The sequence below is a fragment of the Oncorhynchus keta genome, chromosome 29 (assembly GCF_023373465.1).
Source record: "Oncorhynchus keta strain PuntledgeMale-10-30-2019 chromosome 29, Oket_V2, whole genome shotgun sequence".
NCBI classification, from domain to species: domain Eukaryota; kingdom Metazoa; phylum Chordata; class Actinopteri; order Salmoniformes; family Salmonidae; genus Oncorhynchus; species Oncorhynchus keta.
In genome coordinates, this window is record NC_068449.1 from 26,181,199 (window position 1) to 26,295,556 (window position 114,358).

General features: G+C 43.9%; 1 protein-coding gene across 1 annotated transcript; it reads right to left on the reverse strand.

Moving 5' to 3' along the window:
* Positions 1-2,018: 2,018 nt before the first annotated feature.
* Positions 2,019-113,261, reverse strand: LOC118362620 (transmembrane protein KIAA1109 homolog). Its single transcript, XM_052486338.1, is given in 88 exon segments — positions 2,019-3,037; positions 3,475-3,634; positions 5,870-6,004; positions 6,191-6,385; positions 6,491-6,694; positions 6,785-7,036; positions 7,175-7,392; positions 7,556-7,745; positions 7,976-8,133; positions 10,838-10,991; positions 12,959-13,204; positions 13,421-13,561; positions 21,369-21,545; positions 21,765-21,968; positions 22,080-22,278; positions 22,452-22,588; positions 22,733-22,894; positions 23,383-23,572; positions 27,402-27,582; positions 28,883-29,098; positions 29,261-29,532; positions 31,570-31,660; positions 31,800-31,912; positions 32,085-32,208; positions 32,310-32,440; positions 36,046-36,272; positions 36,473-36,532; positions 36,890-37,088; positions 37,829-37,912; positions 39,488-39,699; positions 39,811-39,979; positions 40,109-40,297; positions 40,407-40,504; positions 40,599-40,704; positions 41,030-41,274; positions 45,073-45,308; positions 45,576-45,782; positions 46,298-46,348; positions 46,784-46,877; positions 51,123-51,398; positions 51,498-51,696; positions 53,210-53,780; positions 53,893-54,068; positions 54,145-54,335; positions 54,476-54,643; positions 54,893-55,097; positions 56,463-56,611; positions 56,800-57,034; positions 57,196-57,348; positions 59,985-60,287; positions 60,425-60,636; positions 60,766-60,963; positions 61,129-61,331; positions 61,424-61,554; positions 61,683-61,826; positions 67,116-67,236; positions 67,473-67,643; positions 70,727-70,797; positions 70,903-71,040; positions 73,089-73,316; positions 73,318-73,354; positions 73,541-73,999; positions 74,164-74,398; positions 74,594-74,838; positions 75,000-75,325; positions 77,529-77,648; positions 77,784-77,912; positions 77,981-78,157; positions 79,467-79,604; positions 79,767-79,985; positions 80,170-80,387; positions 80,476-80,582; positions 82,004-82,197; positions 82,323-82,420; positions 82,586-82,741; positions 92,704-92,821; positions 93,041-93,132; positions 93,294-93,372; positions 93,546-93,702; positions 93,793-93,940; positions 94,095-94,174; positions 94,318-94,511; positions 94,632-94,888; positions 95,065-95,129; positions 95,232-95,310; positions 98,779-98,895; positions 100,612-100,741; positions 113,074-113,261. Coding segments are annotated over 87 exon segments (15,246 nt in total). The 5' UTR covers positions 100,709-100,741; positions 113,074-113,261; the 3' UTR covers positions 2,019-2,802.
* Between the last annotated feature and the right edge of the window lie 1,097 nt (positions 113,262-114,358).

The window sequence follows — 114,358 nt, forward strand, 5'->3', positions numbered from 1 at the left end:
ACCACCCCCCCCGCCAGCTCCTCCACCATACCCCTCATCTCTTCCACCAGGGCACTTTCCCCCCAGTCCACTTGCTCTTCCACCGTCTCCTTCTCCACCACTCCTCCCTCGCTTTCTTCTCTCTCATGCTCCTCCACTCGGTTGCCGTCTTCCGCCACTTTTCCTGGTTCTCCTACTCCCGTGCCTTCAGTTTCCTTCTCTCTTCCATCTGCCGCTTCTTGCTCCTCCTCCTTCCTTGTGGCCTTCCCCTCTGGACCTGTACTCTGGTCATGAGGCGTGCTTCCTTCCCCTCCTCTTCTTCCCCCATACCCCGCTCCTGCTCCCCCCCAGCCGCAGACGTATATGACCTCTGACGGGCCGGGCACCCCCGCCACAGGTGTGCTGACGAGCCACACCCATGGCACGTCTTAGGCTTGTCACAATCCCTCGCCTCGTGTTCCTCAGATCCACAAAATCTGCATTTTCTTGTGCTGCACGAGGCGAATATGTGTTCGTAGGCCATACAGCGCCTGCAAAATGGGGGCTGACGTGCATAAAACAACGTCCCCTGTCAGCCCCTAGGGAGAACATAGCAGGAGGATGGAGGTAGCCACCATGTATGTCCCTTTGGGTCCTCTCTGAGGAGGAGGGCCTGGAAGCCTCTCCCCATTCCAAAACCCAAGGGAGTCTTTGAGGTGCCTTGCTGAGGAGACGTTATCCATGCATCTCCCCAGAAAAGCCCTCACCTCTTCGTCCTTAACGTAAGGGTTGTAAATGTTGACAGTTACAACCCTAAAGTTGTTCTTCGCCAGGCTTGTTATTTCGTAGTGGCTCATCGGCCTCTCACCTCCCACTGCTCTTGCCCTTCTCAGGATATCCTCGTGTTTCTCCTCTGTATATAGTGCCACGTCGTATGCTCCCTCCAACGAGTTGCCTTGGAAACAAAACACGTCCTTCACCGTCAGCTTTAGAATCCCCATCAATATTATCCTTCCAAAAGTTTCCCGTCCTAAAGGCTCCAACTCCTTTTCCTTCCAAGCAAACCGAATCGTGTTGGCCAGCCCAATCCCAGGGACCGACCGTGTTGATGTATTTAGCACCATCTCCGCAAGGAGAATGGCGCTCGTTCTCTTCTCTTCCAAAACAAGGAAAAAAGAAAAACCAAAGTGACTGAGCCTATTCTGGTGCAAACTAACACAGAGACAGGAACACCCTGGCCTGACCAAATAATTAAAAAATACTAAGACCAAGGCGTGACAGTTAGTTAGAACACACCATGTAGCCTAATGGAGTCCGACTTTCAATCAAAAGACTTAGGTTTAGAGTCCCTTTGTCGTTGTTTAATTTAACTAGCTGTCCTCATTTAAACAATTTCCCTACTTAAAGGAAAACCCCACCCAAAAACGATCTATTGGTATTTGTTTCATTAGTACATTATTGACATAGTCCCAAAATGTTTTACTTGTCAGCAATCAAGTTTTCAAGATACGTAACTTTCAAAATACAGAAATTAGCCCCGAATGATTTCTGTATTTTGAAAGTTTGAATAACTGTAGCAAAATATCTGCAGGATAGTCTGAACAGAACCCACAAGAGGTCTTGAGTGTTGTATAACTTTTCTCTCTCGCGCACGCACACAGTTATCGGAGGCTCAGGTTAAATGGTGCAGCAATATCAGTCAACATCACAAAGCAAGTCCACCTTTTCCATCGCTTAATTCTGCCAGTCTTTTCCTTCCTCACCAATGCACAATCAAAAATGGAAAAAAAATACACAGCATTAAACAAATGGGAACTTGCCTCATAATGAGGGGATGTGAGTGAGGAGATACGACTGAGGTAGTGAAATTAGGCAGGCTGATACAAAGATCTGGATCAAAGCCACTGGAATATCTTTCAAAAGTTGAAATACTTCATGTGGAATTAGCTCAGAAACCAAGGTAAAGCATATTTAGAGAGCAACACAACTTCTGTCACTTGCCTCAAATCTAGGAAATCTGAGAAATAACAGTAGGCTATATAAGACAATGAAGTCAGATGTAAAATAGGATGGCAATGATTTTATTATGTTAAGAAATCAACACATTTAAGAAATTCACAGTTATTTTATATACACTGGTCTATTGCACATATTAAAAAAACAGGCTTGACACACCCAGCACACATGGGTTATAGACTATACATTTCAGATACCCATTAAATTAAGATAAATTAAAAAACTTAACCATTGTTTATCGTTACAATACATCTTATCACATTTTAGATTGACCTAAGTGGATCTGAACGATCCAATGCTTTTTTGTTAACAGGAACCATCTTCAAAAAACGTTGTCATTGGGATGAATTGAGAAAAACTGATGATATTGCTCTTTCCAACCTTACCATGCGTTTGTTCCATTGTAAACAAAGCACAGGCAATGATTTAGAAGTGCCCCCCACAGAAAAAGTTAATGAACCTCCAAAGAAGGATAATAAACGATGTCTTCAATTTGTTCTGATAACACCATATAAAGCATGTATAACATATAATCCATGTTGGGGGTTTTCAGGGTTATCATTTCAAGCAGCCAAATAAGACTTCACTTACTACTTTGTTCAAAATATACATAAAAACAGTGCAAAACTTTCAGTCAAAACCCATAGTGGCATGCACCACTGTAAACATCTATGCTTAAATGCACACGGCTTAGCGGTAAAATGCACCTATGACAAATGCACAGTAGTCAAGGAAATATCCAGTGTTTCCAGTTATCCAGTGTTTTGTTCATTGAGGATTTACTGTCCAGCTTTTAAAGTGTTGTGTTAAAACATATGGCTGTATGAGTTAGTGCTCGTCTTTGTCTCGTCCCATCTTCTCCTTCTTCTCCTTCTTCTCCTTCTCGTCCTGCAGGGCCGTGCCAAGTTTCTTGATGAGGACAGAGAGGACCTTGTCCAGGGGGTCCATCACCCCCCTCTGGAGCCATTTGGGAATTGTAGTCCTTGCGTGGTGGAAGCCTAGCTTCTGCAGAATGTAGTCCACGCCGACAGGATCGATCTTCCGTCCTGTCCAGGAGATGAGCCTACGGAAATTGATAATCAGGACTGAGTCAAGAAACCCACAGATGTATGGACAAAAGGGTTTACGTTTAGGGTTTAGGCCTAAAAGTGGGCTTATGGAGTAGTTGAAATGCTCAGGTGAGGGGTTAAGGAGTCACAAAACACAGGGATCGATTACACATACTACAAATGTACTGTATTGTTAGTTTGGATAAAAGTGTTAAGTTCATGTTTTAAGTATCCCTATATTTCTGTTATTTCAGGGCTATCACTCAGCCAAGAGTGCGCCTGCATGGGAAGTCTTGATGTTGATAGACCTAGCCTTGAGTGGAATGCCTACCTTGTAGTGTGTTCATACAGTATAGTAAACTGCAACCTTGTCGTTGTGTCATTTCGAGTTAACAAAAAGTGTCTGCACAGTGGCATATATTATTGGTCTGAGGGCTTGGGTCTGGTTTACCGGAGTGTGGGCTCCAGGTGCCAGGTGTTGCACATGAATTCTCTCCAGTCCACTGTGGTGTAGTTGATGCCTTCCTCCTTGTCTGTGGAGTTCTCATCATGCAGGGCTGTCGGGCTCTTCTGGCCAGGCCGAGTGGCAAAGATCCGGGGGTTGAAAAGGGCTGCAGACCAGGGAAGAGGGGGGAGAGTTTGTGTGAAACTATAGAGTGCCTTGGTTCTCCATGTTCTTCTATGACTATTAGTTCCTTAAACAAAGAGCACCTATAATTCAGCTTCAGTTATATTTTAGTTGTACCTACATTGCTCTTTTTTTCTATATAAAGTTATCAGTGAAAGTTATCATGTTTCATGAGCTGCAAAAAAAAAAAAAAAGAAATGTTCCATATGCACAAAAAGCTTATTTCTTTCAAATTTTGTGCAGAAAATTAGTTTTCTGTTAGTGAGAATGACAGGTGTGGCATTTCAAGAAACTGATTAGATCATTACACAGGTGCACCTTGTGCTGGGGACAATAAAAAGACACTCTAAAATGTGCAGTTTTGTCACACAACACATTGCCACAGATGTCTTAAGTTTTGAGGTGTTCAATTGTCATGCTGACAGCGGGAATGTCCACTGGTGCTGTTGCCAGATAACTTAATGTTAATTTCTCTACCGCCTCCAACGTTGTTTTAGAGAATTTTTCAGTACGTCCAACCGGCAACACAACCGCAGACCACGTGCATGGCGTTGTGTGGACAAGCGGTTTGCTGACGTCAACGTTGTGAACAGAGTACCCCATGTTGGCGGTGGGGTTATGGGCAGGTATAAGCTACAGACACAATTGCATTTTATATATGGCAATGTGAATGCACAGAGATACCGTGACGAGATCCTGAGGCCCATTGTCATGCCATTCATCCGCCTTCATCACCTCATGTTTCAGTATGATAATGCTTGGCCCCATGTCGCAAAGATCTGTACACAATTCCTGGAATTGTGAATATGTCCCAGTTCTTCCATGGCCTACATACTCACCAGACATGTCACCAATTAGGCATGTTTGACTGATTCCTTATATGAACTGTAAAATCTTTGAAATTGTTGCATTTATATTTGTGTTCAGTATATATAAAGTTATCATGTAAAGTACAGTTAATCGTTCTGGTTTGCTACATACAGTGGGGCAAAAAAGTATTTAGTCAGCCACCAATTGTGCAAGTTCTCCCACTTAAAAAGATGAGAGAGGCCTGTAACTTTCATCATAGGTACACTTCAACTATGACAGACAAAATGAGAAAAAAATCCAGAAAATCACATTGTAGGATTTTTTATGAATTTATTAGCAAATTATGGTGGAAAATAAGTATTTGGTCAATAACAAAAGTTTATCTCAATACTTTGTTATATAGGCTTTGTTGGCAATGACAGTGGTCAAACGTTTTCTGTAACTCTTCACAAGGTTTTCACACACTGTTGCTGGTATTTTGGCCCATTCCTCCATGCAGATGTCCTCTAGAGCAGTGATGTTTTGGGGCTGTAGCTGGGCAACACGGACTTTCAACTCCCTCCAAAGATTTTCTATGGGGTTGAGCTCTGGAGACTGGATAGGCCACTCCAGGACCTTGAAATGCTTCTTACGAAGCCACTCCTTCGTTGCCCGGGCGGTGTGTTTGGGATCATTGTCATGCTGAAAGACCCAGTCACGTTTCATCTTCAATGCCCTTGCTGATGGAAGGAGGTTTTCACTCAAAATCTCACGATACATGAGATTCGTCCTGGTCCCTTTGCAGAAAAACAGCCCCAAAGCATGATGTTTCCACCCTCATGCTTCACAGTAGGTATGGTGTTCTTTGGATGCAACTCAGCATTCTTTGTCCTCCAAACACGACGAGTTGAGTTTTTACCAAAAAGTTATATTTTGGTTTCATCTGACCATATGACATTCTCCCAATCTTCTTCTGGATCATTTAAATGCTCTCTAGCAAACTTCAGATGGGCCTGGACATGTACTGGCTTAAGCAGGGGGACACGTTTGGCACTGCAGGATTTGAGTCCCTGGTGGCGTAGTGTGTTACTGATGGTAGGCTTTGTTTTTTTGGTCCCAGCTCTCTGGAGGTCATTCACTAGGTCCCCCCGTGTGGTTCTGGGATTTTTGCTCACCGTTCTTGTGATCATTTTGACCCCACGGGGTGAGATCTTGCGTGGAGCCACAGAATTCATTAAAAATCCTACAATGTGATTTTCTGGATTTTTCCCCCTCATTTTGTCTGTCATAGTTGAAGTGTACCTATGATGAAAATTACAGGCCTCTCATATTTTTAATTGGGAGAACTTGCACAATTGGTGGCTGACTAAATACTTTTTTGCCCCACTGTATAGTGTGCTGCTGCTGTTGACATTTCAGGGGCTCTCACCCTTCTCTTTTTCCTTTAAATAGGCAGAGACCAGGTCGTGCAGAAACATGATGAGCTCGGCGTCCATGGTGACACATATGTGGTCTGTGAACTCAGTCACCACGCTGCACTCCACCTTAGGCTTACTGTTGGAGTCTGAAACAGAGGGGAAACAACAGAGTCATTCCAACAAATATATATTAATGGGAACAAACTGAAAATGACAAAAATATTCTTGGAGGCCAATACAAGTGGACTTCAACAACAATGTTGCCCCTAAATATATACCATTGCTAATTGTGGTCTGTTCATACTGGTGGACCGAATACCAACTGAGCCTACCAGTCAAGGAGGGTTCGTCTGGATCCTGAACATGGATGGACTTGAAGTCCAGCTGCATCCTGGGTAGGGCAAAGATGGTCTCTGTCTCATGGTTATAGCTGGATGAGCCTCGGAAGCTGCTTAGCAGGCTAGAACTCTTGGAGGCTGCCCCACTCTCTGTGTTGTTGGCGTCCACGTTACGCAAGAGGTATAGCTCTGGGGAACAGGATACATTAGAATGAGGCAGGCGTCTTGAGTACATTGGGTCAAGGGAAACAGTAGACCGTGTATATAACATTGGTAGAATTTAGTAGCCTTTACCCTCATTCCTCATGGCAGTCACATAATTGAACCATTCTTTGACTGTGGCTACACCGTGAGGGGGGTTTTCGTGCCGGCGACGGGTGATTTTGGTGATGGTGGCCATGGGGCTCTCTAGTGCTCCACAGGGTTTGGTTACCATGGTGTTGTGACCCAGATGAAAATCCAATGTCTGCACGATATAAGTGGAGTCATCAGTGGAGCCTGATTGGATAAAAAATAGGTTGAGGTTAGAGGTATTTTGGGGACTTGCTTTAGCCCACATCCCCCCTCTCTGTCTCTTGAAAGCCTTACCATCCTCCAATATCTTCTGAGCCTCGGTCCAAAAGGCTATGTTGGGCTCCTCCAGGTGGAATAAGGCCCAGGACTTGGAGCGGAAGTTGGGCCCATGGAAGCAGGCCAGGGTCATGTGGTTGCCATGGAGACTCATGGAGCCACCCAGTTGCACGGCGTCCTCTGGGAGAGGCATCTGGAAGAGGGAGATGTGGCATCCAGCGATCACCTTCAGGACCCCAGGCCAGTGACGATGGTGGGCTGCATCCATGTCTGGGAGAGAGAGCAATGACGAGAGTGAGAAGGCGCAATGACGATAGAAGGAGAGGGACGAAAGAGGAGGAGCAGGGGAAAGAGCATTTCGATCGAAACCAAAAGAAACCCAGGAAACCAGTGATAACGGATTCTTACATAGCTCTGCAGCTTCTTTCTCGATGTTGATGACCGGCGCCTTCGGGGGCAGGTAGGGGACTGGACCCCATGTGGACAACGCTCGTTTGCTGGTGTCAAATTGCTGGGTGAAAAACTCCTGCAGCTTCATCCCGATCTTAATGAGGTCGGGGGTAGTGGAGCGCGAGATGATCACTTGGAAGATATCCCACTGCAAGTCACCGTGGACAAAGATCTCACTGGAGAGGGGAAAGGATAAGTAAAAAGAGAGGCAGAAAGGGAGAGCGATGGGATAGAAAAAAGGAGGGAGTGAGTGAGAAATGGTCAGAAAATGAGAACAGACAAGAATGTAGCCACAGGGGTTTTGGTTATACATTTTCTCTAGTAGGCTAGCTTATTTACCTTTTCTCTGATAGGCTGGTCTCAACAGTGCACAGGTTGACCTTCCACTCGTCCTGGAGTTGCAGGTCTGCGTTGCTGAAGATGCCCATGAGGATGCTGGAGCCCATGTAGTCCACACGGGCCTCCGTGGAGCCCATGGTGATCTGGATCTTATGGCTGGGCTGCTGGTTGGGGTGCTCCGAGATGTGTGCTTCAACAAACAAATATGTTTTGTTAGGTGCGGCAGAGAGATCTCCCTGTCAAATTCTACTAGTTTGACAGGGATGTTTAAGTTGGAGCTGAATTTGTTTATCATTTAAACGCCAAGACCCGAGGCTAGAGTACAATCTTTGACATCCATCACAATGTATTTGGAATTGCACAAAAAGTGAACAGTACATGCCAGTGGCTTAATACATTATTTCTCATCCCTGTACTTACAGACCATCTCCAGGGTGTTGACATCTATGTTGCCCCCCACCACGCCGCCTTTAGAGTCCAGTTTGGAACGACCCAGGCCCACGGACATGCTGATCTCTCGGTCTCGGTTACTACCCACTGACAGACGACCCTGACTCTTCAGCCCACTGGTGGTCCAACTAGAGGTAAACAAGAGCAAGGGGAAATAGTTCCACCCACCTCCTCATGAATAAGTAACATCTGCTTTCTAGGAGGCATTGTTTTGTTAAGGGTTATATGTAGAATTGTTCAGTTTTTATATAGGTTGTCAGATACAGATACGCTCGTCTTATGTGGCTGGGCTTGCAAACTATTACAGACTACAAAGGGAAGCACAGCAGCGAGCTGCCCAGTGACACGAACCTACCAGACGAGCTAAAACACTTCTATGTTTGCTTCGAGGCGAGCAACACTGAGGCATGCATGAGAGCATCAGCTGTTTCAGACGACTGTGAGATCACACTCTCCGTAGCCGAGAGAGGCTGGTAAAGGCTGGTAATGGCTCACATCAACACCATTATCCCAGAAACCCTAGACCCATTCCAATTTGCACCCCAAACAGATCCACAGATAATGCATTTACATTACATTTACATTTAAGTCATTTAGCAGACGCTCTTATCCAGAGCGACTTAAAAATGCAATCTCTATTGCACTCCAGACTGCCCTTTTCCCACCTGGACAAAAGGAACACCTACGTGAGAATGCTATTCATTGACTACAGCTCAGCGTTAAACACCATATTTCCCTCAAAGCTCATCACTAAGCTAAGGACCCTGGGACTAAACACCTCCCTCTGCATTTGGATCCTGGACTTACTGACAGGCCGCTCCCAGGTTGTGAGGGTAGGTAGCAACACATCTGCCATGCTGATCCTCAACACTGGAGCCCCTCTGGGGTGTGTGCTCAGTCCCCTCCTGTATTCCCTGTTCACCCACGTCTCCATGGCCAGGCACGACTCCAACACCATCATTAAGTTTGAAGACAACACAACAGTGGTAGGCCTGATCACAGAAGACGAGACAGCCTATAGGGAGGAGGTCAGAGACCTGGCCGGTGGTGCCAGAATAACAACCTTTCCATCAACGTAACCAAGACTAAGGAGATGATTGTGGACTACAGGAAAAGGAGGATCGAGGACGCCCCCATTCTCATCGACGGGGCTGTAGTGGAGCAGGTTGACAGCTTCAAGTTCCTTGGTGTCCACATCAACAACAAACTAGAATGGTCCAAACACACCAAGACAGTCGTGAAGAGGGTACGACAAAGCCTATTCCCCCCCAGGAAACTAAAAAGATTTGGCCTGGGTCCTGAGATCCTCAAAATGTTCTACAGCTCGTTAGGAACTTGCCTTTCATCTCATATTAATATTGTCTGTCTATGACAAACAGAAGGTGTTAAAAAAAAATCTATTAATTATTTTAGATGAATGGCTATAAATCAAGCGCTGAATGTGCTACAGTGATGAGACCAATTGCCCCTGCTACGCTAAGATGTAAGGATTGCAGGCATGTGCTTGGACAGTCAGAAGAGCGAATTAAATGGTAGGAGGGACATCCCAGTTTCAAGTGATTTGAGATTTCACATCCCACATAACACTAGCAGAACTACGCAAGTCCCCTAAACAGAGGACATTACATCCAAGAGGTTAAGGGAAAGATGATAATTTTGTACATGTATAAACTGCGAGCTTGACAAATTCCAGTCCCTTTGCTTAGGGGTTCCAGGGTCCTACCCGGGGTCCTATTTAAATGGACTGAGAAGCTCAGTTCTGGTGACTTTTTAAAAGGATATTCTACTCCAAAATTTATGAAAATAAAATTATGCTGACACCATCTGAAAAATAGTTAGAAACGGGCACAATAACAAATTGGTAAAAATGATGTTACAATTATTTTAGTATATTGGACCATGTATATAGCCTATGCATGGCCTGTATTATTAGATGTGCTATTAGCAATAAGCATCATCACCTGCAGCCCAACTTATGAAGCATAGTGCCTATATTCAATTTACATAGGCTGAAGCATGGGGTTTGTCTATCTGCATTTACCCCATTGGACACAACATCCTGTTTGTATTAAAAAAAATATATATATATATATTTTATTATAAATATTGAAATAATGATAATTTTTTGTTTGACTCTATTAGAAAGTATGTCGTTGTCCTTTTAAGACGACATTTCCCCCCTTTAAGAGCTCTGTTGTGCAGCTGCGCCTAAACCATGCTTGAAATTCCGGTTGTAAAAATGCATTTGTAAAACAATTGCAAATAACGAAATTGAAGGAGTAGAGAAATAATTGCAATGTAAAACTGGGATCCCCTGTTTTTTTAAACACATGCCAAAACTGCTTTCATTTGCCAGCAGCTACAGTAGGCTACACACCGGTGTCTGATTTGAGCGCTGCTGTGGGGCGCATTATAGACTATATAATTCCCTTCATCTGAACATCGGGAATATATCTCCCCAGATATTCTTATTGCCTCACGGAAATTCATTGCAGTGACAGAGAACTTTAACCCCTGCAGATATAAACATTAGGTCATGTGCTGATATGAATTAGATGGAATAGACAATCTGTGTACTGAAACTGGCCCCTAGCGTGTGGAACAAGGCTCTCGAACCCTGTTCCTGGAGAGCTACTGTCCTGCTGGTTTTCACTCCAACCCTAATCTAACGCACCTGATTTTTATAATTAGTTTGTAAATAAGCTGAATCAGGTTAGTCACAACTGGGGTTGGCGCTTAAACCTACAGGATGGTAGCTCTTCAGGAATAGGGTTGGAGAGCCCTGGAGTAGAATAGAGTGTGTTGCGTGAGAGGGGAAAAAGGGAGACCTACGTGTTGTTGCCCATGACATTGCTCATGTTCATCTGGACGTTGAGCTGCTTCAGGTTGATGGCGAACACCACTAGTGTCTCCCATGGGGTCCCTTGGGGACCGGCTGCCTTGCCGTTTTTATTGAACGACGGCGTGGACGTCTTGGTCACAGAATCTATATGGAAGGGAAATGTATGATGTAATGGCATTCTCCCCAAAGCTATAGTGGGGAGAACAAGTATTTGATACACTGCCGATTTTGCAGGTTTTCCTACTTACAAAGCATGTAGTGGTCTGTAATTTTTTATCATAGGTACACTTCAACTGTGAGAGACGGAATGCAAAACAAACATCCAGAAAATCAAATTGTATGATTTTGAAGTAATTAATTTGCATTTTACTGTATGACATAAGTATTTGATACATCAGAAAAGCAGAACTTAATATTTGGTACAGGGACCTTTGTTTGCAATTACAGAGATCATAAGTTTCTTGTAGTTCTTGACCAGGTTTGCACACACTGCATCAGGGATTTTGGCCCACTCCTCCATACAGACCTTCTCCAGATCCTTCAGGTTTCGGGGCTGTCAATGGGAAATACGGACTTTCAGCTCCCTCCAAAGATTTTCTATTGGGTTCAGGTCTGGAGACTGGCTAGGCCACTCCAGGACCTTGAGATGCTTCTTACGGAGCCACTCCTTAGTTGCCCTGGCTGTGGCTGGGTCTTGCTGGAAGACCCAGCCACGACCCATCTTCAATGCTCTTACTGAGGTGAAGGAGGTTGTTGGCCAAGATCTCGCGATACATGCCCCCATCCATCCTCCCCTCAATACGGTGCAGTCGTCATGTCCCCTTTGCAGAAAAGCATCCAAAGAATGATGTTTCCACCTCTATGCTTCACTGTTGGGATGGTGTTCTTGGGGTTGTACTCAGCCTTCTTCCTCCAAACACGGCGAGTGGAGTTTAGACCAAAAAGCTCTATTTTTGTCTCGTCAGACCACATGACCGTCTCCCATTCCTCCTCTGGATCATCCAGATGGTCATTGGCAAACTTCAGACGGGCCTGGACATGCGCTGACTTGAGCAGGGGGACCTTGCGTGCTCTGCAGGATTTTAATCCATGACGGCGTAGTGTGTTACTAATGGTTTTCTTTGAGATTGTGGTCCCAGCTCTCTTCAGGTCATTGACCAGGTCCTGCCGTGTAGTTCTGGGCTGATCCCTCACATTCCTCATGATCATTGATGCCCCACGAGGTGAGATCTTGCATGGAGCCCCAGACCGAGGGTGATTGACCATCATCTTGAACTTCTTCCATTTTCTAATTATTGCGCCAACAGTTGTTGCCTTCTCACCAAGCTGCTTGTCTATTGTCCTGTAGCCCATCCCAGCCTTGTGCAGGTCTACAATTTTATCCCTGATGTCCTTACACAGCTCTCTGGTCTTGGCCATTGTGGAAAGGTTGGAGTCTGTTTGATTGAGTGTGTGGACAGGTGTCTTTTATACAGGTAACGAGTTCAAACAGGTGCAGTTATTTTACTTATTTTCCACCATCATTTGCAAATAAATTCATAAAAAATCCTACAATGTGATTTTCTGGATTTTTCCCCCTAATTTTGTCTGTCATAGTTGAAGTGTACCTATGATGAAAATTACAGGCCTCTCTCATCTTTTTAAGTGGGAGAACTTGCACAATTGGTGGCTGACTAAATACTTTTTTGCCCCACTGTATGTCATGCAATAAAATGCTAATTAATTACTTCAAAATCATACAATGTGATTTTCTGGATTTTTGTTTTAGATTCCGTCTCTCACAGTTGAAGTGTACCTATGATAAAATTACAGACCTCTACATGCTTGGTAAGTAGGAAAACCTGCAAAATCGGCAGTGTATCAAATACTTGTTCTCCCCACTGTATTTGTCTAAATTAGAGAGAGTTAATCCTAATCTAAAAGTGTCAAAGAGTACACACTAGCTCAAGTATAAATGAGGGATATAGTATTCCTTCATTATTCCTACTGCATTTTAAGCCTACGTTGTGAAAATTATCTCTACACTAAGCTAAAAAAAACAGCTATAACACTGCTTTAATCCGATCGTGTCGTTCCTTGGTGCTGTTGAGCACTCATTTTTGAGCTGGTACCTCTTCTGGGGGCGGAGGAATCAGAGACGCTCCTGGTGCGTCCGGGGGCTGGGGACTTGAGGTGGGAGGACAGGCCCCCGGGGGACATGTTACTCCCAGTGGAGTGGTCAGAGAACACGTTGGGGGACTGAGGCATGTACTGCCCAGTGCTACCATCCCAGGTCCTCCAGTAGGCTTTACGGCTGGATTCTGGTGACAGGTGCTGGGTCATGTTCTCTACAGAGTCCGGGGTGGTAGGACCCGAGGCTGGAAGAGAGAAGCAGGTTGAGGTAAAGGGCATATTTTCAAATGTAAACATAGTTTTGGGAAAAATGCATACTGTTTTAAAGGGGACCGACATTAGCAGAGTTAGAGATTGAAAGGGAACAGAGTAAAAATGTTGATCAATTATTGCATGAGGAAAATGGAGCCATAAGTGTGCAAAGGCCTATTAAGGAGGTGTGTATTTCCCAACATCCCAACCTGTTGGCATGTTGATGGTCTGGTCTCCCAGGAAGAGGCGTCTGGCGATGCTGCGCCGATACCAGGCTCTGGGGAAGGCCAGGATCTCACTTAGCCTCCGCATGTCATACTTGAAGGAGGCCGAGCCAATGTCACACACAGCTGAGAAGAGAGAGAAAAAACACTCAAAGTTGGCCAGGAATCTAAGTTTCTGTGGAGGGGAATTAATTGATCAAAATGGATCAGTTTTAGTGACAAGATATACAGTCACATTCAAAATATTACAAATACTAAACTATATTGGATGTAGGGCTGTGACGATTATGGAATTTGGGGTAACAATAAATTATCATGCAAATAGCCACGTTATTGTCATGTCTTTTTTAAACCCCCTTTTCTCCCCAATTTCATGGTATCCAATTGGTAGTTACAGTCCTGTCCCATCGCTGCAACTACCGCAGGGACTCGGGAGAGGCGAAGGTCAAGAGCCATGCGTCCTCCGAAACACAACCCAGCCAAGCCGCACTGCATCTTGACACAACGCCCACCCGGTCGCGTCCGGCTGCGACAGAGCATGAATTCGAACCAGGATCTCTAGTGGCACAGCTTGCACTGCAGTATCTTAGACCAGTGTGCCACTCGGGGGGCCTATATCTGTTATTTTTGTTAAAATGTTTTGAGCTTGTAATGAATGTTTGAAAATTTGCTACGACATACCTAATGAATACATCACAGCTTCGGTTACACTGGTCTCAAACATGTATGGTTTTAACTGCTTGGAACTTTTGTAAATTATGCTTCTCATCCCGACCCTGCCATTCTGTTCGTAAAATGTTTACAAAATGGACCAACCATGTTAAAATGAAAAACTGCTATTGGGTAAACTACAGTGCAAAACAGGCTTTACATTTTTCTTTGCAAATGTAAAAACATGTAAAACTGAAATATCACAATGAAGTATTTCAGACCTTTTAATCAGTACTTTGTTGAAGCACCGTTGGCAGCGATTACAGCCTCAAGTCTTCTTGGGTATGACGCTACTAGCTTGGCGCACATGTATTTGAGGAGTTTCACCCATTCTTCTCTGCAGATCCTTTCAAGCTCTGTCAGGTTGGATGTGGAGCGTCGCTGCACAGCTATTTTCAGGTCTCTCTACAGATGTTCGATCGGGTTCAAGTTCGGGCTCTGGCTGGGCTACTCAAGGACATTGAGACTAGTCCCGAAGCCACTCCTGCTTTATCTTGGCTGTGTGCTTAGGGTCGTTGTCCTGTTGGAAGGTAACCTATGCCCCAGTCTGAGGTCCTGAGCGCTCTGGAGGTTTTCATTAAGGATCTCTCTGTACTTTGCGCCGTTCATCTTTCCCTTGATCCTGACTAGTCACTCAATCCCTGCTGTTGAAAAACATCCCCACAGTATGATGCTGCCACCACCATGCTTCACCGTAGGGGTGGTGCCAGGTTTCCTCCAGACGTGACACTTGGTATTCAGGCAAAAGAGTTCAATCTTGGTTTCATCAGACCAGAGAATCTGGTTTCTCATGTTCCGAGAGTCTTTTAAGTGCCTTTTGGCAAACTCCAAGCGGGCTGTCATGTGCCTTTTACTGAGGGGTGGCTTCTGTCTTCCCACTCTACCATACAGGCCTGATTGATGGAGTGCTGCAGAGATGGTTGTCCTTCTAAGACAGCCCCCTACACCTCTCTGATTCAGAGGGGTTGGGTTAAATGCAGAAGACACATTTCAGTTGAAGGCATTCAGTTGTACAACTGACTAGGTATCCCCCTTTCCCTTTGTGGAAGGTTCTCCCATCTCCACAGAGTTACTCATAGAGCTCTGTCAGAGTGACCATCGGGTTCTTGGTCACCTCTCTGACCAAGGCCTTTCTCCCCCGATTGTTCAGTTTGGTCGAGCGGCCAGCTTTAGGAAGAGTCTTGATGGTTCCAAACTTCTTCCATTTAAGAATGATGGAGGCCTCAGGTGTTCTTGGGGACCTTCAATACTGCAGGCATTTTTTGGTACTCTTCCCCAGATCTGTACCTCGACACAATCCTGTTTCGACCTCATGGCTTTAGATTAAGGCTGTAACGTAAGATTATGTGGAAAAAAAGGAAGAGGTCTGAATACTTTCCGAATGCACTGTATATATATAAAGTTGAATCCCCCTTCTCGTAAAAATGTATGTATAAAGACAATATATTTTTGGTTCGTTCACGGTTACCATCCATAATTCAAATGAAAGTTTATTTGTCACGTGAGCTGAATACAACAGTGAAATGCTTACTTCCAAGCCCTGACCAACACTGCAATTTTTAAGTAAAAAAATAGGTATTAGATAAGTAAAGAAATAAAAAAACAAGCAGTAAAATGACAGTGAAAATAGCAGTAGCAAGGCTATATACAGGTGGTACCGGTACAGAGTCAATGTACGGGGGCACCGGTTAGTCGGGCTAATTGAGGTAATATGCACATGTAGGTATAGTTAAAGTGACTATACATAGATGATAAACAGAGAGTAGCAGCAGCGTAAAAGAGGGGGTTGGCGGGACACAATGCAAATACTCTGGGTAGCCATTTGATCACCTGTTCAGGAGTCTTATGGCAGTGGGTGTAAAAGCTGTTGAGAAGCCTTTTGTTCCTAGACCTGGCGCTCCGGGAACCATGCGGTAGCATGGCAAGTGGTGGCTGAGGTATTTGACTATTTTTAGGGCCTTCCTCTGATACCGCCTAGTGTCGAGGTCCTCGGTGGCAGGCAGCTTAGCCCCAGTGACTATCCTCTGTAGTGCCTTGTGGTTGGAGGCTGAGCAGTTGCCGTACAAGGCAGTGATGGCCTACCACTGTTGTGTCGTCTGCAAACTTAATGATGGTGTTGGAGTCATGCCTGGCCATGCAGTCGTGGGTGAACAGGGAGTACAGGAGGGGACTGAGCACGCACCCCTGATGGGCTCCAGCGTTGAGGATCAGCTTGGCAGATGTGTTGCTACCTACCAACACCACCTGGGGGCTGCCTGTCAGGAAGTCCAGGATCCAGTTACAGAGGGAGGTGTTTGGTCCCAGGGTCTTTAGCTTACTGATGAGCTTTGAGGACACTATGGTGTTGAACGCTGAGCTGTAGTCAATGAATAGCATTCTCATGTAGGTGTTCCTTTTGTCCAAGTGGGAAAGGGCAGTGTGGAGTCTGTTTGAGCGGTATGCAAATTGGAGTGGGTCTAGGGTTTCTGGGATAATGGTGGTAATGTGGGCCATTACCAGACTTTCAAAGAACTTCATGGCTACGGACCTGAGTGCTATGGGTCTGTAGTCATTTAGGCAGGTTACCTTAGTGTTCTTGGGCACAGGGACTATGGTGGTCTGCTTGAAGCATGTTGGTATTACAGAATCAAATCAGGGACATGTTGAAAATGTTAGTGAAGACAACTGCCAGTTGGTCAGCGGCCTTGTGAATGTTGACCTGTTTAAAGTTCTTACTCACGTCGGCTACTGAGAGCGTGATCACACAGTTCTCTCATCCATGTCTCAGTGTTGCTTGCCTCGAAGCGAGCATAGAAGTGATTTAGCTCGTCTGGTAGGCTCGTGTCACTGGGTAGCTCACGGCTGTGCTTCCCTTTGTAGTCTGTAATAGTTTGCAGGCCCTGCCACATCCGACGAGTGTCGGAGACGGTGTAGCACGATTAAATCTTAGTCCTGTATTGGCGCTTTGCCTGTTTGATGGTTTGTCAGAGGGCTTAGCAAGATATACAGTTGGGCAAAAAAGTATTTAGTCAGCCAGCAATTGTGCAAGTTCTCCCACTTAAAAAGATGAGAGGCCTGTAAATTTTCATCGTAGGTACACTTCAACTATGACAGACAAAATGAGAAAAGAAAATCCAGAAAATCACATTGTATGATTTTTAATGAATTTATTTGCAAATTATGGTGGAAAATTGCTCCCAGCCTATAGACAGAGACTAAAACAGGAAGCACCCGCGCTCAGGTCCGTTCAACGCTGGTCTGACCAATCGGATTCCACGCTTCAAGATTGCTTCGATCACGTGGACTGGGATATGTTCTGCATAACGTCAAACAACAACATTGATGAATATGCTGATTCGGTGAGCGAGTTTATTAGCAAGTGCATCAGTGATGTTGAACCCACAGCGACTATTAAAACATTCCCCAACCAGAAACCGTGGATTGATCTCAGCATTCGCCCGAAACTGAAAGCGCGAACCACTGCTTTTAATCAGGGCAAGTTGGCCGGAAACATGACCGAATACAAACAGTGTAGCTATTCCCTCCGTAAGGCAATCAAACAAGCTAAGCGTCAGTATAGAGACAAAGTGGAGTCGCAATTCAACGGCTCGGACACGAGAGGTATGTGGGCAGGGTCTACAGTAAATCACGGACTACAAAAGAAAAACCAGCCACGTTGCGGACCACGATGTCTTGCTCCCAGACAGACTAAACTTCTTTAATCGCTTTGAGGACAATACAGTGCCACTGACACAGCCCGCTACCAAAACGTGTGTGCTCTCTGCAGCCAAAGTGAGGAAACATTTAAACGTGTTAACCCTCACAAGGCTGCAGGCCCAGACGGCATCTCTGGCCGCGTTCTCAGAGCATGCGCAGACCAGCTGGCTGGTGTGTTTACGGACATATTCAATCAATCCCTATCCCAGGCTGCTGTTCCCACATGCTTCAAGAGGGCCACCATTGTTCCTGTTCCCAAGAAAGCTAAGGTAACTGAGCTTAATGACTACCGCCCTGTAGCACTCACTTCCGTCATCATCAAGTGCTTTGAGAGACTAGTCAAGGACCATATCACCTCCACCCTACCGGACACCCTAGACCCACTCCAATTTGCTTGCCGCCCCAATAGGTCCACAGACAACGCAATCGCCATCACACTGCCCTAACCCATCTGGACAAGAGGAATACCCATGTAAGAATACCCATGTAAGAATGCTGTTCATCGATTACAGCTCAGCATTTAACACCATAGTACCCTCCAAACTCGTGATTAAGCTCGAGACCCTGGGTCTCCACCCCACCCTGTGCAACTGGGTCCTGGACTTCCTGATGAGCCACCCCCTGTTCACCCACGACTGTGTGGCCATGCACGCCTCCAACTCAATCATCAAGTTTGCAGAAGACACTACCATGGTAGGCTTGATTACCAACAACGACTTGACGGTCTAGAGGGAGGAGGTGAGGGCCCTCGGAGTGTGGTGTCAGGACAATAACCTCACACTCAATGTCAACAAAACAAAGGAGATGATTGTGGACTTCAGGAAACTGCAGAGGGAGCAGCCCCCTATCCACATTGATGGGACAGTATGTAACGGCTCTCTTCTATCTCCTCCTCTGACGAAGAGGTAGAACAAGGATCGGACCAAAATGCAGCGTGATGATGATTCATGATCTTTTAATGAAGGAAAACCTATACATACAGAAACTACAAAAGTAATGAAATGAAATAATGAAAACCGAAACAGCCCTATCTGGTGCAAACACAAAGACAGGAACAATCACCCACGAAACACTCACAGAGACAACGAAAATCACCTGACTCTGATTGAGAACCGCCTCTGGCAGCCATAGACTACGTAGACACCCCACAAAAACCCAAGACAAAAAACACACCACAATAACCCATGTCACACCCTGGCCTGACCAAATAAATAAAGAAAACACAAAATACTAAGACCAAGGCGTGACAGAACCCCCCCTCCCCCCTAAGGTGCGGACTCCCGGACGCACCTCAAAACCATAGGGAGGGTCCGGGTGGGCGTCTGTCCATGATGGCGGCTCCGGCTCGGGACGTGGACCCCACTCCATAAATGTCTTAGTTCCTCCCTCTCGCGTCCTGGGATAGTCCACCCTCGCCGCCGACCACGGCCTAGTAGTCCTCACCCAGAACCCCACTGGACTGAGGGGCAGCTCGTGACTGAGGGGCAGCTCGTGACTGAGGGGCAGCTCGGGACTGAGGGGTAGCTCGGGACTGAGGGGTAGCTCGGGACTGAGGGGTAGCTCGGGACTGAGGGGAAGCTCGGGACTGAGGGGAAGCTCGGGACTGAGGGGCAGATCGGGACTGAGGGGAAGCCCAGCACTGAGGGGAAGCCCAGCAATGAGAGGAAGCTCAGCACTGAGAGGAAGCTCAGCACTGAGAGGAAGCTCAGCACTGAGAGGAAGCTCAGGCAGGTAGTTGGCTCCGGCTGGCTGTCGGATCTGGAAGAGTCTGGTTGACTGGCAGATCTGAAAGAGTCTGGTTGACTGGCAGATCTGGAAGAGTCTGGTTGACTGGCAGATCTGGAAGAGTCTGGTTGACTGGCAGATCTGGAAGAGTCTGGTTGACTGGCAGATCTGGAAGAGTCTGATTGACTGGCAGATCTGGAAGAGTCTGGTTGACTGGCAGATCTGGAAGAGTCTGGTTGACTGGCAGATCTGGAAGAGTCTGGTTGACTGGCAGATCTGGAAGAGTCTGGCTGACTGGCAGATCTGGAAGAGTCTGGCTGACTGGCAGATCTGGAAGAGTCTGGCTGACTGGCAGATCTAGCTGCTCTGGCTGCTCCATGCAGACTGGCAGCTCCATGCAGCTCTGGCTGCTCCATGCAGACTGGCAGCTCTGGCTGCCCCATGCAGACTGGCAGCTCTGGCTTTACTCTATACCAGTATATACCCCCCCGCATATAGTCTTGCTATTTTTATTCTACTGCTGCTCTTTAATTACTTGATACTTTTATTTCTTATTCTTATCCTGATTTTTTAAAACTGCAATTGTTGGTTAGTGGCTCGTAAGTAAGCATTTCACTGTAAGGTCTACTACACCTGTTGTATTCGGGGCATGTGACTAATACAATTTTATTTGATTATTACTTATAAACATAATATCTTTATCTGAGCAATTATATTAGTATAAAATAATAGTAAGCATACAATATGGCTTAGTATTTGTATTATTTATTTCAGGCGTAACAGTACCGAATGTGTATATATCCCAAATTAAAAACACTAAGCCTATAGTCTATGCCGAGTAAATCTGTGCAGAAAAAAACCGTTGTAGTCTATTCCATTAAAACAACTAGAGTCTATGCGCACGTTGTAATCAAAACAGTAATCTTCATTTACACATTTCAAACTATCCTTTTGTGAGGCGCAGCCGGGAACTAGTTCTGTACCAAGGTGAATGGTGGGGTTGATAAACCAGAATGGGAGGATCCTCCATCATCGTTTAAATCTCCAGTTTGGGAACATTTTGGCTTCCCAGTAGAAGAAAAAATGTATTGAACTTAGTAGGAAATCAACTAACTGTATTGAATTTATTAGAACATTCATTAATTTGACCAAGATGATAATAAGAAATGAACAAAATGCTTAAGTGATTTTGTATTTTCCTTCAACTTTCTGAAAAGGCAACAGCGTGGAAATGCCCCTGTCTGTGTGTGTTTGTCTGTGTGTGGTAGATGTAAAGGCTTTCCTAAAAACCTTCTCAATTAAAGTGGAACTGACAGCATTTTAGCAACATGAAATCTTTTTTTTTTTTTTTTAAACAAGCTAGTACATTTTCACACATTAATAGAATGTTTGGGAATGACGTAGGGCGAGGCTTTTGTGAAAATGATTGCGCAATATAGAGTGGGAAAGCGGTAGTGAGTTTGGACAATTAATAGACACAGCAGTTTTATATATTTTGGGTTAGTTTCATGTCTTTTGCCAAAACAAAAATGTACTACAGTAAGTATTGGCATTTCATTTTCCCGCAGTACCAAAACCGAACCGTGGACCCACAACCACAATACAGACCGAACAGTGAGTTTGAAGAAACAATTACACCCCTATTATTTATTTAATACAGCAATTTTTTGCTCATCTCTTTTAAGTGTGGCAATAATTTGGGCCGTTACTATACATAACATTCCCATTTGGAAGACCAAAGACTTCTTTCAGATTTGACTGTTTCCAACCATTAAACCTGTTCCAAGAGCGGATGGGGCACCTGAGATATTGATAAGGGTGGTGTCCATCTTGCCTCCCTTGCCAGGTACAAAGCTCTCAATGAAGGTGGGTCCTCCGGTGCGTCTCATTCTGGACAGGCTGACCTTGACAAACTCCAGGTTGATGCTGAGGGAATCCTTCCTCCCAGTCACAGAGGACGGCTCCTCATCCACTGTACCTTAAAGGAAAGAACAGACATGAGACGAGACTTCATAGCGCTGTTATAATGCTACACACTGACGGATGGAAGTCTGAACAACCCTGTATCACTATGAGGCATGCTGTACAGAGAGGTTGGTAGACTGAACTGCAATTATAATGCACAGGAATAAAAATAGGCTTTAGAATATATGAATACATTTTCAGGATGATAAACTTTCACCACACTTTTCCATACCTAGAGGTCCTGGGCCTGGGGGCAGCCCTGTGACGGCAGACTTCTGTTTCCCTGCACCGTAGGGGTGGAACACGTAGAGAGAGAAGTCTGACATGCAGGCGGTGAAGCTGAGCCCTGAGGAGTTGCTGGGGGGGGAGGTGAGGTCTGACTGGCTGCTGCTGTGACGGGTCCGGCCCAGAGGGCTACCCAGAGATGGAGAGGGACCTGGAGGTTAGATCAAAGAGGTGTTATATTATGGACTAGATAGATTTAGAAAATGAAATGCAGCCACTCACACATCTATAGGTTGCTTTACAGGTGCATTGCTATCCATACCTCCTTTCATAGGGGGCGGTTTGAGGATGTGTTGGCTCGGGGGGGTGGAGGAGGGTGGGTGTGGGCTGTCGGTAGGTTGGGTGCTGGATGGGATCTCCATTTCCCCGCGATTAGAGGAGAATACCAGGTCTAGAGATGGCAATTTCAGCATACACTCTACTCTGGACATGGGCAAGCAGCTGAAGCGGATCTGAGAGGGCTAGAGACATGGAGTCCGATTATACAACTTTATTCATTTGTGTGTGGGGTCTCAGGGTCTGGACATTGTGACAGCAAAACATACTCATTTAAAACACTCATATTGTACAATGGCGAACAGAGTGACATGAGCTTTGCGAGCCATAGTAAGGTGGGCAATTTGAGGTAGGTTACCTGTACTCTCACGTAGACCACCACGTCCACAGGGAAGGAGGAGTAGGCAGAGGTGGAGGAAACCAGGGAGGTGGTGGACTCCTCCAGGGGATCCACTGGCTCAAACTGGCCTATGTCCTCCTCCTGGGAGTTCACAGCTGAGACAAACACAGACAAAACAGGGTCAGATTTGAGCAACGGTCTAGTATGTTGTTGGTGATTTAGGCCCAGCAACCCCATTCTAACCATCTCTCTCCCAAGGCAAACAGGCGATGGATTTGCAATTAAATGACCCTACATACCAGTGTAGTTCCTTTCCACAGTGGTGATTGGAATGGTCTCCAAAGCTTTCTCCAGGAAGTCCAGAAGACAAGGGCTGATGACCATCTCCTCTGGGAGGGTCTGAAGGGCCACCCAGGCGTACAGCTTGGCTGTCTTCACCCCACCACTACCCTTGCCTTTGGCTGCAGAGGACACATGATCTGAGTTTGACAGGGTCACACAAAGCTTCACTACTTACACCAACATTGGTAATTACAATATGCTGTGTTTAGTGTGACCCATTACCTAACTAGTGATGGACTGAAACACATAGTGGGACAAACTTATCAAATCTTCTTTCATTTACAGAACTTTCTGGTTCCACCTTTTATGTTTTCTTTCATCTGGAGAATAACAGTTTTTAATAAAACAGCCCCTTTTTCTATCCACCCACTACGTGTCTGAAACAAAATTATTACATTAATTCTTCTTAAAACATTCCAACACAGAAATCCCAATCGTCTTCAACATTCACAGATCAAAGCCTTGGACACGACTACACAAGCATGCATTACATTGATTGGGTGGGTTGATTGAGGATGTCTATGGCCATGATGGAGATGTGGCGCATTACTGTAGGTCAACACAGAAGGTGAAAGGGCATGCAAGTAATAATGAGAGCTCTCAGTACCTGATGGTAGAGGTGGGGGTGGGGGAGGAAGGAGCGTGTTAGTCTTGCTTTGGGCAGCATTGGGAGGGTTGTGAGGGCCGCTATCTTTCATACCATACAGCTTGGACTCTTTGGAGAGGGTGCGGGGGAGGGAGGATCCTCGCGAGGCATTGGGCGACTCAGTCTTCATGGTCTTGGAGTTGTAGTGCAACTGGGGTTGGAGGAAATAGAAAAATGGTTACTAAGGATGTGCAACATTCCTTTTAAAGACTATTTAATATGTATCTACATACATGGGCTCCGATACGATACAGGAATGATAGGTTGAAGTTTGAAATGGCACGATTAGAGGAACAAATCGTTGAGATTCGGTTCAATGTGATTCGATGCACTAACTAGTTGCTAGTTGCATAAACATTCATTTTCCATTCTAAATTAAATCTGCTGCTGATGGAGCTCATGAGCTGAAACTGTCTGAGCGGATTTGTCTTGTGTGTGTGTGTGTGCGATTTTCACACACAACAGTGTCTAGGGTTTTTCAAGAATAGTGCAACAAACAAAAAACATCCAGTCAGCGGCAGTCCTGTGGGCGCAATACATCAGTGGTGTGCAGAACAGCATCTTGGAACGCACAACTTGTAGATCCATGTCACGGATTGGCTACGACCATGCTGGGTTCTACTCCTATGAGCTAAAAACAAGAAAAGGTGGGCGGTTCAAGTGGGCACGCAATCACCAACAATGGACAATTGAGGAGTGGAAAAACTTTGCCTCGTTCAATGAATCCCAGTTCCTGTAGCATCATGCTGATGGCAGAGTCAGAATTTGGCTTAAGCAGCATTAGTCCATGGCCCTACCTACCTGGTGTCAACGGTACAGGCTGGTGGCGGTGGTTTAATAGTGGGGGAATGTATTCCTGGAGTAGTTCTGGCTATTTAACATGACAAATTACTAGCTACGAGCTACATGTAGCTCTCGCTTTGATCTCAAAACAAGGGCATCTACTCAGGACCGCTCATGCTGTAAAACAGTCCATTCATTTAACCAGGTAAGTTCTCATTTACAACTGCGACCTAGCCAAGATAAAGCAAAACAGTGCAACAAAAAAACCACAGAGTTACACATGAACAAACGTACAGTCAATAACACAAAAGAAAAGAAAAATAGAAAAATCTATGTACGTTGTGGGCAAATGTAGAAGAGTAGGGAGGTAAGGCAATAAATCGGCCCTAGAGGTGAAAATAACTACAATTTAGCATTAATACTGGAGTGATAGATGTGCAGATGATGATGTGCAAGTAGAGATACTGGGGTGCAAAAGAGCAAGAGGGTAAGTAATAATATGGGGAAGAGGTAGTCGGGTGTGCTATTTACAGATTGCCTATGTACAGGTACAGTGATCGGTAAGCTGCTCAGACAACTGATGCTTAAAGTTAGAGAGGGAGATATAAGACTCCAGTTTCAGAGATTTTTGAAATTCGTTCCAGTCACTGGCAGCAGAGAACTGGAAGGAAAGGCGGCCAAATTAAGTGTTGGCTTTGAGGATGACCAGTGCAATGTACCTGCTGGAGTGCGTGCTACGGGTGGGTGTTGATATGGTGACCAGTGAGCTGAGATAAGGCGGGGCTTTATACCTAGCAAAGACTTATAGATGACCTGGAGCCAGTGGGCTTGGCGACAGATATGTAGTGAGGGCCAGCCAACGAGAGCATACAGGTCGCAGTGGTGGGTAGTATATTTTTATTTAATTATTTTTTAAAACATTTATTTAACTAGGCAAGTCAGTTAACAACAAATTCTTATTTTAAACAACGGCCTAGGAACAGTGGGTTAACAGCCTTGTTCAGGGGCAGAACGACAGATTTTTACCTTGTCAGCTTGGGGATTCGCTTTTGCAACCTTTCGGTTACTAGTCCAATGCTCTAACCACTAGGCTACCTGCCGCCCCAGTATGGGGCTTTGGTGATAAAAAGGATGGCATGGTGATAGACTATATCCAGTTTGCTGAGTAGAGTGTTTGCCAAAGTCAAGGATCGGTAGGATAGTCAGTTTTTACGAGGGTATGTTTAGCAGCATGAGTGAAGGAGGCTTTGATGTGAAATAGGAAGCCAATTCTAGATGTAATTTTGGATTGGAGATGCTTAATGTGAGTCTGGAAGGAGAGTTTACAGTCTAACCAGACACCTAGTTATTTGTAGTTGTCCACATATTCTACGTCAGAACCGTCCAGAGTAGTGATGCTAGTCGGGTGGGAGGATGCGGGCAGCAATCAGTTGAAGAGCATACACTTAGTTTTCCTAGCATTTAAAAGCAGTTGGAGGCCACGGAAGGAGTGTTGTATGGCGTTGAAGTTCGCTTGGATGTTTGTTAGCAGTGTCCAAAAAAGGGCCAGATGTATACAGAATGGTGTCGTCTGCGTAGAGGTGGATCAGAAACTCAACAGCAACTAGAGTGACATCATTGATATATACAGAGAAAAGAGTTGACCCGAGAATTGAACCATGTGGCACCCCCATAGAAACTGCCAGAAGTCTCGACAACAGAGCTTAGAGGGAGCATTGGTTGTAGTGTGCTCCCAATGGTGTGTTCGGCTGAGCATACCACCCTCTGTAGTGCCGTGTGGTCAGCGGTGGTGGGGTTGCCGTATGTGTTCGATTGTGCTCCTGTAGAACACTGTGAGGGTCCTTGGGACAGGCCACATTTTCTCAGTCTCTTGAGGTTGAATAGTCGCTGTCGTGAAGGCAGTTTATACAATTTTAAAAACATCACAATACATTCACTGATTTCACAACACACTGTGTGCCCTCAGGCCCCTACTCCACCACTACCACACATTGGTGTCCAAGCTGTGCGCCAGTAGTTCAAACAGAGAGCTCGGTGCATTCAACATGTCAATACCTCTCATAAATACAAGTAGCGATGAAGTCAATCTCTCCTCCACTTTGAGTCAGGAGAGATTGACATACATATTATTAATATTAGCTCTCTGTGTACATCAAGGGCCAGCCGTCCTTCCCTGTTCTGAGCCAAGTCCTTTTTTGTGGCACTTGACAACACGACTGAACAGTAGTCCAGGTGTGACAAACCTAGGGCCTGTAGGACCTGCCTTGTTGATAGTGCTGTTAAGGCAGAGCAGCACATTATTATGGACATACTTCTCCAGATCTTAGCTACTGTTGTATCAATATATTTTGACCATGACAGTTTACAATCCAGGGTTACTCCAAGCAGTTTAGTCACTTGAACTTGCTCAATTTCCACATTATTTATTACAAGATTTAGTTGAGGTTTAGGGTTCAGTGAATGATTTGTCCAAAATACAATGCTTTTAGTTTAGAAATATTTAGGACTAACATTCCTTGCCACCCACTCTGAAACTAACTACAATTCTTTGTTAAGTGTTGCAGTCATTTCAGTCGCTGTTGTAGCTGACATGTATAGTGTTGAGTCATGCGCATACATACATGTCTGTGTGGTTTGACCATTTCAGCTCCTCGAAGATGTGTATGCCGAGGAACTTTTTGACCGTCTCCATGTCGGCCCCGTTGATGGGGGTGTGCCCAGTTTGACATTTTACTAGGCTACTGATATTGCCTGGGGTTGTTCGCCATGCAAAATGACTTGCAGATAAATGATCTACTGTCAATGCAGTTACATGCTTAGTTCGATGCTAAAGGAGAGGATGTATCAGTTGTCACAAAAGTTGAGGCACAGTATTTTCGGAAGGTAGAAAAAAAAGTGAACCGGTTCAGAATGTTTAATTGATTTTCTGACCGATGCAAGCTATATTTGGATTAGTTTGGGGTCCAGCGGAACGATGATCTTGTATTTTAAACATTTGAATCAGGGACTGATGCGTATGGGGAAACATTATATCCCTAAATAGTTACGTATCAGAATAGTTTAACTCTTAAAATCATCAATGGCAATATAGTTCCTACCATTTAATGCATCATATTGATGGGTCATCGTTTAAACACATTATTTATACCATGCTATAGATAGGATAACAGTAATGGAGTGAAAGCAAATTAACTGACCTTGACATCCACTCCCGGAATGTAAAAGACAGTGGTCTCCAGGTCACTGGATTTGGTCTGCAGAGAGGAAGGCACCTTCTTCCCGGCCAGGAGGTGGGTGGTTGAGGTGTAAGTGGGCTGGAGCTTCTTCTTCTTGGGTGGAGACTCCTGGTCCAGACTCCTGGAGCTGCGGTCACAACTCCTACAGTACAGGAGGATAAATAGCTTTCTAGAAACTTTGGTAACACTTAATCCTTAAAGAGTCTATCCGGGAGTGGGGGAGGGGGATACTAAGCTAACATATGGAATGGTTTTAAGATGGTCATACCAAGGATCATTTGGCTATTTGATTTTGAATTGTATGACCCCGTTAGGGATAAACAAATATTATTTGATGAAACATTGAATTTGACCTTAAATGACAGATTCATAAATGGAAAAACAGTAAAAAGAATAAATCAATGGGCAGTTTGTTTTAAAGTGGCTGTCCAATACCTGAGAGATATCACATCATGAAATTATATTTTAAAAAACTGTACACAAAAAAAAAGTCTCTAAACTACTTTCATATACACTGAGTATACAAAACATTATGAGTACATGCACTATCCATGTCGTAGACTGACCAGGTCAACCCAATTGAAAGATATGATCCCTAATTGATGTCACTAGCTAAATTCACTTCAATCAGTGTAGGAGACAGGTTAAAGAAATAGTTTTACGCCTTGAGACAATATACATGGATTGTGTATGTGTGCCATTCATAGGGTGAATGGGCAAGACCAAATATTTAAGTGCTTTTGAACAGGGTATGGTAGTAGGTACCAGGCGTACCGGTTTGTGTGCAAAACTGCTGGGTTTTTCAAACTAAACAGTTTCCCGTGTATATCAAGAATGGTCCACCACCCAAAGGACATCCAGCCAACATGACACAACTGTGGGAAGCATTGGAGTCAACATGGGCCAGCATCCCTGTGGAACACTTTTGACACTTTGTAGAGTCCAAGTCCTGATGGATTGAGGCTGTTCTGAAGGCAAAAGGTGTGTGTGTGTGTGGGGGGGAGGGCATCATAGAGGATAACGGACGAGCTTGTGAGGCTGGTGGGCATCATAGAGGATACCAGAGAATATCATCCTGTTCGTGAGTCTCATCTTTCCATAAATTGGTCATATTCGTTTTTTAGGCCAAACAGTTCAGACGCTACAGACGTTTTTGTGAGAAGACTGATTTTCAGGATGTCTCATGGTCTGACAAACCATGAGAGACCTTCCACCGCAGGTGTGGTGGATTGAGACGCAGCCCATGCATATCTCTACCTTAAACAGATGGATTTTGATAGAGATTTTTTATTATGCTAATTAGATTTCTGTGGCGGGCACGGACATCGACTCAAGGGGGTTAACTTAAAGCCTGCAGGTATAATACTTTATGAGTGGTCTAGGTTATAATAAGGCATACGTCATTAAATAGTTAGAAGATCCCTAGGGTTCAGGTGCCGTACCTTCTGAAGGAGACATCCTCGTGCTCGGGCTGCTGGGTGGTGGGGTGCAGGACACACTTGCCACTGTCAATCTCCACACGCACGTCCAGCTCAAAGTCAATGTTCCTCTCAGTGACTGAGCTCATGAGGCTGCGGTTGGTGGGTGTGCTGGGCCAGCGCTCACTGAACATCTGGCTGACAGCGGCGAAGCCTGATGGTTTTCTGTGTGGTGGTTGGCTGTGACAGCAGAACAAACGGGGGTCGTGTTTAGTAGGCAGGAAAAAGTTTTTTTTAAAATGAGATTGCATGCTTTTTAGTCTAGTAGTAGGTTTAATATGGGTCTGGGAACCGGCCAAACAAAGACGAGAGAGAGGTGGAAAGGGGAGGGGGATAACTCACACAGTCCTCCTGAAGTAGCTGGATGACCTCTCGCGGTCAAACTCTTCCTCCTTGTCGGAGTCCTCTGAGGAAGAGGAGGAGAGCTCGTCGCGCCGCATGTCGTCGTGCTGGAAGGGAATGCCAGGTGAGAAGACGGCGGGGGTTGCAGGGGCACTGAACACTGAGTGGGGTCCTTCGCTAACAGATGGGAAATGATGAAGGTGATGAAGATGATGATGGAGTGGCTCATCAATGGTGATGGATAACAGGTCCATTTCTGTCTCCTCTGGAAACTTCAGCAGAGAACATATGGGAGGGGTTGAGAGGGGGACAGTTAGACTCTTTTAATTAGAAAGGTCAACATTTTGAAAGTGCTCTAAACTCTGTAGCAGATAACATCCTTCTCAAAGTATCTGTATGTTTGTGTAGTAATACATTTGTAAAGATTTGTTATAATTGACAATACACAATGTGCGTTACAGTCATAATCTACTCCAGCTTGGCATCTTCAATTTTGTTTTTTAAACATGGCCAATATCATGGCTATTGCTAGATGTAATGTACATAACTAGAGGATACAATGTCCTGTAATACAGACTGCTATGTGCTTGACGTTTTTTCATGCAGTGCTCTGGGAGAAGACAGAGGAAAGAGACATGGAGTCAGAGATGAAGAGGATGAAGTGAAGGATGTTAGGATGAAGACACCTGGGCAGAAAGAAGCTGCAGGACAACATCTTCTCTTAGGACAGTGGATGAAGCGGATCAACTCCCAAAACAAAAAACATTGCAACCCCTCACAAAGGACAGTATAGCCATAAACAACCACTGTCCTGAGTTTGCATAAAGTATACATTTTCAAAAAGTAAAAAGGAGGAAACCTCAATGTTTCCTCTAGTCACGGGTTTGAGGCACAATTATTCTGAGGTTGGCCAGGCTAAGGGTTTAGAGTTTAAGGCTCAGAGGCTCTATACATCCTAAAAGTCGTGAATCATAGCTACTAGGGTTGGAATAGCTGCTGCAGTTAGAAAAGGAGATCTGTGATTGAAAGAAGTTGATTTGGAGCGACATGGAATTTAATAACAGGATGCGTGTGTGTGTGAATCAATGGCACATTGAAATATAATCTTAAACATTTAGTATCTACATTTAGTACCTACTATGCAGGCATACTACTACCGGCAGGGTAGCCTAGTGGTTAGAGAGTTGGACTACTAACCGGACGGTTGCAAGTACAAATCGTTCTGCCCCTGAACAGGCAGTTAACCCACTGTTCCTAGGCCGACATTGGAAATAAGAATTTGTCCTTAACTGACTTGCCTAGGTAAATAAATACACAAATACACAAGTCTAACCATATCTACAGAGCCGCAATATCGCCGATGACGTAGCCATGCGGCGAATAATTACAGTTTTCTTTGAAACACATAATCAGATGCAATGGTTGGTATTAAGAGCATATTACTCCCTACTAACCATATTGCCATTTGAGTTGTATTGTAAGTGCATAAAAAAATATTAGCTCGAGTGCACTTGACTTGTCCAACATACATGAAAATCAAGCATTGATTGATACTACTAGCCTTCTTCTCATCATCCTGTTTTGAATTTCCATGTTTTCAAACAAATCAGTCGTTGACATTTTACTAGAAGAAGAGGAAGAAGTGGAAGACGAAGAAGCGGAAGAAGAAGGTTCTTTTTTGATTTTCATTTGTTTGGGATTGTTTTTGGTTGTTTTACAAATACCTTGAAGACCTCTCCTGGACTGACTGGTCGGTTTGTAGAGTCCTGATTATTAATCTTCAGTTGAACAGAAAGAGAACAATGGAATCCATCCAAAAAATGAAAGCATGGCAACATGTTCAAGAGGGGACTTTGCACTCAAAAGGCACACTTAAAGGAATAATCCCCTCCAAAACTATTGTAATTTGTGTTTTGCGTCATCATCAATGTGGCAAGTCACAATTTGCTTTTTGAAAGTCCATCATCTTGAAAACCTGACTGCTCACATGCAAAACATTTTGGGACTGTATCAACAGTGGACTAATGAAAAAAATACTAGATTGTTTTTGAGTGGATTATTCCTTTAACTCTTCTTCAAGCTACAAGCAAGCTGAAAAGCTAACACTTAACTTCCGCTGACATATCAGAGCGTTTCCACAATGTTTAGACACACACAGCCTCAGGTCAAGAGGCCTGTCATAGTGTTAAACAAACAAACAAACGATATGGAGGATGAAATGATGCCCTAACTCAATAAAACGCTGTGCAACTGTCATTTTGGAGAACCCTATTGTTATTAACTACCATTGTCGTCATTCTATACATTACCGTGTCCTGGATGTTGAAGGTAACTCTTGGTCCAGGGGAGGATGCATCTACTCTGATGTCCGGCAAGTCATCTACGTCTCCTATTCTGGAACTGAGCAAGAAATTAGGAAAAATAATCCAACCCATTGGAATTTCAATTCAATTCCCAATCCTGACTTTACTGAATTGATACAGAATTGACCCATAGCCTGCTAGGTTTCAACTGCAGACAAGGAATGATCTTACAGTACCTTTGGCGTTCCATCCTTTTAAGTGGAGGCCTCCCTGCTGCTGTAGAGATGCTCTTGGAACGGTTATAGCTAGGTTTGTATCCCAGACCCCACTTGTCCTTTAGAGATGCAGCCTGATGGAGAAGCATACAAACAAGTGATCAGGGTTTATCAGTGCTGGAGTTCTTTCCATTTAAATTGAGATGTATGGAGTTGTAAGTTGCAGGATTTACAAATGGAGACTCCCACGGTCCAGAAGTATTAAGCCCAGCAAAAGGGGGGTAAGTAAGTGCGTAGTGGTCTCACCCTCATGCTGGAGCGGCGTAGTTTCTTGCGGACATCTCTCCTGATGTCGTTGACGGCCACAGACTCCAGCTGCTGGTAGCGCTGGATCTCCTGGTTAATTGTGCCCTCACTCGCTCCCAATTTCCTGTGAAAGGAGAACATACAGTATACATTACATGAAATGGAGATGAGTGATCTGACTTCAAGGATTGATCCTTGGGTTTGGTGTTTGACAAGAACTCTTACTTGAGGTCATCAATGACTTTGGCCTGCTCGTTCAGCTCTCTGATGTCCACTATTCTTTTGTTTAACTTCCCTCTTCTTGGATCTAAGATCTGGTTGCCCACTGCCGCCTGCCGCCTGAGGTCTATGGTCTCCTGTGGAGTATAAAGGACAAATTACAACCTGTAATTCACATATTACACCACATAATGTTTATATATTTTTTATAACAATCACCGCAATTAAATAACCTAAATTAGATTACACCTCCAACCTGGGTTATTCACACCACAAAACTAAGGTATTCAACCAATAATTAATTATTACACCAAAGTTACACAGCCACATATAACATTTTAATCACGTATTCAGAGTGACTTACAGTTAGTGCATTCATCTTAAGATAACTAGGTATAGAAAGTAAAATTTTCCTCAGTAAGGTAGCCATCAGTAGAGTCAGGGAGGAGGGTGGGGGGGTCAAAGTGACGAGGAGGATTATTTAATATACTGTTTGCTCTGCCGTCCTAGCTTTAGGGTGAAGCTGGTTCCACAATTTGGACAGAGAAGGACAGGACAGAGAAGACTGGGCTGAGCGAGAGCTGCCCTCCCATAGTGTGGGCCAAGAGACCTGAGGTGGCAGAGCGGAGTGCTCAGGTTGGGGTGTAGGGTTTGAGCATATTGAAGGTAGGGAGGGGCAGTTCCCACTTGCTGTTCCTTAGGTAAGCGCTATGGTCTTGTAGTGGATGCGAGCTTCGACTGGAAGCCAGTGGAGTGTGCGGAGGAGCGGATTGACATGAGAGCACTTGGGGAAGGTTGAAAACCAGGCGGGCTGCAGCATTCTGGATGAGTTGCAGGGTTTTGAAGGCACAAGAGGGGAGCCCAGCCAACAGTGAGTTGCAGTAGCCCAGACAGGAGAGGAGACGTGCCTGGATTCGGACCTGAGTCGCTTCCTGTGTGAGGTAGGGTCATACTCTACAGATGTTGTAGAATCTGCATGAACCTGTAGGAGCGAGACACTGCTTTGATGTTTGCAGAGAACGACAGGGTGTTGTCCAGGGTCATGCCAAGGTTATTTGCACTCTGGGAGGGCGACACTGTAGAGTTGTCAACCGTGATGGAGAAGTCTTTGAGCGGGCAGGCCTTCCCCGGGAGGAAGAGCATCACCGTCTTGTCGAGGTTGAGGTGATGGGCAGACATCCAAGTTGAGATATCTGCCAGGCACGCAGCGATGCGTGTCACCACTTGGGTGTCAGAAGGAGGGGAAGGAGAAAAGTAGTTGAGTGTCTTCAGCATAGCAATGATAGGAGAGACCATGTGAGGATATGACGGAGCCGAGTGACTTGGTGTATAGAAAGAAGAGGGCCAAGAACCAAGCCCTGGGGGACACCAGTAGTGAGAGTGCGTGGTGTAGACACAGATCCTCTTCATGTCACCTGGTAAGAGCGGCCTGCCAGGTAGGATGCAATCCAAGAGTGTGCAGAGCCTGAGACGCCCAGCCCTGAGGGTGGAGAGGGGGATCTGATGGTTCATGGTGTCAAAGGCAGCGGATAGATCTAGGAGGATGAAAACAGAAGAGAGAGAGTCAGCTTTGGCAGTGCGGAGAGCCTCCATGACATAGAGAAGAGCAGTCTCGGTTGAGTGACCCGTCTTGAAGCCTGACTGGTTAGTGTCAAGAAGATTGTTCTGAGAGAGAGATAACGAGAAAGCACTCTCAAGTGTTTTGGAGAGAAAAGAAGGGATACAGGTCAATAGTTTTTGACGTCAGATGAGTCGTGTGTTGGTTTCTTGAGGAGGGGAGCGACTTGGGCCATTTTTAAGTTAGAGGGGACGCAGCCAGTGGACAGGGATGAGTTGTTGAGGGAAGTGAGAAATGGGAGAAGTTCCCAGAGATGGTCTGGAGAAGGGTGGAGGGGATGGGGTCGAGCGGGCAGATTTTCGGGCAGCCAGACCTCACTAGTCGCAGGATTTCATCTGGAAAGAGAGGGGAGAAAGAGATCAAGATGCAGGGTAGTTCTGTGTGAGTGAGACCAGTGGACTTAATAGGCTGAGTGATGTCGTCAATCTTCTTTTCAAAGTGGTTGACAAATTCGTTCGCAGAGAGGAAGGGGGTGGGGGTGGAGGAGAAGGTAGAAAAGAGTTGACCAGGGTTAGAGGCAGAAGCTTGACATTTTGAGTGGTAGAAAGCTTTAGCAGCGGATACAGAGGAAGAGAAGGTAGAAAGGAGCGAGTGACAGGACGATAGGTCCTCCATTTAAACTTAGCTGTCTGCTGCCCTGTTCTGTAAGCTCGTAATGAGTCACTTAGCCACGGAGCAGGAGGGGAGGGCCGAGCCGGCCGGGAGGAAAGGGGACAGTGTGAGTCATTGGATGTGGAAAGGGAGGAGAGTAGGGTCGAAGCGGCAGAATCAGGAGGAAGGAGGGAGAAAGATTCACCACCTTAGTCACATCTTATACTCACACCAATTATCATGTTATACACATACATAAACAGCAGAAAAATGTGAAATGAAAGTCACCATCCCCATAATACTAGAGACCTTTGGGACCGATTGGTAACCCAATTCTCAGATGAGGGAGTTAACACAACATGTGTAACCAGGTGAAAAGAGAACTAGAAGAGCCTAAACCCCAAAGAGTCAATTGCTAAGTGACCATATTATTTTTGCCATAGGGGATGAGCATGGTTATTCGAATATCTGAACGGACGCTAGTTTTTGAATACTTGCCAGAGTATTCATAAACATAATAATAAATCATAGTCCTATTTTAACAATGAAAAGGCGTTATTAAAATGAAATAAAAGTATATAAGTGACATTGCTACACACAAGGATATACCATGACATTTGACATTCTTAATTCAATAAAAACACATACTGTAGTCTACATGGGGTTTGTTGTTATTGTCAGCCAATCAAAGTGGCACTAGTCAGTGGCTCCATGTGTAGTAGCAAGCAGGGTAGGAGATCTCTAATCAACACAAAATGGAATTGAAATGACATAATTAGTTTGTTCTCCAAATACACAATTGCTACGAGCCCTCTGATATTATCACAATTCATTGAGTCACTTAGCAATTGAAATCCATTCTGCAGCTTGAAATCTGGACCATAGAGCCTTAATGTTACCCTTAGCGTGATTAACGGGCCCAGAAGGTAGGACAATAGAGAGTGGGGCAGTTGAGGATGGGCTACAGTACATACACATCCCCAGGATAGGGGTCTGGGAGCCCTGGCCATGTTCCCTCTGGATGGGGGAAGGGCATAGTCGTTTAGGTAGTCGCCTGGTGCGGAGACACTCTGGACACTGGGGCTTTTCAGGCCCAGGATGCTGTTTACCAGCCGTGTCCTGAACGTGAGCCTAGGGCTGCTGCACTCTCCCTCTGGGCTCCCCTGCAATCAACGGGATGGATACGCCCAAGGCAAGGTTCAACTGGGTGCATGGACTAAGCAGCTTGGATAGCTTTTAGTGCTGTCACAGTGGTTGAACAGACATGCAGTTTTGACACTCAGTACTTTTTTACATTCTTGACACACAGTCAGGGATTTTACACACGCACACAGAGCTACTATAATCTCTAACACAATCATAGTGCTTTAACAGCCTCTTAAATCGTCTTGTGGTAGTAGTGCACCAGAATCACAGGCATTAACAAACTCACAGTATACAAACACACTCAGAATTGTACAATTCACATGTTCAAAGTAATACACAAATGTTCAGTATTGTTATCATGGTTAGGGAAAGACTGAAAACACTGACCATATGGATGGTCGGCGACATGGTGTCGGCCTCATCCTCATCGGACAAATTGACCATGTTGATTGAGTTGAGGTCAGCGATGTCATCCACATCCTCCTCTCCCGTCAGCGAGGTCAGTGTGTTGCCTAGGGCGTTGAGACGCTTGCCAATGTTGGGGTCCATGTGGACGTCGATACCACACATTTTCCACAGCACGTTCAGCGCCCAGGTGCCTGCACTGCTGCTTTCTGATGAACGCACAAGGAGGGAGGGAGAATATTATCCTACACTAAATCTATCACTCACTAGAATACAAATATCTTGTTCAGAGAGAAGAAGAAAACAGCTGTGATGCGTTTTGGATAAAAGCTTGACAACGTTCACAGTCAAACTAACCCCTTTCATAATATACACAAGGTTTGATGCCCATTATCTATGCAGTACCTACCTGCTGACAGCTGGCCTGTGGTTCTGGAGCACACTTCATATGTGCCATCTGGAACAACACCTACAAAATCAACACATTCAAATATTACATCAATAAGAGGACCGGCACAGTGTAGGGGACCACACTGTAGGAAGTTAGGCACATCTAGAGCTTAATTAGGGTGGTATACCAAAAGCTATCGGTCTCTTTGGTACTCAATATATGGGTGAAGCTTTAGACTTTCCCTCTGTATTTTGAATGTACTTATTCTATATAAAGTCATGTTCTGATGTTAAACTTAAAAACTCTTTAAAAAAGAAAAAAAAGCTTTTCCAGGCCCAGCTCTAAATATAGACAAGCCGTCTCATTTCCTGACTTCATACATTTGCAATTCCATTCTGTATGTAAAAGCCAACATCTTGCGGTCCAATCACTCACAGGCGTTCATGATCATGTCTCCTCGGATCTCAGGCTTCCAGTCGTCCCAGGAGGTCTCAAAGCCCTCGGCGAAGCGGATGCAGAAGTTCTTGAAGTGGCCCTTGCTAACCAGCGACTCAGAGGAGCAGGCGGTGATCAGCGTGCTCTCGATGGTCAGCACCAGGGCAGAGCCCGTGTCAAAGTCAATGCTGTGGTTGGCCTGTGAGGATCGAGGTTTGAGGGTGGACGGGGCAGTAAGATGTTAAAGTTAGGTTACCGGATAAGTCTAGCACAGGGATAACATTAAGGTTAACAGTCAGTCATGTGTTAGGAATAGGTGAAGGGTTACGGTAACATTTTATTTGACGGTCTGTTTATAAACATTAAATAGTTTGTTAAGAATGAAACTCAACACACTTAAGGCCTGTTAGTTATCCATGCATCATATTATGATTAGAGGTGTTTGTAATAATTCATGAAATTATATGAATTTATACACAGGTTTGCTGCTAGAAACCTAATAATGGTTTACTAATGGTTAAAAAGTATTTAATAATGGTTTATAAGCATATTGGCCAACCTGTAAATAAAGTATATTACTTAGGAATAGGAAATGTGCCTGTGTGTAATGTTGAAAAACACATTGGCTCCATGGAAAAATCCATTTAGTTGATGCATAGTTAATGCAGTTGTGACGTTGTGCATGCCATAACACTCATGATAACAATAAAGTACCCGTGCCAATTGACCGTAACGGTGAGACATTCAACCAGTCAAACAATTTCAAGCTTCATTAAAGTTATGCCAGTTGTATCAATAAAATTGCTGGTTGCCTATAACCTGTTATGTCAGCATTGTGTCAAGATTGCATCACAAACATTTCTAACAAGTAAAACAGTAATAAATCATTGAATAACATCACACAAGTGTTCACAAGAGATTGAATAAATTGTAAGTTACTTTTCGTGCATATTTTTGCGGGCCTACAGATCTGCTGGCCCCAGCTTCAGAGCGAATGCCTTCGAAACCTGGTATATGTCCTTTCTATGGAGATAAGAAACACAATTATAACTTTGACTAACTTGTAAGAGAAACAACCAGGGGACTGTGTATGTAGTCATCAAATTCCAACTTTGATTAATCCTTTAACTATTTTCCACTATTAGTCAGTCATTCACCAATTCACAAATGAAATCTTTAGCATTTATGAAGACATTTACCTTGAATAAATTTAGCAATTTGCTGCTAATGCAAAGGAAACTGCACTGAAAAACCTTTCTCCACCATTCCCAATTGTATCTATTCAGCTACATACTAATGCAGCTAGCTACACTTTATTAGCTACACCACCCCTTTCACAAAAATGGTTTACTCCTATATACAGTGAGTCACGTGGTCGTGGCTTGCTGAGCAGGCAGACAGGCATCGAGGCATTCAGTTACTGTTTGAAAGAACATTAGAATGGGCAAAACGAGTGACCTAAGCGACTTTGAGCGTGGTATGATCGTCGGTGCCAGGCGCGCCAGTTCCTTATCTCAGAAACGGCCCGTCTTTTCACGCACTACAGTGTCTATGGTTAGCTGAGAATGGTGAGACAAACAAAAAACATCCAGTTAGCATCAGTCCTATGGGGGCTTGTGATGACAGGTCTAAGGAAAATGGCTATCGCAGCATTCGACCACACAGCGTTCCACTCCTATCAGCTAAAAACAAGAAGGGGCTCCAGTGGGCAGGCGATCACCAACACTGGACAATTGAGGAGTGGAAAAACATTGCCTGGTCCGATGAATCCCGGTTCTTGTAGCATCATGTTGATGGCAGAGAATTTGACATTAGCAGCATGAGTCCATCGCCCCATCCTGTCTGGTGTCAACGGTACAGGCTGGTGGCAGTGGTGTAATGGTGTGGGGAACGTTTTACTGGCACGTTAGGTCCCTTGATACCAATTGAGCAAGTGGGGTCCGACAGAGATAGGTGTACGTAATAAACCGTACACTGCGTGTATATAACCAATTACATTTTAATAAAGTAATAATAAGGGCGAATAATAAAGTTATTAAAAGTGACCAAATTCCTACTAGTATATATTCATTCTTCTATATTTTGTTTTTATAATTGGTTCAAATGAACATTGTGACAAAAAATGGTTGTAAAAAAGAATAACACATTTGAGAAAACATTGGATCTGCTCTTTTGCGAACGAGATGACCCATGATTTGATGATTACTCACACTGTGTGCCACTTTCAGACAAGCACATTTCTTACAATTTAACAATGTAACACACAAACAGTTTCAGGACAAGGTCTGATACAGAAAAACATAAACAAAATATGAGTCTAAGGGTCAAAGACTAAATTTAACACCGTCAGGGTTGTTGTAGTAAAATACACAGTAATGTAATAACTATTATTTGTAATATGTAACTATTCTTAGTAACATTGTGTGTCCAAGACGTGTGCCCTCTTTCTCTACAAGCCCCAACTTGCAACATTCATTAATATACAGTACTTAAAAAGTATATACCATTTTAACATGCCACATTGCAAAGGCTTTCTCCCGAAAACATTAGAGTGCAAAATAAAGGATCACGTTTTTAAGATCATCATTCTCCTCCTACCAGTGAGTTGTTAGTGATGGGCAAACAGATTCCAAGGTCGTTGACGGTGAGCTGTAGGAACAGGGTGCTGAAGGCCTGGGCTGAGGTCTGCTGGATGCCCGGCAGCTTGTCCACCACCTCCTTGGTGGCCATGTGGATGTCTTTGTTCAATGCCAGACGCTGCTCGTTCCAGTTATCGTAGGCCGCCTTGTAGTTCAGCCAGAAGAGTACAGCTGCAACGAGAAGGGAAACAGTGATGAAGTTTTCTATAACAATTTTCTTGGAGAGGTTATGCAATTTAGAGAATTAGATTCCGAGAATCTGAAAACTTATTAAGGCCTGACCTCTGTCAAAGGCCACAGGCTGAGCAAAGACGATTGGCCGGTTGAGAGTGATGAGTACTGCCTCTTTGTCTGAGGAGCCACTGATCTCCTCCTGAAGGGCGTTCCGTAAGCCAATACGAGTGCGGAAGTAGGCCACCTGGTGGAAGTCTGAACCCGCCTCCTCGTACACCTGTGGAATAAATAAATAGTTATATCTCACAAAACAGGGGCAGACACTTTTTTGATCCTCAAAAGGAGGAATCTGATTGCAGCAGCTAATTGAAACAAACACAACCTATATTAATTCACTGTAGCCTACCTGATGTTTGACTATTTGGCCCAGGGCGAGGTTCAGGTCCACTTGGCACTTCCCAAACAGTTTGAGGTAACTGCTGCTGCCGCCGGGCTGGGCTTTACATTGGATCCTGTTGGAGAGCTCCAGCTCTATCAGCCCTGTCTCGAAGCGCACCGCTCTCATGGATGGAGTGGTGGCTGTCATCTGGATCCCCTGCAAACCACAAGAATTCAGGAAAAAGTCATCAGTTTCATTCCCGTACTCAAGCAATAAGTAACAAGAATGTAAACTGCAGCACATTTCTTGTTTTAAATACTGGTACCTTAAACATCAGACTGAGTGAGTAGAGCAAAATCTTGGGCTTGTCAGCGTCTGTTGAGATGTCGTGCTCATTCCACAGAGGGATGGGCTGCTCTCCTCCTGCATAGACAAACATTTAACCCAAAGTGTCTAAGCAAAATACTGAAACACAACAACAACTTTCAATGTCCTTGTGTTATACAGCGGGTCAGACCTGATACTTTCTGGATGACCTCGTTGACTTCCTTCATGAAAACCTTCTGCAGGAACACCAGGTGGTTCAGGAGGTCCGTGGTGAGGTTGTGCTCAAAAGAACCAATCTACGTGAAGGGGGATTGAAATGAATGAGAATAACAGAAAGGCACACGGACTGAATATGCTGCCAATTACCACTTTATCTACAATGTTTCGATTCACAAGTATCTTCGTCAGGTCGAACGGACTGAGTACTCACATCCACAAATATATACAAATTTCACCTCGCATGAGCATTACGCGCGACGCCAATTTAAATCTAGCTCAAATAATATCCAAACAAATGAACAAACAATCAAAATAGAACAAAACTGTTGACATATATTTTATATTAATAAAAGGTATAGTCTGAAATACCGGAGCTACTCTACTTGAATATGGCAGCCTCACCTCAGCCACACAGCGCAGGTAATTCCCCTGGAGGTAGTTGCCCTGCTTCATGGGGATTGGGAAGTCGTCAGTAAAATCAGAGTGGCCCTCGTGGTCCTCCATTATGTATTCTCCAGACATGGTGACTGGCGGGAGGTTGAGGTTGGCTGAGGGTGGCATGGCGGACATGGTGTCCACCGGGGACACCTTGGACTGGAAACACAGCTTGTGGTTGGGCAGCTCAAACGTGAACCTTGTCTGGGCTCCTGCAGAGAACAATGAGTTTATCAATCCACTCAGAATTAAATTAAGATGCATTGTCAGACCACAAATAATACGATCCTCATAATACAAGTACAATATCCCATTACCCCAGTCGGAGGTTAAAGCTGGGTGCTAACTACTGTGCCTTCAAAAAGTATTCATAGCCCTTGACTTATTCCACATTTTGTTGTTACAGCCCAATTTCAAAATGGATTAAATAGATTCTCTCAACCATCTACACACAATACCCCATGTTTTTATAAATTTTTACACATTTATTGAAATGAAATACAGAAATATCTAATTTACATAAGTATTCATACCCCTGAATCAATACTTTGTAGAAGAACCTATGGCAGAGTTTACAGCTTGGGTATGTCTGTATCAGCTTTGCACATCTGGATTTGGGGATTTTCTCCCATTCTTCCCTTTAGATTTTCTCGAACTCTGTTAAGTTAGATGGGGAGCGGCAGTGAACAGCAATCTTCAAGTCTTTCCACAGATTTTCAATGGGATTCAAGTGCCTTTTTGCAAACTCAAGGCATGCTGTCATGTTCCTTTTTCTAAAGGAGGCTTCCGTCTGGAAACTCTCCAATAAAGCCCAGATTGGTGAAGTTCTGTAGAGACTGTTGCCCTTCTGGCATGTTCTCCCATCTCAGCCAAGGAACTCTGTAGTTCTGTCAGAGTGGTCATTAGGTTCTCAGTCACCTCCCTGACCAAGGTCCTTCTGGCCCGGTTGCTCAGTTTGGTCAGATGGCCAGCCTTTGGCAGAGTCTTTTTCCATTTCCCAATGATAGAGACCACTGTGCTCTTGGAAACTTGCAAAACTCTAGAAATGGTTTTATACCATTCCCCAGATACACTACATGGCCAAAAGTATGTGGACTCCACTTCAGATTAGTGGATTTGGCTATATTTCAGTCACAGTCGTGGCTGACAGGTGTATAAAATTGAGCACACAGCCATGGAATCTCCAAAGACAAACATTGGTAGTACAGTGACTGACTTTCAACGTGGCACCGTCATAGGATGCCACCTTTCCAACAATCTGGGTTTGGCAGATGCCAGGGGAACACTACCTTCCCCAAAGCATAGTGCCAACTGTAAAGTTGGGTGGAGGAGGAATAATGGGGATATTTTTCATGATTCGGGCTCGGTCCCTTAGTTCCAGTGAAGGAAAATCTTAACGTTACAGCATACAAAGACATTCTAGATGATTTCTTGTTTCAGCCTGACAATAGCCCTGCGCACAAAGCAAGGTCCATACAGAAATGGTTTGTCAAGATCAGTGTAGAAGATATCTTGACTAGCCTGCACAGAGCCCTGATCTCAACCCCATCAACATCATACATTTGGGAAGAATTGGAACACCGACTGTGAGCCAGGCCTAATCGCGCATCATCAGTACCTAATGTCACTGATCCTCATGGCTGAATGGAAACAAGTCCCCGCAGCAATGTTACAACATCTAGTAGAAAGCCTTCCCAGAAGAGTGGAGGCTGTTATAGCAGCAAAGGAGGGACCAGCTCCATATTAATGCCCATGATGTTGGAATGAGATGTTCGACGAGGCATGTACATGTGGTGTACATGCCTCATAACAATTATATCTTGGAGATCCAAGGACAGTTCCTTGGACTTCAGTGTATAGTTTCTGCTCTGACACGCACTGGCAACTGTGGGCCCTTATACAGACAGGTGTGCCTCTTTCTAAATGTCAAAACAATTGTAATCAAATTGTAGTGACATCTCATGGATGATCAAAGGAAATTGGATGCACATGAGCTTCATTTGGAGTGTCATAGCAGAGGGATACGAATACTTACAGTACCAGTCAAAAGTTTGGACACACCTACTCATTCCAGGGATTTTCTTTATTTGTACTATTTTCTACATTGTAGAATAATAGTGAAGATAAAAACTATGAAATAACACATGAAATCGTGTACTAACCAAAAAAAATGTTAAACAAATATATAAATATTTTATATTTGAAATTCTTCAAATTAGCTACCATTTGCCTTGATGACAGCTTTGCACACTCTTGGCATTCTCTCAACCAGCTTCACCTGGAATGCATTTCAATTAACAGGTGTGCCTTGTTAAAAGTTAATATTTGGAATTTCTTTCCTTCCTAATGGGTTTGAGCCAATCAGTTGTGTTGTGACAAGGTAAGTGTGGTATACAGAAGATAGCCCTATTTGGTAAAAGACCAAGTCAATATTATGGCAAGAACAGTTCAAATAAGCAAAGAGAAATGACAGTCCATCATCATTTTAAGACATGAAGGTCAGTCAATATAGAACATTTCAAGAACTTTGAAAGTTTCTTCAAATGCAGTAGAGAAAAAGCATGAAGCGCTATGATTAAATTGGCTCTCATGAGGACCGCCATAGGAAAGGAAGACCCAGAGTTAGCCCTGCAGCAGAGGATAAATTCAAAAGAGTTACCAGCCTCAGAAATCAGCAATTAACTGCACCTCAGATTGCAGCCCCCAAAAAATCAGTTCAAGTAACAGTGGACTCCCGAGTGACACAGTGGTCTAAGGCACTGCATGTCAGTGCTAGAGGTGTCACTAGACACCCTGGTTCGAATCCAGGCTGTATCACAACGGGCTGTGATTGGGAGTCCCATAGGGCGGCGCACAATTGGCCCAGCATCGTCTGGGTTTGGCCGGTGTAGGCAGTCATTGTAAATAAGAATGTATTTTTAATTGACTTGCCTAGTTAAATAAAGATTTAAAAAAATACAAAAATAAAAATACTAATAATAAAAATAAAAACAGACATCTCAACATCAACTGTTCAGAGGAGACTGTGTGAATCAGGCCTTCGTGGCCGAATTGCTGAAAATAAACCACTACAAATGTACACCAATAAGAAGAAGAGACTTGCTTGGGCCAAGAAACACAAGCAATGGACTGATGTAAATCTGTCCTTTGGGCTGATGAGTCCAAATTTGAGATTTTTGGTTCTAACCGCCATGCCTTTGTGTGAGACAGAGTAGGTGAACGGATGATCTCCACATGTGTGGTTCCCACCATGAAGCATAGAGGTGTGATGGTGTGGGGTTGCTTTGCTGGTGACACAGTCTGTGATTAATTTAGAATACAAATAACACTTTACCAGCATGGCTACAACAGCATTCTGCAGCGATACGCCATCCCATCTGGTTTGCGCTTAGTGGGATTATACTTTATTTTTCAACAGGAGAATGACCCAAAACACACATCCAGGCTGTGTATGGGCTATTTGACCAAGAAGGAGAGTTATGGAGTGCTGCATCAGATGACCTGGCCTCCACAATCACCCGACCTCAAGCCAATTGAGATGGTTTGTGATGAGTTGGACCGCAGAGTGAAGGAAAAGCAGCCAACAAGTGCTCAGCATATGTGGGAACTCCTTCAAGACTGTTGGAAAAGCATTCCAGGTGAAGCTGGTTGAGAGAATGCCAAGAGTGTGCAAAGCTGTCATCAAGGCAAAGGGTGACTACTTTGAAGAATCTCAAATATATTTTTGCATACATATACTTTTTTGGTTACTACATGTGTTATGTCATAGTTTTGATGTCTTCACTATTATTCTACAATGTAGAAAATAGTAAATATAAGGTGGTGTGTCCAAACTTTTGACTGGTACTGTAAATGAGATATTTCTTAATTTAATTTTCAGTAATATTGCAAACATTTCTAAAAACATGTTTTAACCTTTTCAAATATTTTTAATACATTTTTAATTCAGGCTGTAACAACAAAATCTGGAATAAATCAAGGAGTATGAATACTTTCTGAAGGCACTGTACCTGTCATGCCGTGACTCTTCATGCGGCCCATCTTGTACTCAGCCTTGAGGGAGGGCAAAAGGGCTGCTCCTATGGTGATGCCGTCCATCATAGCGCTGAACTTGAGGACGATGGGCTTCTTCTCAAGACCCTCTGGCAGCTGGGGGAACTCATTGGCCTCCACGGGGGTCTGGTTGATGCTGGACGCCTTGTCAGAGGGCTGAGGGGTGGGGGTGTCTTCCCTGTTGGGGGGTGACCTAAAAGAAATAACATAGTTCAGGATGAAGATGTTTTGCTTAGTCCATGAAGGAAATTCAGAGGAAAGAAAATGGTTCTCTCACTGAAATGCTTTCCTGTCATAATAGACACATATGTGAGGACCACACTGAGCATGCAGTTCTGCCTACCCAGCCCCAGTTCTTGGGAGGGGCTCACCTAGGAGATACCTATAGATTTCAATGGGACTCTAAGTTCAAATAATACAATATCCTGTGAATAATACAACAATTTCCTCCTAGACTCACACGTTGGACGGCTGGCGGATGAGGTCGGAGATCTGCTTTGAGAGCTGATGGGAGCTACGGACCATCATGCTGTGCAGTGTGGCTGGGTGCTGGGGGATGTTGATCATGATGGCGCCCACCTTGAACACAGCTGCGTTGTTGGTCTTCAGGCCCCGCTGAGCGCTGTACAGGGCCTGGGACTTAGCTACGTTGCATTTCACAACCGTTCTGGAAAGGGCAGAGTAGAGTGTCAGCGATTCTAATATGACTGTTTGACAACAGATTAAGACAGGACAACATCTATAGAACAACAATGTACAAAAAGTGTTTGGGTCATTTTTGTTAGACAGCAGGCATACTACACACTAAGAAGCACATAACGACATCCATGTTATGGGGGCATAAGAATGAATGACAGGGTTTTTATAGGCTCTTCCATTACGTTGCCAAAAAAAATCAACAATAAATTAGATCACGATTACAGGATGAATCTCTGCGATATAGCTGATCTATAAAGATAATCTATCCGCTACACACATGAAGGAAGGAACACAGAAACAGGAGAAAAGGACAGTGGGGGATTACCAATCTAACACGATGAAGGACAATAACACAGCTAGAGCTGTACACTGAAGAAACACTGCGTTACCACAGACTCCAGACAAAATGAAAGTTGTGTTTTAACTAGGTACTACTGTGGCATTGCTATGATGTGCCAAGGTGCAGTAGTTATAAACACATACAGAAACTCTTGTTTGGCTGTGCTGGTAGGAGATGTGGGGAAATCCTCCAGTCTATGTAAAATGATGGAAGAGAAAGCAGGGAAAGTAAAGAGAGCAAATGAAAAATTGAGTATTCACGCAGAGATACTGACAACAGACTAGATTAGAATATCTATCCACCTTCCTTCGCCTGCCAAAAGTATTTCCAGTGATGCCAGCAGAATATTTGCAGTAATTTGAATATTTCTAGGATTTGATTACTGTGAAGTAACTGTAGGAATAACTCACACAGTATGTTTACATGCAATCAATGGCACAGTGGGGTAGGAAATTAAAACGTTCCGTATAATTATTTTTTACAAGTTATCAAAATGACAGGCAAATGAACTAGAAAGGTTATTTTAGGTCTTACAATTCACAGAGACCTAATGCACACTATCAAACTTCAAACCTCAATACAAAAATGCAAATGAAGCAGCTATGTGCCTAAATTTGAGCAGTACTTACTGAATGTCTGGTGTTATACCCTCCAGGAGCACAATGTTAACTCCTCCTATGTGGGCTGATGCACAAGTTTCTGTCATCTTCTGGTGCAGTATGTCTGAAAACAGATTTTGGAGATATCATCCAGATATGGTACTGCAACATGTAATACAAAGAGGCAGTGTATTGAACTAGTGACGTAAACCAAGAGCTAATGGTGCGCCGGTCACTGGTTTGTTCACCCGCGCCGGAACGCAATTGTTAATAACCGATCCGCTCCCTCCCGACTATATGTGATAAAGTGAAAATCTGAGGCTCGCACCCGACCATAACTTGCTAACATAGAAAATGCGCTGTAGTCTACAGTCAGAGACAACGTAACCATTTTTGACAGGGGATGCACGATTTTATTTGCCTGATTTAGACATGTTTCTGTTTATAATTTCAGACATTTTGATAGGCTATTTGTTTGTCAACTTGTCTACAATTAGATACAAGCAGCTTATCTTCTGTCATTATAGGTTGACCTAGAAGACTATATAAACCCTTGCTCACCAGAACAATGCCATAAATCGGTAGAATGAATGCTTCAATTCAGTTGACATCGGTAAAGTTCTCTGGCATGCTTCTTCCGCGGCGCAAAGACATTAAGGGACCGGGGAGAAAATGCAATAACAAAAACACTAACGAGCAAACTTCGCATTCTCTCGCGATGCTGAAAAAAAAGAGAACATATTTCTCTAGTCCTGTTCCCGAGTCCAAATTTAGCCTACATTTGGTATATAATTTTACTGCAAGAAATGCTTAATTCTGCAGGAGTTAACATTAAGGCTATGTCAGAGGTTATAGCCCTACAGTTACAGTCCAGATTTCAGTTTCCATTTAACCGATCTGAACAGCAGGCTACAGTTCCCTTGTCGTGCCATAGGCCTATTTGAAGTCCCCATCGTGTGACTGTTGAATTTGTATAGATTCTCACAATCACACATAACATAGCCGGCGATACTATCATCCTTTTTTACCATGTTAACAAATCTTTCCTAAACATGACTTTTCTGGCGCTCCCTTCTCTTTATTTCGCAGCTTTTCTCTTATTGAATTCAACTCTGACATTGTCCTTTTTTCCTCTGTGGATCGACATTAACTTTTTATGCCCATTCCCAAAAGCATTTGGCAATTGGTGTAGGCTAATTGGCACACGTACAATTAGGCCCTGAAGCTTAGACTTACGCTCTAATGTCAGATTAGACATTAGCCTAAAATAATGAAAGAAAAACCTCAATGTATCAAATCAAATTTTATTGGTCACATACACATGGTTAGCAGATATTAATAGGAGTGCAGTGAAATAGTTGTGCTTCTAGTTCTGACCATGCAGTAAAATCTAACAATTTCACAACTACCTTTTACACACAAGTGTAAAGGAATGATTAAGAAAATGTACATATAAATATATGGATGAGCGATGACCGAAAGGCACAGGCAAGATGCAGTAGATGGTATAGAGTACAGTACATACATATGAGATGAGTAATGTAGGGTATGTAAACATGATATAAAGTGGTATTGTTTGAAGTGACTAGTGATACATTTATTACATCCAAATGTTAATTATAAAAGTGGCTAGAGAGTGAGTCTGTATGTTGGCAGTCTGATGGACTTGGGATAAAATATGTTTTTCAGTCTCTCGGTCCCAGCTTTGATGCACCTGTACTGACCTCGCCTTCTGGATGATAGCGGGGTGAAGAGGCAGTGGCTCAGGTGGCTGTTGTCCTTGATGATCTTTTTGGCCTTCCTGTGACATCGGGTGGTGTAGGTGTCCTGGAAAGCAGGTAGTTTGCCCCTGGTGATGCGTTGTGCAGACCTCTCTACCCAATCCTTACGGTTGTGGTTGGAGCAGTTGCCATACCAGGCGGTGATACAGCCCGACAGGATGCTCTCGATTTGTGCATCTGTAAAAGTTTGTGAGTGTTTTTCTTGACAAGCCAAATTTCTTCAGCCTCCTGAGGTTGAAGATGCGCTGATGTGCCTTCTTCACCACGCTGTCTGTGTGGGTGGACCATTTCAGTTAGTCCGTGATGTGTACGCCGAGGAACTTAAAAAACTTTCCACCTTCTCCACTACTGTCCCGTCGATGTGGATAGGGGGGGTGAACCCTCTGCTGTTTCCTGAAGTCCACGATCATCTCCTTTGTTTTGTTGTCGTTGAGCGTGAGGTTATTTTCCTGACATGACACTCCGAGGGCCCTCACCTCCTCCCTGTAGGCTGTCTCGTCGTTGTTGGTAATCAAGCCTACCACTGTAGTGCCATCTGCAAACTTGATGATTGAGTTGGAGGCGTGCATGGCCATGCAGTCATGGGTGAACAAGGAGTACAGGAGAGGGCTGAGAACACACCCTTGTGGGGCATCGGTGTTGAGGATCAGCGGGGTGGAGATGTTGTTTCCTACCCTCACCACCTGGGGGTGGCCTGTCAGAATGTCCAGGACCCAGTTTCACACGGCGGGGTCGAGAACCAGGGTCTCGAGCTTAATGACGCGTTTGGAGGGTACTATGGTGTTAAATCTGAGCTGTAATCTATGAACAGCATTCTTACATAGGTATTCCTCTTGTCCAGATGGGTTAGGGCAGTGTGGTTGCGATTGCATCGTCTGTGGACCTATTGGGGCGGTAAGAAAATTGGAGTGGGTCTAGGGTGTCAGGTAGGGTGGAGGTGATATGATCCTTGACTAGTCTCTCAAAGCACTTCATGATGACGTAAGTGGGGCTATGGGGCAATAGTCGTTTAGCTCAGTTACCTTAGCTTTCTTGGGAACAGGAACAATGGTGGCCCTCTTGAAGCATGTGGGAACAGCAGACTGGGATAGGGTTGATTGAATATGTCCGTAAACACACCAGCCAGCTGGTCTGCGCATGCTCTCAGGACGTGGCTGGGGATGCTGTCTGGGCCGGCAGCCTTGCGAGGGTTAACACGTTTATATGTTTTACTCACGTTGGCTGCGGTGAAGGAGAGGGTACCACATCACCGATGCACTTGCTAATAAACTTGCTCACCGAATCAGCGTATACATCAATGTTATTATCTGATGCTATCTGGAACATATCCCAGTCCACGTGATCGAAGCAATCTTGAAGCGTGGAATCAGATTGGTCGGACCAGCGTTGAACAAATCTGAGCACGGGCGTTTCCTGTTTTAGTCTCTGTCTATAGGCTGGGAGCAACAAAATGGAGCCGTGGTCAGATTTGACGAAAGGAGGGCGAGGGAGAGCTTTGTATGCGTTGCTGAAATTAGAGTAGCAATGATCCAGAGTGTTGCCAGCCCGGGTCACGCATTCAATAGGAGCCTTGTTTTCAGATTAGCCTTGTTAAAATCCCCAGCTACAATAAATGCAGCCTCAGGATATGTGGTTTCCAGTTTACATAGAGTCCAATGAAGTCCTTTCAGGGACGTTGAGGTGTCTGCTTGGGGGGGGGATATACACGGCTGTGATTATAATCGAAGAGAATTCTCTTGGTAGATAATGCGGTCGGCATTTGATCGTAAGGAATTCTAGGTCAGGTGAACAACAGGACTTGAGTTCCTGTATGTTGTTATGATCACACCATGACTCGTTAATCATAAGGCATACACCACCGCCCTTCTTCACACATCGGCGTGGCTGTACGGACTGATAACGTATCCCGAGTGAGCCATGTTTCCATGAAACAAAGGATGTTACAATCTCTAATGTCTCTCTGGTAGGCAAACCTTGCTCGAATTTCATCTACCTTGTTGTCAAGAGACTGGACATTGGCGAGTTGTATACTCGGTGGGCTGAGCCTGACCAGAAGACCGCGCCGTCTGCCCCTTCTGCGGCGCCGTTGTTTTGGGTCGCCTACTGGAATCCGATCCATTGTCTTGGTTGGTGGTCCAAACAGAGGATCCGCTTCGGGAAAGTCGTATTCCTGGTCATAATGTTGGTAAGTTGGCGTTGCTCTTATATCCAAAAGTTCCTCCCAGCTGTATGTGATAAGACTTAAGATTTCCTGGGGTAATAGTGTAAGAAATAATATTTAAAAAAACGAAATACTGCATAGTTTCCTAAGAACGCGAAGCAAGGCGTCCATCTCTGTCGGCACCAAACACATGTTACATTACTGTAACTCAGTAATATAGCCTATATAACTTGCAAAATAATTTTTAAAAAATTAGACATTTATGGATGTTTTCAGATAGGCTATCGTTTTCTCTTCACCCAACCTGCCCGCCACCCACCCTTCATCCACACAGTATTTAACAACCCTAAACACGCCCGCCCCACGGATATAACCTCAGGGACTGCAGGTTATGAGTCAACCCACGCATCACTACTAAGAGCCTCACCCTTCATCTTTTCCTTGAGTGTGAAGCTGCCGTGGATCTTCTTCAGCTCTGCCTCCATGGTCAGGCCCCCGATGTCGGCCTCCAGGTGGGTGCGGTTCACCATGCCGATGCCAAACACGATGAGGGTGACGTGCTGTGGCTCAGAACTCACCAGGCTGCGCCGTCTGCCCCCAGCACCTAGCCCAGATGAGGGCTTGTTAGTGGGGGTGGTGGGGTCCTCCTGCTCGTTCTCAAAGATCACCCTGCACAGGGGCTCCGAGGGACTGCGGCCACCGTCTGCACAGATCACACACAAAAAATACTTTTAATAATTGATATTTCTAAGTGCCTAGGGGGTAGGGGCTAGAGATGGGTGAGGGGGAGAGAGAGCCTTACCCGAAAGGCAGTTCTCAGGGGAGCTCTTCTCCAGGATACCCGTGGGGTCAGAGATGAGGGAGTAGAAGTTGAGCAGCTTGTACATGTTCTGCCAGCACTCTGCAGAGGGCTCGCTCTGCTCTGACACTGTGATGGAGTCAGAGTCATCCATTTGGATGGCTGTGTGGTCAGCTACGTCCCGAGAGCCCTTCCGCGACACCTTCATCAATTGATTCATTCAATTTACCAATAGAAACAGTGCATACATCATCTGATAGATCACTGACAAATATATACTGAACAAAAATATAAACGCAACATGTAAAGTGTTGGTGCCATGTTTAATGAGCTGACATTAAAAGATCTCAGAAATGTTCCATAAGCACAAAAAGCTTTTCTCTCAAACTTTGTGCACAAATTTGTTGACATCCCTGTTAGTGATCATTTCTCCATTGCCAAGATAATACATCCACCTGACAAGTGTGGCATATCAAGAAGCTGATTAAACAGTATGATCATTACACAGGTGCAGCTTGTGCTGGGGACAATAAAAGGTCACTATAACATGTGCAGTTTTGTCACACAATACAATGCCACAGACAACTCAAGTTGAGGGAGTATGTAATTGGCATGTTGACTACTGGAATGTCCAACAGAGCTGTTGCCAGAGAATTTCATGTTAATTTCTCTACCATAAGCCGCCCTCCAACGTCGTTTTAGAGAATTTGGCAGTACGTCCAACCCGGCCTCAACCGCAGCCTATGTGTAAGCACACCAGCCCAGGACGTCTACATCCAGCTTCTTCACCTGTGGGATCGTCTGAGACCAACCCCCCAGACAGCTGATGAAACTGTGGTTTTGCACAACCAAAGAATCTGCTTGTCGTCCTCATCAGGGACTTCACCTGACTGCAGTTCGGCGTCGTAACCAACTTCAGCGGGCAAATGCCACCTTCGATGTCCACTGGCACGCTGGAGAAGTGTGCTCTTCAGGGATGAATCAAGGTTTAAAATGTACCAGGTAGATGGCCGACAGCGTGTATGGCGTCGTTTGGGCGAACAGTTTGCTGATGTCAACGTTGTGAACAGAGTGCCCCATGGTGGCGATGGGGTTATGGTCTTGGCAGGCATAAGCTACGGACAATGAACACAATTGTATTTTATCGATGGCAATTTGAATGCAGAGATACCGTGATGAGATCCTGAGGCTCATTGTCGCGCCATTCATCCGCCATCACCTTATGTTTCAGCATGATAATGCATGGCCGCATGTCGCAAGGACACACCAAAAAATGTAATACAAAATGAATACAAAAATTGAAGCTGAAAATGTCCCAGTTCTTCTAAGGCCTGCACACACAGACATGTCCCCCATTGAGTATGTTTGGGATGGTCTGGATCGATGTGTACGACAGTGTATTACAGTTCCCGGCAATATCCAGCAACTTCGCACAGCCATTGAAGAGGAGTAGGACAACATTTACCAGTCTCAGTCAACAGCCTGATCAATTCTATGCTCTGCATAAGGCAAATGGTGGTCACACTAGATACTGACTGGTTTCCTGATCCGTGAAATCAATAGATTAGGGCCTAATGAATTTATTTCAATTGACTGATTTCCTTATATGAACTGTAACTCAGTAATATCTTTGAAAATTGTTGCATGTTGCATTTATATTGTTGTTCAGTGTTCATACAACATTCCAAAATGAAGACACATACTGGTTGATGTACCTTGGAGGTCCGACGCTCCGAGCGACCCAGCGTGTTGCGTCCCCGGGGCTCCCGCCGACCCAGTGTGTCCAATCCTGAAGGGGGGGCGTTGGGTGGTTGACCCCCTCCTCCACCTCGCTTGCTTCTCTGAGCCGTGTTCCCGCCACCAGCCCCACTCCGTCCGGCTCCGTTGATGCTTCCCCGTGAGCTGCGGCTGAAGTCAGAAGAGCGGAAGTGTCGGTAGGGCCTTGCCTTGAAGGTGGGCGTGGGGGAGGCGGAGCCGGCGGTGTAGCGACTCAGCTTGATGTCTGTCTGCGTGGCCTTGATGTCGTCCACCATGGTACTGAACTGGTGGATGAGGCGCACCAGGGCCATGTCCACACGCTGGCTGATGGCCTGGCAGGCGATGGTGAAGTCGCAGTGGAAGGTGTTATAGTGGCGCCGGTTGAGGTCGTGGAAGGCGAAAGGAACGGCCGTGGAGTTGGGGGGGCCAGTGCTGGTAGACTTCTCCATCAACACAGAGTTTAGACTGAAGGTCTCGATCAGCAGGGCCGGTTTGAACTCCAGCGGAGGGAGGTTAGGCATGCCCTGTCTGCAGGGAGAGATGGAGAGGGGTTACTTATGAGTGGTAAATAATGGGACAAATAATAACCAGGCATACAGTATCTTTATTTAGATAAAGGTTAATAAAAAGGTTAATTTACCTTTTGGAGCGTTTGTTCTTCCGCTCCTTGGACGTGTCTGAGTCCACAATGTCTGCTCTGAGACACTCCAAGGTGCCGGAGAAAGAGAGGTGCTCTCCAAAATACATCTTGTAGCTGAGAGGAGTGGTATCCTGAGCCTGGATCCCTGTGTGACTCAGCAGAGGCTTGAACACAACCTGTGAATTGAGGAAAGGGAGAAGGGAATCATTAGATTTATCACAAACACAAACACCCGCACTCTCAACAAGTTACCTGTGCGTCAGCGAGCTGCACAGCGGCGGGACACTGATTGCCCTCCTCGATGTCGGCCATCATTATGTCATCCTGGCTGGTGCTGTGCTGAGAGTGCTGAGACTGTGTTCCATCAAGAGTGTTCTGGTCGCTGGACAGAACCGTGTTGAAGTCTGATGCTGATGGGATGGTGGGGAGGTTACAGGTGACGCCTGAGGAGCAATGGGTAACAGACACTTAGGGTGACCTTTTTTCACATTCTTCTACCGTGAGCTTCTGGGATGGTTAGCGAGCTGCACAGCGGCTTGCTGATCAACATTCGCCCCTAAGATTCTCAAAACATTCCCTCTACCTGTCTGCAGGCTGTTGTGCTGGGAGCGGTTGATGGGGGACTCCTGGGGTACAGCGTTCCCTCCGCCCCGGTTGCCCACAGCGTTGGACATCCAGTTGTAGAAGCTGACAGAAGAGGGCTCTGACAGCAGGGGGTGTTCCGTCAATACATCTGGGCCCACACTGTTACCTAAAGGGGGGCACAAACATGTAATGTAATGTTGCAGTCCAATTCTCTACCAATTCTCTATCATTGTGGCTCGAAAAGGATTAGAACTAGTATAAAAATATGGTGGAAATTCCATATAAGCCATACTTTTCGACAATGTTCACACTTTGGGGACGAGGGTATGTAATGGGAAGGCAACCCAAGTCTGAACCAGGTGTGGGAAACCCTGGTCTATCCCATGGTAACGTTCTAAGGACAATGGCAGTCTACCTGTGCTCTTGGTGGTGGGATCGTTCCTCTGGGGTGTACCCTCCAGCAGGTTGTGCAGGCTGGGGAAGCTGCCAGTCAGGTAGCTCAACAGACTCTCCTTACGGGGACTGTCCTTGGCAGGCATGCCCACGCGACTCACATGGGCAGGAGAGTCAGCCGCCGTGTCCCCGCTGGTGTAGCTCAGGGACTGGTATGGGTGGGAGCCCTGAGGAAGACACACACTCATATCAATAGTGTGAAAACAAATGCTTTCATATTGTATACTAATGGAAAGTGGTACTTCCCTGTCACCCCTGTCCACCTATATATACTGAACAAAAATGTGACCCGATTCAGGAAACTAGGCGTATGTCGCAAGTCACGACTTCACAGGAGAGCCGTTTGAACGTACAAATATATTTTTATGAAAATGCGTTTTTTGGCAGAAATACCTTCACGAACATGTGACCTTTCATGTGCCTTAACAACAAACTTGTATGCCATCTTTAAATATGAATAAAATTGTTAAAATTACAAGCCTTGTTGGTTAAGCCACAGAAAAAGATAGCAACCTTCCAACTAGCCATGATTGGCTGAGATAATGAGTGATACAGGAAAGATAGCTAGCTACATTTTCAGATATTACACGTTTTTAATTTGGACAGAAAGTGGTTTCATTTCAAGCTAAAGTGTACTGTTAGCTAGCTAGCTAACATAGCGTGGTGTATGTACAACACCCGTTGAATATGGTTGGTGTCAGTAAACGTTTGCAAAAAAGTGTAATGAAATTGTTGCCAGCAGAGTTGGTTAGGCTGTTTTCATGTTATCCAGAGGTAAGCAAATCATAAGCCAGAGCGTCAAGTGTGCGCTCCATGAGCGAAACGAGACGGGTGGGGATAAAGTTAAGAGGGTGTGAATGATGCTGAATGGGTGTAGACAAAAAATAGCTCTTCACTAGATACCAAAACATTCAAAGGCGATTTTTCTCAAAAGTGAGTTTATCAACTTTCAAAGCAGAATTACCATTGTTCCTCAAATGCAGTGTATGATATACAATTCTGTAGCTATGAGTCTCTACTTTTATCCAATGTAAAAAAACACAATTTCAAATGAATTTCATGAGCTGAAATAAAATATGCCAGAAATGTTCCATATGCACAAAAAGCCTATTTCTCTCTAATTTTGTGCACATATTTGTTAATATCCCTGTTAGTGAGCATTTCTCTTTTACGTACAACCGGCCTCACAACCGCAGACCACGTGTAAACACGCCAGCCTTGGACCTCCACATACGGTTTCGTCACCGCCGGGATTGTCTGAGACCAGCCACCCGGACAGCTGAAGAAACTGAGGAGTATTTCTGTATTTCCTCCCTTTTGTGGAGGAAAAACATTTTGATTGGCTGCGCCCTTGCCCAGTCATGTGAAATCCATATATAAATGCCTAATGAATTTATTTAAATTGACTGGTTTCCTTACATAAACTGTAACTCCGTAAAATCATTGAAATTGTTGCATGTTGCGTTTATATTTTTATTCAGTAGACAATGCAGACAGACAGGTGGATACACAGTTAAGACACACACCGTTACCTTTATTTTGAGGGCAGATTCACTGTGTGTGTGGGACTTGGACAGTTTCCTCATGATCTCCACCCCGCTGACTGGTCCAGATTTGTCTCCTGTTGGCGGGGGGCGGCTGCATGCACCCTCCAGCAGCATGGTGTGTTCACTCACTGTGGCTGGACAGCATTTTCAACATGATATAACCCATTGGACCAACATACTGCATGCATTATTGTCATCCCAGTCATCAAAGTCATTAACATGTGGGGCGACTTTTCAGTACACTTGTTTTGATAAAGTCTCTGTCGTATTCATTTACCAGAATATTCATAAAAAATTAAAAACTCAGGGAAAAGGTTCCTACCTGCGTCGAACTCGAACTCGGCCCCGTCGGCGCTGGTGTCACTCTGCAGCGCAGCTCCGTTGTCCAGGCCCTGGTAGGTCTGCTGCAGGGGAGTCTCCTTGGGTTTGGGCAGCTGGTTGGGCCTCATCAGGCCGATGGCCTTGAAGCCTTGGGTCACCACAATAAACTTCATCCACTGACGGGCCAGAGCTACCAGACCCTTTTTCAGTGTCACCAGGGCAGGCAGACCGTCATTCTAAAGAGGACAAGATGAGATGGGTTAAAAGGATAATTAGGAGTTAACTTAGGGTAGATCCATGAGAGCTATTTCCAGCCCAGCACTAACAAACCAGATTCAGGCAATCATGGCACAGACTGAAGTTCTCAAGCCTCTAAATGCAAACACACACGTCTCACCATAGTGGCCTCCTCTATCACTGAGTAGTCAGCCTGCTGTAGGTAGCGATGCAGGATGTTACACAGCAGACAGGAGGGGTTCTCGTGGAGGTAGCGTGCTCGCTTGGTCACCCTGTTGTACTTGCTCCGAAAGGGGATGTGGATACTCTTTTTCTGTAGAGAACAAAGGAAAGAAAAGGGAATGTGTCTCATACACTGTGCATTTGGAAAGTATTCAGACACCTTCGCCTTTTCCACGTTTTGTTATGTTACAGCCTTATTCTAAAATGGATTAAAAAAAAAAAATCATCCTCATCAATGAACACACATAATGACAAAGCAAAAACAGGTTGTTAGAATGTTAGCAAATGTATAAAAAATGAAAACAGAAATCCCTTATTTACATAAGTAATCAGACCCTTTGCTATGAGACTTGAAATTAAGCTCAGGTGCATCCTGTTTCCATTGATCATCCTTGAGATGTTTCAACAACTTGATTGGAGTCCACCTGTGGTAAATTCAATTGATTGGATATGATTTGGAAAGGCACACACCGGTCTATATAAAGGCCCCAAAGCTGACAGTGCATGTCAGAGCAAAAACCAAGCCACGAGGTCAAAGGAATTGTCTGTAGAGCTCTGACACAGGATTTTGTCGAGGCACAGATCTGGGAAGGGTACAATAAAATGTCTGCAGCATTGAAGGTCCCCAAGAACACAGTGGTCTCCATCTTAAATGGAAGAAGTTTGGAACCACCAAGATTCGCCCGGCCAAACTGAGAAATCGGGCCTTGGTTAGGGAAGTGACCAAGAAACCGATGATCACTTTGACAGAGCTCCAGAGTTCCTCTGTGGAGATGGGAGAACCTTCCAGAAGGACAACCATCTCTGCAGCACCACCAATGAGGCCTTTATGGTAGAGTGGCCAGACGGAAGCCACTCCTCAGTAAAAAGCACATGACAGCCCGCTTGGAGTTTGCCAAAAGGCACCTAAAGGATTCTCAGACCATGAGAAACAAGGTTCTCTGGTCTGATGAAACCAAGATTGAACTCTTTGGCCTGAATGCCAAGCGTCACATCTGCAGGAAACCTGGCATCATCCCTACGGTGAAGCATGGTGGTGGAAGCATTATACTGTGGGGATGTTTTCCAGCGGCAGGGACTGGGAGACTTGTCAGGATCAAGGGAAAGATGTACGGAGCAAAGTATAGAGAGATCCTTGATGAAAACCTGCTCCAGAGCACTCAGACTGGGGTGAAGATTCACCTTTCAATAGGACAATGACCCTAAGCACACAGCCAAAATGCAGGAGTGGATTCGGGACAAGTCTCAATGTCCTTGAGTGGCCCAGCCAGAGCCCGGACTTGAACCCGATCAAACTTCTCCGGAGAAACCTGAAAATAGCTGTACAGCTTGAGAGAATATGCAGAGAAGAATGGGAGAAGCTCCCCCAATACAGGTGTGACGAGCTTGTAACGTCATACCCAAGAAGACTCGAGGCTGTAATCGCTTCCAAAGGTGCTTCAACAAAGTACTGAGTAAAGGATCTGAATACATACAGTGCCTTGCAACAGTATTCATCCCCATTCGGGGTTTTTCCTATTTTGTTGCATTACATTACAAATAGATTTTGATTTCATGTAAATAGACATATTCGAAATAGTGAAATGAGAAAAAAGCCATTGCTTTAAAGAATAAAATACGCAAACACGTTTGGTGTTCGCCAAAAGGCATGTGGGAGACTCCCTAGAGATATGGAAGATGGTACTCTTGTCAGATGAGACTACAAAATGTAGATTTTTGGCCATCAAGGAAAACACTATGTCGGGCACAAACCCAACACCTCTCATCACCTCGAGAACTGGGATTCTCATGCTGTGGGGATGTTTTTCATCGGCAGGGACTGGGAAACGGGTCAGGATTGAAGGAATGATGGATGGTGCTAAATACAGGGAAATTCTTGAGGGAAACCTATTTCAGTCTTCCAGAGATTTGAGACTGGGACGGAGGATCCAGTTGAGAATCTGTGGTATGACTTAAAGATAGCTGTACACCAGCAGAACCCATCCAGCTTGAAGGAGCTGGACCAGTTTTGCCTTGAAGAATCGGCAAAAATCCCAGTGGATAGATGCGCCAAGCTTATAGAGACATACCCCAAGAGACTTGCAGCTGTAATTGCTGTAAAAGGTGGCTCTACAAAGTATTGACATTGGGGGGGGGTGAATAGTTATGCATCCTCAAGTATTTTTTTTCTTTTAGTCTTATTTCTTGTTTGTTTCAAAATAAAAAATATTTAGCATGTTGGCATGTTGTGTAAATCAAATGATACAACCCCCCCAAAAATCCATTTCAATTCCAGGTTGTAAGACAACAAAATTGGGAAAATGCCAAGGGGGTGAATACTTTCACAAGCCACTGTTTGTAAATGTGATTATTTTTTATTATACATTTCCAAACATTTCTAAAAACCTGTTTTTGCATGGTCATAATTGGGTATTGTGTGTGTATATTGAGGAGGAATTTTTTCCCCCATCCATTTTAGAATAAGGCTGTAACGTAACAGAATGTTGAAAAACTGAATACTTTCCGAATGCACTGTAGACTCAGAATCACCTTTATTTGCCAAATACATTTACATATACCCTGAATTGACCTGGTAAAATGGTGCTGACAGCAATAGACAAAATATACAGACAGAATATAGACAGACAAATGTACACAATCTACATACAGTATATACACAATACGTGAAAATATAGGACTAATTAATGGATTAAATGCATTGGAGCCCTCAACCTGTGCAGTACTGACCTCCAAGGCTTCAGTCATGATGCAGCCCATGACAGCACACACTCTCAAGGTGCCCTCCATGTCCAGCTTACGCAGAGAAGACTTGAGCTGGTCGATGGGGACCAACCAGGCTCCGATCGCCGGTGTTGCTGTGCTCAGGAGATTCAGCTGCCTGGAGATGGCCTGGGATGGGGAGCGTACGTTGGTTGGGGCAGCGAAGCTGAACCAGATCTCCTTGATGGTGAGCTTCATGCTGCTGGAGTCAGGGGGCGGGGGCATGAGGGGGAGGTCCTTCTTCAGGTCGTCAGACTCCACCCCTTCATCCTGCAAGAGCAATCGACACCACACAGAAGCCAATGAGAGGGGAGCAAGATAGAGAAGCAAGTGTATATTTTGTCTGAACGCTTTCCGTTACTGAAATGAGGTTGGATCAAGTACAACAGTTGAAAGTGATGAGTTACCTGATCGTCAGAGTCTGAGTTTCCGTTGGCATCAGAGTTGGGGCTTGTGGCGTCGTTAGGCAGGTTGTCATCAGATACATCAGTGCTGTAGCCGCTGCCCGTCTGAGAGCCTGATGAGCCATTGGATTTGGACATGCCAGTGTTCACGCCAGTACCCGACTGCCCCATCATGCCAAACGCACTGTACAGCACTGCACCCGACTGACGTCCACCTGCACATATCCACACACAATCAGGCAAAAGTGTTACAGGGTTGGGGTTAATAACATCAATTCAAAGTTCATCTAAATTCCAATATGTATATACAGTGCATATGCATATCTTTCGTAATGACAAATTACCTTTGACGGTGAGGTTCTCAATTCCGCACTCAAACATGGTCCAGCCCCACTGCTCCAGGGAGGCAGCGGTGCGGACCAGGTCTGCAGCCGCGTAGTTCTCCGTCTCGTCCACAAGGGCAAACTCATCTATTTCCTCCAGACTGAACAGTACTTTGGACTTCTCAAAAGGGATGGCCGTGATGGCACATGTCCCTATGTCTTAACCACAGGACAGGAAAAATGAGTAAATTTGAAAGTTTTGCTTCACAACACTTAACATTATATTAGTCTCTAACTCCAGTCATGGACAGCCTGCTGGGTGTGAAGGCTGGTGTTTCAAAAAACACATTGTAGAGCATTCAATAAAAAAGAGCATATTCCCACCTTTGGAATCCAGGCCTCGTAGCTGGCAGTGGATGCGGTGGATGTTAAGCTTGGCAGCAATCTCCTTGCCCTTCTCAATGCCGGCGTTGGAGCGCAGTGAGCCTGAAGACTGTGGCTGCATCTTGGTGGCCGAGGCGTACTTCTCCAAGTTTACGGAGGGACGGCCGTGCTCTGCAGTATTGGGTGTCTCCTCCACTATGCCCCTGAAGACAGACAGGAGGGTATGCACACGGTGTAACTGTGTGTGTGTGTGTGTCTTAAGGAGACAGGTGCAGTCTGGTGGAAATGAGGTTACCTGTTCATGCGAAACTGTGTGGCGATCCTGTCGAAGCAGAGAGCAACTAGAGAGACGTGTGTGATGTGGTTCTTACTGGAGCTGAAGGGAGAACACTCTTCTATAGAGGCCTGGAGCAGACACAGGTTCACCTGCACAGCCAGAGAGAAAGATTTTTTGGGGCATTAGAGATGCAACTCTAGGAATCAGCATTGAACTACAGTCAAATTCGTTTAAATTATGTTTAAGTCCAATACAATCTTCCTGGCACAATTCCTACCTTAGGGATTGACACGTTAGCTTGCAGGCCTTTGATCTTCACGTTGTCTGGTTTGACCTTCAGGTCCGTTTGGCCATGTGGCATGTTGAGGGAGCCTGTGGTACCCTCCGTCTTGGACAGCTTGTGCTCCTGCTTGGCTGAGCTCTATAATGGGGGAAACATTTCAAAACAGGACAATCTTAGGGTAAATCTAAAATTGCACTCTATTCCCTTTACGGGTCTTTCTATAAACTACGGTACCCGTGAGGAATTCCTACGCTGGACAACTTGTAACTGCTGTTGATAAGTTACTGATAATAATCAGCCAATTTTTTTCATGTCACTAATTTAAGGTAAGATGGGTTCATAGCTATATTCAATAAAATTCACGAGTTGATATAAAATATTGACCCTTTATCATGTTTGGTGACTTGATGGATTTGTTCAAAATCATATGACATAAAACATGACTTTTCTGTCCTCGTATTTATGGCAGCGTAAGTTGTCATTATATCATATATTAAGCATTATTCAGTTAAATTAGACATTTAACTTGAACACTAAGAATCTTCGATCTAGCGGTCGTACAGTTTCTTGTATAGAGATCTCAGAAATGCAGTGTAACTACGTAAAATCCCGTAACATTTCATGTCTCCTTATGTTACGGGGTGAAACCCCAAATCCAAAATAATAAATGCAATTGCAAAACCGAACGCTTCTAACCGAAATGGTCACCTTACCTTGATACTTAAAACCTAAATCAATACTGTCATTATAGGGGTTCTTCAATAATTATGTATAATACTTGTTGGATGCGCATTTGGTGTCCAGCTGATTAGTCACGCCATGATATATTCACATATCTGATCCAGGAAGGAATTTTCAGAAGGACAGTTAAGTGACAAACATCTGTTGTGATAGCGCATATGACGCAACAACAGCCCAGGTGCTGGAAAAAAGGTGCTTGCAAAAAATGTCCAGAATATTTTGGTGTCTGGTTTGTTATGCTGGTGAAGAAAGTTGTGCCTGGATCCACATTGGATCTAATATCCCTACTGCATTGATATTGATCATCTGTTGTCTGCTTGATTTACAGCAGATCTAACAGAGAAAGTATCAAGGTAATGTGTTCATGTTTTCTGTGCCTCGGATTAGACACAGAGTCTACTGTGTGCAATTGCATAGGATAGACTATTGCGCAACACCCAACACTATTCCTATGAACTATTCTAGATATAATGACAACAAGTGACATAGTCTAGTGGGCTTCTTCACAACATGATCTGGTAATGAAATAACATGACATATACATTTTGTTTTCCATGTTACACCTGCAATTTTAAACAAGGGGCTTGAAGTAGCCTATTTGAACTTGAATTTGGAGCTCAGAAATTCAAGTATTGGAATAGGCCTACCAAGAATATCAGTAATTTCCTCACTTTGGTCCCCGAAAAGTCCTTATAATTATTGTAGCCAATTTGTAAGTTCTCCTGCTCCCTTACATGCTGACCACACCGCTCGCACGTGTAAACAAGCATCTGCTTTACCGACTGCAAGTCCCGCCTCTTCCATCTCCTTATTGGTTTTAGGAGCATTGAAACTGAGGTCCACACTCCAGTCCAGTTGGTGGTGGTAATGCACCTTTAAGTTGGTTGCCAACTGCCATAAAGTCCAAAGAAGAAAAAGCCTGAAGGAGGAGAGATTACTAGAAACAAACTCGGTTTACCCTTTTATTTGTGGATTAATTGTCGGAGTAGTGGACCTTGTGCATTTCAGGTAAAATAACAACCCAATGTTTATATCCCAGGACAAATTAGCTAGCAACAGCAAGCTAGCTAGCTAAATTGCCATAAATGTTTAATGCTTTTCGACATCTAGTGTGGGTGGACAAAATCAACATGTTACAATTATCCATGATTTCATTATTGATCAGTGTTGCTCTACTCTGTTGCAGTAAAACCACGTGTTGCGCCAAAACCAAGTGCGGTTTTTATGAGGATGAAAACATCTAATGCTGGCTTCAACTGGGCTTTCCATACAAATCCCAATTAAAAAAGGAACTTTGCTTTTGGTCCCTTTCTCATTATAAATACAGTGAGATTCAAATGGTGAGATTAATGCTACCGCTATTCATGACTTTATTATGTGTGCCTACACCAGCCATGCACGCATCCAATCTATTTAGTCAGGCAATGTCCACATTATTCTAAATCAAATCATATTTTAGGTGTAATAATAATTAAAATATCAATGTATTGGCACGGCCTAACAAATACATTATTCTTAGTGTTAATGGCCCACTTTTTTGGACACTTTTTGCATGCTTTGTGTCAACTCCAATGCTTCCTTGAAAATAAAAGAGCCGCACAATCTAGGAGCTCAGATGCAAAAATGTAATTACCAATTGACTCCAATGCGTCCCACAGTTGTGTCAAGTTGTCTGGATGTCCTTTCGGTGGTGGACCATTCTTGATACACACGGGAAACTGTTGAGCGTGGAAAACCCCAGCAGCGCTGCAGTTCTTGACACAAATCAGTGTGCCTGGCCATAGCCTCGGGATGTAGTTTGTGTGTGGGGGTGCTATAAATCTTTTTGACGGCCCAGGCCCAGTGCTCTACTTTTTAAAATGTTTCTTATGATTTTTCAGGGGGTGCTGCAGCCTCTTTATAGCACCCCTACTTTCCACGGCTATGCGCCTGGCTAGGGCTGTTGCGGTCATGACATTTTGCCAGCTGGTGATTGTCTATCAAATAACTGCCGGTCTCATGGAAATTGACCGTCAATTAACATTAACATCTCCGGCTTCTACTCATAGCCTACAACCCACTGATGCAGACCTTTGGAACATCTACATTTTAAAAAGTCTAAAATAGATGCTATAGTCTACACCATCACAGTAAATGCATGATTTATTTTAGGCAGGTCTAATGAAACATTTTGATATGAAGAAAATGTATTTCAGAAGAACAGAATAGCATATTCTGAGTCATCCTTATGTTAGGCCCTGATCTGGCTATGCCATATGGCTGTGGGCTACACTAGTTCACTTAGCAGGCAAGATTTGCTAATATTTCCCATGGCATTATTTTATAGCAAGAACCATACAATTGAACATATATATTTTATATATATTTTATAGATATATATTTTTCCCCGAACGATTTGAGGGCGTGCACACATGCGGCTATTCTGTGTTGAGCGGTTTAAAAGAAACAGGTCCAGCTATATTGGAAATCAAAACATATATTCTAAGGCTGCATGATGTGACAAATGATGATTTGAAAAAAGCCATGAAAGAAGTGCTCTGCTCTGTTTCCTGCGCAGGCTAAGATTGGTAGGCTACTAATGACCATCAGAGGCATCAGACCTCAGTTTTGGAGGAGCCTAGTTACAATGACTGAATGGTCACATGGAATTTGACTGCGGCCATGACTCCTGACAGCTAGTGTGGCGGTAATAGGGTCACCATAACAGCCCTACGCCTGGCATCTATTACCATGCCCAGTGCACACACTTCATCAGTCTCTCATTCTCAATTTGACAAGCACTTGATAATATTCTCACACAGTACATTCAATTCAATCTGATCTTCACACATATAGCCTGTGAAATATTTGTATTTATTTAGAATGGCCCACAAAAACAAAAACTCATCCATAGCCTGCCCTTGAATAGTGAATGAAGGTTATGTGCAGGTACTTTTTTAATATGCCAGGTAGGCTACACCGTATGTAAAGCGGATTAATGTACTTCATTTTAAAGAATTTAGCAATAAATATAGCAGCGGGAGAAAGCGGGGATCCGCTTTTATTAAATAGTGGCCAGTCAAAACTCAGTTCACGCGCAACCGGGCTTATAAGAACATTTTTCACTAGACTCTGTAGGCTACGGGCTCTCCAAGCATGTTCCAGGTGTCTTGGGCCTATAGGATACGTTTGAAGTTATTTGGCCATTTCAGTTGTAATACTAACCTTAGCAAAGCATATAGGCCTATGGGCTAGGGCAAATGATGCACACAAATATTATTTGAAAGTCGTAAAAAAATGCACAGGTTATAATATTCTCACCATTCAGACTATTCTCAATTTAATCTTGTCTTTATATATACTAAACAATATGTGTGAAATTAGTTCTGATTTAGAATGGGCCATTATCATGCACCAGTCAGAACAGGAGCAGGGTAAAAACAAAAATCCGTATGCACTTGAAAAGCAAATGGAGGATGCTTTTCCTGCAGTTAATTTTCATGCCAGCCAGGTAGGCTACTTTGGTTGTAAAGTGAAGCAATGTGCTTAACAATAGAATGTTGAGAAATAAATATAGTAGGCATCTCCCAGTGGTCACCAACCTTTTCTAAGTCAAGATCACTTTCGCAGTCAAAAAGCAAGCTGAGATCTACCGTTCTGATTTTTTTAAAAACACGACTTAAAAAACAGAACATTAAGCTAATAAAAACAGCTCTGTAAGTATGGGGTTTGAGCAGTAGGCCTAATACATTATCACAGCATATTAGCTGTATGCCTGGCCTGGTAATATTGTTCTTCTCTAACCATATTATATTTCAAAACTCAAGCTTTGATTACAAAATATATCAGTTGGTGTAGCACTTGCTAGGCACAGCTGAACCATTTCTTTGAATCATTTGAAAATATATATATATTTTTTTACACTAGGTCAAATCATGACCGCAGTGTTCTTCAGGTGGGAAAGTCGGCGGTCTAGAAAGATGCCATAGTTTCTGACTTGGAATTCCGAGTTGGATGACCATTCAAAACGAATGACTATCAGAGGCATCTGAGCACAGTTTTGAAGAAGCCTAGTTACCGTGACTGAACATTCACATGGTATTTGGCTGTGGTCATGACGCCTGACTGCCGGTGTGGCGGTAATACGGTCACCATAACAGCACTATGCAAGGCATCTACAACCATACCTGGTTCAAATGGCACTTAAATATGTTGTTTTGCCAATTCACCATCTGAATGGCACACATACACAATCCATGTCTCAATTGTCAAAAATCCTTCTTTAACCTGTTTCCTCCCCGTCATCTACACCGATTGAAGTGGATTTGACAAGTGACATCAATAAGGAATCGTAATGTAGCTTTCACCTGGATTCACCTGGTCACAGTCTGTTATGGAAAGAGCGGTGTCCTTAATGTTTTGTACACATTATTGAGGACCTTGAAAATGTAAATGAAGTACTTGAAAAAGCCCCTGAATGTCCTTGGCCAATGTTGTTGTATAGGTGGAGTTATGGGTCCATTTGTATATATTCACTTTTATTCCTCTAAGTACACATGTGAAACTGCATGAAAACCATTTTTATTTTTGTTTCAAACCATTAAGAAATGTTGATCCCAATGTCACACATTGGCCACATTATTTATAGAAAGACCCTTATAGTGCTCTACTTTTAGCCAGATTTACTCCTTGGTGAGATTTACTTACGGATTCAGTCACAGTGGACTTGCTGATCTGATAGGCTTCGTTTAGGACCATCCCATGCAGGTCATCCAGAATGGCTGCAGGGTGACGTATACTGACGTAGTGGACCATAGACTCAATGTATCTGTAATAACACCTCATACATTGTCAATGACATTAGCAATATATATTCCTGTAATATGACAAGGACACTTGTTGGGCACAGCTGCTGTGGGGAGACACTGATTGCAGATGGATAGGTAATATGTTTAGAATGTTCTATGATGAGCTGGTCTATAAGATTACCTATAACAGTATTTTTACACAAGCCTTTGGTGGCTATAGCATACAAGAACTTAATATAAACCCAGTTGATGTTACCTGTCCAGAGCTTCAGCCACTAGAGGGGTGAGCACCACATTGATTGCCCCTTTCACTTCCACGATGGCGGTGGTTCTGGTCTGGGAGAGGGGCTGCTCCAAGGTCCAGTCATCAGTGGTGGTGTCGTCTGTGTTCTCCATCGCCTTCTTATCCAGAGGAGTGTACGGTTGGCTATAGTCACATAGAGAGAGATGCAGTTACAGATCTGTGTGTGAGAAACACACAGAGCAGACCATAGAGCTTAAAACCAAATTCTAGCCGGTGCCTATTCCACAAGTTACCACAGGCTAAATCTATGACAATAAAATGCCTATATACTCTGTTCCATCTGACTGTGCAATCCATTGTCTCATCAGCCCAGCCAGGCATTCATTTATAAACAATTTATAAACTACACCGCTCAAAAAAATAAAGGGAACACTTAAACAACACAATGTAACTCCAAGTCAATCACACTTCTGTGAAATCAAACTGTCCACTTAGAAAGCAATACTGATTTACAATAAATATCACATGCTGTTGTGCAAATGGAATAGACAACAGGTGGAAATTATAGGCAATTAGCAAGACACCCCCAATAAGGAGTGGTTCTGCAGGTGGTGACCACAGACCACTTCTCAGTTCCTATGTTTCTTGGCCGATGTTTTGGTCACTTTTGAATGCTGGCGGTGCTTTCACTCTAGTGGTAGCATGAGATGGAGTCTACAACCCACACAAGTGGCTCAGGTAGTGCAGCTCATCCAGGATGGAACATCAATGCAAGCTGTGGCAAGAAGGTTTGCTGTGTCTGTCAGCGTAGTGTCCAGAGCATGGAGGCGCTACCAGGAGACAGGCCAGTACATCAGGAGACATGGATGAGGCCGTAGGAGGGCAACAACCCAGCAGCAGGACCGCTACCTCCGCCTTTGTGCAAGGAGGAGCTGGAGGAGCACTGCCAGAGCCCTGCAAAATGACCTCCAGCAGGCCACAAATGTGCATGTGTCTGCTCAAACGGTCAGAAACAGACCCCATGAGGGTGGTATGAGGGCCTGACGTCCACAGGTGGGGGTTGTGCTTACAGCCCAACACCGTGCAGGACGATTGACATTTGCCAGAGAACACCAAGATTGGCAAATTCGCCACTGGCGCCCTGTTCTCTTCACAGATGAAAGCAGGTTCACACTGAGCACATGTGACAGACGTGACAGAGTCTGGAGACACCGTGGATAACGTTCTGCTGCCTGCAACATCCTCCAGCATGACCGGTTTGGTGGTGGGTCAGTCATGGTGTGGGGTGGCATTTCTTTGGGGGGCCGCACAGCCCTCCATGTGCTCGCCAGAGGTAGCCTGACTGCCATTAGGTACCGAGATGAGATCCTCAGACCCCTTGTGAGACCATATGCTGATGCGGTTGGCCCTGGGTTCCTCCTAATGCAAGACAATGCTAGACCTCATGTGGCTGGAGTGTGTCAGCAGTTCCTGCAAGAGGAAGGCATTGATGCTATGGACTGGCCCGCCCGTTCCCCAGACCTGAATCCAATTGAGCACATCTGGGACATCATGTCTCGCTCCATCCACCAACGCCACGTTGCACCACAGACTGGCCAGGAGTTGGCGGATGCTTTAGTCCAGGTCTGGGAGGAGATCCCTCAGGAGACCATCCGCCACTCATCAGGAGCATGCCCAGGCGGTGTAGGGAGGTCATACAGGCACGTGGAGGCCACACACACTACTGAGCATCATTTTGACTTGTTTTAAGGACATTACATCAAAGTTGGATCAGCCTGTAGTGTGGTTTTCCACTTTAATTTTGAGTGTGACTCCAAATTCAGACCTCCATGGGTTGATACATTTGATTTCCATTGATAATTTGTGTGTGATTTTGTTAAATAAAAAATAAAAATTAATTCTTTCAGATCTAGGATGTGTTATTTTAGTGTTCCCTTTATTTTTTTGAGCAGTGTATAACCATCACATTTACATACGTATTCAGACCCTTTACTCAGAACTTTCGTGAAGCACCTTTGACAGCGATTACAGCCTCGAGTCTTCTTGGGTAGATCCTTGCAAACTTTGTCAGGATGTATGGGGAGCATCGCTGCACAGCTATTTTCAGGTCTCTCCAGAGATGTTTGAGTACAGACTCTGGCTGGGCCACTCAAGGACATTCAAAGACTTGTCCTGTCTTGGTGGTGTGCTTAGAGTCGATTTCCCGTTGGATGGTGAACCTTCGCCCCAGTCTGAGGTGTCTGGAGCAGGTTTTCATCAAGGATCTCTCTGTACTTTGCTCAGTCTATCTTTCCCTCAATTCTGACTAGTCTTCCAGTCCCTGCCGCAAAAACAATCTCCACAGCATGATGCTGTCACCGCCATAGGGATGGTGCCTAGTTTCCTCCAGAGGTGACGCTTAGCATTCAGGCCAAGAGTTAAATCCTGGTTTCATCCAACCAGGCAATCTTGTTTCTCATGGTCTGAGTGTCTTTAGGTGCATTTTGGGAAACTCAAAGTGGGTTGTCATGTGGAGAGCTGCAGAGATGGTTGTCCTTCTGGAAGGTTCTCCCATCTCCACAGAGGAACTCTGGAGCTCTGTCAGAGTGACCATCAGGTTCTTGGTCACCTACCTGACCAAGTCTCTTCTCCGCCGCTTGCTCAGTTTGGCCGAGCGGCCAGCTCTAGAAAGAGACTTGGTGGTTTAAAACTTCTACCATTTAATAATGATGGAGGACTCTGTGTTGTTGGGGACCTTCAATGCTGCAGAAATGTTTTGTTACCATTCCCCAGATCTGTATCTCGTCAGAATCCTGTCTCGGGGCTGTACAGACAACATCATGGCTTGGTTGTTGCTTTGACATGCAATGTCAACTGTGGGACCTTATATAGACAAGTGTGTGCCTTTCCAAATCTTGTCCAATTGAATTTACCGCAGGTGGACTCCAATCAAGTAGTAGAAACATCCCAAGGACAATAAATGGAAACAGGATGCACCTGAGCTCATTTTCAAGTCTCATAGGAAAGGGTCTGAATACTTTTGTAAATAAGATATTTTATACATTTTAGAATGAGATTGTAACGTAACAAAATGTGGAAAAAAGGGAAGGGGACTGAATACTTTCTGAACACACTGTACACTGATTGAAGTGGATTTAACAGGTGACATCAATAAGGGATCCTAGTTTTCACCTGGACAGTCTATGTCATGGAAAGAGTAGGAGGTCCTAATGTTTTGTACACTCACACACATACAAACAAAGCCTAGCAAAATAAATGTGAAATACTTGTTTGTGTCTCCCATCAACGAAAGACCTCTGTCTAGTAGAGAGCTGGCAGAGAGGCCTTGTTTAACCACCTACAACATAAGAGAAATGGTTAAGACCTCAGGGTACTCCACGGATGAACAGACACACACACACACACACACACACACACTGTCTATATAGAATGTGTTTCTTACTTTAAAGCTGGGAACAGAGAGCTGGTCGAAGGAGGCAGAGCTCTCCTCACTGGTGGGCGTGTCCAGGTCCAGGGGGCGGTGTAGTGAGGACTTGGAGGTCCTCTTATTGGTGGGCTGCTTCTGAGACCAGTTAGACACCTGGGGTGTATTCAGAAGACGGTCAGAAGGTTTAAGATGTAAGGAAGAGAGTTGTCATGATTCCCTATTCTCCCTGATAAACAACAATGTAGGTGTAGGCTTGCAAAACTACTGGTAATTTACAAAAGTTACCCACATTTCTGGTAACTTTGCCATAGCTTACATGTTAATTACCAATCTTTGGTAATTCGGTATTACTTTTTAAAAATGTATTCATATAAAGTATACATTTTTATATACAGTTGAAGTCGGAAGTTTAACATACACCGTAGCCAAATATAACACTCAGTTTTTCACAATTCCTGACATAAAATTCCCTGTTTTATGTCAGTTGGGATCATTGCTTTATTTTAAGAATGTTTTTTAAGAATGTGAAATGTCACAATAATAGGAGAATGATTTATTTTCAGCTTTTATTTCTTTCATCACATTCCCAGTGGGTCAGAAGTTTACATACACTCAATTAGTACTTGGTAGCAAGTGTCGGGTAGCCTTCCACAAGCTTCCCACAATAAGTTGGGTGAATTGTCCCATTCCTCCCGACAGAGCTGGTGTAACTGAGTCAGGTTTGTAGGCCTCCTTGCTCGCACACGCCTTTTCAGTTCTGCCCACACATTTTCTATAGGATTGAGGTCAGGGCTTTGTGATGGCCACTCAAATACCTTGACTTTGTTGTCCTTAAGCCATTTTGCCACAACTTTGGAAGTATGCTTGGGGTCATTGTCCATTTGGAAGACCCATTTGCGACCAAGCGTTTAACTTCCTGACTGATGTCTTCAGATGTTGCTTCAATATAATCTACAAAATTTTTCCTTTCTCATGATGCCATCTATTTTGTGAAGTGCACCAGTCCCTCTCGTAGCAAAGCACCCCCACAACATGATGCTGCCACCCTTATCCTTCACGGTTGGGATGGTGTTCTTCGGCTTGCAAGCCTCCCCCTTTTTCCTCCAAACATAACAATGGTCATTATGGCCAAACAGTTATTTTTTGTTTCACCAGACCAGAGGACATTTCTCCAAAAAGTACAATCTTTGTCCCCATGTGCAGTTGCAATCCGTAGTCTGGCTTTTTAATGGAGGTTTTGGAGCAGTGGCTTCTTCCTTGCTGAGCGGCCTTTCAGGTTATGTCAATATAGGACTGATTTTACTGTGCATATAGATACTTTTGTACCCGTTTCCTCCAGCATCTTCACAAGGTCCTTTGCTGTTGTTCTGGGATTGATTTGCACTTTTCACACCAAAGTGCGTTCATCTCTAGGAGATAGAACGTGTCTCCTTCCTGAGCGGTATGACGGCTGCGTGGTCCCATGGTGTTTATAATTGTGTACTATTGTTTGTACAGATGAACGTGGTACCTTCAGGCATTTGGAAATTGCTCCCAATGTTGAGACAGATTTGTGGAGGTCTACAATTTTTTTCTGAGGTCTTGGCCGATTTCTTTTGAATTTCCCATGATATCAAGCAAAGAGGCACCGAGTTTGAAGGTAGGCCTTGAAATACATCCACAGGTACACCTCCACTTGACTCAAATGATGTCGATCAGCCTATCAGAAGCTTCTAAAGTCATGATATCATTTTCTGGAATTTTCCAATGTGTTTAAAGGCACAGTCAACTTAGTGTATGTAAACTTCAGACCCACTGGAATTGTGATACAGTGTATTATAAGTGAAATAATCTGTCTGTAAACAATTGTTGGAAAAATTACTCAGGACATCTACTTGGTGCATGACACAACTGGCTTGCCAAAACTATAGTTTGTTAACAATACATTTGTGGAGTGGTTGAAAAACAAGTTTTAATGACTCCAACCTAAGTGTTGGTAAACTTCCGACTTCAACTGTATGTGTCCATATTGTCCATGAGTTTCTAGTGGATAGGCCATATGGTTCAATTCAACTTCACTAAGTTGATATGAAAGTTGACAGTAATATACCCTCCCTTTGCAACCCTATACAGGGGTGTCAAATGTATGTACAATACGTCTTACTTTTCCTATCTAATAATAATAATAATTTCAGGGATAAAGTAATGCGTCTCAGCCTTACCTGGTAGTGTGCCAGGTAACTCTGGTAGCAGGCCATGACGTGGGGCTGTCGTGTCACCAGGCCTGGCTCGGGGGTCTTCTCCACCTCCACCGAGCCCTCCTCCTCCAACCCCAGCGCCGAAACAAAGGAGGCCTGCGACTGGTGGCTTGGGAGGGCTGGCAGCGGGGGCAGCATGGGGGGCATGGGTAGAGGCCTGGGCTCTGTGATGAGATCCCCGTTCAACACATAGGTGAGGGCCCTCCACGCTGTGGTAGATGGAGCTGCGGCTGGAATCACAACAGATTGGTTTAAATACTGCAAGCATGTGTTGTTTCCCTTTATTTTACTAGGTAAGTTTACTGAGAACACACGCGCTTAGGTAAGAGGGAGAAGGGTCAGGAAAGGAGGTGCAGTCATTTAGCAGCTACAGTCCCAACCTGTAGTGGTCCATGTGGTAGGGCTGCTGCTGGGGCTGATACTGCATCTGCTGCTGCTGCTGCTGCCTCCTCTTCTTCCTCCCAGGGTAGGTGCCTGGACCCTCATCTGCACTGCTGATGGGCTCAAAGTCCTCTGCTGCTGAAAAGTAAGCTTCGCTGTCAGCCACCGACATGCTGGAGTCTGCTGAGCGGTACTGGTGGAAGGTGCAGGAGTCTGCGGACGGCGTGAAGGGGAAGGAGCTGTAGCTCCGGCGCGGAGAGTCCAGGGCATTCTCGTCACTACGGGAGACCTCGCTGCTGAACTGGACACCGGCGAGGGGCGGCGGAGGCTTGTCGGTGAAGACGGCCGCCGACAGGCTCTTGGTGCTGCCTAGCCGGGCAGACTGCATGGAGGACTGGCGCTTGAGGGGCGAGCGGAGAGGGGAGCGGAGGGAGGAGCGCTCCTGGGCACTGTTGGGAGAGATTGGGGAGCCCTCAGGGACATCTGTAAGAGTACTGTGTAGAAAGAAGAAGGGGTTGAGAATACCAAGATAATGCACTTTGGAATCAACAAAAAGTCAGCTTCTTCACTCTTCGTGGGCTAGTATGGGGGCTGTTGTGAATATGTGTGAGCATTGTGTATGCCTGTTGCACCCCTGGAGCACTCATCTGCTACTCACTCTGTAGTGCTTTTGCCGTTCATGGGGAACATGCGTTCCTCAGTGCTGGGAGACGGGCTGTCCCTCTCCCCGGCCAGTAGGGGCAATGCAGCGCTGGAGGAACTATTTTCCTCGGAGGAGGAGGCCGAACTGTGGGAGCGCGGAGGCACCTGGAGGCTCAGGCGTTGACCCCGCATTCCGGGATCCGGGGCCGGACTGGGGGTACAGGTGTCCTTCATCACCGCCAAACCCTTACCTATAGAAGGGAATACACACTACTGTAGGTTACGCGTGTTCCAGATACACAGATCAAAGCTTAAATGGAACAGAACAGCATCCTTGACATTTAACCATTTTCACAGTGAACCCAGATATGACCTCTGCATCGGTCTACAATCTCTATGAACTATAATCCTGTACCGTTTGATAAATAAATTATAACTCCCCGTACCATCGGACAGTTTGGTTGTCTCCCTGGTGACGATCCACTCTCCAGGCTGCAGCAGTGATTGGCCGTAGCAAATGTCTGACTCAGCGCTGGAGGAGAAGGCAGAGCTCGAGGGGGTCTTCTCCTCCAGATGGAAGAAGTCCAGGCCTGTGTTGGTGCCCCCGTAGAAACGACAGCCCCCCAGGCAGCCACACTTATTCCTGCTTCGCTTGTTACGCCCTGTCTCATCTGGCCACAGGAACCATAGACTGGGAGGAAGGGAAAGAGAGAGACAGCACACTTATGTCTCTGTGTTCTCTGTGTCTGTGACTGCTGCTGGTGGTGGCAAGACCAATTTTCTCTAGGGATCCATTTCCCCCTATTTTCTTTGGGATCAATAAAGTGTATTCATTCCTTCCTCCATTCCTACCTCTTGGTGTGAGCGTCATGGAGTTCCAGGAACTGCCTCTGCACCTCATACTTGGCCGGGTGGTCCGCAGCCAGTGCCACGTCAGCTGTGATCAGGGCAAAGTTGACCGAGCCAGCCTCCAACCAGAAGGATCTCCGCAGTACAGGGGGCTGGACCGGCCCTAACCCCTGACCTGGAGAGGGCCCTGGTCGGACCCCGTCTGACTGGGGCTGTTGCTGCTGCTGTTCAATGTACTGGTGGATATATACGTCCTGAACCACAGCACTGATCCCTTCTCCTACCGCCTGATTGTGCAGGTTGCAGTTGGCCAGTCGGATGGCGCCAGTCTAGGTGAAGGGAAGGCAGTGTTTTTCAACTCCTGTCCTCAAGCAGGGCTTGACATTAACTTTCTAACTTTTTTGACACTTGTCACTCTGGACAAGTAGGACAGATTTTTTTACTTGTCCAAAAGCTTAAAATTTTACATCATTTTATGATTCAAGGAACCACTTTACAAAATAAAATGTATTACTATCTTTTTTTTTTACCATGAAGAAATATACAAAAATGTAGGCTACACACTTCCTATTGGCATCTTTGCATATTCAAACCAGTCTCAAAATACAACACTGCCCCTTTAAGGCTCTCCTGGAGGATGGTTGGCCACACCAAATACTTTTTTACATCGTTATAAAATAATTCCCTCCAGGGCTAGAAATTAAGGGCGTCCTGTCGTCCCTGGGATGATCAAAAATATTTATACGGTTCAAAACAGACTCTGGGAAAGAGGGGAGATCTAAAGATGCATCAACTAGCATGGGTTACTAATATGACTAGGATTATTCCTTTGGCTGCCGGACAATAAAAGAACGTTGATTTAAAAACCAATAGAACAAGAGAAATATGCTGATTTCAATGTGTTTATAGAGCCTTCAGAAAGTATTCACACCCCTTGACTTTTGTTGTTTTGTTGCGTTAGCCGAAATTAAAAATGTATTAAATTGGATTGAATTGTTACTGACCTACACACAATATCCATGTCAAAATGAAATTATGTTTTAAGACATTTTTACAAATTGATTCAAAATGAAAAGCTGAAATGTCTTGAGTTAATAAGTATTCAACCCCTTTTTTATGGCAAGCCTAAATAAGTTCCGGAGTAAATATTTGATAACAAGTAACATAATAAGTTGCATGGGCTCACTCTGTGTGCAATAATATGTTTAAACTCATTTTTGAATGACTGTCTCATCTCTGTACACCACACATACAGGTCTCTCAGTCGAGCAGTGAATTTCAAATACAGATTTGACCACAAAAGGTTTTCCAATGCCTCACAAAGAAGGGCAAATATTAGTTTTAAAAAACAGCCAATGAATATCCCTTCGAGCATGGTGAGGTTATTAATTCTACTTTGGATGCTGTATCAATACAACCAGTCACCACAAAGATACAGGCGTTCTTCCTAACTTAGTTGTGGGAGAGGAAGCAAACCGCTCAGCGATTTCACCATGAGGCCAATGGTGACTTTAAAACAATTAAACTGTGATAGAAAATTGAAGAACATTGTAGTACTAACTTAATTGACAGAGTAAAACAAAATAAAAAATGATCATCTAAAACATGCATCCTGTTTGCAACAAGGCACTAAAGTAATACTGTGAAAAAATGTGAAAAAAGCAATTAACTTTTTGTCCTGAATACAAAGTTCTATGTTTGGGGCAAATCCAACACAACACATTACTGAGTACCACTATCCATATTTTCATGTATAGTGGTGGCTGCATCATGTTATGGGTATGCTTGTAATCGTTAAGTACTGGGGAGTTTATCAGGATTTTTTTTTTAAACGGAACATGCAAATCCTAGAGCAATACGTGGTTCAGTCTGCTTTCCACCAGACACTGGGAAATTAATTAACCTTTCAGCAGGACAATAACCTAATATTTATGAAAATGAGATATTTCTGTATTTAATTTTCAATAAATTTGCTAAAATTTCTCTAAACAAGTTTTCACTTTGTCATTATGGGGTATTTTTTGTAGATGGGTGAGATTATAAATATATACATTTTTTAATCCATTTTGAAATTAGGCTGTAACAAAATTATGTGAAATAAGTCAAGGTGTATGAATACTTTCTGAAGGTACATTATTTATGTAATTAAAAGTCTCATTAACCTTTGGCTACATTTTCTGCCGCCTCCAGGTCAGCATCGGTTTGGACAGGTGGCTGTAATTAATATGCATATCACCTACACTTTGACATGTGAGCTTTTTTATTTATGTAGGCCTACATGAAACATTTATTTGAATATTAATCCAATGTTGGCCTCTCTGATCCAATTCTGATTGGTGTAATTGTTTGATATTGTGATTTTCGGGGGATATTTTTTTACATGTCCATTTGGACAACTTAAATCTGTATTCTTCTTGTCTGACTTTTTAAAATGTATTTTTTTACTTGTCCCAGCCATGAGGATAATCGTTAATGTCGAGTCCTGTCAAGTACCCCCTAACGTTAAACATTTTGTTCTAGAGTAAGAATTACCTTGATGTTGGCTGCACAGCTGTGCTCCACTATGAAGAGGTCGGCCCCATCCACAGCCAGACGGGTCATGGTGTACTTGAGCTCCTCAGAAGTCCGGCAGTGTCCAGGCAGGCAGGCCATCTACAAGAGAAGAGAACAGAATAGTTACACTGGTTTATTACTGTCTTATATTTTTTACACAAATATAGAAAACCAGAAAACCAGCAGACTACAGATTCTCTAGTATGTGAAAGTGGGAAAGTGTCTAAGTGTTACCTTGGAGTCACACACACGGCGGTCCACCCCATGCTGGCAGATGACAGAGGGCTTGGGCTGTTCCAGCTGGAACTCCCGGGAGAAGACGTGAAACATGTATGTCTCGCCCCACTCCATCACACTGGCCAGCTGAGGAACAACACATTCATTAGATATACACACAGACACACACAGAGAGAACAGCAGTGTAGACAGACCTGTGGCATGGTGACTCTCCCAGTGAGGGCCCCGGCTTGCATGTCTATGAGCCAGGCGTACTCCAGGGTGTCTGTGCCAAGAGGCAGGCCCTGGGCTGAGAACATGGCATGGGCACGCATCTGCAGACCAGACAGACTCAGGTGGCCGTCCCTCAGAACACCATCAGATGTGGGCCGCTGTGTGGATACAGGTAATAATTAGGCTGTCAAAGTTAACGTCTTAACGCATTAATCACATCTCCATTTCTTCACCACCCGCTTAAGCGAACGCGTTTCCACACAAAACGTTTTAAGTGCAACACACAACACGCTCTGTGCTGCTTACAGTGTGCACTCCATCTCTGTAGCGCTTTCTATCTCTACTGTGGTGCTACTGTGGTGCTACTGTGGTGCTTAAACATCCACTATGCACACAGCTTTGAGCAACCATTTGAAGGAAAAAGTTAAACCATAAATACATTCCTAGGCCTCTCTTTAGATAACAGGAAAAGCATCATTTGTACAGAAGCAGCTAGCTAGTTATGCTAATGTTAGCTAGCTAATCAAAATAATGTTTACAGTGCCATGGCTGATTCAACTCTAATTTCCCACAATTATTTTGAGCAGAACAGGATATCCATTCCATTTAGCTAATGTTTTTGTTGTAGTTCTCAGGTCAAACTATTTAAGCAAATGGTCACACATTTTTAGTAGTAGCAGCTTGTGACTAGTTCATGTTGAAGAACATGGATAAGTAGCCTAGGTTAGATCTAATAGCTGTTTTATATATTACATGAACTCAGACCTGGCTGATCTGTTGTTATTGTCTTCTGTGGAATTGCTAACATTGTTGAACAGGTTTAAAACCTTATTTTTCCCTAAAGTCAACCCTGAATGTTTAACAACTTGTGTGTTCATGCAAGTGTTAAACTTCAAGAACAAGATGGAGTAGGCCTACTTAAACATTGGGAGCATTAATAGCTAGCTATATGCTGTGGTGTAAAGTACTTAAGTAAAAATACTTTAAGGTACTGCTTAAGTAGTTTTGGGGGGTATCTGTACTTTACTATTTATATTTTTGCCAAATGTAACTTTTACTTCACTACATAACTAAAGAAAATAATGTACTTTTTACTCCATACATTTTCATTGACACCTAAAAAGTACATTGACAGGAAAATGGTACAATTCACACACTTATCAAGAGAACATCCCTGGTCATTCAACCCTACTGCCTCTGATCTGGCGGATTCACTAAACACAAATGCTTTGTTTGTAAACCAGGGCATTTCAGGTAAATCTCTTAGCTCTGAGGCTCCAGTAATAACAAACCCATGGCTACTGCTAAGCATACAATCATAAACCATGTTCTGCTCCATGTCTACATCAATCCAGTGCTTTTAAATCCTTGTCAACATGAACAAGTGCACCCCTTGAAGTGAAATGTGAGGACTCTTGTATGAATGTATCACTAAAGCTCCTTTCCTTTCGATTATGATTGACTCACCTGGTAGTTGTCACTGATGAATATGTGAGCCGGTGAGAGCACAAGCTGGAGCATGGTCTCTTTGTAGCCCTTTTTCATCTCAAAACACAGCTTCTCTAGGAACCCCGAGGGGGCTTCCGGACTGTCGCTGCCGCAGTGCTGTCCAGACACACGTGGAGAGAGAGTTAGAAAAATGTCTGGATTAAGGGGTATCTCCAGCACTGGTACAACTGGTACAAAGTGGTGCTGGTAGACAACATAATGTGTTAGTTGCTGATAAAGATTGCTGGTTGTTGCAGGGGTAGGTGGGGATGGACTTACCATGGGCAGGCGTCCGTGCACCTTGTAGAGGTTGATGAGGACGGTGATTTCCCAGGGGCGCAGGGCCAGGGGGTGGAGGGTGGCACCATCCCTCCCGTCATCGTCCAGGCCCAGTGGAGACCAACCCAGGGTGGAGGAGGTGGACAGGGAGGACAGCACAGGGCTGGACACCGCCTCCTCAAAGTCTGTGTACATGTCGTCCTCACCAAAGTAGTTCTCCTACAGAAGGCAGAGAGGGATGTGTGGAGGGTTAAATCTTGTGACATTTTCTAACCAAAGGGCTGAATCCTTGATTTGAAGAATGTACACGTCACTCAAATGTTTTCCTCAAATCTCAATTTTTTTCTGGATGTCGATGAGTCTGCACAGTTTCCTGTGCTGTATGTTGTCTCCCTGACTGTACCTTGATGGAGACGAGGGCCTTGAGCAGGGGCCCGTAAAGGATGATCTGGGAGTCGGGGGACATCTCTATCTCCACATGGAGCCTGTCAGGGGGCAGCTCAGAGGGATCTGTGGTCACCCTGCTGTTGTGGGCAGAGCTGCGAGGTGGTGGCGGGTGGGGCACAGACGAGTGCTCAGGGGGGCGCAAGGACGACAACATGGCATCCTCCATCTCCGACACTGCAGGGACAGAGAAACACTCACGTAGAAGTACAGAGCAGGAACATATAAACGCAAATGAAGTTAAACATCTTAGGAATCTGCTCACAGGACTGCTTGAGCTGTTTGTCTGCCTTCTGGGGGTAGATGGGGTGCCAGGTGTAATCAATGATGAGCAGGAAGTTTGGGACGGTCCAACAGTCCACCCAGCCAGCTCTGAAGCACAAGGAACAAATGGCATAGTGAAATGGTAATTACATAGTAATAATTATTTACTTGTTTATACAGTGAAACAAGCACCACAAAGGGCTGTGGTTGACATGAAATTTTGTCAGACGGTTATTGTATCACAGTAATTGACCGTTAATTAACATAAACGCATTTAGCATCTCCAGGCCTCCACGCATACAAGCTGCATGCACGGCTTTGGAACATCTACATTAAAAAAACTATTATAAATCAATTGAATATACACCATCACAATAACGCCATTATTTATTTTAGGTCTAAAGAAAATGTATTTCAAAAGAACAGAAAATGAGTTGGCCTACGGTATGTTATCTGGCTATGTGCCATCCCATAGGCTGTTGGTTTGTTCATTTAGCAGACAAGATCTGCTTAAAAGTCCCATGTCATTATTTTATAGGGTGAGTATTGTCAAAGTGAGACACTTTCTAAAAATGTGCTTTCCCGGAACACCTAACATAATCATACCATTGTCTTAACCCCAAACATGATACCATTCTAAATAGCTTAAGAACTCTACTGCACTATACAAAATAAAATAAAAAATATTAAAAACAGGATGGATGACTTCTTCAAACACAAATTGTCCTGAGACCACTGTCAGTCAATACTAATATACTAATATTTTCATATTAATTATGAAACTATTTTTTCATAATCCCTATTACTATGCTATTCAAAATCAAATACAATTTCACTAATTGTAGGTTAAATCTGAATTTGTTTAAATGTAGGCTAATATACCAAAGATACTATCTTAAATCAGTATTTGTTTATAAAACATTTTCTGCCATGTGTAATTTGCAGTAGGCTATGTATTGTATAAAGGCACAATCATTATTTTAATTCAGTTTTTTTTTTCGGGCTTGGGCTCATATATAGGCCTATATTTATGCACAAGATCTAATATGCATATGGGTGGTTTGAATTAATCATCACCTTAGAAAGCGCTGTCCATTTCGTTGTTAGGCTTTGAAACAACATCCACAACAACCGTGTTTTTCACTGTTTCAACCTGTTGTTGAACTTCTTTCTTCAAATTCATCAATCACAGTGAGGTGAGTTTTAAAAGAACATACTGTTTTGATAAGTGTTTAATGTGATTTTCAATTGCCTTTGCATTGCTGTTAGAGTGGTTAGAGGGACAATAGAGCCCTGAGTATGAGGCTATTAGCACTCTGAGGATTGTTAGCGAGTTGGGTACCAGTAATGTGTATCCAAAGTACATAAGAGATTACTGTGTTTACAGTGGTCATGACTTCCGACTGTTGGTGTCGTGGTAATACAATCACCGCAACAGCCCTCGCACCTCTACCACACAGTTTCCTAGTAAATGATGGCTAAATACTGGTGGAATACCGTTAATTAAAGTGTTAGTGGGTCTGACTCACTCTGCGTGGGTGATGTTCCTCCAGCCGGACTTGTTGAGTTTGGGAGGGCCGCCATGACTCTGGCCCTGGCTCTCCCCAGGCATGCACATGTCAGGTGGCAACTTGCTATTCTGGTAGTCCTTGGCCAGGGTGAGCAGTGGGTACCTGCTGGGGTGGCAGTCTGGCAGGGAGAGCCGCAAGTCTGTGTCTTCAGCCTGGGATTAACACAGAGACACAGACTTATACGTGCCCACATCGGGAAGTACTATAAGGGTACTCCTTACATGAAATGATCTTGAAATCATGAAAAATTCCATCTGCTATTAGCTACTGTACTCACCCTCAGACAGAACCTTGTATTGCAGGTGGTAGGGACATACTCATTAAAAGGCAACGTGAAATCGATGTTCAAAGTCTCCCCACAAGCAGCCAGATACACTGAAAGACAAAGGGTTATACAATATCAGTAAAACGTTAATCATTTAGATTCTTATGTGCATCAAAAGTGCAGGCAAATTGTATATGTTCACTACATACAATGTTAAGTTCACTCCTTGCGAATTCTTGAGTTAGTTCATCATTTAATTCCAACAGCTGTCTCACCATTCTCCTGTTGCTTAGTGGAGCAGTCGATCCAGTTGTGCTGGTTGGCAGCCCAGAGCATCTCAAACTGGTGGAAGACAACCTTGAACTTCCAGGCGTAAGGGACAAAAGAGTAGATATCCGGGGCACCGTCACTGGCCCAGTCCCCGATCAGGTCTAGAGACGGACAAGAGCGAACCAAAGTGTCTACATTCAGCAGCGTTTGATTCAGTACAATATGTGTACATCAAATGTCTATAGTGCAATTCCATGCCAAATTAGCCCGCAATTTTCATTCTTAATTGGGAGGAAGATTGTTTGACATGGTTTTTACATTTGTATCAACAAAAAAATGTAATGATGAAAGTGGCCATTTTATGTCCTTTTTAGACCTGGACATACCTACTGTAATACCCTATGCTCTGTAAACCGTGCATGATAGACATCTTGGTGTCATTATAGTCCTTATAGTGTGCTCTAAAATATGGAGTATGTCTTGATCCTGAAATAAAATATTTCACATGAATTTATCCAACATAACATATTTTATGACTACCCCTGTAGATTTAGCTTATTTTAAGACCTTGTTTGTCGCAAAATACTCTACAAGTACGTCACATTTCAGTGTATCCAGAGTATGCTCTTTTGTAATTCTGAAGGTATGATCAATTGATGAGCACCACCAATACAGTGAATTTGGAAAATGGATTCAAAAGGTAACTCCCTCTGCTGCTGACTTGCTGAATATGCGATCCTAAAGGACGGCGGTGATTGGTTATTTACCTATACATTTGTATGTATAAAATGGGTCATATCAGAGAAACTTCTCCGCTAGACATTATTTGGGGTGTTTTTTCAGTCTCCCTACATATTTATGAGAGGATGTTTCAGACAAAATTATGCACTATGGCTGTATTTACATTTTTTCGCGCCTGCAGAATTCATCCAATGTCGTCATTGGTTGACTGAACCTGCTCTCTTCCTAGAGCTGTCCGCCAAAACAAACTGAGCACTCCGCTTGGAGTTTAACAAAAGGCACCTAAAGGACTCTCAGACCATGAGAAACAAGATTCTCTAGTCTGATGAAACTCTTTGGCCTGAATTCCAAGCATCTCGTCTGGAGGAAATACCCCATCAGACCAGAGAATCTTGTTTCTCATGGTCTGAGTCTTTAGGTGCCTTTTGGAAAACACCAAGGGGGCTGTCATGTGCCTTTACTGTGGAGTGCCTTCCGTCTGGCCACTGTACCATAAAGGCCTGATTTTTAGAGTGCTGCAGAGATGGTTGTCCTTCTGGAATGTTCTCCCATCTCCAAAGAAGAACTCTGAAGCTCTGTCAGAGTGAGCATCGGGTTCTTGGTCACCTCCCTGACCAAGGCCTTTCTCCCCCGATTGCTCAGTTTTGCCGGGTGGCCAGCTCTTGGAAAGGTTTTGGTGGTTCCAAACAGCTTCCATTTAAGAATAATGGAAGCCAGTGTTCTGCCACTTCTTGGGGACCTTCAATGCTGAATACATGTTGTTGCTGACATGCACTGTCAACTGTGGGACCTTATATAGACAGGTGTGTCTTTCCAAATCATGTCCAATCAATTGAATTAACCACAGGTTATTGAAGTTGTAGAAACATAAAGGATGATCAATGGAAACAGGATGCACCTGAGCTCAATTTCCAATCTCATAGCAAAAGGTCTGAATATTTATGTAATTAAGGTATGTTATTTTTAATACATTTTCAACAATTTCAAACAACCTGTTTTCACTTTGTCATTATGGGGTATTGTGTGTAGATTGAGGAAAAAATATAATTTAAAATGTTTAAATAAGGCTGTAACGTAACAAAATGTGGAAAAAGTCAATAGGTTTGAATACATTCCAAAGGCACTATACACACTATTTGTTTTGTATATTTTCCTTTTATGTTCCCCTAGCCCTACCACCCCTCCCTTAATTGGATAAAACTAATGGACAACAACACTTGGGCTTCTACTTCCATCTTATACATACTACATACATTTTACAGACAAAATGTATTTTACTCCCATCAACCCTAATCTACCATTTTGTTAAAACACGTATACTTGCCAACATTTGTTTAAACGATACTGCTAAAACAAATGATGCAGGGAGTTGGTGTAAGACTGAAGCTAGTTTATCCAAATACAATTCATGAATATCACAATGAATTGATAAAGAAGTCGAAGTCAGCACTTGATTGTTTTTTTAATAACACCATTATATACATATGTTCAAAAGCCAGTGGTGACCCATCATTCAGGGCAGAGCTCCACCTGTTGAGCAAAAAAATGATAAATATTTTTTTCTAAACAGGTGGAGCTCTGCCCTGAATACTGGAACGGTGTATACACACACACTACCAGTGAAAAGTTTGGGGACACACCTACTCAAAAAAGGTTTTATTTTTACTATTTTCTACATTGTAGAATAATAGTGAAGACAAAACTATGAAATAACACATGGAATCATTTAGTAGCCAAAAAAAGTGTTACATGTTTTATTCTTCAAAGTAGCCTTTGCCTTGATGACAGCTTTGCACACTCTTGGCATTCTCTCAATCAGCTTCACCTGGAAAGCTTTCCAACAGTCTTAAAGGTGTTCCCGCATATGAAAAACAAATTATTGTCCCACTAAGCGCAAACCAGATTGGATAGCATGTCGCTGGAGAATGTTAAATATTAAATAAATCACTGACAGTGTCACCAGCAAAGCAGCCCCATACCATCACACCTCCTCCTCCATGCTTCACGGTGGGAAACACCGGGGCGGCAGGTAGCCTAGTGGTTAGAGCGTTGGAATAGTAACCGAAAGTTTGCAAGACTGAATCCCCGGCCTGACAAGGTAAAAATCTGTCGTTCTGCCCCTGAACAAGGCAGTTAACCCACTGTTCTAGGCAGTCATTGTAAATAAGAATTTGTTTTTAACTGACTTAGTTAAATAAAGGTTTAAAGTTGTTTTGGCTTTTTAACACACGAGATCATCCACTCACCGACAAAAGTGGTTGGAACCAAAAATCTCAAATTTGGACTCATCAGACCAAAGGACAGATTTAAACCTAATATCCATTGCTCATGTTTCTTGGCCCAAGAAAGTTTATTCTCCTTATTGGTGTCCTTTAGTAGTGGTTTCTTTGCAATCTGACCATGAAGGCCTGATTTCAAGCAGTCTCCTCTGAACAGTTGATGTTGAGATGTGTCTGTTACTTGAACCCCGTGAAGCATTTATTTGGGTTGCATATTCTGAGGCTGGTAACTGTAATGAACTTATCCTCTACAGCTGAGGTAATTCTGGTTCTTCCTTTCCTGTGGCAGTCCTTATGAGAGCTAGTTTCATCAAAGCGCTTGATGGTTTTTACGAATGCACTTGAAGAAACTTTCAAAGTGCTTGACATTTTTCCTGGTTGACTGACCATGTCTTAAAGGAATGATGGACTGTCATTTCTCTTTGTTTATTTGAGCTGTTCTTGCCCTAATATGGACTTGGTCTTTACCAAAAAGGGATATCTTCTGTATACCACCCCTACCTTGTCACAACACAACAGATTGGCACAAACGTACTAGGGAAAGAAATTCCACAAATTAACTCGTAACCAGGCACACCCGTTAATTGAAATGCAATGCAGTGACTACCTCATGAAGCTGGTTGAGAGAATGCCAAGAGTGTGCAAAGCTGTCATCAAGGCAAAGGGTGGCTACTTTGAAGAATGTCAAATATTTTTTAACACTTTTTTTGGTTACTAAATGATTTCACGTGTTATTTCATAGTTTAGGTATTCACTATAATTATAGAAAATAGTTGATATTGCAAGGATTAATTTGTTTGCGCAATGTCAATTGCACTGTCAATGTGTCAGTATATTGTGTATGTAAGTGAATCCTCATGATTGTATTTTCCTTCCCTTTTAGACCACATAGGCCTAATCACTGATCACTGATCACTGATGTGATCTTCCTGTCTGGGTTGGCGCCCCCCCCCTTGGGTTGTGCCGTGGCGGAGATCTTTGTGGGCTATACTCGGCCTTGTCTCAGGATGGTAAGTTGGTGGTTGAAGATATCCCTCTGGTGGTGTGGGGGCTGTGCTTTGGCAAAGTGGGTGGGGTTATATCCTTCCTGTTTGGCCCTGTCTGGGGGTGTCCTCAGATGGGGCCACAGTGTCTCCTGACCCCTCCTGTCTCAGCCTCCAGTATTTATGCTGCAGTAGTTTATGTGTCGGGGGGCTAGGGTAAGTTTGTTATATCTGGAGTACTTCTCCTGTCATATTCGGTGTCCTGTGTGAATTTAAGTGTGCTCTCTCTAATTCTCTCTTTCTTTCTCTCTCTCTGAGGACCTGAGCCCTAGGACAATGCCTCATGACTACCTGACATGATGACTCCTTGCTGTCCCCAGTCCACCTGGCCGTGCTGCTGCTCCAGTTTCAACTGTTCTGCCTTATTATTATTGGGCCATGCTGGTCATTTATGAACATTTGAACATGTTGGCCATGTTCTGTTATAATCTCACCCGGCACAGCCAGAAGAGGACTGGCCACCCCACATAGCCTGGTTCCTCTCTAGGTTTCATCCTAGGTTTTGGCCTTTCTAGGGAGTTTTTCCTAGTCACCGTGCTTCTACACCTGCATTGCTTGCTGTTTGGGGTTTTAGGCTGGGTTTCTGTACAGCACTTTGAGATATCAGCTGATGTATGAAGGGCTATATAAATACATTTGATTGAATAGTCTATGATTTGGGTGACTGGAGTCTTTTACATTTTTTGGGCCTTCCTCTGAGACCGCCTATTATTTAGGTCCTGGATGGCATGAAGCTTGGCCCCAGTGATGTACTGGCCCTTACGCACTATCCTCTGTAGCGCCTTACGGTCAGATGCCGAGCAGTTGCCATACCAGGCAGTGATGCAACCGATCAAGATGTTCTCGATGGTGCAGCTGTAGAAACTTGAAAATCTGGAGACCCATGCCAATTATTTTCAGTCTCCTGAGGGCGAAAATGTGTTGTCGTGCCCTATTCACAACTGTCTTGTTGTGTCTGGACCATGATTGTTTGTTGGTGATGTGGACACCAAGGAACTTGAAACTCTCGACCCTCTCCACTACAGCCCTGTCGATGTTAATGGGGGCCTGTTCGGCCCGCCTTTTCCTTTAGTCCACGATAAAAAAACGTTGTCTTTCTCACATTGAGGGAGGGGTTGTTGTCCTGGCACCACACAGCAAGGTCTCTGACCTCCTCCAAATAGGCTGTCTCATCGTTGTCTGTGAACAGGCCTACCACTGTTGGGTCGTCAGCAAACTTAATGGTGGTGTTGGAGTCGTGTTTGGCCACGCAGTCGTGGATGAACAGGGAGTACAGGAGGAGACTAAGCACGCACCCTAGAGGGGCCCCAGTGTTGAGGATCAGCGTGGCAGATGTGTATTTGCCCACCCTACCACCTGGGGGGCGGCCCGTCAGGAAGTCCAGGATCCAGCTACAGAGGGAGGTGTTTAATTCCCAGGGTCCTTATCTTAGTGATGAGATTTTTGGGCACTATGGTGTTGAACGCTGAGCTGTAGTCAATGAACAGCATTCTCACAAAGGTGTTCCTTTTTCCAGGTGGGAAAGGGCAATGAGGGCGATTTGAGATTACGTCATCTGTTGGGGCAGTATGCGAATTGGAATGGGTCTAGGGTTTCCGTGATGATGGTGTTGATGTGACCCATGTTGATGTTAGCCATGACCAGCCTTTCAAAGCACTTCATGGTTACCGACGTGAGTGCTTCGAGGAGGTAATCATTTAGGGATGTTACCTTACGCTTCCTTGGGCACAGGGACTATGGTGGTATGTTTGAAACATGCAGCTATTACAGTGAAGACACTTGCCAGTTGGTCCGCACATGCTTTGAGTACACGTCCTGGTAATGCGTCTGGCCCCACCCACGGCTTTGTGAATGTTGACTTGTTTAAAGGTCTTGCTCACATCGGCTACCGAGAGCATGATCACACAGTAATCCAGAACAGCTGGTGCTCTCATGCATGCTTCAGTGTTGCTTGCCTTGAAGCGAGCATAAAAAGTTATTAGTAGGCTGGTAGGCTCGCGTCACTGGGCAGCTCGCAGCTGGGTTTCCCTTTGTAGCCCGTAATAGTTTGCAAGCCCTGCCACATCCGACAAGCGTCAGAGCCGGTGTAGTAGGATTCAGTCTTCGTCCTCTCTAGTGCAATTAATGTATTGTTTGACGTTGTGTTGTGGCTTTGCTGGCATGCATAAAAAAAAACATTTGTTTGCCCCACCAAGATTTAACATGCTAAAATCACCACTGACAACAGCTAGCAATATATACACCACAATGTTGGTTGAATGTTCCAGGCAAGTTCCAGAATCTTCTTCATGTGGTTAACCTCTTCTTGTGTTGGGTAATGGCAGCTGTTTTTAGCAAGCTTTGGGTATGTTGGGTTTGGGGGGGCTTTGACTCTGGCTCCTTGTAGAGAACCGTCTGGTCCTTTCTGCACTCCACAACCAGGTGGACAAGCCTCTCGTACACTTTCTTCACCGCACACTGCTTCAACCTCTTTTAGAAGATTTGTGTGTACTGCAAGTCTCCTGGAAAGACATGAAGACTGATCATGAGGATGTGTAACCATACAATAGACCATGTTCGTCTGTAAACAAATAAAGGCACAGTAGACTGGTATGCGTTTTGCTTGACTTGTAGGCAGTCTAGCTGTGTATAAGCAACTACAGTTGTGCTGTTGAGTAGACAAGCTAGAAGAGTATACCAACAGCCCCTCTCCCACCTGCCACAGAACTGACTGCAAGGATAAGAAAAGTTTGAGAAGCACTTATTTTGTAGACAGTTTAGTGTATTGGTGATTTTGTTTTCTCAAGAGGGTATTGTGCTTTTATAAATACCTTTGGCTGTCCTGGCTGGTTTCAAAGTAAGATGATGTTGATCTTGAGTTTATTCCAGGCCGAAAGCTTTAATCTAAATGGGTCTACAGATTCTGTACTACTAAAGCTGGTGTCAATGTTATTGTCATCAGTAGCAGGGTTAGTGGGTAGGACACTCAGTAGTCAGGTGATTAACCAACATTTTACTACTTTTCCCCCATCAATACACACGCAAAGCAACGAACTACATCCACCCACCCCCCTCACATCAATAGATCATGCACACTAACCTTTACACACCCACCCCCAACAGACACCAGTCAGTCAACCAGTCAGTCAAGTCCTGCATGAACAATAATACAGAAAACTACAGTAGAAGTTGTAGCCTCATTGTAAACACACCAACTATGACAACAAGACATGGACCAAGTTTATGCCTAGCTCCAGGATATTTATTTGCTCATCATGGAGTCATGGAAAGATTGCTGATATCTTTGCAGATGTTGATGGGATCGGACTCTAAATAGAACACAGTCAAGTCAGGCTCTGCGGAAGTTCTTTATCTAGCTAATGGTTCACTTACCTAACCTAAGGAAGCTGACATTAGCTTACAACGTTAAATCACATTGCCAGATAGCAGCTGCCTAATTACATTGATATGCTTTGGAATGTTTGGCCAGTGTATTATGAAAGCTAGGTAGATGTTGGTTTAGATAAACAAATTTGTTTGCTAACCAGTTCGCTTGGTAACATTAGCTGCGTTACCTCAGCTTGACTTCTTTTCACAGGTGATGATGGGCTGATCAGTTAGCTCCCTCTTTGAAGTGAAGGGGAACATCGATAGAATAGCATCACTTTTCAACATTCGACGACATGGCAACCCCATCAGTTGAGACTTCAGATCCATCAGAAATCCTCTGGCTGAAAGTGCTGGCTACAAAACAGACATTTCTATATTTCTCACACCTCCACGGGCGGTCCTGGACATTCTGAAATCCCTAGGAATTCTGGACATTGTGGTTTGCTTTCAACCAGGCAATGTAGCTGGCCCGTTTCTACCCTTGAGATGCAAAAACGCTTGTATTTGCGTGTAGTGAGGAAATAAATGTTTATTATTAATAAATATTAATGGAGCTAGTGCCTTCGGAAAGTATTCAGACCACTTGACTTATTACACATTTTATTACGCAGCAGCCTTATTCTAAAATTGATTTTTTTAAAAATAAATCTCATTAATCTATACACAATACCCCATAATGACAAAGCACAAACAGGTTTTTAGAACTTTTTGCAAATGTATAAATATCACATTTCCATAAGTATTCAGATCCTTCACTCAGTACTTTGTTGAAGCACCTCTGGCAGCGATTACAGCATTGAGTCTTCTTGAGTATGACGCCACAAGCTTGGTACACCTGTATTTGGGGTGTTTCTCCCATTCTACTCTTCAGATCCTGAAGCTCTGTCAGGTTGGATGGGAAGCGTTGCTGCACATCTTTTTTAAAGGTCTCTCCAGAGATGTTCGATCGGGTTCAAGTCCGGGCTCTTGCTGGGTCACTCAAGTACATTCAGAGACTTGTCCCAAAGCAACTCCTGTGTGGTCTTGGCTGAGAGCTTAGGATCGTCTAAGTCTAAGGTCTCTGGAGCAGGTTTTCATGAAGGATCTCTTTGTACTCCGTTCATCTTAACCTCGATCCTGACTCGTCTCCCAGTCCCTGCCGCTGAAAAACATCCCCACAGCATGATGCTGCCACCCATGCTTCACCGTAAGGATGGTGCCTGGTTTCCTCCAGACGTGATGCTTGGCATTCAGGCCAAAGAGTTCAATATTGGTTTCATCAGACCAGAGAATCTTGTTTCTCATAGTCTTAAGGTGCCTTTTGGCAAACTCCAAGAGGGCTGTCATGTACCTTTTACTGAGGAGTAGCTTCCGTCTGGCCACTCTAGCTTAAAGGCCTGATTGGTGGAGTGCTGCAGAGATAAAAATCTCCACAGAGGAACTACAGAGCTCTGTCAGAGGGACCATCCGTTTCTTGATCACCTTCCTGACCAAGGCCCTTCTCCCGAGTGTTCAGTTTGGCCCGGCGGCCAGCTCTAGGAAGACTTCTTCCATTTAAGAATGATGAAGGCCACTGTGTTTTGGGGGACCTTCAATGCTGCATAAATGTTTAAGTACCCTTCCCCAGATCTGTGCCAACACAATCCTGTCTCAGAGCTCTACAGACAATCCCTTCGACCTCATGTGGGACCTTATATAGACAGGTGTGTGCCCTTCCAAATCATGTCCAATCAATTTAATTTACCACAGGTGGACTCCAAGCAAGTTGTAGAAACATCTCAAGGAAGATCAATGGAATTAGGATGCACCTGAGCTCAATTTCAAGTCTCATAGCAAAGAATCTGAATACTTATGTATTAAAACAAAAAACAGAACTTATTTACATCTAAACATTTCCAAAAAACTGTTTTAGCTTTGTCATTAAGGGGTAGTGTGTGTAGATTGCTGAGGAAAATGTTTTATTTAATACATTTTATAATAAGGCTGAAACGTAACATGTGGAAAAAGTCAAGGGGTCTGAATACCTATAGGTAGCCTAGTGGGGCGGCAGACAGCCTAGTGGTTAGTGTTGGGCCAGTAACCGAAAGGTTGCTAGATCGAATTCCTGAGCTGTTAAGGTAAAAATCTGTCATTCTACCCCTGAACAAGGCAGTTAACCCACTGTTCCTAGACCGTCATTGTAAATAAGAATTTGTTCTTAACTAACTTGCCTAGTTAAAAAATAAAAAATAATAATTACCTTCTGTAGGCACTGTATATAGTGAAATTAAGCACCGGTGAAATGTGCCTTTAAAAGCCCACTCTGGAAATGTTACGTGTTTGAAGAGTATATTGTTACAAACATTATGTCTAAAGATAAGCTAAATCCAAAAAGGGCCATTTTGAGAGATTGATATTTTAAATATTGAATAAATTAAAGTCCAATTTTTTTTTCCAGAATCTAGACATACTCCATATTTGAGAGAACAATAACACCAAGATGTCTGTATCCTGTACGGTTCACAGATCATAGGGTCTTACAGGAAGCATGTATAGCTCTAAAATAGTATAAAATGGCCACTTAGTGATACAAATGTAAAAAGCATGTCAAAAATCCTTGTTCACAAAGAAGTAACTATGTGAGAATTGCCAGAAAAATCTCAGATACCACAAATATTTTCGGACTAAGCTGGTGTGGAATCGGCCTATAAACAGATTGAGAGAAGGTCTTACCAGTGAAGAAGTTTTTCTGGGCATAAATAAAGTGATAGGTGGCCTTGTACACCTCTATCTCACAGTTCCAGGACTGGGGCATGTTCCACACACTGGGATAGCTGGCAATCACATGGAACTAAGGGGAGAAGTGTCAGAGGCAACAATCATGTCAACACGCTTTCATGTTCACAAGGAGGTACACTAACACACCTGATTTAACTCATCAAGGGCTTGGTAATTCATTTGTACACAGTTGTTTTGATTCAATCACTCATTAAAAAAATGTGTAATGGAACTCTGGATATGGCTTGTGGCTAAATAGGACCCCTGCAGATTCCTACTATGCTGTACTTACAGCCAGCATCTCAGCCTCCAGCAGAGTCCTGTACTGCATGCTGGTGGTGGTGTCTACATGGAGCAACTGGCCTTTGATGGTGGGAGAGTAGCCTGGGGAGAGAGGATCAAACAAATGCTCACTACTGAAGTTCGGTGATGGTAATATTGATTAATGCATGATTTTATGGCATCGCACCGGCATCTTACCCTGTAACCATAGACACAGACATCCACTTTCTTCTAACCTCAGTTCTTTCTCACTGTCCACTCACCTGTCTCCCCCACAGTCATAGGTATGTTCACTTCCAGATAAGAGCCTGCTCCGACATTCACATGTATGGCATTGGTTTCCTAAGAGCATGAAAATCATTAGATCACATATTTAGAGAAACACATGATCCCATTGTGAAATGGATTATAACAGTTTAGAGCCATTTAGATCTGTCATTATCTAATACTAATAAAAAAAGAGACAGAATAGAAGAGGAGAGAAACAGAGAGTGAGAAGCCTGCTCTCCTGGTACCCTGTTTTTGGTGAAGAGCAGGTCTATGGTGGCGTCTGCGATAATGTTCATGCGGAGTTCAAAGGCCAGAATCTGTCTGGGTTTGCCGGGCTGAGCCACCTCTGTAACACCCATGGACTGGTAGTCTGCTGGTAGGAAGAACTTCCACAGGCAATCCCTGCATACAGAAATATAACCCTTAGTCATTCTATTTTTATGGTCTCTGCACACAGGAGAATGCTGAGTGTGCGTATGTGTGTACGTGTACCTCTGCCTGTCCGCCCAGGGCCCGTAGTTGAAGTCAGTTCCTTTCCCACAGACTATGTCCAGACCCCAGCAGGGAGGCAGATCCTGCAGTTTGGTTCCTTCTCCACATAGCTCTGGATCCCCACTCTCCTGCTCCTCTGGGACCAGGCCTGATAACACACACACACAAACATAAATAGTCATTCCAAAACACAAGAACATTCATGAAACCACGTCCAACCCAAATCCATGTAGAAACAGTGCCAATACACCCATATCTTACACGATTCATCATGACCAGAGTTCTACATAATATGGTCGTACCTGGTTCATCCTGGTAATAGTAGATGTCCACATCATTGGACTGCATGACCACAAACCCTTCTCCCATCAGTCTGGGCGGCCTATAGAGGAGAACACAGAATCTCAGAATACTGCTATACCACTATTAATGTGGCTCCTAAGATGTTAAACACTTCTCGTTTTGCATGCTCGTGTAATGGGGTCAGGGATTAACTGTTTGGGATTAGATCGAAGGTCAACTCACTCATCGTTTTGCATGCCCAGGTAGCGTGGGCTGGGTACTAGCATGACACGAACATTCTCCAGAGAGCCCTTGACAATGTGCATGTACTGGTCTAGGTGGCTGGACGGGGGCTTGGTGGCGTAAGTCAGAAAGGCATCCTCAAAGTTCACACATATCGTCTGGGGGAGGTGGTGGTTCCCGAATGCCAAGCGACCCTGGAGAAATACACAGAGGTGATGATGAGAATTATACATATGTGCACTTTCATAGAACCTAAACATTGACTTGTGTGTGGGAGTGATGTCTCATATGTAGCTAAGCTAAAGGCAACTCACAGTGCTGATGTTGACTTTGATGACGGGGATGAGGGATCTCCAAGATGACGATGGGTCTGGAGTCTCTCCTTTGATGTTAACACTGTCCAGGATCTTTTCTTGTTCCTCTCTTTCCCTTTCCTCGTCTTTTTTGGGCGGTATGAGGGTGCGGTCCAACCCAAAGGTCTCCTCTAGACGTGCATAGAGGTCTGTCCGGTTGTAAACGTGGAACTCAAATCCATTTACGGTCACGTAGAGCCTGGTCTCAGCTTTGGGGTCTGGAGAAGACAAGAACAAGGTCATCTGTAACTTTGGTCAAGAATGGTCAAGAATCATGGAGAAGAGTACTCCTGAGTACAAGCTATTTGAGTTTCCTGTGGCCTCCCGCCACTCCTACACCTACAGACTTGTTATCCAAATCCAAACCATTATGTCTCTCCTACAGTCCACTCACCATGCTGTTTCTGCTTAGGGTTATACATTTTCCACCAACGGAATATAAAGAAACCATCTTGTATTCTGTAACACAAAATACATTAAGTATAATAAAATAGTATTAGAATATAAGCATGTATTATATAGAAAGCAGAAAACATAACAGAATAGTGTAAAAGAAAGCACCTGATGGACATGTCTTTGTTGATGAAGTACACATCCCTGAACATGACCTTCCCCGACAGCACCGAGAAAGAGAAGGAGCCTGTGGAGAGAAAGGACAGACAGTGATGCTAAAACTCAGGCAAGTAAGTCAGAATAACAACGCGTTTCAGACACGCTAACAGATTATTCACACCGAATTCCATATATTAGGTCAACTGAGGGGCCAAGTCAATCAATCCCTATCCTAGTCTGCTGTTCCCACATGCTTCAAGAGGGCCACCATTGTTCCTGTTCCCAAGAAAGCTAAGGTAACTGAGCTGAACGACTATCGCCCCATAGCACTCACTTCCGTCATCATGAAGTGCTTTGAGAGACTAGTCAAGGACCATATAACCTCCACCCTACCTGACACCCTAGACCCACTCCAATTTGCTTACCGCCCCAATAGGTCCACAGACGATGCAATCGCAATCACACTGCCCTAACCCATCTGGACAAGAGGAATATCTAAGTAAGAATGCTGTTCATCGACTACAGATCAGAATTTAACAACATAGTACCCTCCAAAATCGTCATTAAGCTCAAGATCCTGGGTCTTGACTAGAGGTCGACCGATTAATCGGAATGGCCGATTAATTAGGGCCGATTTCAAGATTTCATAACAATCGGTAATCTGCGTTTTTGGAAACAGATTATGGCCGATTACATTGCACTCCACGAGGAGACTGTGTGGCAGGCTGACTACCTGTTATGTGAGTGCAGTAAGGAGCCAAGGTAAGGTGCTAGCTAGCATTAAACTTATCTTATAAAAAACAATCAATCTTAACATAAATCACTAGTTAACTACACATGGTTGACGATATTAATAGTTTATCTAGCTTGTCCTGCGTTGCATATAATCGATGCGGTGCCTGTTAATTTATCATTGAATCACAGCCTACTTCGCCGAATGGGTGATTTAACAAGCGCATTCTCGAAAAAAGCACAGTCTTTGCACACCAATGTGTACCTAACCATAAACATCAATGCCTTTCTTAAAATCAATACACAAGTATATATTTTTAAACCTGCATATTTAGTTAATATTGCCTGCTAACATGCATTTCTTTTAACTAGGGAAATTGTGTCACTTCCCTTGTGTTCTGTGAAAGCAGAGTCTGGGTTATTGCAGCAGTTTGGGCCGCCTGGCTCGTTGCGAACTGTGTGAAGACCATTTCTTCCTAACAAAGACCGTAATTAATTAGCCAGAATTGTACATATTTATGACATAACAGTGAAGGTTGTGCAATGTAACAGCAATATTTAGACTTATGGATGCCACCAGTTCGATAAAATATGGAAAGGTTCCGTATTTCACCGAAATAATAAACGTTTTGTTTTCGAAATGATAGTTCATGGATTTGACCATATTAATGACTTAAGGCTCATATTTCTGTGTGTTATTATATTATAATTAAGTCTATGATTTGATAGAGCAGTCTGACTGAGCGGTGGTAGGCAGCAGCAGGCTCGTAAGGATTAATTCAAACAGCACTTTCGTGAATTTGCAAGCAGCTCTTCGCTGTGCTTCAAGCATTGCTCTGTTTATGACTTCAAGCCTATCAACTCCTGAGATGAGGCTGGCAATACTAAAGTACCTATTAGAACATCCAACAGTCAAAAGGTTTATGAAATACAAACGATAGAGAGAAATAGTCCTATAATAACTACAACCTAAAACTTCTTACCTGGGAATATTGAAGACTCATATTAAAAGGAACCACCGGCTTTCATATGTTCTGAGCAAGGAACTTAAATGTTAGCTTTTTTACATGGGACATATTGCACTTTTACTTTCTTCTCCAACACTTTGTTTTTGCATTATTTAAACCAAATTGAACATGTTTCATTATTTATTTGAGACTAAATTGATTTTATTGACGTATTATATTAAATTAAAATAAGTGTTAATTCAGTATTGTTGTAATTGTCATTATTACAAATATATATATAAAAATTGGCCGATTAATCGGTATCTGCATTTTTTTGTCCTCCAATCATCGGTATCGGCGTTGAAAAATCATAATCGGTCGACGTTTAGTCTCGACCCCTGCCAAGCACAACTGGGTCCTGAACTTTCTGACGGGACGCCCCCAGGTGGTGAGGGTAGTAAACAACATCTCCACCCCGATGATCCTCAACACTGGGGCCCCACAAGAGTGAGTTCTCAGCCCTCTCCTGTACTCCCTGTTCACACATGACTGCGTAGCCATGCACGTCTCCAACTCAATCATCAAGTTTGCAGATGACACTACAGTGGTAGGCTCGATTACCAACAAAGACGAGACGGCCTACAGGGAGCAGGTGAGGGCCCTCGGAGTATGGTGTCAGGAAAATAACCTCACACTCAACGTCAACAAAACAAAGGAGATGATTGTGGACTTCAGGAAACAGCAGAGGGAGCACCCCCCTATCCACATTGACGGGACAGTAGTGGAGAAGGTGGAAAGTTTTAAGTTCCTCGGCATACACATCACGGACAAACTGAAATGGTCCACCCACACAGACAGCGTGGGGAAGAAGGAGCAACAGCGCCTCTTCAACCTCAGGAGGCTGAAGAAATGTGGCTTGTCACCAAAAACACTCACAAGCTTTTACAGACGCACAATCGAGAGCATCCTGTCGGGCTGTATCACCGCCTGGTATGGCAACTGCTCCGCCCACAACCGCAAGGCTCTTCAGAGGGTAGTACGGTCTGCACAACGCATCACCGGGGGCAAGTGACATGCCCTCCAGGACACCTATACCACCCGATGTTCACAGGAAGGCCAAAAACCACCCAAGCCACTGCCTGTTCACCCCGCTATCATCCAGAAGGCGAGGTCAGTACAGGTGCATCAAAGCTGGGACCAAGAGACTGAAAAACAGCTTCCATCTGGCTGTTAAACAGCCATCACTAACATTGAGTGGCTGCTGCCAACATACTGACTCAAGTCTCTAGCCACTTTAATAATTAAAAATTGGATGTAATAAATGTCTCACTAGTGACTTTAAACAATGCCACTTTATATAATGTTTACATACCCTACATCCCTCATCTCATATGTTTATACTGTATTATTGACTGTATGTTTGTTTTACTCCATGTGTAACTCTGTGTTGTTGTATCTCTCGAACTGCTTTGCTTTATCTTGGCCAGGTCGCAATTGTAAATGAGAACTTGTTCTCAACTTGTCTACCTGGTTAAATAAAGGTGAAATAAAAATAAATAAATAAAATATGTATATACTGTACTCTATACCATCTACCGCATCTTGCTTATGCTGTTCGGTCATCGCTCATACATATATTTAAATGTACATATCCATATTAATTCCTTCACACTTGTGTCTATAAGGTAGTTGTGAAATTGTTAGATTACTTGTTAGATATTACTGCATGGTCGGAACTAGAAGCACAAGCATTTCACTACACTCGCATTAACATCTGCTAACCATGTGTATGTGACCGATAAAAGTATGCTTCTGCAAATCTCAGGCAATTTTCACCATAACACGTCTGCAAGCTTAATTTCATTATTTGCACTCACCGATGTGAATGTAGCCATTCTTGCAGAGTCTGTTGATGATGAGGGTTAAGATGAGGCCGATGTTGCGGGAGTTGTAATAGGTCAGGTAGATGATCCATCCACAGGACAGAATGGTGGCTGGAAGAGAAAACAGAGCATTTCCTCAATCTACACACAATACCCCATAATGACAAAGCGAAAACAGGTTTAGATGTTTTTTTTGCACATTTATTTAAAAAAATTAAACGTATTTACATAAGTATTCAGACCCTTTGCTATGCTCAGGTGCATCATGTTTCCATTGATCATCCTTGAAATGTTTCTACAACTTGATTGGAGTCCACCAGTGGTAAATTCAATTGATTGGACATGATTTGGAAGGGCACACACCTGTCTATATAAGGTCCCACATGAGCTCGAAGGAATTGTCGGTAGAGCTCTGAGACAGGATTGTGTCGAGGCACAGATTTGGGGAAGGGTACCAAAACAATTCTGCAGCATTGAATGTCCCCAAGAACACCAGTGGCCTCCATCATTCTTAAATGGAAGAAGTTTGGAACCACCAAGACTGGCCGCCGGGGCCAAACTGAGCAATTGGGGGGGCCTTGGTCAGGAAGTTGACAAAGAAGCCGATGTTCACTCTGACAGAGTTCTATAGTCCCTCTGTGGAGATGGGACAACCTTCCACAAGGACAACCATCTTTGCAGCACTCCACCAATCAGGCAAGACGGAAGCCACTCTTCAGTAAAATGCACGACAGTCCGTTTGGAGTTTGCCAAAAAGCACGTAAAGGACTCTCAGACTATGAAAAACAAGATTCTCTGGTCTGATGAAACCAAGACTGAACTCTTTGGCCTGAATGCCATGCATCACGTCTGTAGGAAACCTGCACCATCCCTATGGTGAAGCACGGTGGCTTGGGGATGTTTTTCAGCTGCAGGTACTGGGAGACTAGTCAGGACCGAGGGAAAGACAAACAACGCAAAATACAGAGAGGTCTTTGATGAAAACCTGCTCCAGAGCACCCAGGACATCAGACTGGGGAAAAGGTTTATCTTCCAACAGGACAATGACCCTAAGCACACAGCCAAGACAACGCAGGAGTGGCTTCCGGACAAGTCTCTGAATGTCCTTGAGTGGCCCAGCCAGAGCCCGGACTTGAACCCGATTGAACATCTCTAGAGAGACCTGAAAATAGCTGTGCAGCAACGCTCCCAAATAACCTTACAGAGCTTGAGATGATCTGCAGAGAAGAATAGGAGAAACTCAGGTGTGCTCAAATACAGGTGTGACAAGCTTTAAGCGTCATACTCAAGAAGCCTCAATGCTGTAATCGGTGCCAAAGGTGTTTCAACAAAGTACTGAGTAATTTGTAAGTCGCTCTGGATAAGAGCGTCTGCTAAATGACTTAAATGTAAATGTAAATGTAAGGGTATGAATAAAGAAAAACCCTTTAATGACTGGTACTGTATGTAAATGTGATAGTTTTTTTATACATTTTCAGAAATGTCTAAAAACCTGTTTTTGCTATGTCATTATGGGGTAATGTGTGCAGATTGATGAGGGGGGGAAACAATTGAATCCATTTTAGAATAAGGCTGTAACGTAACAAAATGTGTAAAAGGTCAGGGGGTATGAATACTTTCCGAAAGCACTGTAGATAGCTATGCCTCAAATCATTGTTATGATATGATAGTGTTAAATGAGGCTTCACACCAGTATACTTAAGAGTTAAGTGCTCCCCATTCATCAAATCAAATGTGAGAAATGGCTGTGATTCCATGCAGCCTGCACTCCGACTAACTCAGGTACTGCCCCCACCCCCAAATCTAGAAAATTCCCTCAACACTTACCCACAAGGAGCCACACAAAATTGGAGTCATGCTTGGTGAGGAACTCATCCAAGTCTCCAAAACTGGGGAAGGTGCTGTCGTTAGCTTTGGCATCCATGGCTACAGCTGTGGCTCAGTATGACAACCAGCACTGAAACATACCAAAGTGGGTCATAAGACGAGTACAGTGATACTCAAAGCAGACAGCCAAACTGTTTCAAAATCCATTCTTCTGGGAAAACCCCAGACATAACATTTCTGTTCTGTCCCAGCACTAGAACAGATTCAACTAGTCAACTAATCATCAATGCCTTTTCATGGTTGAATCAGGTGTGCCACAAAAATGTGCAACAGCTGAGGGACCCTGAAAAACAGAAAAGTTTTCCAAACTAGTAGACTACATTGTTAAATGATTTGCATGACATGCTAGTTGTTACGAACTATGAGCCAGGTCGTAAAACTAACCAGCATCTCTTGGGGTTCAGGCGTAAGCTAAGACGTGCTCTCTCACGGTACAGTCCGACATTGTTTAACCTGGACACTTCCAGATTGTTTACTGAACAAACATAGAAAACGAAATCTATGGATTTCACATTACTGGGCAAGGGCTCAGCCATGGTTGGGCCTGGGAGGGCATAGGCCCATCCACTTGTGAGCCAGGCCCAGCCAATTGGAATGAGTTTATCACAAAAGGGCTTTATTACAGACAGAAATACCTGCCCCCCACCCCGCAGGTGAAGACAGATGTGGAGGTCATGGGCTGGCGTGGGTAAACGTGGTCTGCGGTTGGGGCCGGTTGGATGTACTGTCAAATTCTCTAAAATTATGTTGGAGGCGGCTTATGGTAGAGAAATGAACATCCGGTTATGTGGCAACAGCTGTTGGACATTCCTGCAGTCAGCTTGCAAATTGCACGTTCCCTCACCTTGACACTTGTGGCATTGTGTTGAGTGACAAACTGCACATTTTAGAGTGGCCTTTTAATGTCCCCAGCACAAGGAGCACCTGTGTAATGATTATGCTGTTTATTCAGCTCTTGATATGCAATACCTGTCAGGTGGATGTATTATCTTGGTTAAAGGAAACATTTGTGCACAAAATTTGAGAGAAGCTTATTGTATGGAACATGGAACATTTCTGGGATGTTTTATTTCAAAACATGAAACCAACACTATACATTTTGGTTTATATTTTTATTTAGTATAGTTTTGAATGAATGGAGCCAACTGTTTCTCAGGCAGGTCATGTGGAGTGAGGCAAGAGTGACACCTCTTATGTGTGTGTGTAAGTAAGGCTGAATGCACAAGCATGGTGTGTGTGTGTGTGTGTGTGTGTGTGTGTGTGTGTGTTCCAGTTGTTAAGCAGTAAAATCAGAGGTCAGTACAGTGGTGAACACACACACAGAACCAGAGTGTAAATCCCTACCTAACCCACCTGAGTTCGCACTGTGTAGAAAAGTTTTAATAAAAACAGGACAGTGCGTGTAGTGAAGAAATTCTAAATGTTTATTACACAAATGTTAATACATGTTAATGGAGATAGTGTCCTAGTAAAATATTCAGACCACTTGATTTTTACAGCCTTATTCTAAAATGTATTCAATTGTTGTTGTTTTTCCTCAGCAATCAACACACAACACCCCATAATGACAACATTTTTGCAAATGTGATATTTGTATTTTTAATACATTTACATAAGTATTCAGATCCTTTACTCAGTACTTTGTTGAAGCACCTTTGGCAACGATTACAGCCTTGAGTCTTCTTGGGTATGAAGCTACAAGCTTGGAAGACCTGTATTTGGGGTGTTTCTCCCATTCTTCTCTTGAGATCATCTCAAGCTCTGTCAGGTTAGATCGGGTTCAAGTCCGGGCTCTTGCTGGGCCAATCAAGGACATTCAAAGACTTGTCCCAAAGCCACTCCTACATTGTCTTGTCTGAGAGCTAAGGATCGTTGTCCTGTTGGAGAATGAACCTTCGCCCTAATCGGAGGTCCTGAGCGCTCTGGAGCAGGTTTTCATCAAGGATTACTCTGGGGCGGCAGGTAGCCTAGTGGTTAGAGCATTGGGCCAGTAACCGAAAGCTTGCTGGATCGAATCCTTGGGCTGACAAGGTAAAAATCTGTCGTTCTGCATCTGAACAAGGCACTGTTCCCCGGTAGGCCGACATTGTAAAATTGAATTTGTTCTTAACTGAACGTTGCCTAATTAAATAAAAAGGTTACATTTTTTTTAATTAAAAAAATACAACTTTGCTCCATAAATCTTTCCCTCGATAGACGTCCCTGCCGCTGAAAAACTTCCAAAGCATAATGCCACCATGTGCCTTTTTAGGTGTCTTTTGGCAAACTCCAAGCGGGCTGTTGTGTGCCTTTTATTGGAGAATCTTCCGTCTGGCCACTGGAGAGCTGCAGAGATGGTTGTCCTTCTGGAATGTTCTCCCATCTCCACAGAGGAACTCCAGAGCTCTGTCAGAGTGGCCATCTGGTTCTTGGTCACCTCCCTTCTCCCCCAATCGCTCAGTTTGTCCGGGTGGGCAGCTCTAGGAAGAGTCTTGGTGGTTCCAAACTTCTTCCATTTAAGAATGATGGAGGCCACAGTGTTCTTGGGGATCTTCAATGCAGCAGACATTTTTTGGTACCCTTCCCCAGATCTGTGCCTCGACACAATCCTGTCTCGGACCTCTATGATCAATGGAAACATGAGGCACCTGAGCTCAATTTCGATTTTCATAGCAAAGGGTCTCAATACTTATTTACATAAGGTTTTGTTTTTTCTATTTAATACATTTGCACAAAAAAAAAATTAAAACCTTAACTCGCTTTGTCATTATGGGGTATTGTGTGTAGATTGCTGAGAATTTGTATTTAATCAATTTTAGACTAAATCTGTAAAGTAACAAAATGTGGAAAGTCAAGGGGTCTGAATACTTTCCAAAGGCATTGTAAGCACTGCCGTTCATAAACACTCCTGTTCATAAACACTCCTGTGCGTATGAGTGTTAAGTGAAACCAGGGGTGTCTTCATTACTACGATTCTATTGCAAAACGTTTTGAATAGAAACCATTTATGCTACTCCAATTGCTGTTAAGTTTCGTTTTGTTCTTAAAATGGAAGCTACAGTTAAGTATTGTCTCTCTAAAAAATATATGTAAAAAAAATAGCTGCTGGATGAAGTTAAGGAACTCTGCAGACTAGATGTACAGAGTGTGGCAAACAAGTCACAGACTATTGAGACTGGAATAGCAACATGTGGAAACCATACATTTAAAATGAACTAATTTCCATTTAAAGACCCAGTGTAGTCTAAAATGTGTTTTTTCCTGTACTTATACAGTTGAAGTCGGACGTTTACATACACTTAGGTTGGAGTCACTAAAACTAATTTTTCAACCACTTATTCACAAACTATGGTTTTGGCAAGTCAGTTAGGAAATCTACTTTGTGCATGACAAGTCATTTTCCAACAATTGTTTACAGACAGATTATTTCACTTATAATTCACTGTATCACAATTCCAGTGGGTCAGAAGTTTACATACACTAAGTTGACAATTTGGAAAATTACAGAAAATTATGTCATGGTTTAGAAGCTTCTGATAGGCTAATTGACATCATTTGAGTCAAATGGTGGTGTACCTGTGGATGTATTTCAAGGCCTACCTTCAATCTCAGTGCCTCTTTGCTTGACATCATGGGAAAATCAAATCAGCCAAGACCATGCAGCCATCATACTGCTCAGAAAGGAGAAGCGTTCTCCAAGAGATGAATGTACTTTGGTGCGAAAAGTGCAAATCAATCCCAGAACAACAGCAAAGGACCTTGTGAAGATGCTTGAGGAAACAGGTACAAAATAATCTATATCCACAGTAAAACAAGTCCTATATCGACATAACCTGAAAGGCCGCACAGCAAGGAAGAAGCCACTGCTCCAAAACCACCATAAAAAAACCCAGACTATGGTTTGCAACTGCACATGGGGACAAGGATTGTACTTCTTGGAGAAATGTCCTTTGGTCTGATGAAATTAAAATAGAACTGTTTGACCATAATGACATCGTTATGTTTGGAGGAAAAAGGGGGAGGCTTGCAAGCCAAAGAACACCATCCCAACCGTGAAGCACAGGGGTGGCAGCATCATGTTGTGGGGGTACTTTGCTGCAGGAGGGACTAGTGCACTTCACAAAATACACTGCTCAAAAAAATAAAGGGAACACTAAAATAACACATCCTAGATCTGAATGAATGAAATATTCTTATTCTTAAATACAAAATCACACACAAATTATCAATGGAAATCAAATTTATCAACCCATGGAGGTCTGAATTTCGAGTCACACTCAAAATTAAAGTGGAAAACCACACTACAGGCTGATCCAACTTTGATGTAATGTCCTTAAAACAAGTCAAAATGGGGCTAAGTAGTGTGTGTGGCCTCCACTTGCCTGTATGACCTCTCTACAATGCCTGGGCATGCTCCTGATGAGGTGGCGGATGGTCTCCTGAGGGATCTCCTCCCAGACCTGGACTAAAGCATCCGCCAACTCCTGGACAGTCTGTGGTACAATGTGGCGTTGGTGGATGGAGTGAGACATGATGTCCCAGATGTGCTCAATTGGATTCAGGTCTGGGGAACGGGCGGGTCAGTCCATAGCATCAATGCCTTCCTCTTGCAGGAACTGCTGACACACGCCAGCCACATTAGGTCTAGCATTGTCTTGCATTAGGAGGAACCCAGGGCCAACCGCACCAGCATATGGTCTCACAAGGGGTCTGAGGATCTCATCTCGGTACCTAATGGCAGTCAGGCTACCTCTGGCGAGCACATGGAGGGCTGTGAAATGCCACCCCACACCATGACTGACCTACCGCCAAACCGGTCATGCTGGAGGATGTTGCAGGCAGCAGAACATTTTCCAATGCGTCTCCAGACTCGGTCACGTCTGTCACATGTGCTCAGTGTGAACTTGCTTTCATCTGTGAAGAGCACAGGGCGCCAGTGGCGAATTTGCCAATCTGGTGTTCTCTGGCAAATGCCAAACGTCCTGCACGGTGTTGGGCTGTAAGCACAACCCCCACCTGTGGACGTCGGGCCCTCATACCACCCTCATGGAGTCTGTTTCTGACCGTTTGAGCAGACACATGCACATTTGTGGCCCGCTGGAGGTCATTTTGCAGGGCTCTGGCAGTGCTCCTCCTTGCACAAAGGCGGAGGTAGCAGTCCTGCTGCTGGGTTGTATCCCTCCTACGGCCTCCTCCACATCTCCTGATGTACTGGCCTGTCTCCTGGTAGCGCCTCCATGCTCTGGACACTACGCTGACAGACACAGCAAACCTTCTTGCCACAGCTTGCATTGATGTGCCATCCTGGATGAACTGCACTACCTGAGCCACTTGTGTGGGTTGTAGACTCCGTCTCATGCTACCACTAGAGTGAAAGCACCGCCATCATTCAAAAGTGACCAAAACATCAGCCAGGAAGCATAGGAACTGAGAAGTGGTCTGTGGTCACCACCTGCAGAACCACTCCTATAATTTCCACCTGTTGTCTATTCCATTTGCACAACAGCATGTGAAATTTATTGTCAATCAGTGTTGCTTCCTATGTGGACAGTTTGATTTCACAGAAGTGTGATTGACTTGGAGTTACATTGTGTTGTTTAAGTGTTCCCTTTATTTTTTTGAGCAGTGTATATAGATGAGCGACGGCCGAGCGGCACAGGCAAGGTGCAATAGATGGTATAAAATACAGTATATACATATGAGATGAGTAATGTGAGATATGTAAAAATTATTAAAGTGGCATTTTTTAAAGTGACTATTGATCCATTTATTAAAGTTGCCAATGATTCGAGTCTATGTAGGCAGAAGCATGCCTCTCTGTGTTAGTGATGCCTGTTTAACAATCTGATGGCCTTGAGATAAAAGCTGTTTTTCAGTCTCTCCGTCCCAGCTTTGATGCATCTGTACTGACATTGTCTTCTGGATGGTAGCGGGGTGAACAGGCAGTGGCTCAGGTGGCTGTTGTCCTTGATGATCTTTTTGGCCTTCATGTGACATAGGGTGCTGTAGGTGCCCTGGAGGGCAGGTAGCTTGCCCCCGGGGATGCATTATGCAGACCGCACCACCCTCTGGAGAGCCTTGCGGGTAGAAGGCGGAGCAGTTGCCGTACCAGGCGGTGATACAACTCGACAGGATGCTCTCAATTGTGCCTCTGTAAATGCTTGTGAGGGTTTTAGGTGACAAGCCAAAGGTTGAAGTTAGGTGACAATTCTCCTGAGGTTGAAGTTGCACTGTTGCACATTCTTCACCACGCTGTCTGTGTGGGTGGACCATTTCAGTTAGTCCGTGATGTGTACACCGAGGAACTTTATAAAAAGAAAAAACGTTCCACCTTCTCCACTACTGTCCCGTCGATGTGGATAGGGGGTTGCACCCTCCGCTGTTTCCTGAAGTCCATGATCATCTCATTTGTTTTGTTGACGTTGAGTGAGAGGTTGTTTTCCTGACACCACACTCCGAGTGCCCTCACCTCCTCCCTGTAGGCTGTCTTGTCGTTGTTGGTAATCAAAACCACTATCGATGTGTCGTCTGCAAACTTGATGATTGAATTGGCCACGCAGTCATGGGTGAAGAGGGAGTACAGGAGGGGCTGAGCACGCACCCTTGTGGGGCCCCAATGTTGAGGATCAGCGAAGTGGAGATGTTTCCTACCTTCACCACCTGGGGGCGGCCCATCAGAGAGTCCAGGAACCAATTGCACAGGGCGGGGTTGAGACTCAGGGCCTCCAGCTTGATTATGAGCTTTGAGGGTACCATGGTGTTGAATGCTGAGCTGTAGTCAATGAACAGCATTCTTACATAGGTATTCATCTTATACAGATGGGATAGGGCAGTGTGCAGTATGATGGCAATTGCATCGTCTGTGGACCTGTTGGGGCAGTATGCAAACTGAAGTGGGTCTAGGGAGGCAGGTAAGGTGGAGGTGATATGATCTTTGACGAGTCTCTCAAAGCACCTCGTGATGACAGAAGTGAATGCTACAGGACGATAGTCATTTAGTTCAGTGATCTTTGCCTTCTTGGGTACAGGAACAATGGTGGCCATCTTGAAGCAGCTGGTCTGCACATGCTCTGAGGACGCGGCTCGGGATGCCGTCTGGGTCAGCAGCCTTGCGAGGGTTAACACGTTTAAATGTCTTCACAACTGCCTGTCCCTGCCACAGAGAAGAAAACATTTAAGGGGCCCCAGCAGTCCACCTTATGACATAGCAGGCCGCTTCAGTGGCACTGTATTATCCTCAAAGCGGTCTAAGGTGTTTAGTTTGTCTGGAAGCAAGACATCGGTGTCCGTGACGAGGCTGGTTTTCACAACTGCCTGTAGACCCTGCCACATACGTCTCGTGTCTGAGCTGTTGAATTGTGACTCCACTTTCTCCCTATACCAACATTTTGCTTGTTTGATTGCCTTGCGGAGGGAATAACTACACTGTTTATATTCAGCCATATTCCTAGTCATCTTATCATGGTTGAATGCGGTGGTTCGTACTTTCAGTTTTGCGCAAATGCCGCCATCCATCCACGGTTTCTGGTTTGGGTAGGTTTTAATAGTCACAGTGGGTACAACATCTCCAATGCACTTCCTTGTAAATTCACTCACCAAGTCAAGGTATAAATCGATGTTATTCTCCGAGGCTTCCCAGAACATTTCCCAGTCCGCGTGATCAAAACAATCTTGAAGCGTGGATTCCGATTGGTCAGACCAGCGTTGAATGATTTTAGTCACGGGTACATCCTGTTTCAGTTTCTGCCTGTAGGACGGTAGGAGCAAAATGGAGTTGGAACACCCCTGCCCTTCTTCCCAGAGAAATGTTTATTTCTGTTGGCGCGATGCATGAAGAAACCCGGTGGCTGTACCAAGTCTGACAACATATCCCGAGAGAGCCATGGTTCCACAAAACAGAGAATGTTACAATCTCTGATGTCTCTCTGGAAGGCAACCCTTGCCCTAATTTCATCCACCTTATTGTCTAGAGACCGGACATCAGCGAGTAAAATATACTGGGAAGCGGTGGGTGGTGTGCACGCCTCCGAAAGTCTGACCAGGAGGTCAGTCCGTCTACCTCTTCTGCAGCGACGTTGTTTTGGGTCGGCCTCTGGGATTAGATCCAATGTCCTGTGTGGTGGTCCGAACGAACGATCCGCTTCGGGAAAGTCGTATTCCTGATCGTAATGTTAATATCCAATAGTTCTTTCTGGCTGTATGTAAAAATGCTTAAGATTTTCTGGGCTAACAAAGAAAGAAATAATACATAACCAAACTAAAAATACTGCATAGTTTCCTAAGGACTCGAAGAGAGGCGACCTTCTCTGTCTGCGCCATCTTGCCAACCTCTTACATGTAGCATAATATACTGTTGAATATGGAAGTTTACATACACCATAGCCAAATAAACTCAGTTTTTCATAAGGTTATGTCTATATAGGACTCGTTTTACAGTGGCTATAGATACTTTTGTACCCGTTTCCTCCAGCATCTTCACAAGGTCCTTTGCTGTTGTTCTGGGATTGATTTGCACTTTTCGCACCAAAGTATGTTCTAGAGGTTGACCGATTAATCGGAATGGCCGATTAATTAGGGCCGATTTCAAGATTTCATAACAATCGGTAATCAGCATTTTTGGACACTGATCATGGCCGATTACATTGCACTCCACGAGGAGACTGCGTGGCAGGCTGACTACCTGTTATGCGATTGCAGCAAGGAGCCAATGTTAGGTGCTAGCTAGCATTCAACTTATTTTATAAACAACAATCTTAACATAATCACTAGTTAACTACACATGGTTGATGATATTACTAGTTTATCTAGCTTGTCCTGCGTTGCATATAATCGATGTAGTGCCTGTTAATTTATCATTGAATCACAGCCTACTTCGCCAAACGGGTGATTTAACTCGCGCATTCGAGGAAAAAAAGCACTGTCGTTGCACCAATGTGTACCTAACCATAAACGTCAACGCCTTTCTTAAAATCAATACACAAGTATATATGTTTAAACCTGCATATTTAGTTAATATTGCCTGCTAACATGCATTTCTTTTAACAAGGGAAATTGTGTCACTTCTCTTGCGTTCGGTGCAACAGAGTCAGGGTATATGTAGCAGTTTGGGCTGCCTGGCTCGTTGCGAACTGTGTGAAGACTATTTCTTCCTAACAGACAGCCAACTTGGCTAAACAGGGGATGATTTAACGAAAGCACGTTCACGAAAAAAAGCACAATCGTTGCGCGAATGTACCTAACCATAAACATCAAAGCCTTTCTTAAAATCAAGCCACAGAAGTATATATTTTTAAACCTGCATATTTAGTTAAAAGAAATTCATGTTAGCAGGCAATATTAAACTAGGGAAATTGCGTAAAATGAACGCAAGAGAAATTACACAGAGTTAGGGTATATGCAACAGTTTGGGCCGCCTGGCTTTTTGCAAACTAACTTGCCAGAATTGTACGTAATTATGACATAACATTGAAGGTTGTGCAATGTAACAGCAATATTTAGACTCATAGATGCCACCCATTAAATGTTATGTTTTCGCAATGACCATTTGACCATATTAATGACCTAAGGCTCATATTTCTGTGTGTTATTATGTTATAATTAAGTCTATGATTTGATAGAGCAGTCTGACTGAGCGGTGGTAGGCAGCAGCAGGCTCGTAAGGATTAATTCAAACAGCACTTTCGTGAATTTGCAAGCAGCTCTTCGCTGTGCTTCAAGCATTGCGCTGTTTATGACTTCAAGCCTGTCAACTCCCGAGATTAGGCTGGCAATATTAAAGTACCTATTATAACATCCAATAGTCAAAGGTTTATGGAATACAAATGGTATAGAGAGAAATAGTCCTATAATAACTACAACCTAAAACTTCTTACCTGGGACTATTGAAGACTCTTGTTAAAAGGAACCACGAGCTTTCATATCTTCTCATGTTCTGAGCAAGGAACTTAAATGTTAGCTTTCTTACATGGGACATATTGCACTTTTACTTTCTTCTCCAACACTTTGTTTTTGCATTATTTAAACCAAATTGAACATGTTTCATTATTTATTTGAGACTAAATTGATTTTATTGATGTATTATATTAAGTTAAAATAAAAGTGTTCATTGTTCATTCAGTATTGTTGTAATTGTCATTATTACAAATATATATAAAAAAAATGTCCGATTAATCTGTATCTGCTTTTTGTTGTCCTCCAATAATCTGTATCGGTGCTGAAAAATCTAAATTGCTCGACCTCTAGTACGTTCACCTCTAGGAGACAGAACACGTCTCCTTCCTGATCAGTATGAGGCTGCGTGGTCCCATGGTGTTTATACTTGCGTACTATTGTTTGTACAGATTAACATGGTACCTTCAGGGGGTTGGAAATTGCTACCAAGGATGAACCAGACTTGTGGAGGTCTACAATTCTTTTCTGGGGTCTTGGCCGATTTCTTTTGAATTTCCCATGATGACAAGCAAAGAGGCATTGCGTTTGAAGGTAGGCCTTGAAATACATCCACAGGTACACCTCCAATTCACTCAAATGATATCAATTAGCCTATCAGAAGCTTCTAAAGCCATGACATAATTTTATGAAATTTTCCAAGCTGTTTAAAAGCACAGTCAACTTAGTGGTCCTTCTGTAGCTCAGTTGGTAGAGCATGGCGCTTGTAACGCCAGGGTAGTGGGTTCGATTCCCGGGACCACCCATACGTAGAATGTATGCACACATGACTGTAAGTCGCTTTGGATAAAAGCGTCTGCTAAATGGCATATATTAGTGTATGTAAACTTCTGACCCACTGGAATTGTGATACAGTGAATTATAAGTGAAATAATCTGTCTCGAAACAATTGTTGGAAAAATGACGTATGTCATGAACAAAGTAGATGTCCTAACCGACTTGCCAAAACTATAGTTTGCTAACAAAACATTTGTGGAGTGGTTGAAAAACAACAAACAAAGTTAATGACTCCAACCTAAGTGTATGTAAACTTCCGACTTCAACTGTAATATTAACTCCTGCAGAATTATACATTTCTCGCAGTGAAATTAAACAAATGTACATTTTGTCTCGGGAACACGAGTGGAGAAATATGATTTCTTTCAGCATCTCTTGAGAAAATGTGAATGGGTGTGAAATGTGGTCTTTGACACTTATGCAAGCAGACAGTATTTCAACCTTGACTTTAAATTGTTCCAGTCTTGTGTTGGATAGTCAAAGGCAGCTAGCTAACATAGCATCCCTTTGTTTGAGCATGGTGTTTGAGTAGACTAAACTAGCTAGCTGCATTTTCTAGCTAAGTAAGTGGAAGTAAAACAAATAGATCTCGGTTCTCCATTTTTTAAGAAATGAATTTGTTAACTGTTAAACTACTGTATTTTTCTCTCTGAGTCAACTACTCAACACATTGATGCACTATGCAGTGCTAGGCTAGCTGTAGCTAGCTGTCTTCTGGCTACACCATGGTGCTATCCAACAAAGTGCTGTTGAGGACACTGTAGACATTCATTGCAAATCGGTGTGTTTTGATAAAACTATACTAAATATATTCACGTCACCAAATAATTCATCTAAAAGGATATCTTTAATGTTTTACTATTTTTATGGAATTCAGAGGAGCATGGTCCTCCCCTTCCTCCTCTAAAGAGCCTCTACTGCTTAAATATTTCAAGGCAGGCTTAAACATGTTGCAATGGTAAATTGAATGTTTGACAACAGTAAGTGAAGCAACCATCATGACAAATAGCTGTGTCTGGCCTGATGAAATATACTTGACTACATAATTCTGTGACGGTCATAAATGGGAGTATTTCTGTTTGTAAGTTAGTTAGCTAGCCAAGAAGGCAAGCTGGCTTAGTTAGCCAGCTAGCTAACGTTATGTGGCTTTCAGAACAAGAGTGTACGACCTTGCACTCTCAATTCCATCACCATTTTCATGATTGCAATGAATACTGGCTGCTGTGCATATCCATGTTTGGGGGCAGGGGGGGTCCCGAATCTATTGTATCCAACGACCAGGGGAGGGTCCGCCGGTAATGATCAACATTTTGAAAACTACTTCAGTTAGTCAGTTAGCAAATTAGCTAGTAACGTTCGCTAGCTAGGTTTGTTTGCTGTGTGGGCACGAGCGCCAGTTTATACACTCGTCCGCTAACAATTATTTTGAGATTTTGGGAATTCTGAGGTCATTAATGTATCTACAAGTTATGGACAAAACACATGAATAGGGTCATTTCAAGTAAACCAACAGACACTTGCAACGCCATGTCTGCCTTTCAGCATCGTTGACAGCCACGGTTCCCCAAAGCTTCAGGTAAGCAAGCTAATGACGTTTGCTATCTAGACTAGTTAGCATGTTACAACAGCCAGGCCGCACCCAACGACTTGGTCTTTCTCCGTATAGAAAGTCTAAGGGCAAAAACAAATAACACAAACCTTGATATACTTTGTATGACATTCGATTTCATTTTGCTCAAATTGTTCGGGAGTTCTATCCTTTCGTTCTTTTAGACATCCTTAGCGGCTCTCCAGAATATTTACATGCCATCTAGCCAGAGATATTACGGAAAGGAGGAGATAGCAATCCAATTGGGAAATGAATGGATGAACGTATAACCCAGCAGACTATCGACCAATCGCGATCACGTTGTTATGATCCATCGCGCAGATGCTAAGCAAACCCCTTCTCAAAGTCAGGGTGAGTCGAGAAACGTGGTTATTTTACTGAAAAGTACGCAATTGTACGATTCCAATGCTATACAATATTACATACTGCAAGTTACTTATCTCACATCATGGAAAGTATTTGTAATGTTGTACTTCTTGTTAACGAAATTCATGCTACGGCTGCGTTTTTGAGCTGGCACCCAATTGACTCCCATTCACTCCTTGAAGGAGAGCTCGCCATGTCCCAGAATCGCCCAGAATGCACCGCACGGTCCATTGACGAAGCATGGGCAATGTACACAATGGGCGCTAAGTTAGATGCCATTAGAGTTTCCCATCTCCTCAAAAGTATCTCTGATCTAGCTAGTTTACTGGTTTTCCTATCGCAAACACCACATGCAAAGTTCGACCAATGGGTAAATGGTGGTCGATAAATCAACCAATACAAAGGATTTTGTACATCCTACTTGAAGATAGGCATTTATTTCAGCGTATCAACTGTAGTGTTGTATTATCATGGGCGCTACCTAATGCATTGGTTCTCTTTGTTTTTCGTAACGGGTCGCCAACAATCTGTGAGAACTCCTTCCTATTCACGCATGTGAATGTTTACTGGCCTGCCTTTTGGCCAAATAGGTATGTCCAGCCTGCTGGCCAGATAGCAACGTTCGGCCGTCCAGAAAGCAAGGTCTTGTCGGCCAGCTTGACTTAGCTATCTGGCCGGACCTTTTTTTTTTTTTTTTTTTTTAACTAGGCAAGTCAGTTAAATACACATTCTTATTTACAATGACAGCCTAGCTATCTGGCCTGCCGGACCTATGTCTGGCATTTGAGCTATAGACCAACTCCAGATGGCGTAGAAGCCAACTCCAACTGTTCAGATAGAGCTCCCTGGACTCTGTGTTGCTGCAAGTTGGTCAACACCCATGACTTTCATGAGGTACTACATACCTAACGTTATGTCCACACCATCCGTGGGGTCTGTGGTTCTGAGCATGCCGAGAACCTTGTACACACTTATCAACTGTCAGTGAAATGGATGTTCTGTACAGAG